The sequence below is a fragment of the Rattus norvegicus genome, chromosome 4, assembly GCF_021556685.1.
Source record: "Rattus norvegicus strain SHRSP/BbbUtx chromosome 4, alternate assembly SHRSP_T2T, whole genome shotgun sequence".
In the NCBI taxonomy this organism is placed as follows: Eukaryota; Metazoa; Chordata; class Mammalia; order Rodentia; family Muridae; genus Rattus; species Rattus norvegicus.
This window is the reverse complement of record NC_141537.1, coordinates 88,675,156-88,819,334: the sequence shown is the minus strand read 5'-3', so window position 1 is coordinate 88,819,334 and position 144,179 is coordinate 88,675,156. Positions and strand designations below refer to the sequence as shown.

Here is a 144,179-nt window from a genome sequence, read left to right as displayed (position 1 = left end):
TTCAACGGGGGTCCTATTCTCAGTTCAGTGCTTTGCTGCTGGCATTCGCCTCTGTATTTGCTGTATTCTGGCTGTGTCTCTCAGGAGCGATCTACATCCGGCTCCTGTCGGCCTGCACTTCTTTGCTTCATCCATCTTGTCTAATTGGGTGGCTGTATATGTATGGGCCACATGTGGGGCAGGCTCTGAATGGGTGTTCCTTCTGTGTCTGTTTTAATCTTTGCCTCTCTATTCCCTGCCAAGGGTATTCTTGTTCCCCTTTTAAAGAAGGAGTGAAGCATTCACATTTTGATCATCCGTCTTGAGTTTCATTTGTTCTATGCATCTAGGGTAATTCAAGCATTTGGGCTAATAGCCACTTATCAGTGAGTGCATACCATGTGTGTTTTTCTGTGATTGGGTTACCTCACTCAGGATGATATTTTCCAGTTCCAACCATTTGCCTACGAATTTCATAAAGTCATTGTTTTTGATAGCTGTGTAATATTCCATTGTGTAGATATACCACATTTTCTGTATCCATTCCTCTGTTGAAGGGCATCTGGGTTCTTTCCAGCTTCTGGCTATTATAAATAAGGCTGCGATGAACATAGTGGAGCACGTGTCTTTTTTATATGTTGGGGCATCTTTTGGGTATATGCCCAAGAGAGGTATAGCTGGATCCTCAGGCAGTTCAATGTCCAATTTTCTGAGGAACCTCCAGACTGATTTCCAGAATGGTTGTACCAGTTTGCAATTCCACGAACAATGGAGGAGTGTTCCTCTTTCTCCGCCATCCTCGCCAGCATCTGCTGTCACCTAAGTTTTTGATCTTAGCCATTCTCACTGGTGTGAGGTGAAATCTCAGGGTTGTTTTGATTTGCATTTCCCTTATGACTAAACATATTGAACATTTCTTTAGGTGTTTCTCAGCCATTCGGCATTCCTCAGCTGTGAATTCTTTGTTTAGCTCTGAACCCCATTTTTTAATAGGGTTATTTGTTTCCCTGCGGTCTAACTTCTTGAGTTCTTTGTATATTTTGGATATAAGGCCTCTATCTGTTGTAGGATTGGTAAAGATCTTTTCCCAATCTGTTGGTTGCCGGTAAACTCTATTTCTTTGGGTGTCTCTTACACTCTAACCAATGAATTGAAAGGAGTTTTCTCATGTCTAGTAATGTAATTTTATTAGTAATGTAATATTTTTCTTGTCTTTTTGCTTGAGTTAGTACTTCAAGCACTATATTTAATAGGTTTAGAGGCACAGGAAAGCTTTATCTTGTTCTTGATTTTCATAGAATTGCTTCAATGTCTTTTCCATAGGATTTTGTTGGCTCTCATATATAGTGTATTATGTTGAGATATTTCCTTTCCAGGACTATGAGGTAGACATGTTCAAATCTGTCAAAGACCTCTTTGGCACCTATTGAATTAATCATATGATATTATGTTCAAGTACATTTATTTTATTTATTACATTATTGACTTACAGATGCTGAACCATCCCTGTATTGCAGGGATATAGCCAATTTAAATATTGTGGATGATCATTTTTGTATGTGCCTATATTCAGTTGGTTAGGATTTTACTGAGAATTTTTTTTTTTATTTTTACACTCCAGGTTTTGTTCCCCTTCTGGTCCACCCTATCCCCTGCCCCAACAGTTCTACATCCCATACTAACTCCCCCGTGTCACCACAAGGATTTCCTCATCCCACCCACTCTACCAGACCTCTAAATTTGTGGGGCAGTCTCTTGAGGGTGCATCTTCTCGGACTGAACCCAGACCCGGGAGTCCTCTGCTGTATATGTCTTGCAGGCCTCATCTCAGGTGGTGTATGCTGCCTGGTTGGTGATCCAGTGTCTGAGAGATCTCGGGGGTCCAGGTTAATTGAGATTACAGGTCCTACTACAGGGTTGCCCTCCTCCTCGGCTTCCTCCAGCTTTTCCCTAATTCAACCAGAGGGGTCAGCAGCTTCTGTTCACTGGATGGGTACACATATCTTCATCTGACTCTTTCAGCAGCTTGTTGGATCTTTCAGAGGGCAGTCATGATAGGTCCTTTTTGTGAACGCCCCATAGCCTCAGTAATGGTCTTAGGGCCTCCTCTTGAGCAGGATCCCACTTTGGGCCTGTCGCTGGACCTCCTTTTCCTCAGGCTCTTCTCTATTTCCATTCCTGCATTTTTTTCAGACAGGAAGAAATATGGATCAGAGCTTTGACTATGGGATAGTAACCCCATCCCTCACTTGACACCTATCTTTTTAGCTGGAGGTGGATTGAATAAGTTTCCTCTCTCCACTGTAGGGCATTTTATCTACTCCCACTCCCTTTGAGTCCTGAGAGTCTCTCACTTCCTAGGTCTCTGGTATATTCTAAAGGGTCCTCCCAACCTCTTTCCTCCCAAAGTTGCCTGTTTCCATTCTTTCTGCTGGCCCTCAGTGCTTCAGTCCTTTCCCCCCAACCTAATAACAGATCCTGTTCCCCCATCCCTCTACCCCATCCCCTTTCCCTTCCCTGTCCCCTTGTGGTTGCTTTCTACTCCCTCCCAAGTGAGACTGAGGCATTCTCAGCTTATTGACCTTTCTGAGTCTGTGGACTGTATCTTGGGTATTCTGTAATTTTGTTTGTTTGTTTTGTGGCTAATATCTACCTATTAGTGAGAACATACTGAGCATGTCCTTTTAGGTCTGAGTTACCTCACTCAGGATGATGTTTTCTAGTTCCATCCATTTGACTGCAAAACTCAGGATGTCCTCGTTCTTAGCTGAGTAGTACTCCATTGTGTAAATGAACCACATTTTCTGTATCCATTCTTCTGTCTTGGGACATCTGGGTTATTAAATCTGTGTTAATCAGGAATATCGGCCTGTAGTTGTGTGTGTGTGTGTGTGTGTGTGTGTGTGTGTGTGTGTGTGTTTACCTGGCTTTGGTATTTATTTTGTGTGCATTGGTATTTTGCCTGCACATATGTCTATGTGGTAGTGTCAGATCCCTTGAACTAGAGTTTATGGACAGGTAAACAATATTTGCTTCTTGCAAGTCTGAGAATGTTCTTTCTATTTGGTTTTTATATACTTCGGAAAGTATTGGTTATGGTTTTTTGAAAGTCTGATAGAATTCTGGTGTGACTTTATCTTGATCTATTCTTTTATTTTTGAATGCTTTTAATTTTGCTTTCAAAGAACATTTGTTATGAGTCTATTTAAGTAGTCGATTGCTTCCTGGTTTTACCTTGATCTTTGGGATGAATCAAGAAATTCAACAATTTTTGTTCAAGTGATCTTAGTCAGTATTCTATTGCTATGAAGAGACACCATGTCCATGGCAATTTTCACAAAATAAAGCATCTAACTGAAGTTTCCTTACTGTTCAGAGGTTTAGTTCATTATTCTCATGGTGGCAGGCAGTGAGACACGATGTCAAGAGTTCTACAAACGAACCTACAGGCAACAGGAAGAAAACACCAATGGACCTAGCATGGGCTTTTGAAACCTCAAAGCCCTCCATAAATGATACGCTTCCTCTAAAAAGTCCACATCTCTTCATCCTTCTTTTTTTTTTTTTTTTATTATTCCTGGAAGGTTCTTTTTTTTTTTTTTTTTTATTAACTTGAGTATTTCTTATATACATTTCAAGTGTTATTCCCTTTCCCGGTTTCCAGGCAAAATCCCCCTCCCCCCTCCCCTTCCTTATGGGTGTCCCCCTCCCAACCCTCCCCCCATTGCCGCCCTCCCCCCATAGTCTAGTTCACTGGGGGTTCAGTCTTAGCAGGACCCAGGGCTTCCCCTTCCACTGATGCTCTTACTAGGATATTCATTGCTACCTATGGGGTCAGAGTCCAGGGTCAGTCCATGTATAGTATTTAGGTAGTGGCTTAGTCCCTGGAAGCTCTGGTTGCTTGACATTGTTGTACTTTTGGGGTCTCGAGCCCCTTCAAGCTCTTCCAGTTCTTTCTCTGATTCCTTCAACGGGGGACCTATTCTCAGTTCAGTGGTTTGCTGCTGGCATTCGCCTCTGTATTTGCTGTATTCTGGCTGTGTCTCTCAGGAGCGATCTACATCCGGCTCCTGTCGGTCTGCACTTCTTTGCTTCATCCATCTTGTCCAATTGGGTGGCTGTATATGTATGGGCCACCTGTGGGGCAGGCTCTGAATGGGTGTTCCTTCAGTCTCTGTTTTAATCTTTGCCTCTCCCTTCCCAGCCAAGGGTATTCTTTTTCCTCATTTAAAGAAGGAGTGAAGCATTCACATTTTGATCATCCTTCTTGAGTTTCGTTTGTTCTAGGGATCTAGGGTAATTCAAGCATTTGGGCTAATAGCCACTTATCAATGAGTGCATACCATGTATGTCTTTCTGTGATTGGGTTAGCTCACTCAGGATGATATTTTCCAGTTCCAACCATTTGCCTACGAATTTCATAAACTCGTTGTTTTTGATAGCTGAGTAATATTCCATTGTGTAGATGTACCACATCTTCTGTATCCATTCCTCTGTTGAAGGGCATCTGGGTTCTTTCCATTTTCTGGCTATTATAAATAAGGCTGCGATGAACATAGTGGAGCACGTGTCTCTTTTATATGTTGAGGCATCTTTTGGGTATATGCCCAAGAGAGGTATAGCTGGATCCTCAGGCAGTTCAATGTCCAATTTTCTGAGGAACCTCCAGACTGATTTCCAGAATGGTTTTACCAGTCTGCAATCCCACCAACAATGGAGGAGTGTTCCTCTTTCTCCACATCCTCGCCAGCATCTGCTGTCACCTGAGTTTTTGATCTTAGCCATTCTCACTGGTGTGAGGTGAAATCTCAGGGTTGTTTTGATTTGCATTTCCCTTATGACTAAAGATGTTGAACATTTCTTTAGGTGTTTCTCAGCCATTTGGCATTCCTCAGCTGTGAATTCTTTGTTTAGCTCTGAACCCCATTTTTTAATAGGGTTATTTGTTTCCCTGCGGTCTAACTTCTTGAGTTCTTTGTATATTTTGGATATAAGGCCTCTATCTGTTGTAGGATTGGTAAAGATCTTTTCCCAATCTGTTGGTTGCCGTTTTGTCCTAACCACAGTGTCCTTTGCCTTACAGAAGCTTTGCAGTTTTATGAGATCCCATTTGTCGATTCTTGATCTTAGAGCATAAGCCATTGGTGTTTTGTTCAGGAAATTTTTTCCAGTGCCCATGTGTTCCAGATGCTTCCCTAGTTTTTCTTCTATTAGTTTGAGTGTGTCTGGTTTGATGTGGAGGTCCTTGATCCACTTGGACTTAAGCTTTGTACAGGGTGATAAGCATGGATCGATCTGCATTCTTCTACATGTTGCCCTCCAGTTGAACCAGCACCATTTGCTGAAAATGCTATCTTTTTTCCATTGGATGGTTTTGGCTCCTTTGTCAAAAATCAAGTGACCATAGGTGTGTGGGTTCATTTCTGGGTCTTCAATTCTATTCCTTTGGTCTATCTGTCTGTCTCTGTACCAATACCATGCAGTTTTTATCACAATTGCTCTGTAATACTGCTTGAGTTCAGGGATAGTGATTCCCCCTGAAGTCCTTTTATTGTTGAGGATAGCTTTAGCTATCCTGGGTTTTTTGTTATTCCAGATGAATTTGCAAATTGTTCTGTCTAACTCTTTGAAGAATTGGATTGGTATTTTGATGGGGATTGCATTGAATCTGTAGATTGCTTTTGGTAAAATGGCCATTTTTACTAAATTAATCCTGCCAATCCATGAGCATGGGAGATCTTTCCATCTTCTGAGGTCTTCTTCAATTTCTTTCCTCAGTGTCTTGAAGTTCTTATTGTACAGATCTTTTACTTGCTTGGTTAAAGTCACACCGAGGTACTTTATATTATTTGGGTCTATTATGAAGGGTGTCGTTTCCCTAATTTCTTTCTCGGCTTGTTTCTCTTTTGTATAGAGGAAGGCAACTGATTTATTTGAGTTAATTTTATACCCAGCCACTTTGCTGAAGTTGTTTATCAGCTTTAGTAGTTCTCTGGTGGAACTTTTGGGATCACTTAAATATACTATCATGTCATCTGCAAATAGTGATATTTTGACCTCTTCTTTTCCGATCTGTATCCCCTTGATCTCCTTTTGTTGTCTGATTGCTCTGGCTAGAACTTCAAGAACTATATTGAATAAGTAGGGAGAGAGTGGTCAGCCTTGTCTAGTCCCTGATTTTAGTGGGATTGCTTCAAGTTTCTCTCCATTTAGTTTAATGTTAGCAACTGGTTTGCTGTATAAGGCTTTTACTATGTTTAGGTATGGGCCTTGAATTCCTATTCTTTCCAGGACTTTTATCATGAAGGGGTGTTGAATTTTGTCAAATGGTTTCTCAGCATCTAATGAAATGATCATGTGGTTCTGTTCTTTCAGTTTGTTTATATAATGGATCACGTTGATGGTTTTCCGTATATTAAACCATCCCTGCATGCCTGGGATGAAGCCTACTTGATCATGGTGGATGACTGTTTTGATGTGCTCTTGAATTCGGTTTGCCAGAATTTTATTGAGTATTTTTGCATCGATATTCATAAGGGAAATTGGTCTGAAGTTCTCTTTCTTTGTTGTGTCTTTGTGTGGTTTAGGTATAAGAGTAATTGTGGCTTCGTAGAAAGAATTCGGTAGTGCTCTATCTGTTTCAATTTTGTGGAATAGTTTGGATAATATTGGTATGAGGTCTTCTATGAAGGTTTGATAGAATTCTGCACTAAACCCGTCTGGACCTGGGCTCTTTTTGGTTGGGAGACCTTTAATGACTGCTTCTATTTCCTTAGGAGTTATGGGGTTGTTTAACTGGTTTATCTGTTCCTGATTTAACTTCGATACCTGGTATCTGTCTAGGAAATTGTCCATTTCCTGGAGATTTTCAAGTTTTGTTGAATATAGGTTTTTATAGTAAGATCTGATGATTTTTTGAATTTCCTCTGAATCTGTATTTATGTCTCCCTTTTCATTTCTGATTTTGTTAATTTGGACGCACTCTCTGTGTCCTCTCGTTAGTCTGGCTAAGGGTTTATCTATCTTGTTGATTTTCTCAAAGAACCAACTTTTGGTTCTGTTGATTCTTTCTATGGTCCTTTTTGTTTCTACTTGGTTGATTTCAGCTCTGAGTTTGATTATTTACTGCCTTCTACTCCTCCTGGGTGTATTTGCTTCTTTTTGTTCTAGAGCTTTTAGGTGTGCTGTCAAGCTGCTGACATATGCTCTTTCCTGTTTCTTTCTGCAGGCACTCAGCGCTATGAGTTTTCCTCTTAGCACAGCTTTCATTGTGTCCCATAAGTTTGGGTATGTTGTATCTTCATTTTCATTAAATTCTAAAAAGTTTTTAATTTCTTTCTTTATTTCTTCCTTGACCAGGTTATCATTGAGTAGAGCATTGTTCAATTTCCACGTATATGTGGGCATTCTTCCCTTATTGTTATTGAAGACCAGTTTTAGGCCGTGGTGGTCCGATAGCACGCATGGGATTATTTCTGTCTTTCTGTACCTGTTGAGGCCCGTTTTTTGACCAATTATATGGTCAATTTTGGAGAAAGTACCATGAGGAGCTGAGAAGAAGGTATATCCTTTTGCTTTAGGATAGAATGTTCTATAAATATCCGTTAAGTCCATTTGGCTCATGACTTCTCTTAGTCTGTCGACATCACTGTTTAATTTCTGTTTCCATGATCTGTCCATTGATGAGAGTGGTGTGTTGAAATCTCCCACTATTATTGTGTGAGGTGCAATGTGTGTTTTGAGCTTTAGTAAGGTTTCTTTTACCTATGTAGGTGCCCTTGTATTTGGGGCATAGATATTTAGGATTGAGAGTTCATCTTGGTTGATTTTTCCTTTGATGAATATGAAGTGTCCTTCCTTATCTTTTTTGATGACTTTTAGTTGGAAATTGATTTTATTTGATATTAGAATGGCTACTCCAGCTTGCTTCTTCTGACCATTTGCTTGGAAAGTTGTTTTCCAGCCTTTCACTCTGAGGTAGTGTCTGTCTTTGTCTCTGAGGTGTGTTTCCTGTAGGCAGCAGAATGCAGGGTCCTCGTTGTGTATCCAGTTCGTTAATCTATATCTTTTTATTGGGGAGTTGAGGCCATTGATATTGAGAGATATTAAGGAATAGTGATTATTGCTTCCCGTTATATTCATATTTGGATGTGAGGTTATGTTTGTGTGCTTTCATTCTCTTTGTTTTGTTGCCAAGACGATTAGTTTCTTGCTTCTTCTAGGGTATAGCTTGCCTCCTTATGTTGGGCTTTACCATTTATTATCCTTTGTAGTGCTGGATTTGTGGAAAGATATTGTGTAAATTTGGTTTTGTCATGGAATATCTTGGTTTCTCCATCAATGTTAATTGAGAGTTTTGCTGGATACAGTAACCTGGGCTGGCATTTGTGTTCTCTTAGGGTCGGTATAACATCAGTCCAGGATCTTCTGGCCTTCATAGTTTCTGGCGAGAAGTCTGGTGTGATTCTGATAGGTCTCCCTTTATATGTTACTTGACCTTTTTCCCTTACTGCTTTTAATATTCTTTCTTTATTTTGTGCATTTGGTGTTTTGACAATTATGTGACGGGAGGTGTTTCTTTTCTGGTCCAATCTATTTGGAGTTCTGTAGGCTTCTTGTATGTCTATGGGTATCTCTTTTTTTAGGTTAGGGAAGTTTTCTTCTATGATTTTGTTGAAGATATTTACTGGTCCTTTGAGCTGGGAGTCTTCACTCTCTTCTATGCCTATTATCCTTAGGTTTGATCTTCTCATTGAGTCCTGGATTTCCTGTATGTTTTGGACCAGTAGCTTTTTCCGCTTTACATTATCTTTGACAGTTGAGTCAATGATTTCTATGGAATCTTCTGCTCCTGAGATTCTCTCTTCCATCTCTTGTATGCTGTTGGTGAAGCTTGTATCTACAGCTCCTTGTCTCTTCTTTTGGTTTTCTATATCCAGGGTTGTTTCCATGTGTTCTTTCTTGATTGCTTCTATTTCCGTTTTTAATTCCGTCAACTGTTTGATTGTGTTTTCCTGGAATTCTTTCAGGGATTTTTGTGTCTCCTCTCTATGGGCTTCTACTTGTTTATTTATGTTTTCCTGGAATTCTTTCAGGGATTTTTGTGATTCTTTCAGGCATTTTTGCGATTCCTATCTGTAGGCTTCTACTTGTTCTCTAAGGGCGTTCTTCACGTCTTTCTTGAAGTCCTCCAGCATCATGATCAAAAATGATTTTGGAACTAGATCTTGCTTTTCTGGTGTGTTTGGATATTCCATGTTTGTTTTCATGGGAGAATTGGGCTCCGATGGTGCCATGTAGTCTTGGTTTCTGTTGCTTGGTTTCCTGCGCTTGCCTCTCGCCATCAGATTATCTCTAGTGTTACTTTGTTCTGCTATTTCTGACAGTGGCTAGACTGTCCTATAAGCCTGTGTGTCAGGAGTGCTGTAGACCTGTTTTCCTCTCTTTCAGTCAGTTATGGGGACAGAGTGTTCTGCTTTCCGGCGTGTGGTTTTTCCTCTCTACAGGTCTTCAACTGTTCCTGTGGGCCTGTGTCTTGAGTTCACCAGGCAGCTTTCTTGCAGCAGAAAATTGGTCTTACCTGTGGTCTCAAGGCTCAAGTTCGCTCGTGGGGTGCTACCCACGGGCTCTCAGCAGCGGCAGCAACCAGGAAGACCTGTGCCGCCCCTTCCGGGAGCTTCAGTGCACCAGGGTTCCAGATGGCCTTTGGCTTTTTCCTCTGGCGTCCGAGATGTGTGTGCAGAGAGCAGTCTCTTCTGGTTTCCCAGGCTTGTCTGCCTCTCTGAAGGTTCAGCTCTCCCTCCCACGGGATTTGGGTGCAGAGAACTGTTTATCCGGTCTGTTTCCTTCTGGTTCTGGTGGTGTCTCAGGTACAGGGGTCCTGCCGCTCCTGGGCCCTCCCCCACGGGAGCCCAGAGGCCTTATACAGTTTCCTCTTGGGCCAGGGATGTGGGCAGGGGTGAGCAGTGTTGGTGGACTCTTCCGCTCTGCAGCCTCAGGAGTGCCCACCTGACCAGGCGGTTGGGTCTCTCTCTTACAGGGTCTGGGGGCAGAGAGCTGCTGCGGGCCGGGATCCTCTTCATCCTTCTTAAGTAGTGCCACTCCCTGATGACTAAACTGTCAAATATAAGAGCCTATAGCAGCTTTTAATGTATTCTGTTATACTGATTTGCATTTCTCTGAGGTCTGTTATGCTTCTCTGTTCATCTGTGACTGTGATAATTTGGTTGCTTCTTTCTTATGGTTAATTGGGCCAAGGCTCTATTGATTATGTTTATCTTCTCCAAGAACCAATTCTTAGATTCAATGATTCTTTGTATTGTTTTCTTTGCTTCTATTTAATTAATTTCTGCTCTGATTTTTATTACTTCTTGCCATCTGCCTAATTTGGACTGTTCTTGTTTTCCTAAATTCTTTATATTTATGTTAAGTCACTTACTTGTGTTCTAACTTCTTTAACATAAATGCTTAGAACTGTGCATTTCCCTTTAACAAATTATATGAGGACTGACTTTAATGTATCTTGGAGGTTCCGTTGCAATGTTTCCATTGCCACTTAATTTCAGAAAGTACTTTTTAAAAAGATTTATTTATTTTGTTATTAGCACACTTTAGCTATCTTCAGACACACTAGAAGAGGGCATCAGAACCCATTTCAGATCGTTATGACTCACTGTGTGGTTGCTGGGAATTGAACTCAGGGTCTCTGGAAGGGCAGTCAGTGCTCTTAATCACTGAGCCATCTCTCCAGCCCCCTTGAATTACTTATCTTTTTCTTGATTTCTTCTTTCAACAGTTTGTGGTTTGTTTTGTTTTGAATTTCCACAAGTTTATGTCATTGTTATGGACTTAATTGATGCTTATTTTAGGCTTTATTGCATTGTGGTCAGATAGGACACATGAAGTTATTTCAAATTTTCTCAATTAGTCCTAGAGGTTGGATATGGTAGGTGGATGTATTAAACTGGGGTGGTATGCAGGGTATTTATTTGTCTATGGCCAGCCTTAGAGATTGGGGAAGTTACAGGCAGACAAATGTTAATGGCACTCACTGGACTGAACCAGTGTACAGAATGTGTGATTCAGAATTGGTGTGAAAGTTGGATATGATACAGGCAGGCTGGGATCAGGCAGGCAAGACTAGGGTAGTACACAGGATGCATGACCCAGGTGAAGTCTGGTGAGAATCACCAGACTGAACTAGTGCATAGAGCATGAGTTGCAGGCTAGGTCTGGGATTGGGGAGAGAGTCTCTGGAAGGCTAGGATCAAACACATCGGCTACACTAGAGCCCAGGATGCACAATCCAGGTTTGCCTGGATGTTGGATGTAGTATAGGTGAGCAAGTATCATGCAGCCTCAGCTAGCATATTATTTCTTAAAAACATTTAATATATGAATAAGTAACTGAGTCTCTGATATTAACTCATACTTTCCATATCTCTATTTAGACATTGTGGTCCAGGGAGTGGCACTATTAGGAAGATGTGGCCTTGCTGGAGAAGGTGTGGCCTTTTTGGAGGAAGTCTATGACTGTGGGGGTGGGCTTTGAGATTCTCCTCCTAGCTGCCTGGCAGACAGTCCTCTCCTGTCTGCCTTTGGTTCAAGATGCAGAATTCTCAGCTCATTCACCAGCAACATGCTTTCTGCTATGAGGATAATGAACTAAACTTCTGAAACTGTAAGACATCCCCAATTAAATGTTTGCCTTTATAAGAGTTGCCTTGGTCATAGTGTCTCTTCACAGCAATGGAACCATTAAGACAGATGTTGGTACCAAATCTATAAGAAGGTGTATCTGTCTACCTACAAATGCAGGGCTTTTGTTTTTTACCTGAATTTAAGCAAGGAAGTGGGAATAGAAAATTAGAAACTCAGACGATACATCATGAAAGACAGTTTCTTCCACATTTGAAAAAAATAGTCAAAACTTCAAGGTAGGTTTTTCATGGATGTAAATTTATTTCAAGACAGTAAAACATGGCATCATTTATATATACGCAATGTTCCACCCTTAACTCCGGAGGGCTATATTGATTGTTTATATTGTTGCGGGGGGCGGGGGGGAGGAGGTGGGAGGAGACACACACACACACACACACACACACACACACACACACAGACAATTTTAACAAAACATAAAATAATACAAATCCTTAAGGCTCTATCAAACAATCTATCAATGAATCTTGGCATTATTTGTAAGGAATTAAATGGTCCTACCCAACTGCAACACCCATGAGTCATGACAATGACCAACAGGGCAAGATATATCTGCAAAGCTGCAATAAATGGCATTCCCATGTTGGTAGTAACCAATAGCTGTCTAAGTGAACTTAAAGTCCACCTAACAGGAGGGAAATCATGGCTGGATTTGATTATCTAGCCAGCTTCAAGGGCTAATGAGGTTACGGACATTAGAAAAGAATCTACCTCTGCCACTTTGCAAGATACATTCCTTATTACATTCTAAATCTTATCTTTATACCCATTGATAAATATAGCTACCACCTATTCATCAAAGAAGTCTCTTTTTTATAGCAAATGGATACAACACAGAGATCAAAGGATTGTGGACAGCCAACCCCAACAGATAAATCTGTATCATAGCTCCTGCATCTATGACTCAGGAAACAATGAAGAGGGGATTTAATGATTGATAGATCCAGAATACCAGTGAAACAGTCTTTCCTAGAAACAGGCAAATAAACAAAACTAGAAGAATGGCAATATCAACGGACATACTAACAAGAAATGGAAAAAAAAAATTTATGGTGTTCCACACCTAGTTGTGTGGCAGTGGACTATGTCAGGAAAGTTGGTAAGGTTGAGTGGGTTTAGAAACCCTGGACACGAATCTAAGGCCTGGGAGTTTCCCTATTCTCGACGAGATTCAGGGCCTGGAACACGTGACCACAACTCCCTACCTAAGAATGTGACCCCTGGATACTTAGCACAGAACATAGAGTTCTCCATGCTAATGAGGTATCCAGATGGGCCCTGAGGATTTAGCTAATGAGCTTCCCTTTCCGGACATTCTTTCCGCCAAAAGGTATTTAATCTCTGCTCCACCCTGCTCCACCCTGCTCCACCCTGCTCCACCCTGCTCCACCCTGCTCCACCCTGCTCCACCCTCAGGAAGTTGTATGTATCCATTTTTCCTCGGTGAACAGTGAATAAACAGTATAGACAAACAAAACAAAGCCTGCCTCTCTCAAGAATTGCAGTGGGGGGAAGCCTTTGTTGTACAGAGCTAACTTCTAGGTCTTCCGCAGAAGAGTGCTAAACTAAGCTGGAGTTCCCTCCCTCCCAACCCTGGCCTCATCATCCTAGGCCTGTGGTTCCTCTTTGTTCCCAATTCTATGAAGTTTCCAGTGTTGACTGGATTCCAGAGAGTTAGAAAACCCCAGTTTTGGACTCAGCCTTCGTTGTTTCTCACCCAGACTGAGATCCTCATCTTAGGCTATGTTTTCCCACTTCCTGAGGGTGTATCCATGTTTCCCGAAGCATCGATGTTGGAGTAGGGTAAAATGAGTCTGGCACCTTGTGTTTCTTTTGCCCCACAGAGTTCCTACACCCCAACAGCATATCACACCTAGTCAAAGATCTGTAGGCAATTAATTGGGAGAAATACCATTAGCCTCTCCCAGGGATGAGTACCCTTACTGGTTGTGATGGTTTCTATATGCTTGGTCCAGGGAGTAGCACTACTAGGAGGTATGGCCTTGTTGAAGTAGGTGTGTCACTGGGGCATGAGCTTTAAGAATCTCATCCTAGCTGTCTGGAAGCCAGTCTCCTCTTAGCAGCCTCCAGATAAAGATGTAGGACTCTCAGCTCCTCCTGTGCCACATCTGCCTGGACATTGAAATGTTCCTGTCATGATGATAATGGAGTGAACCTCTGAACCTGTAAGCCCAATTAAATTCTGTTCTTTATAAGAGTTGCCTTGGTCATAGTGTCTGTTCACCCTAACTAAGACATTGGTTATCCAATACAGAATGGCCAGCCTAGAAACGATATATACACAAATAATTAAGCAGGTAGTATTTATTACACACACACACACACACACACACACACACACACACACACACACACACACAATCAGTCAGAGCAAAAGGTACAATCAACTTGATAGTTGGAGAGGACATGGGATATGTTAGAGGGAGAATACCTGGGAGACGTTGGAGTAAAGGGGTAGGGGGAAGTAATATACTTTTTTCCCAATTATAACCATATTAAAAGACAAAAATAAATAGTTCACTGATCTCCAAAAGTTTAAAAACCCTTTGACTGGAAAAATCTTAATTTTATCAACTTAGTAAATAAAATTAAATTTACAATTCCAAATGCATCAATTTTTCATATGAATATGCTATACTTTTTTTCTCATGAACTGCTAATTCTTGGACTGACCGCAGAAAGTATTTGATGTTATTGGCAGACCCTACTGGGTATATAGTTACAATAATTTGTAATCCATGGTTATACAATACAATTGTTAAGAATTCCAGAGCATCTCACCAAAATAGTGATAGTAACTACTGGAGCACACTGCATACTAAGGGAAAGAAAAATTGAACGTACAGCTCCTTTTGGCATTTACCTGCCAACTGAAACAGACATTGGGACGGCCCAACCATCCAGGAAGGATCACAATAAGAAATCTCTTAAAATTATGAGGTATGGTGTATTTACCAAATAGCTTGGAAAACAAAATAGCTTTGAGAAATGCAATATGCATTAAGCATGGTGACTGCCTGTGCTCCACAGAACTCCAGTGTGAACTAGAGATGTAACAAGTGGTCAGTCTATGTTGTTAGTACAAATCTTGTTATTTATCCTGACTAGTCTCTTAGTTCTTTGAATTTAATATGCTACAGAAGATATATAAAGCTTTCTGTATTTATTTACCTAAGCCCAGTCTTTGAACTTGAGGACAAAAACAAACCCAATGTTCTTATGAAATAAAAATTTTAATACTTCATTTTCAGCAAGTTTTTTCATTAACCGGACAAAATATTTATTTCCCACTAGATCAAAGCCTAAGATTTAAAAGCCCGAGGTTAAGTTTAAAATAAAATGCTTTTATCAAGGCCATGGCAAGGCCTTTTTTTACCTTGGTCTCCCTTTGAATATGACCAAGTGAAGTCTACTCAACCTTTATACACACAGAAGGATAAACCCGTGCATAACACAATTTTACACACACACACACACACACACACACACACACACACGGGGTTTTATACATGTTCACACATGTATAGGTGTCCATCTGTATACATGGAGGTGTGAGATTGATGTCAGGCATCTTGTCCAATCCCTTTCCATCTCCATTCGCTGAGATAAGGTTTGGTTAGTCCTGCTAGACAGGCTGCCTCAGGGATTCTGTCTCTGTCTTTGGCCAGATGGGATTATAGGCACTGCCATGTCTGTCTAGCTTCTATGTGGGTTCCGGGAATTGAAACTCTGGTCCACATTTCTGCCCAGGAAGCACTTTACTTGCAGTCATGGCCCCAACCCAACAATTTATTTTTCTTGATGTATGTTGTGTCGTGATTCTCACACCAACTCCAATAACTACTTAAGGCATCCTATCTTACCCTTGACCATCCTCCTTCCCATCTTACGACTATGCCTACTTCCCTCATAATGACCCATTTTATTAGTTTTCAATATATGAAAATGACTTTTATTTTTTTTCCTTTATTCTTCTCCCAACAGCATCCCCTAATCCCTCTCCCCCCCTCCCCTCACTTCCAGTTCCACTGTTTCCCTTCAGAAAAGAGCAGCCCTCCCCGGGATATCAACGAAACATGGTATAACAAGATGCACTAAGAGTAGGCATAAACCCTCATAGGCTGAACAAAGCAACTCAGTGAGAGGAAAAGGGTCCCAAGGCAGGCAATGGAGTCAGACACCCTCATGCACACTGTCAGGAGTCCCAGAAGAACCCCAAGCAGATGCGCACTATGTAACTTTACTTATACTAATAAAACGGCATTTTTCTTTACACTGTACTATAAAGGCTAATTTGTTCCATATTATGTAATTCTAATAAAGTACCCTGACAATTATTTTATGGCATCAAGTTAACCATTTTACTTATTATTCCAACATAAATGGTTGGTTGAAATACTGATGCTTTAAACTAATTCCCATGTTAACTTTTCAATTATCTTTCTTTCTGGGTTGTAAAAGGGATTGGAGCATATATCCTTTGAGGCAGAAACTCAAGCAGGAACAGAGGCAGGAAGATGGAGGAAAGCTGTGTAAAAACTTGCTTCTGGGCTCGCATTCAGCTTCCCTTCTTCCACTTCAAGGATCTCCTTCCTGGGGCAGGGGGTGGTGAGGGGCTGTAGAACACCACTAACAGTGGGCTGGTCCTTCCTAACCAATCAGATATCAAGACATGATCCACCGACAAGCACACAGGCCAATCTAATGGCACAATTTTCTTGACTGATGTTCCCCCCTTCCTCGGTGACTACAGTTTGTGTCATCAGCTGACAAAAACTAACCAGCACTCCCGCCTCCTGCTCAGGCTGCCATGTCATAACTGCCCCATCTTCATGGCCATTCCCTCTGCAAACCTAAGCCAAAACGAATGTGCTCTTCTCTCGGCTACCTTTGGTCATGGTTTCATCACAGCAATAAAAAGTAACTGCTCTGAGTAGGATGCATGGTCTCACCCAGCCTATTTTACATCGGGACTCATTGGTATTCTCACTCATTTAGTGAATTTGTCACTGCATTCTTTAATTTTACATAACAAAGACCACCCAATGTTCTGCCTTGTTGAGTTTTGGAAAGTCAACTAAGGCTGCCCATGATCACAAACTTCATATGAACTCACACATTTTACCTTTTACATTAAGTTCACATTAAAAGTAATTGTGTTTAAGGTCCATGAGTAGTTTTTCTCATATAATTAGTCTTTCAAACTTATTAAGTCAGTAACTTTTCCTAAGTAGATCAAAGTGCCATGGGTATATTTCAGAGTCACATGTATGTAAATTTAGCTGAACTTTTTGTATTCATATTTCTTTTATTGTTTCAAACAATTTTCATTATTATAGCTTAAGTAAAAAAATCTCAGCTAACTAAGGTAGATTTCTCTCTTAGTTTTAATATTTGTTTTCTTTTGTGTGTGTGAAGGTGTTTTTCCATATAATTGTTAGAATAAGTTTTTAGGAGTTCTTGTAAAGGAGGTTCTTCCACCAAAGTTTAATTAAGATTATATTAAATTTACTGGTTTCAGAAAAATTGACATTTTTATAACACCAAAACACAAGTCTCTGCTTACCTAGATCTTTCCTACTATCATTTGTGTACTGAAAACTCTTACAAACCACATAGATTTGTTAATACAAACAGTTTTAGTGTTACTAAGCTTTTGATACATTTTATGATTCTGTGGATAGCATGAACAGACTCTTGTCTTCCATTGTATTATAGTTGAATGTTGCTGTCATTAAGAAAAAAACCCACAATTTTTCTCATAAACTAACTTTAAAATTAGCACATTTGTTAGGGGCCAAAACCATCTGTATGTTTTGACTGCTCAAGTGATCTGTAAAACATCCCTTATGTAAAACACAAGGCCAGGAATTAATGGTAAGGGATTAACAATTACAGTCGACAAGTGTCCAAGTGTCCAATGGGAACGTATTTATGGTTCTCTGAAGAGACAAGACAAGGATGTAGCCCATATGGAAGTAACAGTAGGAAAATGTAGTAAGAAAGAATAAGACAAGAAAGGAGGAAACACCTACACAATGTGAGGCTAAAGCTGACTATGGGAAGTAGGAACTCACTTCCTGGTGACAGCAGAAAGGTTTGCTTCCATAACGCCCCAAGAAAAGGATAAGCTGAGGCATTTTTTCCTGCCCTGACCACTGTAATTCTAGAATACAGTTTCACAAAACTGATTGGAGAATGATAAGCATAGAGAAGTAGAGGGATATATGGTATAGGCTGAAGATGGGATGCTGTCATGATAGTTTCAGCCCACATGGACCTCTCCACTGTAACTGCAGCTAAAATTGAAGATACTGGGGGAGGTATGGCCAACACCAGGAGCCATCTACTCCAGTGCCCTTTGTATGTCCACATCCACTCAGGCCTACCTCAAGTCCACCTGGCCTTGATGAGTAGAAGGTTCACAGTAATCTCTGGAAAATATGATATGGAGAGACTAGTGGAGCTAGCAACTCTTCATTTTTTGCTGCTGGCCACAGGGTCTGATTACTATTTTTCATATTTCTAGCATCCTATGCAGAATTCCCTACACCTTGGAAAGAGACAAGGATGCTCAATCTCCTCTCTCCTATTGTATACAATGCTCCAAGCCATTAGACAAGAGAAAGACTATTCATTAAAATAAGAAGTCGAAATATCCTTATTTGCAGATGACTGGCTTTTATTCCTAAAAGATCTTATAGAATCTCCTAGAAAACTCATATCTTTAGAACACCTATAATAAATGTTTTAGGATCAATACAAAACTCCACATAAAAAAGGAGTAGCTTAAGTACTATACATAGTATGGTAACAATTAACTCCCAGACAAAAATTTAGATAAAATCTCATTCATAGCAATTCTTAAAAAACAAACAAACAAACAAAAAAAACCTCAGGAATAAATCTAAGCAAAAAGTGAAAGACCTATAATGAAACATTCAAGACATGAAAAAAGAAAGCAAAGAAATCACAGATAACAGAAATTCTTCCCACGTTTCTGGATTGGCAGCATTAGTACTGTAAAAATGGTTGTACTACCAAAATAATCTGCAGAATCAGTGCGATACCCATCAAAATGTGAGCACTATACTTCCTAGACTGAGAAAAGAACAATCCATGAATTCACACAGAACCACAAAAGACCATGAGTAGTCAAAGAGGCATCATAAGGAGAAAAAAAAGCACAAATGGAGGTATTAAAATACCCTACCTAATATTAATCTACAGAGCTAAAGTGACTAGACAGTCTGGAATAAAACAGATAGCCCAATAAACCGATCAGTGGGCCTGAAAAGAAACTGATGAGGGTGGCATAATCATGCAGGGAAAACAGCCCATTTAACAAACGGGCTTGGCCATCTGAAGAATGAAATGAGATTGATTCCTGTAACTGTCCTTTGCTACTCTGTGGATTCTTCTTCCGTCTTTCTCCACCCCTTTTCTTCCACTCTTTCAACCCCTAACACTGAGATAGGAAAGAAAAAGGTATAAAGAGGAAAGGAAAAGGACCCCTGAATAAAGTCAGGAGTAGAAAAGGGGTGACGTTATCATTAGACTACTTCCTGCTCATGAGAACAATCTAACTCCTTGGGGTAAATCTGATTTTTACCAGCAGGGGACCTAGTTTCTTCTTGTTGTTGGTTCTTCTTTGTGCATGACTACTTTATAAACTGTGACCAACGACCAAAACCAACCAAGAACCCATCCCCGCTCAGGGCCCTAGCATTTACATACACTCTGGAAAAACTCCAGAATTCCAAAGTCATACAATTGCAGAAACTATCTGGGATGAACACACCCCACAAGAGCACCAGGCGAATCACAGTCAGATTCTGTAGACAATCAGAAGCTGTACCACATCCTGAAACCTGAGATTAAAATAAAAACATTCTTATATTTGATTTTTAAAGTAACCAAAACTCCAAAATTGTCACTCACATGCCTTCATCTTGTACAAAAATCCACTCAAAGTGGATCTTAGAACTTAATTCAAAATTCTAAACTCTTATCTCAAAAATAGAAGGTATACCCTTTAAGATTTTAGGGTGGACAAGAATTTTTTGAGTAGAATCCCAATAGCACAGTAATTGTCTCAAGAATTAATGAACAGAACATGAGATTTTAAACATTTCTATAAAACAAAGGAAACTACCAGCAAACAGCCCACAGACTGTTTAAAAGTCTTTACCAGCTATTCTTTAAACAAGAGAATAATAGCCAGAATTTACGAAGAACTGCAAAATTTAACAGTCCAAAACAAAACTGACAATCGACAAATGGATTAATGAAATGAACCGATAATTTTCAAAAGAAGAAACACAAATGGTCAATAAATATATTTTAAGCTATCCAACACCAATAAAATTACTCAAGAGGTACCATTTGTCCTAGTCAGAATGGCTATAATCAATAGATCAGACAATAAATGCTGGAGTAGATGTGGGGAAAGAGAAACCCTCTTCTGGTGGGAGTGAAAATTAACCCAGCCATTATGCAAGTCAGTTTGGAAGTTTCTCACAATATTACAAATAGACATATGATACAGCTATACCATTCCCGTGTATATAACAAAAGAACCCCATATCCTGATACAAAGATACTGATACACCCATGTTTATTGTTGCTCTACTCATGTTGGCAATGAAATTGAACCAGCCTAGATGTTTATCAGCATGAATAGATAATGACATTGTGATACTCAGAATATTATTTGGAGTTAAAAATGAAGTTAGCAAGATTATTTATGGACCTAGAAAAAATAGTATTAAGCAAGGTGCTCCAAACTCAGAAAGAAAAATGTTCTCCCTCACCTGTGGACTCTGTCCTATAATGTATTCATGTACATAAGCAAAGCTAAGTTAAAAGTCTAAAAACTTTAAGGGATCAAGAGAGGGTAATAATAGTATGTTATATGAAAGGATAAAGTACAGGTAAAAGGACCCATTAAAGTAGACATAAGTTTAATTTTTTCTAGTTTAAACTCCATTTGCTGCTGGATATATAATTTCAACTTTCTGTGTACTGAAGCAGAAATAACTATTCTTGCATTCCAAAATAATACATGTGTTATTTCTTTAACACAGTGACTCTGAAAGTTGTACTTTCATTTTAATTCCACTGGCCAATAGGAATTAGCTATGAGTAGACAATGAATATATTTGTCAGACTGACACATTTAAAAAAGTTAGCTTTAAAGAATGTTCCGATATTTCAATCTAAGAGCCTACTGCTGAAGACAGCATGCACTTTGGACACAGTACTCAGGGAAATCCAGCTGGAGCTAACCTGGAAGCCTCCTTCCTGAGGACTTGCTCTTTCTGTATCTCAAAGGATTGCCCAGGGAGTAATTTATGGCCCACTTTAACAAGAGGAAATTCCTAGCTGGTACTATCATCTAGCCAGCTATCAGCTGTTGGTAAGGTCATGAACCTATAGGAGAATTCACTATTGCCCCGTTATTAAGCCAGGGTAAATTCCAGCTGCACTGTAAACATCTATGCTTACATCTAGAGATAAGTGTCGTTTTTACCCCCTTGTAAGAGAAGCTTCTTTTTTGTTGCAGATGGAGACCATCACATAAAGCCACAACTGGTCAAAATGCAGAGAATTACTGCCTATGGGGCACACATCTCTAATTGATATATTTACAACAACGACCCCTACATCAAATGATAGAGAGAACATTGTGGAAGTAAGGGCAGAAAGAACGAAAGCCAGAGGACGAAATAGTGTCCTCTTTAGGACAGGAAGTTGCACCCATGAGATCTCAACAATATGGTTGCCTCAGTAAGACCTGCACAGTGACAGCAACCAGCTGACACTATCATGGATAGGGGACTCTTACAAGGCCCCGCACATTCACAGGAAGAACTACAGACCATTAACAGTGGTTAGGAGATGACAGCCTTCCCCAGGGTGAATGTATATGCATATGAGCAACACACTAAATGGACTTGGCAGGTTGTTTGTGTGTTTAAGTTTTAAAGAGGTCACAAGGCTAAGAGGGAGGATAGGGGCATGGGAGAAATGATAAAAACACAATACTCATAAACAGAATTCTCAAAAATAATAAAATAAATGCAAAACATCAGCAACAACAACAACAAAAAAAAAAAAAACTGGGAGAAGGGTTTTGTCACCTTAAGTTTTTCCCTTCCTTATTCTGCTTAAAATTATATCAGATCATTCTATATGGTGTTATTTAATGTGCAAATTGTATTATGGTAACGAAGTATATTTTTAAATAAAAACAAAGCAAATGCAAAGCAAGGAGAGTTCCCTGTGCACGTGAGCGTGTGCAAGCATGTATGTATACAAGAACATAAAACTGAGCTTCCGGAAGCTTTGGCAACAGCCACCTACAAGATGAGTTGTAGCTGAGAGGAGCATGAGGAACTCTTTTTTTTTTTTTTTTTCCGGAGCTGGGGACCGAACCCGGGGCCTTGCGCTTGCTAGGCAAGCGCTCTACCACTGAGCTAAATCCCCAGCCCCGCATGAGAAACTCTTGCATGCTGTGTTCCATTTCCTGAGCAGCAACAGTAGCTCCACAAGGGCCTTCAGCTTACAATGATTCCTAGAACTGTACCTTATATTTCCTTTTACCTTTGACCTAAGACAGTTAAGCACTCCTGTTACCTGGTAAATGTTTATATATTACTCTAAATGTTAGAGTGAAGAAGAGAGCTTATGAGTAAGAGGAACATATGTCCAGGAACATATATCAAAACACTGACTGAACAGTAGTCTATAATTTCACTGGCTAGAAATGACTGGAATTTTGTAAATTCCTAAGTCATAGATTTTTTTATACAGGCAGAAGTATACGATCCACACATCTATGTCTTGGTAATTTTTCTTAAAAGACTCTGATACTCAGATTTTATATCTCTGAGCTATGCCAAAGAGGGCCATCCCAGGACTAGAATGTCCTAGAAATGATATAAAAGTCGTATCATAAGACCCCTGGGCTTTTACTATACCTTCTGCCCAAAACCCCTAACCACAAAGATAATAAATTTACAATAGATTCCAGACTTCTAAAACAGCTTTAATATATGCATTAGTTATCAAATAACAGCAGGCCATAAACTTGCAGACTATTCAAGTGTCACTCCCCTACCCGATTGCCTCACTCACTGTCATTTTAATACAGGGTCCAAACAAACCTCAACCTACAATCTGTTTCTGCCTCCTAAGTGTCAGGATTACTAGGGATGCCACCATGCCTGGCTTCTGCATATCAGTTTAAAAGATGATGAAATACAGATTAGTGACATATCACCAGTATCTAGAATTCAAGTCTCCCCTTTTCAAATCAGGAAATCTGACTGGATTTTTCTGCCCATGACTACTAATTGATGGGCTTAATATGATGTCCTTAGTTTTCAGTACTAGGTATTTTTGTATGTCAGAATAACTGTGAAGAAAAGAACACTGACTATGTTAATCAAAGTGCCCATATTTAATAGGAGTACTATCAATAGTCCTTTCAAGGGGAAATTAAGAATACTTCTTAAGAAACAACAATTTCAGGTAGGCAATTGTGAGGAAGATAATGATCATGCAAGCCAGGGCCACATGATTCCTCCACAGTCCCCAAGGTGACAGATCGATGCCCTGATTTATCAAGTAGTCATTACCAGTACATCTGAAATAGAAAATACACAAAATTAATCATCTTCACTTCTAGCATCTGTCAAATATTAACCAATATATTCAGTATTTCTTTGTTACAGAAACCTATTGCTTAGTCAAATAAATTAAGTTTAGTTAATCCTAAAACAATATAACTGTTAAGTAGTTTAACAAATTTGGCATGTTAACATACTCTCACTATGAACAGAGTTTCTTGGTTCCTCCGATTCATTAATTTTAAACCTATAACGCTTCTGTCTACAAAGGGCAGAAATACTTCATCAGCTGCCTTTAAAACAAAGACCTCAGCTGACCATACCAGGCTCAGTCCTTCACTTGTAGTTTTGCTCACCCACAAAGAGGAAACAGACCAGAATGCTTATCAAGAAGGGAGCAAGGGCTTTCAGCCAGTCATGTCTGTCAGCTCTCACACTGCAGACACTGAGCGAGAGGACATTGCTGACAGCCTTAGGCAGTAAGTAGACCAGAGGAGGATGGAGTGGCCCTAGCAGCGAATCTACCCAATGTGGCTGCTCTTCCAGTGCATGGTGGGAATGGGAAGCTCTCAAAACAGCCATTTCTCTCTGCTTTAAGAGCAGGTTTCTTCTTCTTGTCAGTATGAACCTTATGTGAGCATGAAGCCTGTCACATCTCCTCCTTCTCTGTGCCCCTTTTCCTGTCCACTCTCTCCTGACCAGCAGGAAGGACCTAGATCAAACCCTAATGAAGTGGGCATGCAGAGAGGTACAAGGAAAAAACCTTTCTTCAGAAGTTTCTCTTTTCACAACCAAAAATAGAAAAGTCATCCTGTTATCAGCAATTATTTCTACAACTGAAGGTTCAGGAGACCAGCATTCTTTTGTTCATTAATTTCTGTATTAAAAATCAAACCATTAACAATTATCATAAAAATTATTGACATTTTAAAAGAAGGTCATCTAATTTATTAGAATTCTATTTAATTTTTGAAAGAGCGCATCTTTTTAAAGGGAGAGTTTCTATTCTGTACACACACACACACACACACACAAACACACACACACACACATACACAGCCCTGTCTTCCATGATGTTCCTAAAGCCAGTAGGGCAGAACAAGGTCTGGGACTCCATATTCGCACTCATTGTCCTAGTGCTTACAACTGCCTTCCACTCTGGGCTCTGGGTTAGAACCCATTTCAGTTCAGAGACCACAAGCCCCTTCTAAACTAGTAAAGCAGCCCATTTATAACCCACAAGTTCTGAAAAGTAAGAATTTAAACTAACAGCCAATAAAATAGCCAAGGGGCTTTTTAAAATGTCTCAGTCAATATACAGGGAGCATTTTTCACCCTAAATATGGATCTAACTGTGAGAAGTTATACCAGCTGTTCAATATACTCATATGAATTACTATATGAAGAGCCCTTTTACAGACTGGAAAATGAAGGCTCAACAGTTTGACTCATCCTACCTCTAACCCCAGCAACTATTTACAGCACACTAAAGTAAGACCCAAACATACCCTGATGCTGAACGTAAACTTACATTGTATAGCTGTTAACACAGGTGCTGTTCATAGTTACATTGAGTCCTGGGCAAAATTCTTGTCCCAAGAATTCATTATGCTGCAAAGCCTAGAACACACGCAAGATCAGAGCAATGGAATTAGTGTTAAATTCCAAAATGTTATCTCAACTATATGCACAAACTCAATCTTTATTGTTATTTCTAAGCGCATGCATCTGTGTGTGTGCACGTGCTTGCCTGCACACCCTCTCCTGTCCTCTTCTCCCTCCACCCCAGCACTAAAATAGCTTAGGCTATTTTCCCTGGAAATCAAGAAACTAGGGTTGGGAAGTTGCTCCCAACTGGCCAAGAGGAAAGACTAGTGACTATATCAGATCACCCTCATCCTGATTTTATAACCCATGAAATTCATAATTAAAATAATATAATGATATTCAATAAATACAGTTAATTTATAGTAACAACTTTTCCTTGTTTTCATAAATTGTAATTAAGATAATCAGACTCATTACAGTGAATTGAAGTGCAGCTGTTTGCTTTGTATTTGCGTAATCACTAAACCAGTGGAGTTGCTGAGTATTACACTCTATTTCTCTTCAGGTTTGTTTCAATGTAAACTATGTACAACAGTCCCTTATCCTCTGGTTTACCTTCATACTGAACAGGAACAAAATATTTTTCATCAATTAGTCAACCTTTTTCCTTTATGTGATTTCTCCCCACTCTTCATGTCTCACCAATAATGGGGTGACTGTGATAAATCCCAGGTGATTCTTTGATCCTCCAATAACAAAGACTAATAGGAAATTATCATCCACTGTTCCTGGAAGGAGACCTTGGATGGAATAGGTTCATACTTGTGGCTAAGGGAATGACATGGCTAGACTTTATTGTACTGTTCCTAGCTCGGAAACACAGTCACAATGACAAACAAGTATAACTTACTGTGAAGCCATATCGAGGAATGCTAAAGTACTGAAGCCAGGACAGCCAAGGCCCGATGGTTCTGAGATTCACCAAGAGGCCAGAAAAGAGCTGTAAGATGCAAAACCTGCAAGTCAGAACCAGTCCAGTAACGTCATAACTCTAGACGAGACCTCTTTCGAAGCCCCTACAAACAGACAAGTATGACAGGATAAGTCTGTAATAAAACTAGAGAGCTTAAGACAGAGGGTCCGTGAGTTCAAAGCCAGCCTAGGGTACCTGGTATGATTACCACAAACAAACAAATACACACACACAAAACTCCCCCTCAAATAACCTGCACCTGGTAAATATCTCTGTAAAGACCAAGGCAGTGTGAAATCTTCCCAGGTACTGTATCTATTAACAGTCTTGCTTGGCATGTAAGTACTTCTACAGTGGGTATTTATGGCATTAAAGAAGGGATAATACACCTATCATTAATAATATAGATTCAAGTTATTTGAAGATCCTTAATGGTTTAGAATAAGTCTTCAACTTCCTGTTTAACTGCAATGGAAGATCAAGAAACAAAATCATCCCTTGGTCTCCCAAGAATGTAGGTTAGGTCTAGGTCTCTAACACAAATTAAATCATGTAGATGTTCATTCTCTTACTTATAAGATGGCACAGTACTGTAGCATAACCTTCACATAACCTTTATACTGTATTCATTCCTATTTGGTGTGTATGAGGGATTTGGCTGCATGTACGTAAGTGCACAGTGTGCATGCCTAAGAGGGTACCCCTTGGAATTACCCACAGCTATACCCCTCCACGTGGGTGCTGTGGATCAAACCTAGAACCTCAGAAAGAGCAGCCACTGCTGTTACCTGCTAAGCCACCTCTCCAGTCCAGCCTCTACACTTTAAATAAACACATCACAAATGTTCAAAGATTACCCACAGGGCAATTAAAATACCCAATACAACGAGAATTCTAAATAAGCAGTTGGTATACTCTATTATTCATGAACCAATGAGTGAATGGATGAGACAGGGAATCCCTATGTAGTCCTGGCTGATCTAGAATTTCCTATGTAAGCCAGGATGGCCTCAGACTTGCAGTAATCCTCTGGACACTGCCTCCTGAATGTTAGGATTACAGGTATGTGCTGCCGTTATCAGAGCATACTGTTCTTTAAGGAGTAATGACATAGAGGAAAATGATATCACGCATAAGAAAATTTTTTTTCTCAGTTGAATCTTTTGATGTGGACATGGGAGGCAGACTGTACTAATGCCCCTTCTAATAATCCTGGAAACATAGAACTCACTAGAACAATTCAGAACAAGCATGTTGCTGTACATCCAGACAAGATTTGTTACTTCCACAATTTACATTCAACAGTCATAGCTCTAGGAATAAGTTTAGGTTCAGAATGTAGGTTTAAAATAATCTCTAAGGGGCTGGGGATTTAGCTCAGTGGTAGAGCGCTTGCCTAGGAAGCACAAGGCCCTGGGTTCGGTCCCCAGCTCCAAAAAAAAGACCAAAAAAAAATAAATAAATAATCTCTAAATTAGAACTGTTAAGAGCATGTGGAAATTTACAGCAGAAAACATAGCTAATACCACCATGTAAGCTATGGGGCTACAGATGGCTTAGTGGTAGGAGAACTTACTACTCTAGCAGAGGACCTGAGTTGGGTTTTCAGCACATACTAGATGGATCTCAACTATCTGCAAGTATCTGGTGCCCTCCCTGGCCTTTGAGAGCACTGCACGCTTCATAGATTTCACCAGAAGCACATACATTCACATTATTTAAAAAGCAAAATAAATCTTAAGAAAAACATGACTGCCCCCACAAAGTAGAATCACAGTGGATATATCAGGAATGGACTGCTCAAGAGGAAAATAAGCAGAATGAGGTTCTCATGGAATGGGTTCTAACATACTAAGACACCTGGGTTATGCAAGAGAGTGACGTTGTTGTTGACCTGTGTATGCGTGTTTAGAACTGCATTAACCGAGTACTGATTGTATGACATAGCATCTCTGAGCAAAATACAGTTTGATGACTGGCTTCAAAGTGCTATTTATAAATACTTACATAGTAAACAGTCCAAACAAGGATGAAAACATGGGCTGGAGAGATGGCTTAGCGGTTGAGAGCACTGACTGCTTTTCCAGAAGTCCTGAGTTCAATTCCTAGCAACAACATGGTGGCTCACAACTATCTGTATAGAATCTGATACCCTCTTTTTGTGTGTCTGAAGATAGTGACGGTGTACTCACATACATAAAATAAATCTTTAAAAGAGATGAAAACATTCATTTCTTGCTTGAAGATATTTTATTTATTGGATGAGACTATTAAACAGATGGTCATTTTCTACATACACTGGTAGTTTCAACATTCAAAAAATTAAAGAACTAAACCATAGCAAGTCCTCAGCTAATGGCACCTCACTGAAGGATGGCCTTCTCTAGTAAGTAGGACAAGTGCACTGATGTGCTAGTTATTCCTATTTATTGATGTAGGAGGGAAAGAAATATGGGAACTGGTCCATTCCATTTATCACTTGAGTGCAAAATTGAACAAGATCAGGAATAAGGAAACATTAAACAAACAACGTGAAGTAAGTAAGTAAGTATGCACTGATGGAAAATACTGTCGTTAGGAACCTAGAAAGAAGGTAGGTGAACTTTGAAAGTTTCTACCCTTTTCTTTTAAAGACATGGTCTCAGGTAGCCCAGGCTGCCCTCAAACTTATTATGGAGCTAAAGATGACTTCACATTACTGATCTCTCTGTCTCCAAGATCTCCCTTGGGCTGAGAACATATACTACCTGGCTTTTTTTTTTAAATGTGTAGCTATCTATCTATTTATTTACTTACTTACTATTTTTAAAACACTGTTCAAAGTATAAGAAAGACCCAAGACAGACTCCTTGGTATATACTGTTACACTTCTCCTAAGCTTCACTTTCCCTTTTGTGGGAATTCAAACCATTCCTGGTTAGTAAAAAGGAGACAGTGTGAAAGATATGCTGCAGTTTTTATAAAGAAGTCAATGACAATTCTTATTTTCAAATTTCGACTTCTCAAGGTTGTCTAATATCATCAGCACAAAGTCTATATTGCATCTCTGTGACTTTTCTTTGCAGGATAGCAGAGTTTCCTGAATAATAAGGAATATACACTAGATGCAGTGGTTTCAATGGCAGCCAACTTGAGACAGGGTCTCACTGTGTAGCTCAGGCCGGGACTGAATGTACACCCACACTCCTGAGCGCCAAGATCACAGACACACACCACATGCCGGGATAAAAACCAGTATCTTAAAAACTCCTGAGTAAGGACATGTCAGCAGAGTCATAACAACTTCGGTAGCAATTCAGGGACTTGATAAGGCTGACGGGAAAAGCCACTGCCTTCCCTAATATTCACTTTATTTCAGCATATGGCTTTCTGAAAGTTTCAGAGTCCTGGTGTAAAAGGGTCCTTGAAGCATGTGTCAAAGCAACAGATGAAATAAACATACACAGAGAAAGCGAAGCCAAAGCAGCTCCTCGGAGGAGCACTGTCTGTACTCACCATCATAAACACAAAAGAGATCGTCATGAGAAGTGTTGCTACAGACACTACGCTTTGGCCTGCGGCTATGGCCAGGGCCATGGAACTGGCCGTATAAGCCACCATTATAAGGGTAAACATCATGATGAAAAAAGCCTCCACCGTCCTCTTCAGTCCTTGGGAAGAAAAGGGGTCGTCAGTGCAGCTGCCATGTATTGGGTTTATTTGCTGAGCAAATAACACTGGAGACATTATCATCATGCAACTCCTCTGGGTCACGAATTCATTGTTCTATCCTGTGTAACTGCATCAGCTACCAGAGTTTTCCTTATTTTAAGAGCACTATTTTAGAGAGTATGTGGATTTCTTTACATGTAACCAAGATTAATTCTGAATCCATAGGTGAGCAGCCACAGGAAACACAACCGGCTTCCATGACTACTGTCTTCTTGCAACCACATTGCTGTAACTACATTAATGAAGAAACCTGAATCGTAATTACATGACCTCGGGGTGGCTTAATATGTAGAGGGGTGGGTTCTTCTATCACTTATGTCTCCCCAGACATAAAAAACGGAACTAAATTCTCAAACTACTTTATAAACTATGAGATTGCACACACACACACACACACACACACACACACACACACACGAATGAGAATATGTGTGTGTGCATCATATAATCTGCAAGAAATGAATATATACTGAGAGATGTGGAGATGTACAGGTAAATGAATATTTTTTGTTGGTTGAGTTTCCTGCAGTGGAAGCAGGGTGTAGTCATGGGAACAGCTGTGTTTCCTGTGGTTATCCATCTATGGACTCAGAAATATATATATATATATATATATATATATATAAATATATATAAATATATATATATTGTGTGTGTGTATGTGATACAATTTATTAGTTTTAAAACAGTGGCAGGAAAACAGGTCAGGAATCTAAGGGTCTAGATCCCATCTTTTATTTTTTATGATAAACCACATATATAAAATGGAGGTTTTAAGTTCTATCAGTGGTTTTCATGATAGTGCTTTGTAAAAACAGAATGGTATATATACATGTGCATATACATCAGTAAAAAATATGGAACTTTTGATGTCACAATCCTAAGGTTGAAGACTGTGCATAATGTATAATTAAATCTGTGATTTTTTTAGATAAAAAACCTCCAAACTCAACATGATTTTCTTATTAGTGAATATACATTGGGATATGTGTCTTAGATGTCTCTATATAGACACATAGAGAAAAGTAAATAAAAATATACAGAGAAATTAGCTTCACTGTACAACCATGACTGCAGGCACTTTTCACTTGGTCTGTTACTTACCTAACATGAAGTATAATATACAAGTGTATATAACACTTGGCAAGAACCTCATAGGTAGTAAGTCAGACACAAGCTTTCCAAAGAAGTAAGAAGATACTCTGTAATATCCACTGATGTACTCATGTCTATAAAAACACAGAACACAGACCCACATTAGTCTAGAGGCACAGAACAGAAGATGGGCTGCCTGCTGTACCACTAGATTTCTAGTAAGGAAACATCCCACGGGTGTCAACTCCTGTACTCTCAGCTCCAGGAGGCTCTCAGACTGTGGCCCTCTCTCATCACAGCACGTCCTCTGGCTGTTATACAATCCTGTATCTGAAGACTCTACTCTGGGAAAACATAGTCTGTGCATACTTGTTCTGCTCAGAGACTGCTTCTCTGATGCTGGGTTCTTCTGGAGAACTGTACCTCAGAAGTTCATTTCCAGTTACAGAGGCTTTTCTGCTACTCATTACAAAGAAGATGAAGCTGTTATTCTCCAAGGTCCTCAGTGTAGCTTCAGCTCATGACTCTTCTAGCTTCCACTACTCTAATTTTTTTTTAAAGCCGAACTTCTTCCTTCAAAAGTCATACCATATGACCTTAGTAACATTGACAGATACCAAATCTAATCTCTCCTCTTCCTGACCTCTTTCTCTAATGATTCTAAACTCTTCTACCAATGTCTTTCTTCCTTTGCTCTCTATTGGTTCCTTTTATTGGCAAATATAAAGGTGAGAAAAATCTCTCCAACCTTTGAGAAACACAGGAAAAAGAAAATATCATCCTGAGTGAGGTAACCCAGTCACAAAAGAACACACATGGTATGCACTCACTGATAAGTGGATATTAACTCAAAAGCTCAGAATATCCAAGATACAATTCACAGACCATATGAAGCTCAAGAAGAAAGAAGACCAAAATGTGGATGCTTCGGCCCTTCTTAGAAGGGGGAGCAAAATACTCTCGGGAGGAAATACAGGGACAAAGTGTGGAGCAGAGACTGAAGGAAAGGCCATCCAGAGACTGCCCCACCTGGGAACCATCCCACATACAGCCACCAAACCCAGACACTATTGCTGATGCCAAGAAGTGCTTGCTGACAGGAGCCTGATGGATGTCTCCTGAGAGGCTCTGCCAGAGCCTTACTGATACAGATTAAGATGCTTGGCGCTAACCATCGGACTGAGCACAGGGGCCCCAGGGGAGGAGTTAGAGAAATGACTGAAGGAGCTGAAGGGGTTGCAACCCCATAGGAAGAATAATAATATCAACCAGACTCCCCCAGAGTTCTCAGGGACTAAACCACCAACCAAAGAGTACACAAGGGGGGACTCATGGCTCCAGCCACATATGTAGCAGAGGATGGCATTGTCTGGCATCAACAGGAGAGATCCTTGGTCCTGTGAGGGGTCATTTCCCCAGTGTAGGGGAATGCCAGGGTGTTGAGGCGGGAGTGGGTGGGGGGTGCATCCTCATTGAAGCAGGGTGAAGAGGGATGGGAGATGAAAATGTAAATACATAAACTATCCAATAAAAAAAAAAAAAGAAAAACCATCCAGGTCCCTGCTGCAAAGCTGGCTCTTTCCAGGTCGCTGTCCACCACGGCTTGTAGTTGCTCTCTGACCTACTGACCCACTTCTAGCTGCTGGCCCACCTAATACTTCTGAAGCCCTTTAATAATGTGTGACTAGCTGGGAGAAGATACTTTGAGCCCTGCTGTTGTGCTTCCTCTCACAGCACTGAGGTTTCCGAACCACAACCCAAACTTGAAACTCCTCTCTCTAGATAGCAGGTACCATACTTTCTTACTTTTCCACCTTTTCTGGGACTGCCTTTTCTAAATGCTGTAATCCTATGCATTTTTAAAACTCCAACATATCGTGTAACAGAAATATATACACATGCAATTAAACGAATAAATAAAAGAAACCGATAACACTAGTCTGGTATTCTGACCCAACTGTGGATATGACCAGTCTGGCATACTCACATAAAGAGTTTCTTCTCCACTACGAAGAGCTCCACAGCTGACACACTGGTAAAACACTGGTTGGTAGTCAGGAAAAAGAAAACCCCAGCTCTGCCAGGACAAAAGGGAAAACAGAAGCACCAGTCAACTCTGGGTACGTAAGCCAGTACTCTATTTTTTTTTTTAAATAAAACTGTTCTAGTTAACACAGAGAGGAGGTCTAGGGGCTTAGGAGGTACAGGTGGCAACCTAAGTACAATCCTCAGTACCACCATGAGAGCTGACCCTGCAAATGCACCATGACGCATACACATACATGCACATGTGGACATACTTATAGAGAAGACAGAATGACTGCACGCACACACACGCACACACACACACACACACCAGGCACCAGGCCCCTCTCCTGTGTCAGTGGCCCTGTCTGTGGTGGTGACTATGTGACTCCACTGACTGCGTGTTACATCACACCATGAAGTTCTTGGCCTTATATTATTGTGAACTGAACAGTGTTGTTCCCATAACGTTCCTGTTGAGGAAATGACCGCCTATAATATGATGGCACAGGAAACATATTTTAGGGCACACCCAACTGTGCGCTGGCAGGCAGCAGAAGGTGGCTATCAGTCCAGCCTGTACTAGCTAATTTTAACTGCCAAGCTGACATGAGTTAGAACCACCAGGGAAGAGTGTGAATGAGGAGTTATCCAGATCAGCTGCCTTCTAGGCATGTTTGCGGGCAGACTATCTTGCCTGGGAAAACTCACCCTGAATGTGGGCGGCGCCACGTTTCATGGGCTAAGCCCTGGGTTGTGTAGGAAAAGAGAAAGCCTCCTGAGCGGAACCCGCATGCATCCGTGTGCTAGTTCTCCTTCTGCCAGACGAGGTCAGCAGGCGGAGATCTCTGTGCTTACCCTCTCTGCTTTTGACAGGAGATATGATGCTTTAAAAGTTCTGGCATTGACTTCCCAAAATAATGTGGACGTTAATCCAGAAGCCAAACAATCTTTCTTCTTCAAGTTGTGGTCAGGGTATTTTACAACAGCAATAAAAAAAAAAGACTAGAGTGTAGCCCAACATAAAGTTGTGAAATTACTTAAAAAGTAGGAACTGAACTCTGGGCCCTAAAAGAGCAACAAGTGCCCTTAACCTCTGAACCACTGCTCCAGCCCTCAACAATGTACAAGGTCTTCAGCTTCTAGTTTCTGTGTATATGCTGTGCTGGCTTAAGAAATGACTCCCACAATAACCATCAATTGCTAGCAATTTTGGAAACAGTCTTGCTACCTCAATCTTCTATATAAATAAAAACATAATAATACATCTCTGAGAATAGCTCTCTAGAATAATGTTAACTGACTCTATACAGAAAGAAAACGTATTTGACCGGAATGACAGTCATTTATGTTAATTCTCTCGAAAGGAATCAGACTTTTCCAGATGTGAAATAAGTTCAGCAGTCCTTAATGGTAAAATGGGAATAATACCATCCACTGTAGCCTCCAGATGGTGACCTGAGGCTACAGATGCCAAACACTGAGCTAAATCTCAGGAGCAAACTGTGATGCTCAACACAGAAATCATGCCATGCATTGTGATCTCGAGGTCAGTACTACTCTAGGCACAGATGCGCACAGCATTACAGAGCAAAATATCTCATTGTAAAGCTGGCTTCAGTAGCATGGACTTCTAGTCTCTAAAAGAAGATCAATGAACTCCAGATGAGAAGTTCAAGCCAGCCTGGGAATCATGGTAAGCCACCACCCACCCCCATTTAAAAAAAAAATCATTATGAAAACAATATCTTTTGAGGATGTGTTGGACAGATTATCTCAGTGGTTAAGAGCACTCACTGCACTTGCAGAGGACCTGGGTTCAATTCCCAGCAACCACATGGCAGGTCGCAACATCAGTTTTGAGCAATGTGATACCCTTTTCTAGAATCTTCGGCACCAAGTACATAGCATGTGTATAGATGTACATATAGTCAAAATACTCAAACACAGCCAAATCTTAAAAACAAATCCAAGAATATAATTATGACCAAATCTACACATGATCATATTAAAGAGTTAACATAAACTGAGGCCCAACACGTACTCAACTTCCAAGTCAAATAAATCATAACATACACATATTTTGTCTCACAAGCAACAGAAGAAAAACAAACAATATCAAAATCAAAACCATGCATGCATCAACAGATACTACCAACAGAGAGAATTTCTACAGAATGAGAGAAAATACTCATAAAACTCTTATCTGGTACAGACAAATAGCCCAGAAAAATGAAGGACTCTTAAATCCCAACAACAAATTTTTAAAAAACAGACAAAGGACTAAAATGTGTATTTCTCAAAGATTAAATTATTTTTATTATTAAGAATAAATAACAAATAATCATGATACAGAAAAATTGAGACACCTGTATGTAACAGTCAAGAATGTAAAATGTTAAAGCTGTTATAGAAGATAAAATTACATTTCGTCAGAAAATTATCACAATTTAGCAATTTTCTGGTAAGGTTCCATGAGAATTGAAAGCGGGATGCAAAATGTACTTGTAGAATCATATTATTCACAACTAAAGGGTGGAAGCAACACACAGTTTCAGGAACAAGTAATTAGATAAACTAGACAGACAGACAGACAGACAGACAGACAGATAACACACAAACACACTGTGAACTAAATCAGCCTTACAAGGCAAGTGTTACTGAGTAAGCTGCAAAATGGATTAAAACGTTGCACTAAGGAAAATAAGTCAGTCATCAAAAGACAAATACTTATGACATCACATATAGCAAGTCTCCAGAGTAGTGAAATTTGGGGACACAAAGTAGGATGGTGCTTCCCAGAGGGTGAGATGAGGTAGGCACTGAGAATTACTTAATGGATATAGTGGATGCATTGAGGAAAATACTCATCTGAAGTTGGATGTTGTCAATAGACACAGTAGTATGAGTGTTATTAATGCCACTGAAGTATACACTTAAAAATGGTTAAAAGGATAAATTTATTTTATATGGTTATATCAAGACATACATATTTGTGTGCTTGTGTGTATAAAAAAGCCAACTCTGCCAGTTTTCAATCCACAAACTATGATGGTTTGTATATGCTTAGCCCAGGGAGTGGCACTATTAGGAGGTTTAGCCTTGGAGTGTCACTGTGGGCATGGGTTTTAATATCCTCCTGGTAGCTGCCTGGAAGCAAGGCTTTTCCTGCTTGCCTCCCAAACAATATGTAGAACTCTCAGTTCCTTGTACACCATGCCTGCCTGGACACTACCATGCTCCAGCCTTGATGATAATGTTCTGAACCGCTGAACCTGTAAGCCTGCCCCAGTTAAATGTCGTCCTACGTAAGACTTGCCCTGGTCATGGCATCTGTTCACAGCAATAAAACCCTAACTCAGACAGAAGTTGGTACCAGAAACTAGGGTATTGCTGTGATAGGCCTGACCATGCTTTTGTTTAGAAGAATATAGATTTGGGACTGCGGATTCAGAAAGCCATTGAATGTTTTAAGTGGGGTTCAATGAGCCATCTCAGTAGGAATATGGAAGACTTTATTGCTGAGGGTGATTTGAACTGTGCAGCCAAGGTCCAAGAGGTTTTAGTGGAAAAGAACTTCAGAATGTAGCCTAGAGACTGTTTTTGTGTTATTTTGGTAAAGAATGTAGCTGTTTTTGCCCTTTCTGAAGATTCTGTCTGAGGATAAGGTAAAATGACTCAGATTAATAATTATTTTGCATTGACAAAGGAAGTCTCAGAAATGCCCAGGATAGACTTTGTTCTCTGGTTAAGTCTCATGGAGAACATTTTGAACAAGCGTAGCAAGCTTAGAAAGGAAAACTACATGGTTGGAGTATTAAAGAGGCACAAGGAAGCAGAATGGAGCTGAGTCCTATTTTCTGGGAGATAAACAAATTATGTGGGAATGTGAGTCAAGATTCCACCCAGCTAAGTTTAGGTCCAAGCATGGTGGTACAGACCTTTAATCCCAGGAGACAAAGCCAAGCAGATCTCTGAGTTCAAGGTCCATCTACAGAGGATGTTCTAGGATAGTTAAGAGAGTTAGAAAACAGAAAGCTAGGGGCCATGTTCCAGCCCCAGCAAGCAGCAGAATTCAGTGGCTTCAGCCATGTGGCTCTGGCTTTATCATCAAGAATAGAAGGAACTACTGGAACAATTGATGATGGTTAGCTGGAGCGAAGAAATTAGCACTGATTGAGACAAGACCAGCATCACTTAGGTGAAATTGTCTGGGGAGTGTTTTCTGAGAGCACACACACACAAAAAAAAAACTGTGTTTTAGAGATAGTCAAGATTGTACCTTGTGCTGCAGCTGGACTTGGTAATAGGTAAGAGTCACCCAGGTGGTATTGGTTTTTGAGCATCAAGGGGTCATGGAGACCAGTTGAAGCCTGGCACTGTGAGTGGCTAGGGAAGGCCATTGGTGAAGGTGCAGCCTCAATTGCAGTTGATGGCCGAGGACTGAAGAGGTCATGCAAAGAGCTTGAGGCTTGACACCATGAAGGGAGGCTATTGGTGAAGACTAATTGTAATGGTACACCTCAGCATATTGTAGATGCCAGTACCAAGGTATGACCATCAAGAACAGCAGCAGTAGTGGAGTGGAGTCAACAGAGCCTAGAGAGTCCTACAGAGGGCAGAGCTAGACATGTGAACTAAGCCCTTTGGAGGAGCCCAGAAGATCATACATAGATACTAGAAGATGTGAAGTTGAGGTTGCCTTAAAGACAGACCCCCAAGATATTAAAGATGCCAGAGCCACAGAACACCTGCTGAGGAAGACTGATAACGGAGTGGAACCAGACCAGGAAAAGAAAATTGTTGCAGTCAACAAAGATGCAAAAGGACTTGGAGATCTGAAGACTGCTTTGCCATCAGCCATGGAGATGCAGAGTTTCCCATCTGGTCACCTGTCTTGCTTTGGGGATTACAGTTAAGTGACTGGATGAAGCTCTGATGAAACTTTGAACTCTGGACTTTAACATTGTTGAGGCTGCTATAGACTACGGGGACTTTGGACGTTGGACTAAATGTACTTCTTTTACTACACTATGGCTAGGGATGGCCCCCATAGACTCATGTGTTTGAACAAGCCTATGAGGGCCAGGGAATGGAATGTGATGGTTTATATATGCTTCGCCCAGGGCGTGGAACTATTAGGAGGTGTGGCCTTATTGGAGTAGCTGTGTCAATGTGGGCCTGAGATTTAATATTATTCTCCTAGCTGCCTGCCATGGTGTCCATTCACAACAGTAAAACCCTACTTAAGACATCAACTCATTCCTACCCACAAAGAAACAGTGACATTTACCCAGAACATTTATTATATTTAAATCTATAATCAATATTCATAAGCTTAAAGAAAGTAACAATATTTTATCAAAACTAAGATCTAAATTTGGTTGTTTTTTCCCTCTGGAATAGACTTCTGTACTTCTTTTCCAAAACATATTTTCTATTCTTCTGTTGAGAATTAATACATGCTAATTTTTATCCTTCAGAATGGGCAGTAAAATCCAAATTTACTTACCTATTTTGCATTCCAGTGGGATCATTTTTCAGACCAAAGTAAAGGGCACCAATAATCAGTCCCAGTATGACTGTAACAATTAACTTTCAAAAAGAAATGAAAATAAAAGAATTTCCATTAGAGGTTAAAATGCTTGCACATTATTTATTATTTTAAGATACATGTACAAAATCCAATCTCATAAACACTTTGGACACTTGGTTACAATAGGCTCCTGATAAAATATGTTACAGTATATGTTACTAGACTGCTTTCTAGATTAAGCTGAAAATCAAAGCATGTGCAGTCAGGGTGCTGACAAGTCAGCCAAGTAGGCCCTAAGATCTACCAATCATGGGCAGTGAAGTCCTGGGTGTGACACTGGATCCCTGTATGGTGGTGGTACATAGGGCAACCTCAAGAGGTTGTTTTGAGAACAAACCAAAGTCCAAGAGTCTAAAAGTTTTGAACTGAAATGAACTAAGCTTTCCTGCTAATGAACAAAAAGTTTCACACAAGAGGTTCAAATGAAAACACATCTTTTCTGTTAATGTTAAAGATTAAAAAAAACTAAAGCACCCTGCCAGAAATTCTGACAATGGAATTTTGGATGCTAAGGAAGTAAGGAAGTAAGATCTCCACCTATGTGAGTTCTGGAGAGTCCATGGCTGCATGGGAATGTAAAGTGTCCTGTCACAATAAACAAACAAAAAATCCATCCATCCATCCATCCATCCATCCATCCATCCATCCATCCATCCATCTTGTTTCTCTGGGGTTATCCAAGCTTCCATTACCTGTTTCCTCTTTCTCTGCTTCTCCATCAACACCATCAAGTCATGCATCTATGGTCACCACAACACACCTGAGTTGCTAATTCTCTACATCCTCACATACATACCCAGTCTGTGCAGACTGCTCCCAAGGAGACTGCATCGGGATCACTTTAGAGAAAAATTCTTTTAAGGATGATTAAGCATCAAGACATGTACTTTGGGATAGTGAGTTCTCTGAAAATTATAGTTTGGATGATATATATACACTTATATATGTGCAAACTATGTATAGACAGAGCTTTCAGAATTTACTCTGTAAGCCTGACCTGCTTATAAAAGTGGTAATAATGATATTATTTATTTAGAGGATTCTATTGATTAATATTTTATTCACAGGTAATTTTAAAATGTAAGAAATATTCATCTAAAGAAAATGAAATATTCATTTACATAGTTTGGATTTTCAAAGCTCAAAAAGAATCTTAAAACTTTAACAGTAATCACAATATAAAGTGCAGCTTGAACAGAACTAAAACTGGGTATAAACATACATTTTAAATGTTCTATGTAGCTGCATCAATACAAACATATTTGTGTGTATGAAAAAATCCAAGTCTTCTGGTTCAAAACATGAAGTGCGTGCACACGCGTGTTGGTGTGTGTGTATGCATGTACACATGTGTTTGTGTGAATGTGTGCACATACACACTAGTGTACATAAAAGCAGACACTCAAGGAGGACAGAAGTGTCAGCTCCTAGTAGAGTTTGAGTTACACGTGACTGATGTCTCTGACGAGGGTGATGGGATGAACTTTAGTCCTCTAAAAGAGAAGTATATGCTCTTTAACTCCTAAGGTATCTCTCGTATGACAAAGTAATTTCTGAAAGCCATATCTGGCAAGAAGCAAGGTAAATTAGAAAAAGAGAATCATGAACTGTGAAAACTGGTTTGGAAATACCATATTTGGGAAAGAATTACAAATCTCTTTGCTATTAAGGTATAAATTTAGGATAGGGACACCCATTCTCTTGGCAGATTTTTACAACTTTCCTACCTAACCCTAAGCAGGCCAAGGTTATAAAATAAATTCTGAAATCTCTATCAATACAGTTTGCACATGTATAAGAAAGTGTAGTCTTCCAAAGTATAATTTTAGGATACTTACTATTTCAAACTACACACTTTTTTTTTGGCATTCAAACTTTCTATACTCACACTGCAAGTATCCCCCTTAGCATGCTTGCTAAAGGCTTCCATATTCTAAAACCAACCCTAGTCATCTCTAAAACTTATTCTCAAAATGATTATCTCCTATGATTCTGTCAGTCTTTCACTATGTGTAACTGTTATGATGGCTAGTCTGGGTTGTCCACTTGGCATAGCTGGGAAAATAGAACCTCCATTGAGAAACCACCTCCATCACAGTGGTTTATACACAGTGGCTTACACACACATCTGAGGGGCATTTTCGTTACTGTTAAATTATGGAGGAGTGATCACCCACTGTGGGCAATGCCAATCCTGGGCAGGTAAGCCTGAGCTACAGAAGAAAGCCAGGGGAGACAAGTCATAAGCAGCGGTCCTCCATGGTCTCTGCTTCAGTCCCTCCATAACTGACTATAACCTGTACTTTTTCCCCCAGAGTTGCATTTCACCTGTGTATTACCACAGCAAATAGAAATCAAACTTGAAACAACTATGCTAAGTCTTGTACAGTGGAACAAAGGAGACTTCCTATGAGTTTTTGGTATTTCTGACTTTTGTAGTTTTGAATCAAAGGGTTACAAAAAACTCTTCACAAATGTTATTGTCTCTTTAGTCAAATGTACTGATCCATCTTTTTCAAAGTATGTTCTGGGTGACTGTGGTTAAAAAATGCGAGTTTGATGTTCATCGCAGCCTTATTTATAATAGCCAGAAACTGGAAAGAACCCAGATGCCCTTCAACAGAGGAATGGATACAGAAAATGTGGTACATCTACACAATGGAATATTACTCAGCTATCAAAAACAACGAGTTTATGAAATTCGTAGGCAAATGGTTGGAACTGGAAAATATCATCCTGAGTGAGCTAACCCACTCACAGAAAGACATACATGGTATGCACTCATTGATAAGTGGCTATTAGCCCAAATGCTTGAATTACCCTAGATGCCTAGAACAAAGGAAACTCAAGACGGATGATCAAAATGTGAATGCTTCACTCCTTCTTTAAATGAGGAAAAAGAATACCCTTGGCAGGGAAGGGAGAGGCAAAGATTAAAACAGAGACTGAAGGAACACCCATTCAGAGCCTGCCCCACATGTGGCCCATACATATACAGCCACCCAATTAGACAAGATGGATGAAGCAAAGAAGTGCAGACCGACAGGAGCCGGATGTAGATCGCTCCTGAGAGACACAGCCAGAATACAGCAAATACAGAGGCGAATGCCAGCAGCAAACCACTGAACTGAGAATAGGTCCCCCGTTGAAGGAATCAGAGAAAGAACTGGAAGAGCTTGAAGGTGCTCGAGACCCCAAAAGTACAACAATGTCAAGCAACCAGAGCTTCCAGGGACTAAGCCACTACCTAAAGACTATACATGGACTGACCCTGGACTCTGTCCCCATAGGTAGCAATGAATATCCTAGTAAGAGCACCAGTGGAAGGGGAAGCCCTGGGTCCTGCTAAGACTGAACCCCCAGTGAACTAGACTATGCGGGGAGGGTGGCAATGGGGGGAGGTTTGGGAGGGGAACACCCATAAGGAAGGGGAGGGGGGAGGGTGATGTTTGTCCGGAAACCGGGAAAGGGAATAACACTTGAAATGTATATAAGAAATACTCAAGTTAATAAAAAAAAATGCGAGTTTGAGCTAGGCATGGTGGTGTAGGTCTCCAATCCCAGCATTTGGGAGTCAGAGGCAGGTGGATCTCTGTGAGGTTGAAGCCAGCCTGGTCTACAAAGGAAGTTCCAGGATAGCCAGGGCTACACAGAGAAACCCTGTCTTGAAAAGCCAAAAACCAAAACAAACGAAAAGCAAAATAAACAAAGAGTTCATAGCCAGCTCTTAATGAGTCTACAAGAGACAAATATAGCTTACAAATGGATTAGACCAGAAAAGGCATTAGCATATTAGACTAAATTTTTTATACAGATAACACATTCATTCCAAGATCTTGAAAATATAACCACATCTGGTTATATGCCAAGTCTAAATTGTGTAAATAACTAACTGGTTCAAACCAAAGCTCAACTATTTCAAGCAAAAGAAAAGATTTATTATCATAACACTGTAAAATACTGTATCAACTTAATACCCAAAAAATAAAAAATACACATTGTAAAAAAACCTATGCATAGGTCAGTAAGCTGTGGTACAAATGACAAACAGGGCCAGCTGTACACTTCTACTTTTGTAACCTCATGAGCTAAGAATGAATTTCATCAAATTTTACTACTTGGGGAGAGAACCACAAAAAGAGCATTGTTTACAATTTGAAAGTGGAACTTCAGGATCTGTTAAGAGAGTTACAACAGAGATGACAGAAAGTTATAGAAGGATAAGTAGAAAATAAATAAAATCCTGAAACAAATAGAATAGTAGGAGAAGGAGAAGATGAATCAGGAGCCAAGCTCCTCCTTGTGAATATTTCATAGCACAGCCAGAATTTGTTGGGTTACCTGAGCTACAGAAGCTTGAGGATTCCCGAGCAGGTTTTTAAATGAACGCCTGGCAATCCATCTGAGCTGATGACAGAACGAGGTAACATATACAGGCTCTCTGAAGGCTGATGATCCTTTCTTTTTCTGAGCTACTGGAAGTTGATCTAATTCAGCTTTTGTTTCTCCATAGATGGTGGAGTTGATATAAAACTCGGCTAAATTTTCTATTATTGGCTTCTCTCTCTTGGAAGGCTCTTCTGTCTTGTTTGCTTTGGATAAATGTAGATAAAGAAGTGAAATATTAACAATTAACAACAGATTTAACTTACTTTTCTATGGTTCCATAATTATATAATCCCTTAATCCTACATTTGTGTGTGTGTGTGTGTGTGTGTGTGTGTGTGTGTGTGTGTGTGTAAATAAACACCAGCTGGTCATGTGTTGGAACATAGTCAAGGAATGGAGTGATATAAGGAGAATTCTGAGTGCTTGTAAGAACACTCCGAGCAAACAAGAGTCATGTTGCTACTCAGTGCCCCATGTCTGTTTCTCCCTTGGGGTAGCTAGTCCTGTTGCATACCAGGCTTGCATGGAGGGATGGAAGTTTAGCTGGGAGTGGGTGGACGCAATGAAGGATTGAGGAGTGTGTGGGCAAAGAACACACCTGGCAATAGTTTTGGCAAACTGACTCGTTTATTGAGGCAAAATGGGGTATTTATACCCCTGGGAAGGTGACCAGGGTCTTTGGGGCAAAGTTTGTGTGGCCATGTACCACTGACCAGGGCAGGGTGTTGGAAGACTCTTCATCTGCACAATCAGGGGTTGTCCTTGTGGGGTGGGGGACACCTTATAAATCAAACAAAGAGGGAAGCCTGATACCTGTCAAGGTAATAAATTCTTACTAGGGTTGATGTGGGAAAGCTAGCTTCATAGCACCAGGTTGGGAGAGGGAAGATAGCCAACTCCTGCCATCCTCACGACTGAGGTATCTGGGGTCAAAGCTCTCTTGACCCTTCCTTCATAACCCTGGGCCATTAAGACCCACATTTTGTGACCTTAGTTCCTTCAAAACATGAACTTGTCCTTGGAATATGTTTTTGTGCTTCTCACAGGTACATTGGATAGTTTACTTCAGATTAGTTATTATTGCTTGTCGTTACTCAATGAAATATTTAAACTATCTTTTATAACCCTCTATGGAAAATCACATTTTTGCCACATGCAATTTGTCCTTGTGATTATGTGTAGCCTGAACTCATGAGAAATCTACTAATGTGACCTTTCTTAACCCTCAAAGTGAACTATCTGAGGCTCTGAATAAAGCTAGCTATTACATGAGTCTACCATATTCATTGGCTCCATTTTCCCAGGTTCCACTTCCTCTGGAGCAGTGAGCGGCATTGTGCAACATGCCCTTAATCTCAGCATTCAACAGTCAGAAGCAAATGAATCTCTGAATCTCAGGCCAGCCTGATCTACATAATGAGCCCAGGCTAGTCAGGGCTACATTGTAAAACCCTCTCAAAAGAATAAAATTATTTATTATAATTAGTTTACATATCAAGGAAAAACAGCTGAGCTGTACAGAGTGACATCTTATGGATACAGAAAACTATAATAATATATGTATTCACAAACACACACATAAATTTTGACCCTCATTATTTAAATAGACATTATATTGCACAGAGTTAGAATTCATTTTTAAAAAGATTCTGGTCTTTGCCTTCTATGGACTACGCTGATCTTGTTTTTTGTTTATTTTGAGATAGTATCTCACTATGTAGCCCTAGTTGGCCTAAAACTTGCTTTATAGACCAGACTGGCTTCAAACTCACTGATAATCTGCCAGCCTGTGCCGCTCAGTGCTGGGATTAAAGGTATGAGCCATTATGTATAAAATACTTGTGATGGCTAATCTTGGCTGTCAACTTGACTATATCTAGACTTAACTAATACCAAAGTGGCTGGGTACACTCTTAGGGGATTTTTCTTAATTGATTCATTTCAGGTGGGAAGGCCAACGCTAAATTCGGATCCCTTTATAGGGAAGTAGGAAGATGTACCTTAAATATGGGCCATACTTTTTGATGGTATCCTATATAAAGGACATGGAAGATGGAGGCTTTTGCTTCTTGCCTGCCTGCCCTCACTCTCACTAGCCAGTTTATCTATCCTGCTGCTGCGGCATTAGAGCCGACTTCTTCAGGATTCCAGCATACACTGAAGACCAGCCGAGACATCCAGCCTCATACTCAACAACTATGAGATTCCTGGACTTCCTGTTTAGACAGCCATTGTTGAACTAATTGGACCACAGCCTATAAGCCACTCTCATACATACATATGTACATATATATAGACATACATATACATACATACATTGATTCGGTGCTCTAGAGAACCCTGACAACACTGTTAAAAAATGACCATTTTAATTGAAAATTTGCCTTAGAACTGGTACTTTAAGAAAAATGCCCATTTACAAGTTAAATTTAAAAACACTCATAGCAATTACAGAAAACTGTCTATTGACTGTTTTCACATCACTGAATTAACATGAATTTTAAAGACACGATTTTTGGGTTTTGTTTGTTTGTTTGTTTGTTTGTTTGGTTGGTTTTTTTTGGTTCTTTTTTTTCGGAGCTGGGGACTGAACCCAGGGCCTTGCGCTTTCTAGGCAAGCGCTCTACCACTGAGCAAAATCCCCAACCCACGATTTTTGTTTTAAGGTAGGATCTCACTACATAGTCCTGGCTGGCCTACAAAAGCATGCTTTAATAAGACACACTACTGGGCTTCAATCAAACAATTGGACACCAACGTATGAATCTACAAGACTCATATACCTTCATGGTCTTGTTCCCCTCTGTTTAACATTACAGCCGAAGAATCTCCGTTGATGACGTCAAGGAAGAAGTCTGCAGGGTTGTTGTAGGGCTCACAGTGGTAACCTGCAAGAGAAGGCAACACAAGGACACACGACCCTGATGGTCTTGGAATAGAGAAGGTGTATTCAGATGAGGCAGGGAAGGCTTGGGAAGACAGAACGCGCCAAGTTCTCCCCATTCTCACTCTCCCTTCACTAACACATCCTTTTCTCATATGCTTAACAAATACTCCAATAATTCCAGAGGAGTTTTGGACACTTGAGAAACTCATGCATTGGTGTATATCATAAATTATGAGCCACGGAGGACTACTGATATGCTCTGGTGCTCACTAGTCTTCTGTCTGAGATCTAAATCCAAGTCCAGAAAGAAAGAAAGAAGGAAGGAAGGAAGGAAGGAAGGAAGGAAGGAAGGAAGGAAGGGAAAACATTAACTGTTCTTGTGCTCTCTGACTTCAAGATCTGCACGTCATCATTGTCTCTTCAGTTACTAAGTGGAGAGATTCTAATTCTCTTCTGTCATTCTCAAGAGAACATAGACAGGACAGCACACTTTAGCTCTGGTCTCAACTTTACAGTTCTCTCAAACTGGCCTAACGCCTATTTCAAATTCATAGCTACTAACTCCCCACTTATTTAGGCTCAATTATTCTATTTTTTCTTAAAATTTTTTTTTGATGTATATGGGTATTTTGCCTGCACATATGCCTGTGTGCCACACGTGGGCCTGGTACCTGCAGAGCCAGAAGACAGGGGATCTCTGTGGACTGGAGTTACAGAAGCTTGGGAGCCACCATGTGAGTGCTAGGACTCAAACTAGGGTTCGCTGCAAGTGAAGATAGTGCTCTTAACCAAGGTATGCTCAATTATTTTAAATGATAGATTAATTTTTAAAAATTAAGAATGATAATATTTTAAAGTGCATATGAGGTTATAAAGAATCATTTACAATCATAGCCAGGTATCTCTAAAATGAAAAAGATTATATATACTGAATTTAAAAAGAAATTACAGGGCTGGAGAGATGAGCACTTGTTCCTATGGAGAACCTAGGTTTGGTTTTCAGCACTGTATCGCAGCTGAGAGCTATCTGTCCCTCCAGTTCCCAGGGGACACAGTGCCCTGTTCTGACCTCTGAGGGCACTAGTCCTACATATGATGCACATAGATACATGCACACAAAACAATTCATACACATAACAAGTGAAGTACATAAATCTAAAAGTTTTTATTTTTATTTTCACAGATGTCAAAAGTGCAGGCTCATCAAAGTGAGATTGGGACTAGTCATTCTAATAACAGGTCACTCAGATCCACTCACAGACTAAATTATCAATCTCAAATTACAAGAATGACACCCCTACCCTCTTCCCAGTTAAAGCACAGCATGATCGCATACCTGGGAGGTTCTGAAAACTGACCTGTCATGTAGCTAAGAAGACAACAATCCTAGTCTTTCCAAAACTGTTCAACTGACCAAACTGCTAGGTGTGAATCTCCTCATAACTACTGAGTTTTCAGGAAAAGCCACCATGACTGGGGAACTGAAGAAGCACAGGCCCAGTCAATAGATATACTTAGGCACAAATGACCCAGATATTCAAAGAGCACAGGAAGTTAACAGTCTATACAAACAAGCACATAGTGAAGAGATACACTAACACAAAACTGAGCAAAGGTACTTTAAAATGGAGGAACCATGGTTAAACTAAACCCTCTGCTCTATCCACAATTCTGTGAAGGAAGGACCTACCACATGGGAAACAATTATACCTGCTGATGCAAAGTACTCCAAGGCCTTCTGTGCTGGCCCATGAAACATGAGTTTCCCAGAAGCCAGTAAGGTGAGGCTGTCAAACAACTTAAAGATGGAATACCGAGGCTGGTGAATGGAGAAGATGATGGTCCGGCCCTGTTTAGACATCCTACATGACAAGAAGGAAAAGGATGGGTCATTAAGATCCTGACTCTTACATTTACTGTTGAAGAGTACTTTATTCCCTCTGTTGGAACATGGGTCCCAATTTCAACTTGCTTTTCTCCTATACACATATAGCTATGTGCTTGAGATCATTGTTTCATTCTACATATTTTTAAGTATCAAACTATATGCAAGGAAAATGAAACTTGATGCTTTTATGGAAAGCAAGAGCAGCTGGAAGTAGAGCACTCTTGGAGACCAGTTGTAAATAAAGTGTTTAGCATGTGAGAGGCCTTGGACATGATGCTTAGAAACAAACAAAATCCAAGTCAAAAAGTCCTGCTATGATTTCTTAAGAAAGGAACCTGCAGAATGGATTCCATTAAACATTAGAATGTTGGCTGTCAAATGCAGACACTGGGACGATCTTCACAGATACACACACACACACACACACACACACACACACACACACACACACACACTCACACAAGAAAGGCTTTTATTAGGGTGTGGAAACACATACAACAGGATGCACAGAGAGGAAGACCCTTTGCTTGTAAATGCAGAAGCCAAGAGTGAGTTCTAGGACTACACAAACTTTGTCTTGAAAAACAAAAGCAAACAAACAGACAAACAAATACCCCACCACCACTACCAATAATACCCCACCAAGCCAGAATATCAATAATTGAATAATTAAGATAGACTATAGAATAGATGCATCTAGGAGTTACTGTATACCAAATACAAAGTGTAAAGCTCAGTCTGAAGTTTATCAAGTAGAATATCAGGGGCCACCTCAAAGGGGTGGCTGGAGGAAGAAAAGACACTCAGTGTAGAAGAACGCACCAAACAAACTGTAACATAAGTTCTACTCAGGAAACTATAGGTCAGTTTCAGAGCAAGCAAGCATCAGTCCCCCACCCCACCGTGTGTGTGTGTGTGTGTGTGTGTGTGTGTGTGTGTGTGTGTGTGTGTGAAAAAGAGAGACAGAGACAGAGAGACACAGAGAGATAGAGACAGAGAGAGAGAGAAAATGTGTGTATAGAGATATTAGATGAAACTAAGTATAAAGAATGCAGCAAAATTTACAGACCCAACCTAGGTGTCAATACCTGAGAAATGTATAAACAAATGGTGATATAAAATCTGACATTTGCAAGAAAGTTGATTTAAACTGGAGAAAAATCATGTTAAGTCAATTAAACCAATTAATAAAGACAAATATCCTCTGTTTTCTCTCATCTGGGTTCCTATATTTTATAGATACATATAACCATGCATGTATGTATGACATAAAATTAGTGAGACTGTCTAGGGGGCGAAAAAGCACAGGAGTGGAAGTGTGAAATGGGGAGAGAGGAAGAATAGAGGGGTGTGCTCACCACACATCATATTTCTGTAAAAATGTCCTTATGTAACACAGTAGCATGGTACAATGATTATGTGCAATGAAATTTAAACCCCAAAGGGAAGGAGAGAGACTATAGTAAACAGACCCAGGATGAACACTCAGTCAGGAACTATAAGATCTGGAAGGCCATAGGGAGGAACCTAGAGAAAGCAGAGCTGTGTGAGGCCTGATTCTTAGAACCGGTCTGAGGTTTAGGGACATCAGAATGACCACATGCTCTCAGGGTCCCCAGGGAAGACTCCCAGGCTTCGCTTCCAACCTTCAGAAGCAACGTCTGCACATCAGACTGCAGGTGGTAAGTTTGCACAGGAGTGCAGATTTCTGTTGTTAAGCTACCTAGTCTGTGGTGCTTTGCTGTAACTGTATGCTACCTATGTACAACCCTAAAATAACTGGGTTTGTGTGTCTATTTGATGTTCTAGACATATCAGGCATGCTGTCTTGGGTCCTATGGCTGTCCCCTCCAGCCAGATTCTGTCACCAGCTATAGTCAGGTCTCATTCTCTCGTTCCCAGATCCCTTGTCCATGCCCAAGATCCTCCAAGACCCTCTTGCTATTTAAAACAACAACCCAGCCCCACCACAGCCATCACTCTCTATACTCTTATTAACCATTCTTAATATCTCTTCTGTCCCTTAAATAGAGGAAGACATCTGTTGTTTACTCCTGTGCAAAGAATATATAGTGCCACAAATAAGTGACTTGATGGTGAATAAATGAAAATATCTTGTAGCATTTACCTTTTCAGGAGCAAAAGGACAGCATTTGCTGTGCTTGAGTCCAAACCAGTTGTGGGCTCATCCAGGAAGAGGATGGAAGGGTCAGTGATGAGCTCCATTCCTATGCTTGTCCTTTTTCTTTCTCCTCCAGAGATACCACGGGTAAACTGAGTTCCAACCTAAAGCAAGTGCCATCTTTGTCAACAAGAGTGAACGTGGTTGCCATCTTTTGGTAGACAGACCAAATGGTGCAGCCCTGATTGTCTCCGCATGTCTCTTGTAAGCACACACCCACCACCTGCCTCTTGTGGAGACGCTTTGCTGTGTTCACTGTGAAGACCACTGGTCTATCAAGAGCAAAATACCTGGGGGGAGGTAGTTTCTTTTTTATCAGATGAGTAAACTGAGGCTCTGGTTAGAGCTGCAAGGCGGCCTGACCTCAAGTGAGGTCCGTGCTTTGAAGAGTTTGTTATCCCTCAGAAGCCATCCAATTTATTTTGTCTGTCATCAAGTCAGCTAGGCTTCAGGAATCCACCTGTCTCAGCCTTCCCAGGGCAAAGATTACATGTGAGCACCACCACAGGAGGCTGGCTTTACACGGGTACTAGGGACTGAAGTCAGGTCCTTGTGCTTTTTACCAACTGAGACACAGGTAAGACAGAGGAAAGGGAAGCACAGTGGGCATAGTTTATTACAGTCCAGCACCTAACACTTGCTATCTGCCCAGTGGTCCCTAAGTGGACTGACACTGGGGGGTGGGAGTGGGGGAAACAGAGAGTTCCCATTCTACCACGCCATTTTAAGTGCTTTTCAGTTTTTGAGTTGATGCAAGTATATTTTTCCCAACAAAATAACAGTACATGAATGACTGCTAGCAAGTACCAAGAAACGCAACAATTCCTCACAATCATCACTACCCATGGCCTCTAAGGAATTAAATAACCATAGGCAGGAGGGTTAAACTACAGTCATTGTATTTTCACTGATGCCCAAATGTCTGCTCAGCCAAAACTAGACAGACTGGTGATTTAAAAAGCTCACCCACTGCCTCAATTCCTCTTCTTGACCTAATTCACATTCCAAAGGAGAAGCACCTTCTTACTCTTTGTTACTCTGTTACTAACACAGTCTGGCATGTAGGAGTCTGACAAATGCTGACAGTAGGTAAGGAAGAAAGGAGAGGTAGAAGGAAAGGAAGAGAAACGCAATGATCAAGGAAAGACTACAGAAAAGTAACAAACTGTAAGTCCTAATGTGACCAAATAGAAACTTGGATGCTTAATCACAGCAAAATGTTGTATACAGAGCAAGAACCTTTGGATTCTTGTCTTTCTCCTGTCACAACTACTCCTCAACAAGCAGCAGAGTACTTAGTGCCAAGCTCTGACTAGACAGTGAGGGTATGGAAGAGCATATGGAAAAAGCCAGATGAAGAATGTGTTTCCCTGCTGATCCACCATTATTCATTTTTGTTTCTCTGTTTCTTCATCTTATGTTATAGAGCCAGTTACTTTCTCATCATCTAGTACACTGGTTGCTTTTAGTCATTTAGAATCATAGAAAACTTTTAATTAACGTTATATTCCTTCCCCAGGGCAATTTCCTGGCTATAATAATATGAGGGGTTTTCATACCTTGGAATCTGCTACTTTGTCCAGGCCTAACTCTTTAATGATCGTGTTAATCCGTTCATTTTTTTCATGCGTCTTCATAGCTTTTGGAAGGCGAAGAGCTGCTGAGAACTGTAAGTTTTCTCTCACTGTCAGGGTGCCCATCACAACGTCATCCTTAAGGCAAGGTGGCATTTTAGTGAGATACAGAGTCTTTCCATATCAATGACTTGAGTATACACAGTCCAATCCATATACACAACTCAGTAAGGTAAAACTACAAGTTTAAAACTTGTGGCTACCAGTAAACCACAAGTTCTCTCAAGGTGCAGTGACTGCATGGACGGACACATGCGAAGCTCCATGGCATCGTTCTTATCACCCAGCTACACACCCTAACAGGACACTTGCAAAAGTCCTACTACCCATCTCAGGGCTACCTGATGGGAGGATTTGGGAAAGACATCAACAATGGAAAGAAAGAAAGTGAACGATGAGTAACCCTTGTGTTGTTGGAATTATAGATCAGCCAGAGCTGATGCCACTGCCCCACGAGTGTCATAATTAGGTATACTGTCTTCCCCTTAATATCACCGCCAGTGTAGTGGATGATTATGAAAACCTGATGCAAATACACAGATGCCGTGAGCATGTTATATATTCAATTGGAAGTAAACTATACTATAAGCAAATATACTTGCACATATATTGCCCAAATCTACTAATACTCACTTGAACCACATAACCTGAACTGCATTTGAAATTGGCAGGTTGAGGTGCCCCGTTTATCAAAACATCTCCAGATAATCCCCGTGGGTCTTTCCTTGCTGCTAGGACATCTAGCAACCTGTAAAGAACACACATGTTATGAAGGATTTTTCCCTTCAACACAGGCCATATGGCTTAGCTGTTCTAAATGCAAATTTTGCTATTTGATATGCTTACAGTGTAAAAACAAACTTATAGGTTGAGCTTAGTGGTGCACACCTTCCCTCTCAGCATTCAGAAGGCAGAGGCAGGAGCATCCGTGAGAGTTCAAGGCCAACTTAGACTACTTAATGAGTCCTAAGATAGCCAGGCCTACAAAGCTGAGGTCCTATCTCAAAATCAAACAGGAAAAAGAAAAGTAAAACCTTTACATGTTTAAATTCTCAGTTTCCTTTTCATTATGTGCTACAGCAAAACCCAAAATATAAAATCAAGAAAACACTGGTTTATGTACCTTGGGATCGCAACCAAGGCAAAATGTTGCTTAACAAATACAAGAAATTTCAATTAGACCTTCTCCACATGTCTTCATTTTTAGCATTCCTTTATCCTTTTTCCTCCTTACTAGTGTATGATATGGCCTTCCACTATATGCCAGTCACTTCCACATATACTAGAGTTGACCTAGTAAGTCATTCTGGTCCTTGGCACAAAGCCATGTGCTAATTTAACCCCATATTATCCATAGTAACTAAGACATATATGCTGCAAATAATGAATTAACCTCTGCTTATGTGAATGTGATACTTAATGAAGAGAAAAGGCTTATTTATTTGTATGTTATACTCACGAAGACTTGCCTCCGCCTGTGGGTCCCAGAATAGCATTAAGACCAGGTTTCATGATCCCACTAGAAACAAAACCATATTGTATTAATCCTGTATTTTACATGCAGTTCTATAAACTTACTGTCTGCACTGAAAACACTAATAAAGAAAGATGGAATTGCAAACCCACACAAAAGTTAAACAAAGTTTGTTTAAAGTTAAACAAAGAATCACTGATACTAGAAGGCTAATCTAAGGGCTATCAACCACAAGTACCAGTAAGAAGGAGTTTGGTCCTTCTCAATTCCTTTCTTTTATTATTGTTTTGTAATTCTCTCTTGAAACAATTTAATCTTTTGGAAATGGCATAGTCAATATTCCAGGTTCCTTGATGCTGAGTTGGGACACAACTCTAGTTCAGGCTGTGCTTATCATGCATGGGGCCCTGGACTCAGTCCTAGCAACAGCAAATGAAGGTCTTTTAAGTAAGAAAGATTCTAATATAAGATTCTTAAAATAACAGATTCTTGAAACAAGGAAGGAAGACTTCCTTTTAACCAATATAAAATGCACAACAGTTTTTGAGTAAAGCTAGTGATTAGTGCCTTTAAATTGTTTTCACGTACAATCGATACTTGAAGATTACCAGTGGAAAATATCATTATTAAAATATAATCAGATTAAAAAGTCTTAAACTGAAGTCTCCATGTTAGGACAGAATCATCACCAGTCCTTAACACTAAAGTAAAACATGTCAGGTAGGCAAGACAGCTCAGTGGGTAAAACACATACATGGCTATGCAAGTCTGAGGACCAGGTTGATCCTCAGAATCCATGGTAGAAGGAGAGAACTGACTCCCAAAGTTGTCCTCTGACCTACATATGTGTGCCCTGGTCTGTTGTCTGTCTCCTTTTCTCATAACACAAACACACAGACACACACACACACACAGAGAGAGAGAGAGAGAGAGAGAGAGAGAGAGAGAGAGAGAGAGAGAGCCTCACACACACTCACACATAGTAAGTTTGAAACAATGAAAATTGTGTTAATAATTAGAGAGGCTAAACACAGTCTTGGAAGAGGTCACCTTCCCTGGGAAGTGTTTAATGACTTAAAGACATGCAATGCACAGCCATTCATTTCAACAAACTAAATGAATATTTAGATTGAGTAAGACAGACAATCACAGCAATGTTGACTGTGACAATACCTAAGAAAGTATGAATTTTATCCCAACAGTGATGAGCGTGATGGCTAAAGAAAATAAACAAGAGAAAGGAGAAGTAAGAGAAGCCCATTACAGCTGCACAGGAATGGTAAAGAGAGGCTGCAGTTGTCCCATACAATACCCTCTGTCGTATTCAGAGCCTAGAACTGTGAAGTAGGTAGAGATGTATTCCCCAGAACAGAGGATCTGTTCCCTGCACTTAAATCCAAAAGAAACTCACCATTTATTGCCTGATACTTGATGCATCTCAATTATATGAGGGCAGGTGGGGATTAAGGTGAAATGTATCTTTTACTTTGCTTGTTAACTGACCTCCGTGAAATGCCAGACAAATGTAACAACAGGTCACTAAGCCTCAATCAAGTTGTAACACAGAAAAATCTTATTCTTTTATTGTGTTACCCCTCCCACATACTGTCCAACATACAGACACAGAGATGCCAGGGTAAATTTTCAGTGTGCGCATATTTATAGGTTTTGATGTATGATCTGTATTCATAGCGACCTTGCACCTGCTTCTAAAATGAACAGAACCTTTATTCAGTAAGGATTCACTGCCATGAAACTATTTCAGTATTTAAGAACACCTACTCATATAAAAACTAAGACACCTGGGGTGATTTAAACAGAATGATATGCTAGGATGGTTTAATAGGTCTCTGGTGGTTGGCTTATGCTTAAACTAAGTTCTAATGTTAAAGAAAACAATAGAGTTGGATTCCGAGAGTTCTAACCTGAGGCCGCGGCTAATTCCAACCCTACTTACTCATCACTGCTTGTATCACTGTTAGCAGACGGAATAAGCTAAGAAAACAAGCAGATAAATGAAAAAGTGAAGTCTGGGTCCTCCTGGATCTGCACGCTGTAGCTGGTCACCTCTTTCCTGTCTTCCTCAATGGTGTGATTTGAACAGAGCTATGTTTTCAGAGCTGTTATCGGCTTGCGTGCCATGATGCCAGGGCTCGGTTACCAGACTGCTGATGGCTAATAAAGCTGAACGTTCATGCTATCTGCCTTTATAGAAAGTGTGTGTTGACGACCTTTGCTCCACTCTGTGACCAACCTTTTAACTACCCCACCCTCCCCTCCGGCCTTCTGTCGTCCCTCTCCAGCCATTTCCTACTCTGTTTACTGCTTTACAGCCTTGCATGCCCGATTGACCTTCCAGTAAGAACTGTGACTCAACGACTTCGCTCACTTTTCTGAACGCATAAACTGAAAGCTTGGAGGATCCTGTCATTTTCAGTGCGTTGTACTGGAGAGCAGTCAACACTACTTCCGTCCTATGTCGCTTATAGACAGTTTTGAAGGAGGGCCATTTCCCCCTCCACAGATACTCAGAAATACAAGCACACTTCCTCAATTCTGATACCCATCCCTCCAGTTCACAGCAAGCTGCTTCTGTTCTGTCTTTTCATTCTGTCACAGCAGAAATCAACACTGTGAAAGTACTACAGGTCCTAAGTGAAATCTAAAGTCTCTGAGTACAGGAAAAAAATAATCTGTGTACATCAATAACCTAGAAGAACTCATTCAAAACTTATTGAATAAAGGAATCTACATTTGTATTATTGAGACTTTTGTTTGAAGATAGTTTGTAACACTATAATCCAGATCAGCACTCCTATGTAGCTCTGACTTGTCTTCAATGCATAAAAATCTTCCTGCCTCAGCCTCCTGACTGGTGAGATTGCAGGCTGAGACTTCTAAAAACACCATTTGTACTGAAAACAAGCAAACAAAGCAAAAACAAGCCAGGAATTAAGATAATCTTATTGATAAATGTCATCTTTATGTCATGATGTATCACTTAAAACTAAGTTCTATTAATAAAACAAAAAAGTACAACTTAGTGACTATGAGTATCTGTCCAGAAAATTTAGTTTTATATTCTCGTGTGTGACTTCTTATTCAAATAATGTATTAATCCTTTCTAATAGAGGGATGTGGTGTGCACATCTTTAAGCCCAGAACCTGGGACACAGAAAGGAAGATCAGGAATTTAAGTCATCCTTGATTTAATGGTGAGTTTAAGGTTAATTTGGTATTCACTAAACCTTGTTTCAAAAGCCAAAAAACCCAACATTAATAATAATAACAACTTCTACTCACTTCTATTAGACTTCTTCTCTTCCCTGTCTCAGTAGGAAGATTACCTAAGTCCTACCCAGACAATACTAGCACCCAAGAACAGGAACTCAAAGAGGGTGGGCAACAAAAACAAGATAGTCACAAGCTAGACAGATTGTTACTTATCTGTATTACTCCTAGTAGTAGTACTACTACTACTACTGCTCTGGACAGAATAAGAAAATTGAGCTGATCGGCAAGTACATTAAGAATAATGAAGACTGGAGATGAGTCTTAGTCATAGAATACTTGTCTTGTATGTCCATGGCCCTGGAATTAATCCTCAAAAGAAAAGGGCTTGCGGGATGGAGAGGAATGTTAGGCAAGTTTAATACATCTTGATGGGAAAGAAAACAGGCAAATTCAGAACAAATATAAAGTATGAGGTTATAATTGATACATTAATGAGGAGTTACATGTTATCTATATACAGACAGCTACAGAAAAGCACAGGTAGGAAACTTCCAGTACACATGAGAGTAGACACCACTAACTGCCCCTTCACCAGCGCTTTACCCAGGACTAACTTCTATTGCTCCACCTAACAAGCTCTGTATGCACCTGAACATAAGAGATTTTTTTCAAACAAAAGTATGTGTATGTCTCTGTGTTTCTATACATGCACACAGACACAGACACACACACACACACAAACACACACATATATATACACACACACACAAATAGACATCAGCTGAGTGCAAGTCATGGGCAGGGTTAGTAACCAGTGGTTCTGAAACTTCTTCCTATACTAAAGAAATACTAAAATAAAGGAATAGCCCAAGGTCGCAAAGGAGAGGTGGAAATTATCCTGAAAGTTTCCCTGCCACCAAATTGGGAACAAAAGGAGCACCCACCAACACTATAGTGACAGTGACGGTCTATGACACTCCACTTAGTTCCCTGTTAATGCCTCACTGACGCTGCTGTCCTCACTGTCTAAAGACAGAACTTTAGAGTTAGGGTTAGGGTTAGGGTGCATTCACTCACTGCTGAAGACTAGTGAGGAAAACAGAGATTCAGGAGTATACACACTTGTGTTAGTTACTCTTCTATTGCTGTGATATATAATACCATGACCAAGAGCAACTTAAGTTTTATTTTGGCTTATGATTCCAGAGGGCAAGAAATCTACAACAGCTGGGAAGGCATAGCAGCAGAATCCAGAAACTGAGAGCTCACATCTCAACTGCTCCCAGAAAACAGAGAATGTAAGAAGTGAGGTAAGGCTATAAATCCTCAAAGCCAGCCTACTTCCTCCAACAAGTCTCCACTTTCTAAAGGTTCTATAACCTCTCCAAACACTGCTACCAACCGGGGACGAGGTGTTCAGATTTAAGAGCCTGTGGGGGACATTTCCTATTCACAACAGTAAATGAAGGAAGAAATGACACAGCTTTTCCCAAGAGAAATACAAACTATGAGATGATGTTCACCGGAGAGAATCTTTTGGCAGCCCTCACAGTAGAGCTGGGTCCAGACAGGTGTCATCTCTGAGTCTGTAACTCACAAATATATGTTTACTGAGGAATAGGGTTCTGGAAGAATGTCAGGAGACTCTACCAATCAGGTACAAAGAGTCAAATTGTAACATTCAGGTGCAGCTTAACAGATAATAACATCACCAGGTAATCAACTTTAATATCACAAGTGGATGAAACAGCATGTTGGGAGAAACAGAAAACATCAGGTTGGAGAAAAATAAAACCACGGATGTGGGAGCCCATCAAGTGTGAGGAATCTTCAGAGGCACGACTGCCTTGGTCATGAGGCTACTACAGTTCCCCCTGCCTGCTGCTGGTCTGTTACGGTAAAATTAAAATAAAAATGGCTTTCTTTTACCCCACACTTGGCTTGGCACAGTAGTTCCCCAAGATATCTGTTAGATAACTTCATCTCAGTCAGCAAAGCATTCTCGCCCACTTAGCTCTATCCCATATCACCGATGGCTACTCTCTGAGCCTGGCAAGAATCTCTCTACCCATCTAGTTCCCAAGGCAGGTTGCCACCATGCCAGACATACACATCCCGATTGCATGGCAGCCCAGTGTCTTCAGCCACCACACACTCTCTTGAATTCAATTAAATCATCACATGAAAGAACACACAACACAATAACCTCTGATCCAATTAATAAGATAATTGCCCACCTAGAAATACAAAGCCCTGTACACACCCATCCATTAATAATATTAATAACAACCTGTAAATGTGCAGAGAGGAATTTTAACATCCTCCTCCATGTTCTCTCAGCTGTTCTCCTCCTGCTCCTCTTCCTCCTAAAATCTTTCTTCTGCCCATTCTACCTTCTTGTCCAATGACAGGCCTCATTCTATCTTGTACCTGCCTTCACCTGCATAATGACATCATCCTACACTGGTCAACTGAAGGATTCCATGAGAAGGTCCTCTTTCTAACCCACTTGCATTGGAGGAACTGGGAATAGAAGAGTGCCAAGGAGATAGCCTAGTTCTACAAGGATCTCCCAAACCACTAATGACAGTGGGTATAGGGAGACAGTGAGGACAGCAGCGTTAGTGAAGCAGTAACAGGGAACAGTGTCATGTTCCTACAAGTTTAATTCTGAAGTTATTTCAAATAAGTTGCTTAACAATCTTCCCAAGGGTATAATGAACTCCCCTCGCCACCCCCACATATACTGGGATGTATAATAGACACACATGTCCTGGGATGGCAATTTCTTCCAGACATCTTCAGCCCTGGAGAAGAAAAGCTCACCTGTTGAGTATTGAGTATGGAGACTAAGGTAGCATAGGAGAAAGATCACACAACAGGAGGAAACCCTTTGGCAGCTCATGAACAGATTCTGTGTGGTTTTCTTCTCACACAGGAAAAGAAGAAACAATGATTCAAAGAAAAACTTATTATTATTATGTTTCTTTTTAGAATCCAGTCAGCATTTTGAATGGTGATACCATTATTAAACACAAACAGAAAAGATAAATAAATAAAGTCACCCAAGCAATCCTTGAAGCCAGCAGACAGGAGAAAGATTAGAAAGCCTGCGAGCAAGAAAAAAAAAAGAGAGGAGAATGACCTTTGAAGTCATGACCATTTCAGATCCTGAAGCTCGAACTAGATACAGTGAGCATGAATACTAATCCTAGTTGTCCCTTTAATGGTAAAGAGAAAGGAAAAGCAAGATTTGTCTATACTTCATTACTCTAGGGGATACTAAGACAACTCCTCCTTTGTTAATACCCCAGCCATTCTACCACGCTTATGGAAGAGTGTGGAGCTGAAGAGTCTGGAGCACAAGATACACTCAACGTATTGAGCCATTTCCTTTACTGGCTGAGAAGAAACACACGAGTCTGGCAGCATGGTTCAGTGGGAGGACACCTGTCCAGCATACGCAGAGCTCTAGGTTTAATCCTTGACATTGCACACATAACATGGATACATCCGTGTAGAGTAGCAGCTCATAGTATGCACTGTAAATCTATTCAAACCATGGTTATTCAAATAATGTCACCCTTATCTTTCAATACAAACATGAAGTGATGGACTGTGTGCCTCTGTGTGTGCATGAGGTACTGCGGGCTGAACCCACAGCCTTGTATATGATTGACAACCTACCTATTGCTAAACTACATCCTAATTCCGAGATTATTATGCTTCCAAACAGTTTTTCATACATCAGTTCCACCTAAGCATGTACAAAAACAAAAAAGCTTTGCACTTGCAGACCTCCTTTTCTTCTTGGTTAGGATGAACTAACATACGAATGAAAAGAGAAGCACATCAGCAGGTTTGGTCCTGTGGGTAGCTACAATTCTGTAATGCTCCTGGCCTCAGGCCAACCCAGTCTCAGAACCTCATCATTTTTCTTCTACCTACACCCAAAACTTCTCTCCCATATTTTGTCATCTTCCTGCTTTCTGGAACAAGTAGGTTGATATTAATAGGGAGAAAATATAGTTCCATATAAAACATCAAGAAAACAGAAATATATGATTCCACATAGGCCTGTAGTTACACTGGGTCAAATAACTCTTATGACTACTGCCCAGCCTAGGAGACAGAAAAGAGGATGCGCTGTCTGAACAAACCCACATTCATTTATCGCTCACATGTAGATTCAATTCTCTAGAAACCAGGCAAAGAGGAAAAGGTGAATGGCAGGGAAGAGGCCAGTGGTGGCAGGTTCTACAGACATGTTCCGCCACTCTCCACTCTAGTTCCTATTTACCACTGTATTCTGATTATAAACTCATCCCCTGAGGAAAGAACAAATACCACACACACTAAGTGCTTTTGGAACAGAACTGGCCACACCAAGCTGGAACCCAAAATCCTCATCACTTGGGGCTTAAATGATATAATGTCAGTGAAATGACAATTGCCTTACATGTTAATATTTTCTACCTTTGTTTCTGTTGTTGTGTTTTGGGTTTGTTTGGTTTTGGAGACAAAGTCTCATGTAGCTGAGGATACACACACGGGGGGTAGGTCTAGCCTGTATAAGCTCCTTGGTTGGTAGTTCAGTTTCTGAGAGGCCCCAGAGGTTCTAGAAGGTCTCTGGTCTTCCTGCTTCCATCTCCCAAGGGCTTGGATTACAAACATGCTGGCACAGGTTTTATGTGGTTCTGGGAACTGAATTCAGAGCTTTGTGTATGCTATGCAAGCACTCTACAAACTGAGCCATATCCCATGGCTTTACATGTCCTTATTATGGAGGGAAAGTACTAAGTAAATCCTTAAAGACTACAATCTGCTTACCACAAATAAGCCATTCATTAAAACAGGCGTATTTGAAAAACCAAAGGACTGCATTTCTACCTCATTTCTATGAGAATAAAATAGACAAAAAGTACACACATCAAAAAGTGTATTAGCAGGTCTTCTATTTCAAAAATGGGGAAACTAAACCTGAGGTTACATCTTTACAATCAACACATCAAAAACTGCAAAGTCAGACGTCCACCTCTAAAACGTAAGTTTACCAGGCTTCACAAAATGATATATTAAAATGTTCGACTTCTCAAAAATATAAGACCATTTTTTAAGTTTTGACAGTTCCTTTGCAAGTAAAATCTATGCCTAACATGAGAGCAAGTAACTAAGACCCTAGTTTAGACAGAGGACATGAAAGGATGCATCTACATACATATGTACAAAGACATCCATCTACATACATATGTACAAAGACATCCATCTACATACATATGTACAAAGACACGCATCTACATACATATGTACAAAGACACGCATCTACATACATATGTACAAAGACATGCATCTACATACATATGTACAAAGACATACATCTACATACATATGTACAAAGACATACATCTACATACATATGTACAAAGGCATGAGTTGAAGTCGTCACAGCAACTTGTGAAAGACAGAAATTCTGTAACTGCCTTCATGGTAGATAAACGAAGCAGTCTTCTAAGAGCGTTCATACACTTACTTGATATCTGATAGTATTTCTTTCTCAGCTGTTTTCCGGACTAGAAAGCCACTCTTCACTTTCACTCGATAGGTGATGTGATGAAAACTTAGCACATCTCCCTCTGCGAGCGTCCTCGCGCCTCTGGAGCTCATTCCAGGAAGGCCGTTCTTGTTTCTCTGTGACATCGGTACTAACACGTGGTCATTACTAGAAGACATCTTTAGGATCTATGCCTTTCTGCAGAGGGAAAAGCAACAGTTGGTTAATAGTATGAATAAACCAAAGCATCAACACAGACACCAGCACTTTTATTTTGGGCTGTGTGCCTAGATCTCTCCAGCTCAGGATAAGAGAACTTTTAAAACAAGCCTTTAAACCTCTGTTCATCTGTAGATTCCTTTCAAGTGGGCATTCCTCTCACATCACTGTGTGAGGAGAACCTTAGATCAGGTAACATGAACAGACACAGCTCTGAGTGCCTCCCACTAGCTTCCAAATGCCTAAGGAAGAGGACCTTAACTATATGCAAAGTACTCAGAACTAATCAAGTAGAAGAAGGATGGGTGACTTTTCATCTTGTCTAGCTTTAAAGCTTATGATAAAACCTAAATTCAGCTACATGATTGATCGTAGAGTTTGTACACTGTTATTAGCACATGGGCTTAGCTAATGTCCAGTACAGGAGGGTTCACTGATTGCCAGACTTTATACCTCTGGTTATTCTGCCCCTTCGAGAAGACAAACTCCTAAACTGCCTCCAGGGATAAAATCATGATGGGGAAATATATTTAAATTCTAGAATAACTTAAAGTGTGGAAACTATTCACTAACATCAAATGAGTAATTAAACCATTCTGGACTTTAAAAACTGAGAATTAAATTTACAGATCAAATTTATAATGCTTCAAAGGTACACTATAACAAAAAGCTCCTCACAAATCTGACTAGTCTGAGACCTTAAGGTTGCCTGAGCCTATGAATAGGCTTAACATGCTACATTCAATAACCTTAGTTTCCAGTTTAAAAGACATCCTCAATGAAGAACGTTCTGTCTATTTTTCACGAGTTTTGTTTCATGTGTGTGAAATTTCTATGTGCAGACATGAGAAAGCGCTCAGGGGCAGGGCTACTTCACTGCTGTCCACTCCTTTCTAGAATTTTGGTTCCTACAAAAATTATACAGGATGTATCTAGGAATAAATTTCTAAGACTATGAACAGTATCACCATCAAGGAAAGAGAACCTGCAGATTTAAGGAGAACTTCATTAGAAGTGGAAATAATCCCTCATGCATGTAACTGAGACCTGGGAAGGGAAGGGGAGGGGAAACAGAGTAGAATCAATATTTTAAAAAATGTTGGGCAGTATTTTCCCAAACAGATTAGTGTCTCAAGTCTCAGAATGAAGTTCCATAAACAACAAGCAGGATAGACACAGAGAAGTCCAAATGTGCACCTGGCAAAAAAGCACACATTCCTGAATAGTGTTTTTATATCCCAAACACAACATTTACTACTATTCATTTTTTTAAATAGAGTAGTAAATGGTAGTAAGTAGCCAAAGTTTATTCTGAAGCATTTGAAAAGGGACACGAGTGATATAAACTTTACTGCTATACTCTAAATATTTTGTCAAGTCTCTCCACATCTTCAGAAACCAAGATACATCAATGCAAACACACCAATCAAGTCTCCTACTACTAACCCCACTGTGTCCAGCCATGGTAGCTACTTTCTATCCTCCCAAAACACTGTTAGAATCAAGAACAAATCACTTGACTTCAATTGGTCATTGGCTCAAGACAAAAATGTATTTTTTTTTGTAAAACAATCACTAATAAAAGGCTATAACTGGACCCAAAGGCTAAAGAACCAAGGAAAGATCGCCCATGCCAGCGACTGTGATCTGGAACTGATAAACCGGAAGCGACGTCAGATGCGCGTGCAGTGGTTGGTTGTCTTCCCAGTAGCTGAGTGGCCACTTCATTCCTAAGTAGAGTTCTCCAGCCTCGCCCACAGGCTTAGTGCCTTCTTGACTCAAGAGTTACAAGGCAGCCGATTACACAGGCCTAATCCAGGAATTCTCCTTAGCAGGAATGAAGAAGACTCAGAAGGGAAAGAGAACGGCAACACATTCTGAGCTCCCATATGGAAAAAAAAAGCACATTACCCTATGAAATAAAGTTCATTAAGGATTAAAAGCACAAAGGTAGAATGAAACCTTGATACCACATTAGATGATTCACAAAAGTGCCCATCACCCTCACATTCACAGGAACCTTTCCCAGGAGGCCGCCTTCCCATACTGCTTATTACACTGTTCCCCTTTTTGTTTTTAACAAAAGGAAATAAACTCAGAGCATATGCAGACTTCCCTGTGACAAAAATTTAACATCCTACCTTGCTGTTTTCTGGCTTCTAGAGGACTGCTAATCAAATGGAGTCATTTTCTGAATGCCAAGCCTTTGGTAAATACTGTGAATCCTCAGGTTAAAACAAACTTCCAAAGAGCTTCCCTATCCATCTGCATCCAGCTTCCTCAGTTATCTCTCAATCATCCATGCTTTCTAATAGGAGAGCAGAACTTGCTTTATATTTGATGAAAAGTACACACACGTAGGGCGATACACAGGTCAATTCTGTCCTCAGACAGACAGGCCTGCCCGTGTGCTAACTACAGTACGTGCAAGAAGCCACAGGTCAGAGTACAGAGCTGAATACCTGCCTTTTTTTCCTTCTACAAACAATTCTCAAATACGGATAGCTAATCTCTGCTTCACAACCACAGAGCCACTGGTTAAGTGGCTAAACGACTTACTGACATTAATGAAAAGATAATAGTGCTGACAAAAAGCTAAAGGCTTCAAATCACAAATGGAAAAACACATAAACCATGGTTTACACCTTCAAAAATGATTCCTTACACTTAAAATGCCTTCTGTTGTTATTGTTTTTCATGCATCCACCAGGGGACACATCCACCTTAAAGCATCCGATACCGAAAACACTCTAAGACTGCTTAGTAATTAGGTCTGTAAATTAGTCCGCTGACATGGTTCTAGGCCTTCCCATCATGGTAGCCATCATCTGAGGACAAGACAGATAGGGAGAGGACCTCCCTGCCACCATAATGGAAGGTATATGCCTGGTTAGCTTTATGTCAACTTAACACAAGCTAGAGTGATTTTTGGAGGAGGGAATCTCAATTGAAAATAAAAATCCCAGGCCAGAAAGGTCTGTGGGCCAGCTAGTGAGACATTTACTTTCTTGATTGATGATAAGCAGGAGCCCAGCTCACTGTGGATGGTGCTATCCCTGGGTAGGTGGTCTTGAGTTATAACAGAAAGAAAACTGAGCAAGCCAGGAGGAACTACACTCCTCCACCGATGCTGTTTCAGTTCCTGTCTCCAGGTTCCTACCCTGGATTCCTTCAGTGATGCATTTATAAGCTGTAAAGTAAAATTAATCTCAAAGTTGCTTTTGGTCATGGGATTTTATCACAGCAATAGAAACCCTAATTGTGGTTTTCAAAGAGCACTCTGACTGTTGCATGGTCAATGTTGGGTGAATCTTAGGAATTAGGTGCAGAAGGGCCAGTTAGTGTAGAAAAGTAGGGCAGGCTTGCTTGCAAAGGAGGCATGTATTACAGACAGGACCTCGGGTTCTAGAACCACAAACAAACTTTTGTTAAACCCAACTAAGCATGAACAAGATTCTCCTAGATGACCAATTGCCTTGCCCTCTTTGGGTCTTCCTTTGACAAAAATGTATTTCCCTTGAGTTTTCCTTTTTTCTTTAAGATTTTAAAACACTTTATATGTCATTCTGTGAGTCTGTGTGTGTATGTCATTTGTGTGCAGGTGGCCAAAGAGGCAAGAGGGTGGCACTGGATCTGATGAAAATAGAGTTAAATGTGGTTGTAAGCTGATCAAAATGGATACCAGGAATCAAACTTAGTTCTTTCCTGGACCGTGAAGATGCTTCAGTGGGTAAACACACTCGCCACCAAGCTTGACAAGCTGAGGTCAATCCCATTCCCTGATGGTAAAAGGAAAGAATCAACTACTACAAGTCAACTACAAGCTGTCCTCTGACCTCTACAGGTGTATTGTGTTTCACATACACACACACACACACACACACACACACACACACACAGAGAGAGAGAGAGAGAGAGAGAGAGAGAGAGAGAGAGAGAGGGAGGGAGGGGGGGAGGGAGGGAGGGAGGGAGGGAGAGAGGGAGAGAGAACTAAGTATACACAGACAAAATAAAATAAATAATTGCAAAAACAGGCAAATATATTTAAAAAAAAACAAAATGAGAACTGGGTATGGTTCTGTGAGTAAAGTGCTTACTGTTAAATCATAAAGACCAGAGTTCAATCCCCACCAGCTATGTAAACATGCCAGGGATGCCTATAATCTCAGCAGTAGAGAGCTGGAGGCAGGAGGATCCCTAGGGAATCCAAGCCAGATAGTCTGGCCATATCAACAAACTCCATGTTCTATGAAAAGACTTTGTCTCCAAACATAGGAGTGATTGAGCAAGACCCAACATCAACTTTAAGCTTTCACACATATGCCTGCTTGTGTGTAGGTATACGAACAAAAATGGATACAAACAAAACAACAAACAAAAGACCCAATGATCAAGAGAAAAAGGTTTATTAGTTGTGCATATCTTCTTCTGTATATAAGTTTCAGCCCTGGAACTAAATCAAGGGGGGAGGGGAGGGGGTGTCACACAACCTTTGGCAACAATAAAAGGTATGTGAATAAATGACCAAAAAATAAACTCAGATTTAAAATCAAACTCAGGTTTTTTTCCTGGCACAGCTCACCCATGTCTGATCAGATAACATGTACCACCATACAAGAGCAATAAATGCTGCCTGAATACCTTGGCTTAGGTTTGACTACTCTGTGTTATGAACTAGGGGAAAAAATTACAATTTTACTGTACAACATTTTCTACTCTTAAAGAAACCTAAAGGTGAGCTGAACTAGAGAGATGGCTCACAAGTTAAGAGCACTTGTTGCTCTTCCAGCAGACCTGGGTTTGATTCCCAGCACTCACAGAGAAGTTCACAAACTATCTATAACTCCAGTTCTGGGGGATCTAACAGTCTTCCAGTATCCTGAGGCAACAAATACACAACTGCAGTGCAAAAACACTTATTCACATAGAATAAAAGTCAACGAATTAAAGAAGGAGGAGTAGGAAGTGGGGCAGGGGGAGATGGAGAAGGAGGAGAAAGAGAAGCAGAGTGGTTTTGTTACAGAAAACAAAGCCATGATATTTTCCTATTACTCCTCATAAGTATGTAATTAATATATCTTCTGTTAAATATGTCTACTGTTTATATATTGTGTTAAAATGTTTGATTTTTAAAATGCTAGTTAAGGTGCTGACTTGATCTTCATTTAACAAAATCATTACATTGACTTTGGCTCAGGATTTGCTGAGTTTCTGAAACAGCCACGGACATGCACCTGCTATTTTGTATGCTATTTTGTGAAGTAGTATTCCCAGCACTAAGAGTTTACAAAATCAAAATATTGATCATCTCAGGTGACGATAACAAGTACATTCATCCCATTCCATGTGCAAATTTGCTTTTGTCTTTAATAAATGATAAATCCTACATATATCAAAGACGCATTCTAAAGTAGATGTATCTGTTTGTAACAGCACCAATATCAAAGGGATCTCATTTCCCTGCATTTTGACAGTGTCTTTTCTTGATACTGGCCATTCTGCCTGGGGTAAAATGAAATCTAACAGTACTATTACCTTGCATTTCCCCATTGCTAAGGATGTTGACTACTGTTGCACATATTTCTCAGTCATTTTACTTTTTTCTTTTGGAAACTCTCTCACCCATAATCTATTTTTAATTGGGTTGTTGATTCTTTGTTTTTGGAGTCCTTTACATATTCTGGATTTCAATTATTTGTCAGATGTATAATTGAGGATTCTACTTCACTCAACTGACTTGCTTTTCTGGCTGAACAAAAGCTTTTTCAGTTTTATAGGGTCCTATTTGTCAATTGTTGGCCTTAATTCTTGAGACAATGGAATCTTATTCAGAAGACTTTTCCCACACCTGCACCTGAGAGAGTAATGCCTTTGTTTCTTCTAGGTGTTTCAGCATTTCATAGTTCACATTAAGGTCTTTAATGTCAGGTCCTATTTGTTGACTGTTGGCCTGAATTCCTGAGCAAATGGAATCTTATTCAGAAAGTCCTTTCCTACACCTCTATCTTAGAGAGTGCTGCCTGTCTTTCAGGCTTCACAGTAAAGTCTTTGATCCACTTAGGAGTTGATTTCTGTGGATGGTAATAGATATTAGCTTACTTTTATTCTTCTACATGTAGCCAACCTATTTTCCAACACCATTTGTTGAAGAAACTGTCTTTTTTGCAGCATGTACTGTTTGTATCTCTAAGACCTAAGGTTCAGGGATCATTCCAAATGATGGCATGGATGGACTGTAAGAACCAGAGAACATCTGCTGTGAGACAGTGTCTTTGGCGGCAAGCTGAACTCATGAAATATCAACAATAGGGTGGCCCAAACAACACCCACCAGTGTAGACGGGGAAAATATGTCAAGGACAAATCCCTAGATGAAGGGCAGTTAACTGCTGCTGAGAGGGAGAATCAGTTTTTTCCAGGGCCACTGACAGATAGACTGTCCAATCTTAAGCGATCACCTCTGAACACACATATACAGGAGCAACACTCAATGGATTCAACAGGTTTTGTACATGCGTACAAACACACATATATGCATGCATGAATGCACAATTAAAAAGAAAATCTGAGAGTGAGGTCACACGAGAGGAGTTCAGGGGGGAGGAGAAGCAGAAATGATGTAAATATGGTACTCGTGTATAAAATTCTGAAAAAAATCCACCCGATATTAAAAAAGAAAATAGCTTCATTAATGTTTTACTATCAGCAAATGTTGATTTGTGTGCCCATAAAACCATATACCCTACCAGGTTATTACACTAAAAAGGTTAAAGAGAGGTAAAAGAGAACTGAGTGGGGAAAGTTTAAGGCTTGATTTACTCTGCATAGAAATTTCACATATACAACAATAATACTCTAAGAGGCACCAATGGTTGAGGGTTTTCTCCCTCCTTAGGTTAAAAGGAAGAGTCTAGGCTTCTGGTCACAAGTTTGGGAAGCTGAGGAGAAGAGAGCTAAGGCAGATGAGGGATGTCTTACCATTAAGTCTTCCCAAAAACCATCTGTAACAAACACCTACATAAATATAAACTCCCTTTATAAATGCAAACTTACATTACAAAAATAGACTTTTATTCTCTTTATGTGTGGTTGAAGGGAAAACATTTAAGTTTTATCAATGTCCATGGACTTATAACGAGCTCATAGTCAACCCAAACACCATAAGAGCTATATTTTGGTCTGGTGCTTTCTGGCAGCCTCTACAACAGACCTAGTTTTAATAAATAGACCATACAAATAAGAGCTGTTTTGATTAAACTATCAATGAAATATCAATGAAATGATAATTATTATCAATTAATTTGGGTTTTTTAATTTGGGGTTAAAGTTTTAATACCTTGGTAGCTAGAACAATTACAGAGACCATAGAGGAGAAATGTCTGTCTTCGGCTACCCATCCTAAATCTTCTCTCTTCTAAGTTATCTTGCCTTCCCTATAACCCCAGTCAAGCTTTCTACCAACTTCATAATCTGTAAACAAGATTTTGGCAGCTCGTTCCTTCCAGTCAGATATTCCCACCAACTTACACTGTCTACTAGTTTTAATCAATGAAAAGCATTGGCAGACACTCAGCAGAGATAAAATAGATTGTCAAATGGACTAAAGTTCACCGGAGAGGCCTGGATACACTTGGAGTTAATCCTGAGGCCAGAGCAGGGAAGACTATAACTGTGAGTGTAAGACACTCAAATTCTTACAACCCCTTATCTGCTTGAAGGTATAGAATACAAAAAGAAGTCTTCCCATAAACATGTTCTAGAGATAAAGAGGTGGGGAGTCAGTCCAACTCTAAACACTGTCACAGAATTACCCATCTTCCATCTCCTGTCCTATAAAGATGTATTATTACATTTGTGTGCAGTACTGTGGTCATGTGCACATGCACACCCACTCAGGTGGAGGCCAGAGAACAACTTGAAGAAGTCAATCTCTCCCTCTGCCAATGTGGGGCATGAGGATTGAACTCAGGTTGTCAAGCACCAGGCAAGGTACATGTGGCTTTATGCACCTAGTCATCATGTAGGCCCAAGACCTAACTACATTAACGTGGTTTGTTTTCTCAGAACTGCTCCTCCCCACCTGCCTATTTTAAGATGAAAATGGTGAGAGTGGAGCATAGGTCTGCAATCCTAGCACTCAGCAGGCTTAGGCAGGAGGATCTCAGGATCAAGGCCAGGTTAGGCATGGTAAGACCCTGTCTCAAATAATAAATAAATAGGCCCCAACTCTATCTTTTCCCTTTGACTTACAGTTTTCTCTCAATGTGCAGTTATAATTGATCTGGTTCTTCTCAGTTCAGTTCACATGTCTCCAAATATTCAACCTGAGAAGGGAGAAGAGTTTTTCCTCTACTACACTATAGGCAATGACTTTCAGGAACTGAATCTTAAACTAGGATCAGGAAGCACAAGCTACAGGAACTCATTGGCAAAAGCTCAAAATTAGCAGCAGTGAGCCAACAAATTATATAAAAAATGACAACAAAAACCTGGCTCCTGATGTGTAAAAAAGTCAACAAACAGAAATCTTTAGTTCATTTTTGTATCGCAGCTAAACACAATAGCATCCGTTTAAAAATTACCTGTGACCCAGACCTGAGAGGGGAAATGGACCCATATCCCTAACCCAGCAGCTGTCTCTTATTGATAAGTGATCACAAATGAAAAATCAGTGATCTCCAATAGAGTCTCACTGGGGATATAAACCCTTTTAAGGCCAGACCCCATGCCCAGTACTAGATGCCCAACACAAAATGAATTCAGTAGCAATTTTAGAAGTTCTTTGTCTCAGAATGGTTTACCAGGGTTTTTTTTTTTAAATCTTACAATTCCTTTGTGTATACATTATAGTTTCTGATTTTATGTTTTTAATGGGATTTTTCTGTATGCAGATGTGTGAGTCTATAATGTGTTTATTGATCTTTTTCTTTGGCTCTGGTTCTTCTGGTTTTTTTTGTTGTTGTTGTTGTTGTTGTTTTGTTTTGTTTGTTTTTTCATCCTAGTCTGGTTCATTTTCATATTATCTAATTTTACTTTATTACTATTTATTATTCTTTAGCTGCCTGTTTGTATCCTAATGAGAGAGATAATAAAGATTGTGGATTTGGGTAACTGTGTAGGTAGGAGTTGTGTGAGGGGAAATATAATCAGAATATATTGTAGTTTTAAACTTCTATTTCCAATAAGAAAAATTGCCTGTGCTACTTTCTGCTTCCTTTGGAAACCATCAAAAGATAGACTATAAGGGACACCAGACACATTCACCTGAGCATATTTGAAACAGACAATGTGACTGAAAAATTCAGACATCCTCAATTTTAATTCAATTTCTACATATGCTACTGAACAAGATAATACTTCTGGTTTTAGGATATATTTTCATTATTGAATTATTTATAAATAATTTTATAAGGCCATAATATTTTTCTATATCTTATATCATATAAATTCATTCCTGAGTTTCTAAATAGGACAAAACAGGGCTGATAAAACAGCTCAGTGGGTAACTGCTGCCTGATAACCTAAATTTAGTTCCTAGAACACACATGTTTGAAGGAAAGAACCAACTCCATGTTGTCTTTTGACCTCTCCATGCTCACTGCAACACTCACACATACTCACATGTGTACACACAGAGATGTTTAAAACATTTAAAATAGTATTATATTTCTTTCAACATTATCAAGTGCTTAAATAAATTTTAAAGTAAACATCAACCAGGTAACTGCTACATGCTTCTAGATGAAAATAACAAACCTGTAACATGAGCGAAGTTGGTAGAGCCTCAAGAAAATACTTCTGTTTTCACAACTGTCTTCTATTTACTAAAGTCAATCTTTTTCCTCACACACAAAAAAAATGAGATGAGTCACAAAGAATTAGACCCGATCTCTAAAGAGAAATCATAAGACTTCATGAAGAACCATGCTTATTACTGAAGTAAGTTTCACATTATTTTGTTCAGAATTCCAAATATGAATATGAAGGAAGGAAAAGATCAGGTTAAAGAACCATAACCCTTCAAGACAACCCCCAAAACACTCCTTACAAGTATGCAAGGTGGTTAATTATAAATACAATGATTCGAGTCACAGCATTAACAACCTAGCTTAGGTCACAGGGCAAGAGTGTTCTAGTTCAGTTGTTTACCTTCAGCTACCTCTTAGGTCTCTGTACATGCAAGGCTCCCACTCCCATGTGCATTTCCTTTAGATTGCATTACAAGGCGACAATTCCTAGAAGTCAAGCTCATCACTGAATACACTTACCACCAAGCCACATGCCTTGAGTTCTTTCTCTGGAGACAGATATGCATGGACACGTACATACAAACATGCAAAATAAACAATAAATGTACTAAAATTTCAATACGAACACAAATTCTACAAGTTGTGTTTGTAAAGCTAGGCTTGGTGGCCCACAGGAGTTCAAGGTCAGCCATCAGCTACATGAAGAATCTGAAACCATGGGCTAGATGGGACCATCTCAATGAAAACAAGAAAAATAGGCCATGGCACACATATAATACCAGCATTTGGGAGGTAGGAGGAAGAGGATCAGTAGTTCAAGACCATTCTCTACTACTTAGTTTATAGCCAGCATGTGTTACAGGAGACACTGTCTCAAAATGACAAAAATTAATTAAAAATATAAGTCATAATTCATGAAAATTGAATCTGACAGAAGGTTATAGCTATTTAAAAAGGGATCCAACATTGTCTTTTACTTTTAGGATCCTTCAGATCTCCTCATATCCTATTCTTAATATCCCTATAAATAAGAGACAATGTGCCACAGGTATTAAAATCACTACCCATTACAGTAAGGATGAGATTTTAAAGCTTGACTAGAAATATTATAGTGGTTATTACTAAACTACAAATAAAATTTAGAAAGGGAATAAGTACAAATGAAGAAACTTAGCTTCATAAACCATACCCTCCAAGAACTCTAACCCTGACCCTGACTGGCATCATGGGAGGATGAGCGTCAGTGATCGGCGAGAGATCACAGAGTTTTACGTCCTGAGAGCCAAAGCAAAAGAGAGTACCAGGCAAATATGAGGCTGAATTTCGGAGAACTTTACAGGAAACTGCACAGCACAGAGTTTATAATCAAGTCCTTGCTCGTGAGTCTGTGTATAACACATGTCTACTACAGTAAGGTCAATATTCCTGTTCACTTCCAGCTTATAACTAAATAAACGTAATCACAATCAGATGTCAATAAGGGTAAAGAAAAAAACAGAAGTCAACAGCAGCACTGTTTCTCAAAATTACTGGGAGACTTAAAGTAGTAAATGTACTTTATATCATGTGTGTGTTCCACAAAAATCATATTAGAACCCATAATTATACTAGGAGAAACCTCTATTCCATGGACACATCATCTCAAATCCAATAATGCAGTGTGTGTGTGTGTGTGTGTGTGTGTGTGTGTGTGTGTGTGTGTGTGTGTGTGTTGGGGGGGGGTGTCCCTGCAAGACTCCCAGCTGGCAGGGAAATGATCAGGGTGAGGTTAATAAAACTCAGGTCAGGTCAGCATGAATTTAGCAGGTCCTGGGTCAAAACTTCTTAAGTCTTACCAACCGGTTCATTTCCTTACAGATTTAAACAGGGTAAAGCTTTGGAGGAAAGTTTCAACAGGACAATTATCACAACAAAGCTCAAAATTCCCTTGCAAAGTGCATCTCTTTAGCAAAGCACCTGTGATCTTTTCCATAAGAATGAGTTATATTAACTGAGGAATAGAGTTCAGGGTAAGGTCCTCCGGAGGAAGAATTCATAATAAGCATAAGATAGGTTCTACAGACAGGATTGCTCAGGACTCTGGGGACTTTCTGTGAAGGCTGGCCTCCATAGAATAGCAAAAGATCACCAGGTTGTTACAGAACATCTGCTCCAGCATGGGGTAAACAGGTGTCATTGACTTCCTTAGAAGAAGAGAGGTGGCCTGTTTAATAATTACGGGTTTCTAGTGTTTTCTGGAAGCTGTGCCACTGCTAACAGGAACAGCATAAATACTTATTTTAAATTTAACTTAACATGCCACCATTATAAATTTAACCAAATCAAAGGTTAAAAAACATAGAGGGAGAGTGTCTCAAACTCTGGGCATATTCCATTATGTTCTGCACCTTTTTAAAAAAAAAAAAAACAAGAACAGGAAATAGAAATATTGCTAAGGGCTTTTATTTTGAGACGGAAGAGGCAAGTTCAAAGACTTGCCCAAAGATAACACCAAAGAGGAAAGGCTTCACAATTGACATAAGGACACTTTGAAAATCTCGGCGTCTCTACACAACTTCCTTTCTTTCATATACATTGTTATTAGTCAGTATACATCTTAATGAAGCTACTAAGCTAATAAAGTATTCCTGGTTCCTTACCAGTGCCTAATAAACAGAAGCTAATAATATGTAAAATGTTTATTTTATAATACTTATTAGGTCAATATTTGATTTAAAAACTTCAGCTCCTAAATCTTACCAAATGTATCTGTCCCGTAAAAAGAAGAAATCCAAACTATAATCAGACCTTACCTAACGTAAGAGGCTGAATGCAGTAGTTGTCTGGGTATAGTAGTGGGAGCGAGCCTTCTAGCACGCACAGACGCACAGGACCCAGACGCTATTAACAACATACGAGAGCGACTCAGCGGATACCTGGTCCCAAAAACAAACTTAGTTTTCAATATCATTCTAAATAAACAGAAGCAGAGTGTCGGGTTTGATACACGGCAATGAGCCGATAAATGTTTGTGAGAATAGAAGAAGGAAATGCTTCAAAAAATGATGGTAGTGATAAGCACATAAAAATAGCATAACATCAAACTTTGTGTCAAAAGCTGGGACAATCTGAGTAGCAAATCAAATATGGATAGCATTGGATTAAGAACCAAATAAACGGAATGAAATTGCTGCGTAAACCAGTACTGACACAAATAGTTAAATAAGGTACAGCTAACTGCTCCTTAGAGGAAAGAAAAAGGATTAGAAGTACAGGAGTGAGACTCCTTTAAAACGCATCACTAGGGGCTGGGGATTTAGCTCAGTGGCAGAGCGCTTGCCTAGGAAGCGCAAGGCCCTGGGTTCAGTCCCCAGCTCCGGGAAAAAAAAAAAAACGCATCACTAAAACAAGTATAAGGTGCAACGTGTTCCACAAATGAGGTCCAAAATCACCAAGCAGAAGTTTGAGGAGTAACAGGATATACAGAGTTCAAGTGTGTCTCCTAAGACACACCTCATTGACAAAGAGAAAGGGGAAATCCTTCATCCAGTTGATTATGACCCGTAAGAACACGTATCAGCCTCTCATACCCTGGTACACTGACAGGATGCGCTTAGACAGGTACTTCATCTTCCTGATATTGCTTCCCTGAAACAGAGTACTGATCTAGTCATGAGAAAGGATCAAACACAAAGGAGATGAACCGTACACATTAATGAACTGATATCTTCTTTAAAGTCAGGATGATGAATAAAACATATGTGTGTGTGTGTGTGTGTGTGTGTGTGTGTGTGTGTGTGTGTGTGTATGACTAAACTAAATATAGCAATCAACTATAATGTGGCAAATTTAGATGAGTCCTAGATAAAGACAACGGAAAGATAAAAGTAAGAGAAATAGCATGTGCAATGGCCGGTACACCAGCCCCACACTAATGTTAGACAATCAGCTCTGTCAGTCGTGTTAGCGATGCAAGGTTCCATCTACTGCGCTGGACTAGACTGCCATGTTGTCTACTTGCAACTTTTTAGTAATACTTCAAAACTGAGACAAGTAAGAAAATAACATTTTCCAATGTTTATATTGAAAGTATGCTCTTTGATCATGAAGATATTTTAAATTCAAATCCGTGTTAACTCAGTCACAGCTCCATTGTTGCAATGTACTATTTTTTAAAATCAATAATATAAAGTGCCTCTTGAAACTCATACATTTATCATTAGCGGAAGCTGAGGTGAAATCAGTTATGAGCGCCTCCTATAATAACCCCATGGCTCAGGGCATACCCTGGACCTATGAGGTAGAGTAAAACCTGGTATCTGTTGCATCTTTTCACATTTAGAATGAAAGAAACAGTGGTAATTGTTTCATTGAAAACTCAAGCCACTTCAATAAACTCTCAGTAAAGTGGTAAGCGTTTATGACCTTCGAGGAGCATTACTCAGCTTCCACAGGTGGAGCTCTGAAGAAAGACTAAACACACTTTCCTGGGGGAAAGGAAGATCTGTATCTATACCTGAAATTCAAGATGCAATATATATATTCAGGGAAATGAAGTAGGAAAAGAAGATCTGTACTGGAATGGATCCGCTGCCTAAGGTAGCTACTTACTGTGTAAATCCATGCCACACTGCCAAGTAAATTCTATTTGTGGCTTAGATTTGAAGGTGGGGTGAATTAAAACTGCACTACTAGATTTAGCCATGACGAGTTATACAACTAGATTTTAACTAAAAGTAGCCCGATGCTCTATAGCTTCTCAAGTATACACTTTCCTTGAAGTATTTATCATAGGAGCTATGTTTGTATATAGAAAATACAGTGTTTCTCTTCTACTGCACTCTTACAAAATGAACATGCCTGCAACTGGACTGGAAACAGGCACATACACCAAGTAACTTTCCAGTAAACACCAGCTTTGGTAGCCAATAATTCAATTATATTCTAACTCTATCTACTTGGCTATCCACTAGGGGTTCAGTCCCATTAGACAGCCCCCTATTTCAGACATTAATCCAAATAATAGACTGTCTTTGTCACCTGTACTTCTAAATGACTGGTTATAATTCATGTTTCCTACAGTCACTCTTATGCTGAATGAATACAGAGAGGTTCATGGAAGGCAAGGAGACAGAGTTAAGGAACATTACTAGCCAAGCATGGTAGTGTGTAACTATAAGCCCAGTAGTTGGAAGGCAGAAGAAGGGAGAGAACAGCAACTTCAAGGCCGACCCTGGTCTACATAGCAAGTTCCAGGCCAACAACAGCTACACAGTTAGAACCTGTATTAAAAGCACAAAATAAAACAAAAAGATAGTTGTTATAAATGACATGGATGAATGACAAGAAAAATACCTGTCCTCAGCAAGACAGCAGTTAGCTTTTCTCCTGCAGAGCTGAGAGATGGCCTCTTCTCAGACAAGTGAATCTTTCTGTTCAGGTATTACTGAGTAACACGCTTTATAAAGCTGAAACACCAGCCCTCTTCTTCCTTTTTTAGAGACCCATTGGTGGAGCTAAGTCTTAAATCTCTCATCACTAGGTCCTTCTGAGGCCAGGCCCATCCTAAGGCCACCCAGGAGCTCCACCCTAGGTCACCTCACTTACATAAACTGGGCTGTGAACAAACCAGGCACTCTGGTTGAGGCTGAAGGTGAATTCTTTGATGAGTCTCTGAAAACTAACCCTATCAAGAAAAACAAAAGACACAAAAATCTCAGAAGATACTAAGGATTTGGGAGGCCTCTGACTGAGATGAAGCCAAGATCAAATATATTTTATATTGTGCCACAGGAACATCAGCTCCATGTTACTGAACAGGAGCAAAGGGTCAGAGAGATTACACATCTAAGTTAGAGCACAGAGGTCAAAGGTAAGACCAAGGTGTCTTAGATTCCTCTACTACTGTACGTACACATCGGAATAATGGAGAAATCTTATCTCCTCCATTTCCACTCTTCCTACAATTGTATTCTTTCTGCATTCATTAATAATAATTGTTAGAAACAAAATTGTAGTTACTAAGACGCAAGAGATTATAAGTACAATAATTTTTACAATAAAAAGCCAGCCTAAATTAACTTCTATCTGTGTACCAATTAACTGCCCCTAGAGCTGTGTTATCCAGAGCAGGACCCACCAGCCCTATGTGACTTGAACTGTGGACAGTATGAACTAAGATATGCTGTACATGATATGAGTAAGACATACAGAAGATTTCAATTATTATAAAAATCTATCAATAGTTTCATATTGACTGCAATTTTAAATTATATTTAATACAGTATGTATACACTGTTATTTACAGATAAATATAACATTTTACAGTTTCCAAACTATACGCTGTCCTCTTTGTGCCTCACAACTATGACATTAACTTGGCAAGAGAGGATATGAGCTACTGACCTCCTAGAATTGGGTCCCTAGCACTTTAAATGCTTTTCAGGTCATGACTCCCATTTGTTTAATACATACCTAGTACAAAAGCTCGACCGATTAAATCACTTAGCATTTCCAGTGACAGGACTATATGTTCACAAATGAACCATACAGGAACCCATTCAGGGTTCCCTCAATAAAATATGGACCATGTTAACACATTCTTGTTCCCTGGTCTCAAGAAGAAACTGTCACACAGATGTGAAGTGACTTATCAAATGGTAGAAACAGAACAGTATAGTTTATAGACCCAAGCTCAATCTGCATTTTCTTATCAGCTCATATGTTCTTGTCTCCTTCCTGCATGCCTTTACAGTGAGCTACTCTCAGGACTTGCAGGATATACAGAAAATATGTGTTCATGGACCAGGGAGGTAGCTCAGTTAGTAGAGTGTTTGCAAACATTAAGACCTAAGTTGTTATCTGAATGCTAGTGAGGCAGCAATGGGCAGGTAGGCGAGTCCCTGGGGTTAGTTGATAAGTCACAAAGCCTACTTGGTGAGCTCCAGACTATAGTGTGAGATCCTCTGGAAAAACAAGGCGATAGAGTAGATGGCCGGAGAAAGGTCACCTGAGCTTGTCCTCTGCCGATCCACAACATAGGTTAGGCAGAGGGGAGAGAAGGGAGTGGATGAAGGGAAAGAATGGGAGGAGAAAGAGGAAGATAAAAAGTAGAGACAGACAGCCTTGGTGAACATAAGTTCAGTAGTCCTTTTCTTTCGGGAACTCTAGATTTCCTTCCCTAGGGACATGTGATTAAACTGCCTATGTGGTAGTTTGAGTGTGGGCCTGAGAGTGGCTATGAAGCACACTTGCACACTGAAGCCCACTCCTCACAATTATTCCAGGGATATGAAGATGTGAGTCAAACTAATGGAATGATTCACATAAAGTGAAATGTTTGCTTCTTCTTTTAAAATAACGGTTGTCCCTTACTTCCTATGCCTTCTTTTCTCCAGTATAATCACGATGGGCCAGGAACCAGGCTAATCTCCTGGTTAAGGACAGTTAGGGTCATAGGGCTTCTGGGAGTCACCCTCTTTCTTTGAAGAAGAGTCACCTGGAATGCCTTCAGAGGAAGTCACAAAACTTAATTCTTTCTGGAAACTTACTCTTTACCCTGCAGGATGACTTGAAGGATTTAGGACAGGTTAGTTACAGGATGCTCCCTGGCCTTCATTTCTAGCCATTTCCCCCAGAATCAATACAAATCCAGACATCAGCCTGGCTTCCATAGGGCTTCTGATCTCACCAAGATTGCATTCACTCTTCCTGAGAAAATGCACATACCTCTGAGGTTAATCATCATTGCAGCAGGAGAAATAATCTTGGTCAACCCATCCACTCATACCTATTTTAAATATCTGGTATATGATTCTCTATCAACACTTCATTTGTCTTTATAAGTAAATGAATTATGAGCTCAAAAATCTCTCAGTGACTTGCCAGCAAACGTGAAATGACTGTAAAGGCAAAGGCAAAAAGAAGCGATAAAAGTAAGACTCAACTATCCACAGAAACCTTTTCAGTATTATTTTAGGAACTACAGTAATAAGCAGGTCAATTTTTAAAGTTAATTATTAAAACTAATAACTTAGTGTGACTGTGCCCTCAGAACCGTCCTAGTGCTGGAATGGCTGAGACAAGAGAATTGTTTGAGTTCGAGTTCTTAGCCAGCCTAGGAGTCATAGAAAGCCCCCCACCCGGTTGAAAATTAATAAATAAATGAACAAATAAATAGATAAATGAATGAAAGTATAAAACGGAAAAGAGTAATCAGAATGCATTCCATCCAGGCATGCAACTGTCAAAGAACAAACTGTAAGGACAAAGGCAAAAATAAATAAATAAATAAATAAATAAATAAATAAATAAATAAATAAATAACAATAAAAGAATGATTCAACTCTCCACAGAAAGGTTCGAAAGGGAGCCTCGTAATTAACAATACACCTAAAACTGACAAACTTTAGGCCCGGGGGTGGGGTGGGGTGTTAAGAACAGGCTGTTCAGTCCCCTTGAAAACTTCTCCGCTGTGGTGCTGACTCTCATTCAGCCAGTTTAATCTATCCATCCAAGATCACTTATCCTTTCCAAACACTTGGAGCAAATAGGGTTGGACTTTATCCTCCCGCTATCACCGCACCGCACAAGTTTCTGGAGAAATGACTGAACTGTCAGTCCTTGTTTCCTCCTCACTTTCACAACCCACACCACGCGGTTCCCTCGCCCCCACGCCGCGACCCGTACGGCCCACGCGACGCCTAGCACACTCCCGGGGCTTCCCGGCACTCCGCTCACCTAGCTGTCCCGGGCGGAGCAGCAGCCGCGCGCCCGGACTCGCACACCGACCTACACACGCTCGCCCGCCAGGAGCGTCTGACCGCCCCGCACTGGAGCCCGAGACTCCGCCGCGGTGACGTCAGCTCGCGCCGCCCCGCAGTCTGCGCACAGGAGAAGCCGATCGGGTGAGCAGCTGGACACATGTGGGCGGGGGGATCTTCCTGCGCTACAGTGGTGCTGGCTGAGGGCGGAGAGCCTGGGTCTTGATGGAGGCCAGGCGCTGCCCTGGGATCAGAGGCCTCGAAAGAGAAGATTCTCAGAGTACCTTCACCCTTGTGAACTTGGGGGAGCCACAAGATACCAAAGATGCAATTTAGGCAAATTGGTATTATAATTGTGGCAGGCTAGACTTTGTGTGGACTCTCCCAGGCTTTATGGAGATGGGGTGGTGATGGGGGAGGGGGGCGGAGGGAGGCTGCTTCTAAAAGTATCCGATTCCCTTCTTGCTTGGGAACTTTATCAGGCAGCTGCCAAAAATGGGAGGATCCTATCCTAGAAGTTGGGGACTTAGGTGAATGTACATAACGCCATAGAAAAAAGACATATAAACCGGAAGACAACAAATGCATCTCTCATGAGGGTGAAACTTCCTAAATCCAGGTAATCCCAAACACCAGCTATGGGCACAGTTTCTATTGCTTTGATGAAACACCATGACCAAAAGCAACTTGGGAAGAAAAGGTATTGTTCTACTTACATTTACAGACCATGGTCAATCATTGAAAGCAGTCAGGGCAAGAATCTGGAGGCAGGATCTGATGCAGAGGCCATGGAGGAGTGCTGCTTACTGGCTGGATCACGGCTGGCAAAGTTAGTTTCTTTTATAGATAGAAGCCAGGACCACCAGCCCAGGAGTGTCTCCCACCAGCAATGGGCTGGGCCCACCCCATCGATCATTAATTAAGAAAATGCCTTACAGGTTTGCCTACAGCCAGATCTTAAGGAAACATTTTTTTTCCAATTGAGAGTCCCTCTTCTCAGATGACTCTACCTTGTGACCAGTTGATAACAAGACAGCCCAGACACTTGACCCGTTATGAGCCTGACACACCAATACAACACTATTTAACAATAACTTTTCTTTTTTTTACATCCCCAAGATCTTAATAAATGTAACAATATAAAACATAAAAGCCAAGTAGTCTTTACAAATTCAAACAATTTAAAAGTTCACTCATTCTCTTTTTTTTTTTTAAATCTAAAGTCTCTGCAAGTGTGTGTGCTCCTATAAAATCAAAATAAGTCCAATCCTTTCTTATTCCAAGACGAAAATATCAGGCACAGTCACAATCAGATCGGAGCAAAACTAAAGTCCAACAGTGTAAGGCTCAGTGCCAGGCTTCTGAGACACATGTGCGATGCATATCACATAAGGCATTCTGGGCTTCTGTGTTCTAGCGTGCTGAAACACTTCCCAGTAGGTCTCACCTCAATGGTGCTGGTCTCAATCTCAGCTAATTTCTCACTTCCAACTAACCAGTATCAATTGTCTTGGTAAAGCAAAGGTTTCACTCAGTGTTTCTGGTATCTTGTTAATCACAGCTATTTTTTTTTCAGCAGCACCCAGCCGACCAGCACCACAGATTCTTAATTCAAAGTAGCAAATGACCCCCAACAGTCTTTAAACTTCCCCCTGAACCTCACAAGCCATGACTTAATCTAGCCAGGATAGCTACTAACGATGTTACCAAGAAAATTGTGATTCCCGTTTCTGGTTCTTAGTTTCCGTAGTTTAAAAAGCAAAACAAGACAAAACAAACAAAAACACCCCCAAAAGCAATGGGGTAGGCAAGCGGAAACCTCAGTGTTTGTTGATAGGAGGTTCATAGGAGGGAGATGAGGAAGAGGAGAGCCATCACCCCTTTGCATTGGAGGTCACCAAGCAGCCACGCTAGGAGAGGTAGGTAGGGTGTGGAATGAGACCCAAGGTGTCTGGAAAAACAAGCTTGGACTTTGCTAGTATCTGGGGGGCGGGGGGGAAGAAGAAAAGGGCAAAGTTCAACAGTGTTTCCAAGGGAGAAGCTCCCTAAAGGGACAGCACTGAGTGGGAGGGGCACTTCTGGAAAAGACACAGACACTGTCTCCTTAAAGGTATCAACTATTCCTCCCATCTCCTTGGCAGCCCACCTGGATTAACTGTTAGGGGGAGAGATAATGGTAAGTAACGATCTAATCTTTGAAGCAGATCTGAGTGTCACATCTCCATCCAAGAATACAGACACCCCATTCTTTGACCAAGAAGAAATAGCTTTGCCTCAAAACCCTGAAGCATCCACCATTTCATGTGCTATTTTAAATTCCAAGGAGTAACAATGCTGATGTTTACTTTTCTAGCTTTGCCAAGGAGGTGGATTCTAAACTGAGCACGACTTCAATGCCCCCCAACCCAAGCCTGACAATGCCAGACTAGCTACCTAACAACAGTTTCATGTTGGGTCAAGAGCAAAGCAGGAGTTCTCCACACTGCATCTCTAATCTCAGCCCTCAAACAATACAGGTGAATTTTTTTTCTATTTTTTATTTGTTTGTTTGTTTGTTTGTTTTGGGGCTTTTTGTTTTTAAAATCACTGCATAGTTTTCTGCTTAAACCAAACATACCAAATTGATGTTAGATATCTTAGAAATGTGTTTTTAGTTTAATTTCTAATGTATTCGAATGTTGGGGGTGGGGAGTGTATGTTTGTTCCAGTGCCTGAGAAGTTCCAGACACCGATCCCCCTTGAAAGTAGTTTTGTGTTTCCCATGGGTGCTGGAAAGCCACCTAGTCTTCTCCCAAGAACAGTATGCACTCTCCTCCTCCCCCTTTAATTATCCTCAGAAAGTTTTTAAATTTTTATTTGAGGAAAAGAAATGCATGATTAACTTCTACATGGGTCATACTGGGGGTGAAATATTTAAAACAGGTGAAATTGTAGTTTTAGTCAAGAAACAAATTTGTATACACTTCATCACTGATCAAGTGCTGAGTTTGTGAGTTTCTGTCCTTTGGAAATAATGGCTACTATGACTGGGGAAACACACTACATTTTTTGTCACTGGGTGTGTGTACATGCACATACGTCATGATGTATATACAGAGGGTCAGAAGACAACTTACAGAAGTCATTTCTTTCCTTCCACCATGGGGACTAAGGGAATTGAATTTGGGTTAAGCATGATAGTAAGAGCTTCTGACCCACCTCGATGGTCCAAGGAAAGTGTTCTAATAAGGGAAAAGAGAAAGTTGAAATGAATGGATGGTGAGTAAGGCTGAAGTTCAAGCATCTGCCGAAAGTAGTATGTTTTTCATTCATGGTGTCTGGCTCACGCTTAAGTAACAGAGTCGTGCTAGTGTGCTTTAGACCTCAGAAGCAGGCCTTAGAAAATGCTGTTTCTCTCTCTCTCTTACACACACACACACACACACACACACACACACACACACACACACACCCCTTCAGACCCCTTTTCATATCCACAGTGTTAATTATTTGAAATTCTAATCTTATTTTTTCAGCAAGCATGCAAAAGAAAAATACCATTTTCTTCAGGAATTACATATTTGGTGCATGTTTTCTCCAGCCTCTATTGCAGGCTCTAGAAAGGAGCAAGGAATTAGAACCGTGGTTTCTCCTTGTGGTTTTATTTTGTTTTGTGGGGCTGGAGATAGAACCCAGGACCTTATGCATGCTAGAAAAACATACTCTGCCACTGATCTACACCCCCAGTAATAAAACATATTACTTCAAAAATAATCCCGTGCCACACCGAGCTACAGAGGCACCCAGAAAGAGCTGGACATGTAGGCCTCGCCTGGCCTCCTCACCTTAGCTAGCTTTGAGTTGTGCATTTACCCAGTCACGTTGCCACAGGGAAGTTCAGGCTTCAGTTGTGCCTATACAATTGAAATCTCCACAGAAATACAAAAGGCACGGTCCAGGGAACTTCAGGATAGCTGAACACATCGAAAACTCATCTGCGTGCTGAATGGGTGGTGAACCTTCACAGGGACGGAAACCCCCATGCCTGAGATCCCTCCAGATATCATTTGATATGTATCTCTTCATCTGGATGCGTATTTGTAACTTTTAAGATATCCGTTTCCTCAACTCAGCTTAGCCACCAGAACAAATGAAGGGAACCTGGGTATGGAGTCGTGGGAACTTTTTAGCCACTCGGTCACCAGATTTAATGCTATGGACTCTCAACTGATTCTGAAGTAGAAGCCACCCAGAAGACTAAGATCTCAACTTGAGAAACAGAGTGATGGTGTCTCCAGGGTCAGAACTGAAACTGACCAGAAGAATCTAGTTCACATCTGCTGAAGAATTTGGGGCTACTTTGCTGCTAGAGAGAAGCCCATAGAGCTTTGAGGTCACAGAAATCTGCATTGATTATTGTTTAATGGAAACAGAGAACGAACACTGTTTGTTTCCCACTGGATGGTAAGATAATGGATTGAAGAAAATAGCTGGGCACTGTGGCACCCACTCCCCCTTTAGTCCCAGCTCCACTTATTTTCTACTGCTGCTATGACCATAAGCCTGGTTACTTAAAGTAACACAATATTATCATCTTACATATCTGTAAATCATAAGCCCCATAGAGAGCAATCTTCCAGACTAGGATAAAGCTGTCAGTGTGGGTTTTCCTTTCTAGAACCACTTCAAGCCTGTAGAGGTTGCCCGTATCCCTCGCTCATGGACTCATGCCTCCATCTTCAAAGCTGTAACACAGTATCTCTCCCTGTTCCTGTTCGCCTCTCGCACTCTTTTAGCTGTTGCTCTCTCTCTCTCACTTGATCCCACCTCACCATGTAGGCTAACACACAGACCCTCTGGGGATTAAAAAGAGGAGCTTACAAAAAAGCTCCTCAAAGCAGGTTTAGTCTTTTTTTTTTAAGAATAAAATAACATATATTATTGTATACATATGTAGGTGGATGCACACTACAGTGCATCTGAAAAGGTCAGAAGACAACTTACAGGAATTGATTCTCTCCTTTCACTATGTGGTTACCCTGCCTTGAGCTCAGGTTATCAGGCCTTGTGGCGGTCACCTCTACCTACGTAGCCATCTTGCTGGTCCATGTTGAATCTTTTAGAAACTTTGAAACGAACTCACACCTATCTTTTAAATGGCTCGTGTAAATGTATTAGGCCCCTCAAGCTCACCATCTGAGAGAGAGCCAACTAATTTGATTCTTGGGAGTTATTTACCTTCACTATGGGGAGTTCTATACCTTCACTGTCTATTGAAGAACTCTGGGGGAAAGAGAGCCATTCCCTTCAGATATGTAGCCACTGGTGAACATACTAGTCTCCAATGGATGGCTCTGCACCTATGGTCAGGCAGATGGCCCTCGTTAAACTCAGTGGGGCAGAAAATAAAACAAAAGAACAGAACAATAGTATTGGAGAGGGACCCATAAGGAAGAGAAGGGATTGACTGGTGTGGGAGGGAGCTAAGAAGAGCTAGGGAGGTGAGTTCTCAAGATGTATCTGTTGTCCCTTTCATCGTTTCCTTATTACGAAGACCCCTAAAAGTAGAGAGAACCAAGTGCAGAACTACTTCATGCATAATCGCATGTCATCAATTAGGAGCCAATCTTGGTTTCATGGATACTCTCTTTGTTTCTCCCTTTCTCATAAATTGTTTTTGAAACATATTTCAAAGAGGTGATTTTATCCACAAGTAATTTCAGCTGTCTATAAAAAAGATGACTGCATATTCAAAGAAGATTCCTAATCCTAATGTAACCATTCTGGCAGGAGAGAAGAATTCTATGAAGAAACAGTGGGATCCCCTCTGTGGTGATTTAAATGTGAAACATCCTGCATAGGCTCAGACATCTCAACACTTGGTCCCTAGTTAGTGGTGCTGCTTGGGGAGCTGCTTTAGGAGGTGTGGCATTGCTAGAGGAAGTATGTCCCCAGAGGTGACCTTGGGATTGAAAGCATGGAGCCACTTCTAGTTCATTCTCTCTGCTTTGTGCCTGTAATCTCTTAGCTTCCTGCTGAGGCCGCCTTGCCTGTCCAATACCAGAACTTCCCACCATGATGAACTCTTCTCCCTCTGGAACCCTAAACAGAAATGAAATCTTCTCTAAGACGATTTTGCTCATGGTATTTTTTTTTTTTTATCACAGAAACAGAAAAGTAACTAAAATGCCCTCTCTTTGGCCTTCAGATTCCAAGGAACTGGAGTTCCCCCCAACCCCCCAGGGGTCTCATGCTGGGGAAGGAAAGAAATAGGCCTTGGTACTAACCAAAGGAGAAGCCTGTGTCTTAGATAAGGGATTTCACATGGTTCAGAGAACTTTCAGGGCAAACAGGAAACCAGGAGGGAAGATGGTGACAGGTCAATGACAGCAGGATTACACTTTAACCCAGACTGACTACTCAACTATTCATATTGCCTTCCATTTAAACTAAACCCCAGGTCAGAATGTCAAATGGAAACAAGAGATGCTAGACGTCTTTATTTTGTTCTCTTCCCAGCGTGGCCATGTTGGTTCAGTCTGCCTCTGCTTTTCCTATTACTCGTCTCTTTAATTGGCCCATCGAGCCCAAGTGGCAGTAGTTGTACCTTAAAATCTCTAATCTCTAGCACTAAATATAACAGACTTATTATCTGTTATTATAATATAACTTATAATAACAGATAAGCTTTTCTAGGTGAATTCCTGTTTCGTGTGCTGCCTGATAATCCCTTAATATTATGAAATATCAAGTCATGATTCAATTTCAAATTGTCTTGAAATAATTAGCATTTTTAAATCATTGTCCTCGTAAGCTCTTAATTGACAGGACACCCTCATGCACTGTTATCTCCTTGCAATTTGTCTAGGGGTAAACTGTGTGCTTCATTATTTCAATTGTTAGGTACCAACTCCAAAACCATAGGATGTGACTATATTTGGAGACAGGGTCTTTGAAAAAAAAATGGTTAGATTAAACAGAGATCTTTACTGTGGGTTTTAATCCAAGCTGACATGTGTCCTTACAAGAGGAAACTTGGATTCACAAAGACACCACTGATGCTTACACATCCTTAAAGATCACTTAGGATAAAACACAGATAGTTGGGTGCAAGCAAATGAGAGAAACTGGATCTAGCCACATTGATTTTGAACAATTTGACAACATAACGCCTATCCCTTTCCCCACAGTCTATGCTACTTTGTTATGGCTGTCCCAGAAAGTAGGCTTGTATTCAAGAAACTAGATTGCCGTTTTCTTTATGATTGGCTCTCCATAATGTCACCACCAGTTCTTCTGTCTTGCATGTGTTGTCTGTGTTTAAAATAATAAGTCTGAAATCTTGGAAGCTGAAAGATAGCTTAACGGTACAGCGCTTGCCTAGTTTGTAGACCCTAGATTTAGCCACAATATCACACAAAAAGCATAAACCATATCAAATGAAAGCAAATATTCTTGGCCACTCAAAAAAGGAAGACTAGTCCAAAAAATTACTTGATGACAAAACCCAGCTACTTAGAAAAAGTTGTAGTAAAAAGCTCTAGGAATGAAAAGCAAAAATATTGGTCCATTAAGTTCATCTTGTTTGGGTTATAAAAATGGCTTTGTGGTATATTTTAAAATAAAAAATTTGAGATCCCTTTGATTATTTTCTCTTTTTTAACAGTGCATTAGCAAAGTCTCTTGGTGTTTATATGAATTTTGGATTCATTCTTCTACCTTTGCCAAAACAAGCATGCAGACAGAAGTACTATTCTCCCGCTCCAGAGTTAAACCCCATCTGGTCACTGTGTATAGTCCTTTTAGTATATTACCAAATTTGATTTGCTAGTGTGTTGGTAAGGACTCTTATGTTGTTTATAAAAGACACTGCTCTATGGTTCTCTTTCTTATAGTCCTGTTATCTAGTTTTGATATGCTAACCTCAAATAATAAAAAGTATTTCCTTATTCACAACATTTAGAATAATTTAGAAAAGATTAATTGGTGTTTCTATTTCTAATTATATTTTTACTACTATGACTCTGCAGTACAACAAGAAATCAGGTATAAACCCTGGTGTGGGTGCATGCCTTGGTATACGTGTGCCACAGCACACATTTGGAGGTCAAAAAACAACTTGTGAAAGTTAGTTCTCTCCTACCATACGGGTCACAGGAATCAAACCCTGGTCCTCAGGCTTGATTGTAGGTGCCTTTACCTGTTGATCTATTTCAGCAATACCTTCTGGTTTAAAAGTTTCTGTTAATCAATCAGCTGTTATTTAGCTGGGCCTACCTCTCTATGTATTACGTGGAGTTCCTCTTTTATACATTCCACTCTACTTTTTTATTCCATATATTTAATGTTTTAACTATAATATCGGGAACACTTTTTTCTGATCTTGTCCGTTGGATGTTCTAAATGCCTATGGTATATATATATATATATATATATATATATATATATATATATATATATATATAATTGGTCTTCTCATGGTATATCATGCATCTCATGTATTTCATACATTTGTATTAATGTGTGTTTTTCACTGACTGAGAATTCCAATTCTTCTCTATGGTCTTCAAACCCTGATGCTCTGTCCTCCCCAAGATTAATTCTCTCCATTCTACTGGCTAGGCTTTCCATTTAGCACTTAATTTAACTTATCAGGCACACCTCTGGGTGATCTCTCGGGAGACAGACCATTGGAGTAGTACTTCCTGCTCTCGGATGCTCTGCTTGGAGCCTTGTGAAAGTTCCTTCAGAGACCTATTTTATAATCACCAAGTACTGAGAAGTTCTGAGTCAAAACTACTTTTCTAATATTTTAGATTGAATGAGAAATGTCCCCCAGCGGCTCGTGTGTTTAGACACTTGCTCTCTGATCAGTGGTGCTGTTTGGAATAGGTTATGTGATCGTTAGGAGGTGAAGCCTTGCTAAAGGAAGTACATTACTGGAGAAAGGCTTTAAGGTTTTATAGCCTCATTGTATGTGGGGGAAAAATGTGATCTTCTCCTTTCTGTTCCCCACCAAACATTATGGACTCTAACGTTCTAGAATGGTTAAGAAAAAAAAAAACCTTCTTCCTAAGATTACCTTTGGTCATGGCATTTTATCACAGCAACAACAACAACCTAATACACCCACTCTAGCAGAATTATGTTGGCTACATTTCAGTGTATCGTCCCAGAGTAGGAGTCACACATAGTCTTGAGCTGCCAGTGCAGCAGGGATCTGTTCACAGTGGCATCAAGGCTGTCCAGCAAGTGTCAAGTGCCCAGTGCTAAAAAAAACAACTTTCCAGGGCATTTCCCTCTAACTAGGCTGCTATTGCCTTTGTGTATCTCTTTGTTCCCATCTCTTTAAACTGTCTACTACTGAACATACGGTTCAGATATTCAAAGCCCCTGCAGACTCTGGCAAGGCATAAACTAGGTACCATCCACCATCTTCTAAGTTCCCTTCTCTTATTTCTTTAAAATTTCCAGCCATATCCCCATTTTGGTTTCTCATTTTCTTAATTTCAGTCTCCTTAACTTTTCTTAGTCAATCTTGGTAAATGGTTATCAGTTTCATTTGTCTCAAATAAAAAGCTTTGGATTTCATGGTATTATTTTTATACTTATAGGTATACTAACATAAGATATTAAGGTGATTGATTCGTAATTTTATTATTAACTGTTTATTTATTTCTCTTATGAGAGTATAAATTACTCTTTAGCCTTAATGTAGGTGTTCAAATGAAACCAAGAAGTCAATTTAAAGCGAGACACAAAACTTTACAAATCTCAAATGGGAAGGAGGCTTGGATCAGTGGTAAGTGTGTAGTCACACTTTCTCTGGTGTGCACACTACCATTCCTATAAACACATGGGCTCTTGCTTGCTGTTGCCTTGCTTTTGTAAAACAAGTTGTTTCTACAGTGAAATTCCATTATGGTTATTTTTATAGTTCAAAGGTCTTCACTGTCTTTGACATCCAATTCTTTTTATCTTGAGCCAACAAGTAAATGCCTAATATTACAAAGAACAACTGATTGTTTTTACACTTCTTCCCTCAATATATTAACTATATCTCTGGGTTTTTGCTTTGATTCTACGTTGCACTCTGTATGCTCCATAAAACTGCATTACAAGAATTACGAATGAATTATTCAAACATGCAAGAAATTACTTTAAAGTTAGAAAGGTATTGTGTCACTTAGGCCCTTTCCAACTCTACTATTCTTGCCAAGGATGCATTACTCATTTTGCTTAATTTAAATGTCAGTGAATAATTAGATTTCGCATTGTGGCATAATAATTCCAGGATACTACAGAGATGCATCAGGCACCACACAAACTCTTTGTGTACATACCATTTCTAAATATATGTTAAACGTTCTGAAAGTGAAAATACAAATCAGAGACTGGGAGAATATATTCAAATCAAATGTAGGGAAACAACTTTTATCTACATCATATTTCTCCCCAAATAGAAACAACATGTGTTTGTATGTGTGTGCTTAAGCAAATATTTTTATATATTGTGCTAGTGATATTTTGTCAAATGGATACAGACTAGAGCCAGCAGAACCTTAGTTAGGAAAATGCCTCCATCGGATTGGCCTGTAGCCATGTCTTTGTGTCATCTTCTTGGTTGTTGTTATGGGAGGACCCTGCCTGCTGTGTGTAGTGTCACCTCTGGGCAGGTCATCCTAAAAGCTATAAGGAAAGGAGTTAACTATGAGCCTGAAAGCAAGCCAGTCAGCAGCAGGTCTCCTCTACTCTCTGCTTCAGTTCTCTAGATGCTTGCCTTCAGTTCATTCCTTGGCATCCCTTACTGATAGTCTTAAGACATGGAAGTGTAAGTCAAATAAACTCTTTCCTTCCCCAAGTTGCTTTTCATTGTGTTTTATTACAGCGACAGAAAGCAAACTAAGGCATATATCAAACAAATACACTATTTTACATGTATATTGTATGATATATAAACATATATAATGTACTTTTGCTAGACTGTATAAAATAAATTAAAATGCAAGTGTATTTTTTCCTTAGGACAAAAGATAAAAAAACAACAACTTTTATACAGAATATATAAAGAATGATGGCAATGTAATATCAAGAAATAAAGAAAAGGAGTAATGATCTACACAGTTGTTTCAAAGTTGTTTGAATGGTCTATGGTTTATATCATCAGTCATTGGCAAATACAAATTCAAACTCCAATGAGCTATCATTTCATATTTCCTAGACTGGCTAAAATAAAATACACAGACAGGAGCAAGGTAGTGGAGAGATTACAAGAACTGCAATGCTCACACGTAGGTGATGGGTATGTAACACAGTTTGAGGTTTTCTTTTAAGGTAGAACACAATTTTTAACATGATTAAGATATTCATAGGAAATTTCTATAAACAAAGGCATATGGTAGCATTATTCAAAATAGAAGCAGAAATTCCCTCAGATCAGAGATAGATACAATGTGACACAGCTGCACAGTGGAATAGCATTACCCAATAACAACCATAATAATACAAATAACAACCATAACAATAACAATAGTAATAATAATACTGAGTCAAATAGTGTAGAGTAGATGAACCCCAAATATAGGCCAAGTGACCATCTGACAAGAAGGCTCTGGTATCCCATATGTGAAATGCTTTACAGCTAAGTTATCTGCTGCTTGGTTAGAAATGGGACTTCAAATAGGGAGTCTCTGTGACCTGACATAAATGTCTTAAACTCGGTGTTCATCCTAAAGGATGGTAATTGTTATACAACTCAACACACCTAGTAAGAGTCTGCATTTTAGTGACATTAAGTTGTACACCTTACGTGGGTGAAACGAGTGGAGTGTGTGCCTCTGGCAAGGCCTGCGCAGCATTTAAAAGGCCATGGAAAAGGCAAAAAAAGGTAGATTTAAATTCCAACGAAGCCATTTTTAACCCAATAAGCAAAAGCATGTCTTCTAAATGTATACATATTTGATTCTTACAGGAAACTGTAAAAATCATATTTAACATTTTATTGTATAATATGTACACACACACTTGTGTATTAGATACCTGTGTGTTAACTTAAAAAACAAAGCATTTATATCAATTACAGCTTTTCATGTATTGGATCATACAATTAGTTTTAATGTAAAAGGGTGGTGGTGGGGTTCTAGTGCCAAACCCAAAACATCTGAATTTCCTGGCTGATAGGAAGTACAAACATATCAAACTCAAAGCTTTCATTAGCGAGCTGATACAAACAACTTCAGCTTAAAAGAATGCCATGAAGGCAGTAGATAAATGCCATTTTGAGTCTTTTATCTGTTATTTCATAGGATACTAGGGTATTAGTCACAGGGCTCCCTTAAAGGAACAGAATCAATAGAATTAATGTATGTAATAAGATTTATCGGAGCAGTTTACAAGCTGTGATCTGGGTAATTTAACAATGGCTGTGTCCCAGTGCAAAGGTCAAGAATTGAACTGTCATTCAGTCCAGCACACTGGATGTCTCAGTAGTTCCTAACTGGTGCTGCAGTGCCAGACAGGCTTGGAGAGCTATTGGTCTTCGGTCTACATTGGAGTCATAAGCAATGGGTTCTAATAACTGTTGGGTTGTGGGTTGTGGGTTGTACAGGATGGTTGAAGAGTGGAAGGAGAGAGGGATCCCGCAGGAGGAATTTAGACTTCTCAAGCAGCAGAGGCAGCAGAGGACTGAACACTGCCAGCTTCCTAAAACGTCTTTTTATTGTTACACAAAAGTCACTTTTAGAGAGTCAACTTCTACCTACCAAAACATCTTATCTGATCTCAGGGTTGTCCTGAAAGACCCACCACCTAAGCAATTCTCAGCCATACTAGACTTCCTGGTTTGCCAGGCCTCTCAGAGACTAAGTTATGCAAAGGCTCTGAGAATCCTTTAAAAAAAATCTCAGATAACAATCACTGACAGAAGCCTACTTCGAAGCCTAGTACCATCACTCCATGGCAGATATAAAAGCACTGCTAAAATCCTGCTACAAATAACAGTTTAAAAAAAACCCTCAGCTACAGGTTAGAAAAACTTGCCAGCAAAAGTCAAAAAGCAAAAGCTTCCTTTTTCCATGTGAAGGAGTGACCAGATTTATGGTGCTGAATTCTGACTAGTTGTCCCCCACCTCAAATAATCCAATCCAGCTGCTTGGGTTTTATTTTATTACAGATGTAGTCAAGTTGACAAGCAAGATTCACCATCACACACAGGAATGCGGGATGTTCTTCACGCTACCTCTTTCCCTCTTGTGTAGAATCCAAACCTGAGGTCTAGAGTTTCTGTATCTATGTTGGGTTGTGAAATGGGTGCGAGTCACACATGGCAAAGCAACAAGGGAGAAGTTGGAGTTCTAGAAACTATGGAATAGTACAGTTACACACCCCCACCCAGGATCCATGGAGGCTTGGTTCCCGGCAACCCACAGACACCTCATCTCATGTCCTTATATAGAGTAGTATGGAGTTTGCCCATAACCCATGTACATATCTATGTACTTTAAATCATCCCAGATGACTTATAATCCTCAATGCAATGCAAGGATTCTTTTTTTTTTTTTACTTTTTTTTTTTTATTAACTTGAGTAGTTCTTATTTACATTTCGAGTGTTATTCCCTTTCCCGGTTTCCGGGCAAACATCCCCCTAATCCCTCCCCCTCCCCTCCTTTATGGGTGTTCCCCTCCCCATCCTCCCCCCATTGCCGCCCTCCCCCCAACAGTCTAGTTCACTGGGGGTTCAGTCTTAGCAGAACCCAGGGCTTCCCCTTCCACTGGTGCTCTTACTACGATATTCATTGCTACCTATGAGGTCAGAGTCCAGGGTCAGTCCATGTATAGTCTTTAGGTAGTGGCTTAGTCCCTGGAAGCTCTGGTTGCTTGGCAATGCAAGGATTCTTAAGTAGTTGTTATACTATACTGTTTAGAGAGTGTGACAAGGAAAAACATCTCTACGTGTCCAGTATAATTTTTCTGAATATTTTTCATTAGGAATTGGTTGAATACAAAAATGAGTATCCTGTGGACATGAAGGAACAACTGTTCTATATTTGGAAATGAGACTCCAAGGCAGGAAACAACTTGGTATCTAGGAGATGGTAAGGTAAATGAAGAAGAGGAACAGTCAGAGGTGGATGGGGACTCATGTGGAGTCAGGTGATACAGATTCTGGCAGCCCATAAGGACTTTAAGATACTTTATAATTTTCTCGATTACAATATGGTTGCTATCCTTCCCAGACTGGTCTCAAATTCTTAGGTGAAAATAACCTGGACTTTTGATATTCTAAAACAATCTCTTTATACAAAACACGTCCTAATGTTTACAAATCTTCATATAAACCTGGTGTAGTGGCACACATCTTTAATTCCAGCACATACAGGTAGGCCAGTCCCTGAGTTCAGGACCAGCCAGGACTACATAGTGAGTTCTACATGGTAACACTTGATTGAAAGGTATCACAGTGACTTTTATTAGGTGGCCTTAGCTTCAATTAAAAATTACTGTAATTTTATAATAATCTGTCTGAATAAAGAGTATACTTGGGGCTTTTGCAAAGAAGCCTAGTTTGGTTTCCAGCACCCACATTAGGACGTTTGCAACCACCTCTAACTCCAGCACCAGAGGGATCTGATGATGCCTCTGACCATTGTAGACACACATGTTCACTAGTGCATACCCATACAGACACACAATTGAAAAATAATTAAGAAGTAGCAAATATTTTTTAAAATAATGTACTAACACAAAGGGATTTTTTTTGGTTTTTACACACACTACAGGGTTGAGATAGTATGTGATCAGCTCAAAGATGTCTGAGTTTGAATACTCCTTTGGGTTTTACTAATGTGGAGGTAACTAAGTTATTCAAACTTTCTATCCTATCAAAGTATTCATGTGCAAGTATTTTGTGAAAATAGCGTGTTGGCAATTCCTCTAGGCTCTGCCCAAGAGCTACCTAGCAACAGCTCGCGCAGCTGCCTGCTGGGTGCAAGCCTAGGCATAAGAACTGAACAGCTAGGCTCCCCCAGCTCTCATCCCCACTTTTCTCTCTTTCCCACGTGTCCCTGGCCAGGCTCTTCCTCTCTTCCTCTCTCTCTCTCTCTTCTCTCTCTTTCTGTCCTTCTCTGTCCCCCTCCTTTTCTGCCTCTATGCCTTCTCCAGGTTCCCTGCCCTTCATCCAATAAACTTCCTTTTTTACTAGACCTGTCTCATGTTGGTGATTCCTCAGGGAAACACTTTGACTAGGTGTAATGGTGCCATTGCATCGACATGTTATGAAACACAACAAAACTACTTAGAAGTTCTATGCTAGCATAGAACTCCTAGCAAAGAATAATCACCTTCTAGATGGTTTCAGTTAATATTAATTCCAATTACCAGTGTTTGAGATTCTTAACCAGAGTTTCAATACTGGACTGGGGAACTAAGACATTTTGTAGTACTAAAGGCATTTTTCATAAGGAGAAACAGATAATACACATACTTGTCATTACCTGGATGAAAGAGTTCCCAATCACGTCCACTCTTTTTTACCCAATCACCTGGAAGTGATTGTGTAGAGAACATGAGTGCCTCTTAGGAGTGTACCACATGAAACCAATTAATTACCACTCTGATTCATACCTTAATTTCTTATTACCTTAGTTATTAGCCTGAACCTAATTAGCCAAGTATACTTAAATCATTTTCTGAACTTAGATTTGGGAGGTCGAGCCTTGTACCTAGACTGATTTGCAAGAGTTGGATAAAGAACAAAGTACTTCTGATTAATCAACTTATCAGCAATTGCTTTAGACATCAAAATAAATGTTTTTCTGCTCTATTGAAGAGAGAAATCGGCATGTGAAACAACAGGGCATGCTAGGGATGTAGCTCATATGGTATAGTGCTTGCATAGCATGAGTTCAACTGTCAGCACTGCAGTGTGCTAGTACACACTTGTGATACCATCACTTGGTAAAAGAGGCAGAAAGGCCAAGAGTTCAAGGTCACCTTGAGTTGTATAGCCAGTTTGAGGTCAGCAGGGATACACGAGGCACTAGATCAAAAACATAAAAACAGGCTGGTGAAGTAGCTCGTGGGTAAAGTTGCTTTGCTGCCAACCCTGAGAACCTGAGTTCAATCCCTGGGTACCTCATACTGAAAGGCGAACACCAACTCCCATTAGTTTGCTGACTTCCATAGGCTTGCCATGTGTCTTCTGTGAGGCAAAAATCAATGTGGGCCATGAGCTAAATGGTATAGAGGCTGGCACAGCTCTTGCACATTTGTGAAGGAATGTATCGAGGCAGACCTTGTACACATGCCAAGGTGAAGGACCATATTCAGGCACTACACACCCAGTTTTCATCTATACTTCACATGTTTAATATATGTAATATAATTTCACTTTTGTCAATCAACTTGTGTTGTCCTGTTCTTTCATTTTTTATTTGTATAGACTTAAATCTATACAAATCTATACTTAAATCTAAATAGCACAGATATCCCTAGGATTAAAGGTCTGCCTGACACAGAGTGCTTGCCCATCCCTAGCCAAGGCACCTAGACACCCCTTACATTCAACTCCACGGACCCCATCAGCTCCACTCATCCCTTCCGTGGGAACCTGGTACCTTCCCTAGCTAGAAACCAGACTCTTGTTACCTGCTACACCCATCCCCACCACCTGAGAACTGATCCTCTCCAGGGAAGTTACTAGAATCAGACAAGCAGCTCTTCCCATTCCTGTGACCCACCTAAGGAACACATACCCTGCTTACCTTCCTACACACCTTTCTACCTCCCTTGGAGACTCAATTTGAGCCACTAACCCAATACACCACTACCTAGTACCCTTGTCCCACCTGTAGCTGGGAAGCTTAGATTCTCACCTCAGCTCCATCCATTCTCATCAACTCTGCCCATTGCTGTGACTGGAGGAATGCCCTGAGCGGTGAGCAGACACTAGGCATGTGCTAGTGACTCCACCCACACCCTGCAACTCAACAAAAGTACCACACGTCCTGCACCTGCCTCCCGCTTCCCTTATAAGGAAGGAATCTCCGTCTTATAACACCAACTCCACCTCAGGTAAGGTCCTAAACACCTCTCCCAGACTCCCAAAGACTGACTGAGAATCAGAGAACATTTTATGTACAAAAGTTGTGTAATGTGAACAACTGGCAAGACTACAAAACAAGGATGGAAAGGAAAGATGGAAGGCTCAACTTTGGCTCACAATGTTTGCTCTTTGGCCAGCAAGAAGGTAGTGTTTGTCACAGGAAATACCAAGAAGTATCAGCCAGTTAGATTCTAGGAGGTGAGTTTCCATGTATTTTGGTTCCACAAAGTACAGAGAAAACTACATGAAAGTTTCCTACAGAAATGTCGTAGGGAGGCTTATCAGGGACAGGTAGAGGATACATCATGTCTGTGCTTCAGGTCCCTTGTGGGGCTTCATTGTCCCCTAGATAAAGTGATTTCTGGAGAAGAGGAAGCCTGAATACATCAGCCATGCATTTTGCACATTTGCCCGCAGTGTTGTGGCTGAACCAGCTGGTGCAGGTGCTGTTCAGAGGCCATGCCTTGAGCTAGACTGTGGTACCACTAAGCATCCAGAACTCTGGCTGGAATCCTTACATTCACTGTGATGACGTACATAAGCAAATGGATGCAGAGGTGGCTAAGGTCCAGAAGAATTTCTCACCAATTCTAGGTGCTGGGGAAGCCTATCCCCATTTCTTCCAGTCAAAATCCATAAACGTATTTCTTTGGATTCCCTTTGCACATGGTAACTAGAATCTTCATCAGTCAGGTCTAGAAGATCAGTTGACTGTTCAGAGAAACTCTAGAAAGTAACACTGCTCTCTTACCCTTAGGAACTAAATATTGTTTTTACAGTCTCTGGGCCTAAGACCCTGAAAGGACCATAAATGTTAAAGCCAGTGTTGGCAGGGTTGAGGGTTTTGAAAAATAAAAAAACACCCAGAAGTTTTGGTGTTTTCAGAATATAGCACATGAAAATTTTAAAAGACTCTTGTTTCCAAAATAAATGATAAGTCTGTTGGGGATGGGTAATATAACAAAATGACAGTAGAATTTCTTTTCTCATGGAGAAAAACGAGACTTTAATAATACCTAATATAGAATAAATTGTAGTCTTTGGTCAGCAATCACACTTAAGTGGCATACCATAAACACAGTACTATTGCACTGCTCATAAGCACAAGTCAAGGTCAGAGGAAGAAAGCCATGCTAGCTCAGTCAGCTTCTAAGCCAGCTGCCAAAAGTCTCAGTAGTGACTTACAGTTTCTGAAATGGAAAAGCAATTTTCATTCTAAGAAGATTTAGAATTAATCATAGAAACCTCAATCTTAGAAGGAACCTCATTAAAACACAGATGTTCCAAGGTAGGTAAAAACCTTCCATCCTTCGGAAAGCTCATTACACCCAGGACATAAAAAATAGGTTTTAGGAAGTCCCTGAAACCAACTAGATACACAGGGCCCCACTCTCCTGAAGTATATATAAGCACTAAAAACTGCTGAGAGACCCTCACAGACCAACCAGACCACCTGAGAGACACCCAAGCTACTTAAAAGACTCATATATATATATATATATATATATATATATATATATATATATATGACTCTCATAAAAAATTGAGCCACTTGCAAGAGGTGCACACCTACTGATCTGACAGGAGGAAAGGACACTCTCTGACATACTGACCTACCTTTAGGCTATACAGTGCACTACAATTTTCCAGATTCTATGAACTGTCACCCATGAGGGATAATATTTTAGAGAAGAGGCTATCTTTTAATCATTTCTGCCCTGTAAGTAACCCCTCATACATATTCTTGTAAGCGACCTAATTAAAACTCAATGGTTCACCAAGTTGAATTTTGGTGGTATCTTCACTTTGCTCTATCACTAGCTCTCTATCTGAAGTGAGTAACCATTCACTTCTACCCAGTAATACTATCATATATGCTATACTATTGTAGGACATTGAGAGCTAGGATTAACCATATTTTTAACGTATTTATTTTAGTTTTCATTGATTAACTAATTTAATCATTTATTTTGAAATGGTCTTTGACCCAGGCTGCCCATGAATAACCTGATATTCCTGTCTCCACTTCTGAAATATGGAGACTAGAGTTGTGTGCCACTACCCTGGTATGCCTTCCATGCCTATAATAAGTTATTCGAGTACTGGAAAAGGCTTGATTTTATGTTTAAAAGTGTCAATACCTTAGAGTGCAAGGAAAAAATTAGCAGAGTAGGTTTGTCTGAGTCCATTTTCCTGAGTAAGCTCTGTTTCAAGGACCTTGGAATATCTCTGTAACAGTAGCTCTCACCCTCCCTTCCTTATATTGCAACCCTTTAATAAGGCTGGTGGTGACCTCTCACCTTAAAATTGGTTTTGTTGCTACTTCATAACCGTAATTTTGCTACTGTTATAAATTGTAATGTACATATCTGGGGGGGGTTGTTTTCTGTTTTGTTTGTTTGTTTGTTTGTTTTAGTTTTTTACTTATATAAGTACATTGAAGCTGTAGTTTACACACACCAGAAAAGGGAATTAGATCCCATTATAGATGGTTGTGAGACACCATGTGGTTGCTGGGAATTGAACTCCGGAAGAGCAGTTAGTGCTCTTAACCACTGAATCATCTCTCCGACCCCTATATCTGTATTTTATGATGGTCTTAGGCAAAAGAGATTGCCCCAAATAGGTTGTGACCCACAGGTTGAGAACCACTGCTGTACCACATTGAAAACACAATCTCACATCAGACATTCTGATTCTCTGGCTCTTACAAGCTTTCCACCTTTGCTTTCATGATATTCTTTTAGCCTTAGGTATATGGGCTGGGTTGTAGATGTGCTGGCTTGGAACGCTATGGTCGGTTGTGAGAAGAGAATATTCTTAGCAGACACTGACTTCCCATGAACATTGGAGAGGAGGAATGATGAGACTGTTGACCCCACACCAAAGATAACATGATCTTTATGCAAGCAAAAGAGGTGTAGTTTTTAAAATGAGTGTGCGTCTTTGGGTTATTTATATTTTAATTATTTTTAACATCAACTGAATTGAAATTGGTTTGCATATAGGAAGAGAGGTTGAAAGTTTGGTCTCTTCTGTTTGAAGAGAGAAAAGAAACTGTAACTAAAAAATGCAATTACCATAAATATCATTTAATATTTAAGATTAGAACCTTGACTCTACCGAATAAAACTTAGGAGAGTCGTGAATTTGGATAGCCAGTGGGATACTATGCATGCTGATGAAGTCAAACATTGTATCCTACTGGTGTTTGGGGAAGATTTTTTTTTCAATGATTTTCAAAGAAATCAATTGAACCATCTTTGGTGATTATACTTCAAAGAAACAAGAAGGTTCTCAGGTTTCCTGCCAGTGCACACTGAAGAAAAGAGAACTCCAGGGATTCTTTGGGCATTTCCTTTTGTGACCCTGCTAGTGGATGTGCTTCAGGAAAAAGCAAAAAGCTTCTGGCCAAGGAGGAAGCAGCTTTGAGAAAGCAAAGCCCACACTAAGAACTGGCAGTACCTTCAGTGACCCACCAACATTGTTCAAGTCCAACCTATCTTCCTGTTTTCGTGAAACTTGCCATCATATTTTGCATTTAACTGGCACATATTGCAACAACTTGGGACTTGCTTTCAAGCTTATTTCCATACAAACTCCTCCACTTTACCAAATTTAAATACAATTATTGAAACAAGCGTAGCTACCAATCTAACCTATCAAAGCTGCAGAAGAAAACAGGCATTGTTTTTGTTATGTTCTTAGAGCGAAACCATAATTTTAAATAGTCTGGAGTCAATTTAAAAATCTCAAAGTAAAGATATAGTTACCAAAACAGCATACTACTTGCTGTTTGAGACAAGATAAGAAGACTCAGAAATAAACCCAAATATCCACAGCCATGTAAATTTTTGGGACAAGATCTCATAGATCCTATGATAGCCTCCTACTAGCAATATCACCAAGGATAATCTTGAACTTCTGGCCCTCCTGCCTCTACTTCTCTAGTGTTGGGATTACAGACCTATGTCACTACTCCCAGTTTATGTGATCCTGGGCTGGGGGTGGGGGCGGGGTCAAACCTAGGGCTTTCTATTAGATAAGAACTTTACAAGTAAGTAACAGCCCAGCCCCAACTTGGAGACATTTCAGTGGAAGCAGCTAGAGCTTACATAGAGCGAAGTAATCACTCTTCAATAAATGGTGCTGGGGAGACTAGGTATGTATACAAAATAGGACTAAGCTAAAATCCACATAAACTAAACACAGCTCAAATGGATCAAAAATTTAGTCTTCAGACCAGAAACTCTGAAACTACTATAGAAAAATGTAGGAGAAGGTTTCAAGAAGTTGGTCTGGGCAAAGATTTTGGAGAGGTCTCCGATTCCTAAAGTTCAGGCAAAGTTGACCGCTGAGCCTATATCAAACTGACATACTCTGCACAGCAAAGGAAATAATCAACAGTGTAAAGAGATAACCTAAGGAATAAAAAATATTTATAATGTATTCATCTGACAAGGGATTAACATATAAGAAACTTGATTATAAATATAAAACAAAAAAGTGGATCAAAATCAAGGCAAATCTAGTAAGAACACCAGTGGAAGGGGAAGCCCTTGGTCCTGCCGAGATTGAACCCCTAGTGAACAGGATTGTTGGGGGGAGGGTGGTAATGGGGGAGGATGGGGAGGGGAACACCCATAGAGAAGGGGAGGGAGAGAGGTTACGGGGATGTTGGCCCGGAAACTGGGAAAGGGAATAACAATCGAAATGTAAATAAGAAACACCCAAGTTAATAAAGATGAAAAAAAAAACAAGGCAAACATTCAAAAACACATTTCTCAAGAGAAAATAATAAATTAACGAAAAGCATATGAAAAATATTCAATCAGAAGCCATCGAGATAGTTAAGAGGATAAAGGTACTTGCTGCTAAGGATCACATCCTGAGTTCAATCCCACCACCTACAAGGTACAAGAAAAACTCACCCTCTCGCCTGTGCTGCACACATTCCCCGATTGATAAAATAAACACTAAAGAAAGAAATACATTCATCCATCCCAAGGTCCAAGCCACAGAACTATCAGCTTATCACCCAGAAGACTGCAGTGAGCAGACAGCTTGAGTCAGTACTTGTCAATGTTTACTGTGAGCATGGGTCGGTGTGGACCTGGATGAACATGTAGATTTTGAGGATGGGCCTGAGTGGGCACAGGAACCAGCATTTCTACTGCATTTCTGCAGATCTCTCAGATCCATGGGTATCAAAGGAGGAATTTGATAGAGATCAAAAATGAATCCCTTTTCAAGCTCTAAGGTAATCACACAAAGTCAAGTCCCATCCTATTCCACAAAACCTCAACTTTGTTGTCTCCTGAATATCTCAAGATCCAAGAATCACTGGTGTAATAAAGACTGCCGGCCCTCAGCCATGAGTCGCTTAGCCCTCCTCATGATGACACCTGTCCCACTGCCTTTCCTCTCTCCTTTTTCCTTTCCTTCTTTTTTCATTCTTTGCTTTCTTTTTGTACACTTTGTAGAATTCTAGATTTAAACACACACACACACACACACACAAACACACACACACTAAAAATAACAGGGAATTGTGCTGGATAGCTTAATGTCAACTTGACACAAGCTAAAGTCATCAGAGAGGAGGTAGTCTCAATTAAAAATGCCTCTATGGCTGCTCTGTGCAAACTAAGGTGGGGCTGGGGGTGATCAGAACACATGGAGAGGCAGACAGGTGATATGGAAATGACACACAGACAGACATTGCTGAAGTCAGCACCCACACAGCTCATTAAATATGGAGAGGTTGACCTGGTACCTGCATGGAGCCTTCACCCTGAAGCTCTAGTCTCTTTGGTGTAGGAGGCTAATCTGCAGGCTACCGAAAAGAAACATCAACCCGGTCTCAAAACTTTTGACCTACAATCTTCCCTGCCTGCAAAATGTGCTGGGACAATGTTGGCAAAGAACTTGGGGAAGTGGCCAGACAATGTCTGATTTAACTTGAGACCTATTCCATAGCAGGGAGCCATATCTGTCACTGCTTGAATAGCCAGAAAGTAGAGACTGGATAGCCCAGAGACCTAGGGTAGAATGAAACATGACTGGTCTAAAAAATAAAAATAAAAATCAATGCAATGATTCCTAACAATATTCTGCTGTACTCATAGATTGGTACCTTATCCAGCAGTCATCAGAGAGGCTTCTTCCAGCAGCAGGTGGGAAAGATCCAGAAACCACATCCAGACACCATTAGGAGAAAAGATCTAAGTTGGTGGCCTCCATCAGTACCCTCCCCTGGGAGCTCAGGGGGTTCCATGGAGGAGGTGATAGAGAGATTGTAAGGAGTCAGAGGGGATGGAGGACACCAGGAGTACATGGCCCAAGGAATCAATTAAGCAGGACTCAAATGTCCTCACAAGGAATTCTCAACTGAGGAATATCGAATGACTGAGAAGCACCTAAAGAAACATTCAACATTCTTAGTCATCAGGGAAATGCAAATCAAAACAACTCTGACATTCCACCTCACTCCAGTCAGAATAGCTAATATCAAAAACTGGGGTGACAACAAATGCTGGATGAGGATGTGGAGAAATAAGAACACTTCTCTATTGTTAGTGAGATTGCAAGCTGGTACAACCATTCTGGAAATCAGTCTGGAGGTTCCTCAGAAAATTGGATATTGAACTACCTGAGGATCCATCTGTACCCTGGGCATACACCCAAAAGATGCTCCAACATATAACAAGGACACATGCTCCACTATGTTCATAGCAGCCTTATTCACAATAGCCAGAAGCTGGAAAGAACCCAGATGCCCTTCAACAGAGGAATGGATACAGAAAATATGGTACATTTACACAATGGAATACTACTCAGCTATTAAAAACAATTACTACATGAACTTCTTAGGCAAATGGATGGAACAAGAAAATATCACCCTGAGTGAGGTAACCCAGTCACACACAAATAAAAAGGTATACACTCACTGATAAGTGGATATTAACCCAAAAGTTTGGAATACCCAAGAAACAATCCATAGACCATATGAAGCTCAAGAAGAAAGACCAAAATGTGGATGGTTCAGTTCTTCTTAGAAGGAGGAAAAAATAATCACAGGAGGAAATACAGGGACAAAGAATGGAGCAGAGACAGAAGGAAAAGCCATCTAAATACTGCCCCACCTGAGGATCCATCCCATATGCAGCCACTAAATCCAGTCACTATTGCTGAAGGCAAGAAGTGCTTGCTGACAGGAACCAGACATGGGTGTCCCCTGAGAAGCTCTGCTAGAGCCCTACTGATAGAGATGAGGATGGTTGCAGCTAACCATTGAACTGAACAAGGGAACCCCAATGGAGGAGTTAGAGAAAAGACAAAAGGAACTGAAGGGGTTTGCAAGCCCACAGGAAAAACAACAATATCGACCAACCAGACCCCACCAGAGCTACCAGGGACTAAATCACCAACCAATGGGTACAGGTGAAGGGACCCATGCCTCCAGCCACATATGTAGCAGAGGATAACTTTGTCCAACATCAATAAGAGGAAAAGTCCTTGGTCCTTTGAAGGCTCGTTTCCCCAATGTAGGAGAACACCAGGGTGTTGAGGTGGGAGTGGATGGGTAGGAGTGGGAGCATCCTCATTGAAGCAGGGGAAGGGGGAGGGTATATGGGAAAGTGGGGAAAGGAGATAACATTTGAAATGTAAATACATAAAATATCCAAGAAGAAATAAAAAGAATGTTGAGGGCGGGAATACATGAGGAGGGCACTTCCTTGTGGATGGTGGGATCAAAGCAGAGAAAATGTAGGCCCAGGACTGGATAGTTCTGGTGGTGGAATCCACCAGTATCCACCACCAGATTTCTAACATAGAGTAGTTGGTGAATTTAGGACGACAGATTCCACGCCCAGCAATTGTGTTCTCTATTGATTCTAAACTAAGATTGTCTGACGTTTTCCACTCTGAGGCAATACAGAATGACATCACTAGCAAGCAAAGCCCACACTTCCAGTTGCAGTGGTGGGGGTTTGGAAAGTTTTCACAATACAAAATGGATTAAAATGGAAGCACCCTGTGTCCCACACACAATCCGATTCTCCTGCCTGAGGATGGCCTCCCCTCAGTCCTGGGCAAAGCACTCTCCATACATCCTTAGATCCTTGCTCCAAGTTCTCTCACCAAGCTGTCCCCGACAACCCTCCATGCTGCAGCAGTGTCCCCACTCTACCACTGTGCTCCCTTTACGGTTCTCGCTCCTCCAGTGTCCTGCCTCTCCACATAATTCCCAGTTATGTATTTAACTCTGTGGTGATTATTTGTTTCTCTCCCCAAATAAATATAAGATGTCATTTGGAAAAATGAAATGTTGAAGGCCATGTAGATGATGGAGGCCTGGCTTGTCAAGTTTCAGAAAAAAGTTTGAAGACTCTCTCAGGGCCATTTATTAATTCGAATGAAAGATTCTGCGGTTCTTTTTAGCTGGGGCTGAACAATCACCTGTGGTTAACAGAACACCAGAACTACTAAAGGGAAACCTTTGCTTTGCTGGGATACTTGATGTTGGTTGGCCAGAGCTAATACCAGCATTATTGAGTGACATCTTTTGGGAAGTATTTCCCAAGAGCACACTGAAGCTGTGTTCCAGAGCTGGCCTTGCGCTGGCAGTCAAACTTGATACTGGAAGATCACCCAAGGTAGTATTATGTTTGAAGGCATGAAAGGTCATGAAAACCAGCTGACGCTTGGCATGCACTGTGAGAGGCAAGGAAACCATTGTGGAAGGTACAGCCTCATTGGCTGTTGAAGGAGTCATGCACAGAAGCTGAGGCTCAGCACTGTAAAGGGAGGCTATTGGTAAATGTGTAGTTCAATTGCAGAAGAAAAACCCAACTTTTTGGAGACGCCAGTACCATGGGATGATCACCAGTAAGAGCAGTAGCTGTGAAATGGACACAGCTAGAGCTTAGAAGAAAAGCAGTGTGTGAGGTAGAAAGTGGAGACAGAGAAGTGGCCTAAGCCCCTTGGAGGAGCCCAGAAGACTGAGCCAATCCCAGAGATTGGAAGTGGAGCCACTTATATTTTTGGAGTTTAATTTTGCTTTGATTTGATTGTGACTGCACATTCTTCCTTCCCTCTTAAAATAAGAAACTCCTTGACCCTGGTGCACTGAAGCTCCCGGAAACGGCGGCGCAGATCTTCCTGGTTGCTGCCGCTGCAGAGAGCTCGTGGGCAGCACCCCGCGAGCAAACTTGAGCCTCAGGACCACAGGTAAGACCAACTTTTCTGCTGCAAGAGACCTGCCTGGTGAACTCGGGACACACAGAGGCAGAATTCCTCTAGGACCGGGCACTTCCTGTGTTTACTGGGAGTCCCACACCCGCGGATCCCGGCCCGCAGCAGCTCTCTGCTCCTAGACCCCGTGGGAGAGAGACCTCACCGCCTGGTCAGGTGGGCACTCCTGAGGCTGCAGAGCGGAAGAGACCACCAACACTGCCCACCCCTGTCCACATCCCTGGCCCAAGAGGAAACTGTATAAGGCCTCTGGGTTCCCGTGGGGGAGGGCCCAGGAGCGGCAGGACCCCTGCGCCTGAGACACCGCCGGAACCTGAAGGAACACACCGGATAAACAGTTCTCTGTACCCAAATCCCGTGGGAGGGAGAGCTAAACCTTCAGAGAGGCAGACACGCCTGGGAAACCAGAAGAGATTGCACTCTGCACACATCTCGGACGCCAGAGGAAAACACCAAAGGCCATCTGGAACCTTGGTGCACTGAAGCTCCCAGAAGGGGCGGCGCAGATCTTCCTGGTTGCTGCCGCCACAGAGAGCTCGAGGGCAGCATCCCGAGAGCGAACTTGAGCCTCAGGACCACAGGTAAGACCAACTTTTCTGCTGCAAGTGACCTGCCTGGTGAACTCAAGACACAGGCCCACAGGAACAGCTGAAGACCTGTAGAGAGGAAAAACTACACGCCCGAAAGCAGAACACTCTGTCCCCATAACTGGCTGAAAGAAAACAGGAAAACAGGTCTATAGCACTCCTGACCCACAGGCTTATAGGACAGTCTAGCCACTGTCAGATATCAGAACAAAGTAACACTAGAGATAATCTGATGGCGAGAGGCAAGCACAGGAACCCAAGCAACAGAAACCAAGACTACATGGCAGCATCGGACCCCAATTCTCCCATCAAAACAAACATGGAATATCCAAACACACCAGAAAAGCAAGATCTAGTTTCAAAATCATATTTGATCATGATGCTGGAGGACTTCAAGAAAGACGTGAAGAACTCCCTTAGAGAACAAGTAGAAACCTACAGAAAGGAATCGCAAAAATCCCTGAAAGAATTCCAGGAAATCATAAATAAACAAGTAGAAGCCCATAGAGAGGAGTCACAAAAATCCCTGAAAGAATTCCAGGAAATCACAAATAAACAAGTAGAACCCATAGAGAGGAGTCACAAAAATCCCTGAAAGAATTCCAGGAAAACACAATCAAACAGTTGAAGGAATTAAAAATGGAAATAGAAGCAATCAAGAAAGAACACACGGAAACAACCCTGGATATAGAAAACCAAAAGAGACAAGGATCTGTAGATACGAGCTTCACCAACAGAATACAAGAGATGGAAGAGAGAATCTCAGGAGCAGAAGATTCCATAGAAATCATTGACTCAACTGTCAAAGATAATGTAAAGCAGAAAAAGCTACTGGTCCAAAACATACAGGAAATCCAGGACTCAATGAGAAGATCAAACCTAAGGATAATAGGTATAGAAGAGAGTGAAGACTCCCAGCTCAAAGGACCAGTAAATATCTTCAACAAAATCATAGAAGAAAACTTCCCTAACCTAAAAAAAGAGATACCCATAGGCATACAAGAAGCCTACAGAACTCCAAATAGATTGGACCAGAAAAGAAACACCTCCCATCACATAATAGTCAAAACACCAAACGCACAAAATAAAGAAAGAATATTAAAAGCAGTAAGGGAAAAAGGTCAAGTAACATATAAAGGCAGACCTATCAGAATCACACCAGACTTTTCTCCAGAAACTATGAAGTCCAGAAGATCCTGGACTGATGTCATACAGACCCTAAGAGAACACAAATGCCAGCCCAAGTTACTGTATCCTGCAAAACTCTCAATTAACATAGATGGAGAAACCAAGATATTCCATGACAAAACCAAATTTACACAATATCTTTCTAGAAATCCAGCCCTACAAAGGATAATAAATGGTAAACCCAACATAAGGAGGCAAGCTATACCCTAGAAGAAGCAAGAAACTAATCGTCTTGGCAACAAAACAAAGAGAAGAAAAGCACACAAACATAATCTCACATCCAAATATGAATATAACAGGAAGCAATAATCACTATTCCTTAATATCTCTCAACATCAATGGCCTCAACTCCCCAATAAAAAGACATAGATTAACAAACTGGATACGAAACGAGGACCCTGCATTCTGCTGCCTACAGGAAACACACCTCAGAGACAAAGACAGACACTACCTCAGAGTGAAAGGCTGGAAAACAACTTTCCAAGCAAATGGTCGGAAGAAGCAAGCTGGAGTAGCCATTCTAATATCAAATAAAATCAATTTTCAACTAAAAGTCATCAAAAAAGATAAGGAAGGACACTTCATATTCATCAAAGGAAAAATCCACCAAGATGAACTCTCAATCCTAAATATCTATGCCCCAAATACAAGGGCACCTACATATGTAAAAGAAATCTTACTAAAGCTCAAAACACACATTGCACCTCACACAATAATAGTAGGAGATTTCAACACCCCACTCTCATCAATGGACAGATCATGGAAACAGAAATTAAACAGAGACGTAGACAGACTAAGAGAAGTCATGAGCCAAATGGACTTAACGGATATTTATAGAACATTCTATCCTAAAGTAAAAGGATATACCTTTTTCTCAGCTCCTCATGGTACTTTCTCCAAAATTGACCATATAATTGGTCAAAAAACGGGCCTCAACAGGTACAGAAAGATAGAAATAATCCCATGCGTGCTATCGGACCACCACGGCCTAAAGCTGGTCTTCAATAACAATAAGGGAAGAACGCCCACATATACGTGGAAGTTGAAAAATGCTCTACTCAACGATAAGCTGGTCAAGGGAGAAATAAAGAAAGAAATTAAAGACTTTTTAGAATTTAATGAAAATAAAGGTACAACATACCCAAACTTATAGGACACAATGAAAGCTGTGGAAAGAGGAAAACTCATAGCTCTGAGTGCCTGTAGAAAGAAACAGGAAAGAGCATATATCACCAGCTTGACAGTACACCTAAAAGCTCTAGAACAAAAAGAGGCAAATACACCCAGGAGGAGTAGAAGGCAGGAAATGATCAAACTCACAGTTGAAATCAACCAAGTAGAAACAAAAAGGGCCATAGAAACAATCAACAGAACCAAAAGTTGGTTCTTTGAGAAAATCAACAAGATAGATAAACCCTTAGCCAGACTAAGGAGAGGACACAGAGAGTGTGTCCAAATTAACAAAATCAGAAATGAAAAGGGAGACATAACTCCAGACAAAACACCAATGGCTTATGCTCTAAGATCAAGAATTGACAAATGGGATCTCATAAAACTGCAAAGCTTCTGTAAGGCAAAGGACACTGTGGTTAGGACAAAACGGCAACCAACAGATTGGGAAAAGATCTTTACCAATCCTACAACAGATAGAGGCCTTATATCCAAAATATACAAAGAACTCAAGAAGTTAGACCGCAGGGAAACAAATAACCCTATTAAAAAATGGGGCTCAGAGCTAAACAAAGAATTCACAGCTGAGGAATGCCGAATGGCGGAGAAACACCTAAAGAAATGTTCAACATCTTTAGTCATAAGGGAAATGCAAATCAAAACAACCCTGAGATTTCACCTCACACCAGTGAGAATGGCTAAGATCAAAAACTCAGGTGACAGCAAATGCTGGCGAGGATGCGGAGAAAGAGGAACACTCCTCCATTGTTGGTGGGGTTGCAGACTGGTACAACCATTCTGGAAATCAGTCTGGAGGTTCCTCAGAAAATTGGACATTGAACTGCCTGAGGATCCAGCTATACCTCTCTTGGGCATATACCCAAAAGATGCCCCAACATATAAAAAAGACACGTGCTCCACTATGTTCATTGCAGCCTTATTTATAATAGCCAGAAGCTGGAATGAATCCAGATGCCCTTCAATAGAGGAATGGATACAGAAAAGGCGGTACATCTACACAATGGAATATTACTCAGCTATCAAAAACAATGACTTTATGAAATTCGTAGGCAAATGGTTGGAACTGGAAAACATCATCCTGAGTGAGCTAACCCAATCACAGAAAGACATACGTGGTATGCACTCATTGATAAGTGGCTATTAGCCCAAATGCTTGAATTACCCTAGACGCCTAGAACAAATGAAACTCAAGACGGATGATCAAAATGTGAATGCTTCACTCCTTCTTTAAAAGGGGAACAAGAATACCCTTGGCAGGGAAGAGAGAAGCAAAGATTAAAACAGAAACTGAAGGAACACCCATTCAGAGCCTGCCCCACATGTGGCCCATACATATACAGCCATCCAATTAGACAAGATGGATGAAGCAAAGAAGTGCAGACCGACAGGAGCCGGATGTAGATTGCTCCTGAGAGACACAGCCAGAATACAGCAAATACAGAGGCGAATTCCAGCAGCAAACCACTGAACTGAGAATAGGACCCCCATTGAAGGAATCAGAGAAAGAACTGAAAGAGCTTGAAGGGGCTCGAGACCCCATATGTACAACAATGCCAAGCAACCAGAGCTTCCAGGGACTAAGCCACTACCTAAAGACTACATGGACTGACCCTGGACTCTGACCTCATAGGTAGCAATGAATATCCTAGTAAGAGCACCAGTGGAAGGGGAAGCCCTGGGTCCTGCTAAGACTAAACCCCCAGTGAACTAGACTGTTGGGGGGAGGGCGGCAATGGGGGGAGGGTTCGGAGGGGAATACCCATAAGGAAGGGGAGGGGGGAGGGGGATGTTTGCCCGGAAACCGGGAAAGGGAATAACACTCGAAATGTTTATAAGAAATACTCAAGTTAATAATAATAAAAAAAGAAACTCCTTGATTTATTTTTTTATCTTATAGGACCCCACAGTTGAGAGACTTTGAATTTTAAAAGACTTTGGATTTTAACAGAGATTGGCTATTTTAAAGAGACTGAACTTCTAATGTGTTTAAGTTTGTAAAGACTAGACAATTTTTCAAGTTATTTTATATTTCATGTGAGATGTTCAGGATGAATGAGAAAGATATAGCTTAACAATGATGTGTTTGTGTGTCACGTTGACAAAAGGTCAGTTACACTGAACAGTTTTATGTCAACTTGACACATGCTAAAGTCGTCTGAAAGGGGAGAACCTATATTAAGAAAATGCCTCGGGCTGGAGAGACGGCTCAGCAGTTAAGACCACTGACTGCTTTTCCAGAGGTCCTGAGTTCAATTCCCAGCAACCACATGGTAGCTCACAACCATCTGTAATGGGATTTGATGCCCTCCTCTGGTGTGTCTGAAGACAGTGAGAGTGTACTCAAACTTAATAAATAAATAAATATAAAAAGAAAGGAAGAGAAAGGAAGGAAGGAAGGAAGGAAGAAAGAGAAAGAAAGAAAGAAAGAAAGAGAAAATGCCTCCAGAAGACTGAATATAAGCAAGCTTGCATGGCATTTTCTGGATTAGTGATTGATGGGGAGGGCTTAGTCCATGGTGGGTGTTGCCATCCCTGGGCTGGTGTCCTGTGTATTATAAGAAAGCAGACTGAGCAGCCCATTAGGAGCCAGGCAGTAAGCAAACCCCTTCCATGGCCTCTGCATCGGCCCTTGCCTCCAGGCCCCTGTCCTGTTTGAGTTCCTGTCCTGACTTCCTTCAATAACGAATAGCGCAGTGGAAGTGGGAGACAAACCCTTTCCTCCCCAACTTGCTTTTTGGTCATGGCATCTCATTGCAGCAATAGAAACCCTAAGACGGTCACATAAAAGGCACTGCTTAGCTTCAAATAATAGTTCCTACTGCAGGTGTGCTTCTCAAGCTGTCCTGTCCACCTCTTTGCACAAGCATGAGAACATGTGACAGTTATTTACAGAATGTCACTTTGTCCCTGTTGGGCAGTAGCCTCTGTCTCCCTTATCTTTCATGTCTTATACTCAGCCTGAAAGTCATGCACACATAGTATTGCCGTGTGTGTGTGTGTGTGTGTGTGTGTGTGTGTGTGCATTTGATGATTTTACTTAAGCCTATAGCAATATCACTAAGAACCTTACTTTGAATTTGTCAAAAGACACTATCTGGCTTATGGATCATATCTTGTCACAAAGTGGTATTTTCCACTATATTTTTAGGCTGAATTTTTGTGCTATTTGAGAAAACCTGCCCACTTTTATTTTTCCCTATGAGCAAAGAGACAGGTGCCCTATAGTGATTTACTTTGTGAAATACATTTTTGATCTTTTGTTATTAATAAAAATATCTAATCCTTATTGTGCACTTAGAGTGGCAAATACTTCCAAAACACTTGACACCATCCGATGTTCATCCTCCTCACAAGCTAAGATTGAAGGCAGGTATCTCATTTAACAGAAGAAATAACCAAGGTTCTAGCCAAGCTGATACACCTAGGAGGTAGGAGAAAGGGATCAGCAGGCTGAAACTTTTGCTACCTAATTCCTCTGTTCTGCTGGTCTCCGTGTTGTTTATATCAATCCACACACATGACTCTTCATTGAACATTCTTAGTTTCCCTTTTAAAGACCTTTTAAATAAAAAATATTTTTAGATTCATTTATTTTGTGTATAGGTATGTTCTGCCTGTGATATGTACCACGTATGTATGTACCACGTATGTGTTTGCTGCATGAGGAGATTAGAAGAGAGCATTGGCTAAATTCCCTGCAGTTACAGATGGCAGCAAGCCAACACGTGAGTGCTGGGAACTGAGCCTGGGCCGTCTGCGAGAACATCATCTACTCAACCACTGAGCCATCTCTCCAGTGTCCCCCACCCCACTTTAAAGACTTTCTGCTGTGCCTAGCCTCCTTGTTAGCTGGAACTGTAGGTACCATGGGTCTGGCTGCAGTTACATCTCCTGGGAAAGTGGAGGACATAGAATTCTATTCATCTGCTGCTCCTCACCTTATCCACTGCCTCCTCCTCTCAACATGCCACACCAAGGCATTTGATACCAGTGAAAAAGCCACACTAACAACTATGGTGAGTTTAATCTGCACTAAGTTAATATTCATAGGAATACAAAATGAAATCAGTGGAGAAACAATACCAGCAAAACTCTTCCTGTCAGTAGGAAAGCAAACACCATTGTTCCTGCATTGCAGAAAGGATAACAAGGTCGGAGTTCTTTTGCTCTGTGATCCTGGGACCCAGCAGCCTGGGACAGTGGCAGAAGCTGAACCCATGTTCCTGCTCTCTGTTCGCCTAAGCAAAGGATGGGCATGGGCTTTACCGCTGGTATTGTGAATGTTTGCAGAGTGTCATCATTCCTATGGGTGTTCCCCTACCCTTTATACCTACATTTCATTTGCTCATTATAATGTTAACTTCAACTTTGAGGAACTTGAAAACTGGCAGCTAGATCAGGTAGAAGCAAGAGACTTGAATTGTCCCTTAACAAAAATCACCTACTATATTTACTTATTTCCAAAATGTATATTTTAATGATATAGTACTTGTATGAAATTATCAAAAGGTAAAAAACACAAGTTAAAATATTAAGAGATATATAAAATACATATTGTTCTCCCATATTAATCTCACTAAAATCGGGAAGAGTTTTTCTTTTTTTTTTTTACCCACCCCCAACTGTATTCCTTTTTATTACAGCTAGTGCTCATAGTCAGCATTATAAATATTTTGGAACAAGGATGTCAAAAAGAGAGTACGAAGCTCCAGTTCCCTGTGTTGAGTCCAAGTGATTATGATCTGAAGAGTCTTTTAATGTCCTTGGTCTTGAGGGCCTTTGAGCAATTCCAGCAGGCATTCTTAGAGGAGCCTCTGTGCATTCACAGGTGGCTGAGGTCATGGTTACATTGTTTCAATTCTGTGTTCATAAAGAGTTTTTCTATTGTTTGAAAAGATTTATTTATTTTAGTTATAGGAGTACACTGTTGCTATCTTCAGAGACACCAGAAGAGGACATCAGATCTAATTACAGATGGTTGCGAGCCACCATGTGATTGCTGGGAATTGAACTCAGAATATCTGGAAGAGCAATCTGTGCTCTTAACCACTGAGCCATCGCTCCAGTCCTGGGGGGATGAGTTTTTCAATCAATAGTGTTTAACAATCTTGGCCAAGTGATTATGATTATGACATAATATTGTTGTATATAAGTATAAACACCAATAGTATCAGCATCAAAATTTATAGAATTTGTAGATAAAAAATGCTGAATTGTCACTCTTCACCTTTCAAATCTCAGAAGGAAGTAACACAATCAGTCTTGTGTCCTTAGGCCATTTCACCATCAAATAAACATCACAGAATAATTTATACAAATGAAAACTCCTAAGGTAACTCTAGACAATATAATTTCATGAAACCAGATAACATTATGCAATTATATAAATATTTACTGTTCCTTCTGTAAAATCAGCTAAAACTAACTGGTGGAAGTCAGACAATCATTGAGTCAGTTCTCTCCTTTCACAATGTGAAACCTGCTGATCAAACTCAGATCTTCTGATTGGTTGAAAGTGCCTTTATCTACTGGGCTATCTTGCTGATTCCATTTTTGGAGTATTTAAGTGTCCACATTACCAACACTCTTAGAGGCAGAAGTCAGTATCGTTCATCAATATCAAGGTCATCGCGACTGACTCAAAGACAACTTAGAGGAATCAGTCTCTGAAGATGAACTTTTAGGAATAATTTAACCACTGAACTAAACTAAATTTTTGTCTTCATTTTTAGCTATGCCCATCTGACATTTTTCTTAAATCACAAGGTTTACAACTCTATGAGTTTAAAAAAAAAATTCCTAAGTGAGACAAAAGGGTTTGGGTTTCTCTGTTTGCTTATTTGTTTCTTAGCAGTAGTTGTTCTGTTGCTAGTGGTATATAAAATGGTAATAAAATAATGATAAGCCAGTCATAGTGGTTACAAGTCTGTAATTCCAGCACTCAGGAAACGGAGAAAGGAGAATAACATATTTGAGGCCAGTCTGGGATGTATACTAAATCCCAGATCGGCTGGGGCTACTAAGGAGATCTTATCTTAAAACGTTTTTGTTGCTGATGCTTGGAGGGGAAGAACTTTGTTTGTATACCATCTCAGAAAGCATGAGGTCCATGGCAAATGTTCATCCAACCTGAGCTGTTTATTGTCATCCTGGGACTGAAGATGGCTTAGTTACTGTTCTATGACTCTGAAGAGACACCATGACCAAGGCTACTTATTAAAAGAAGCATTTAACTGGAGACACTTTGAGAGTTATTCCATGATCATCATGGCAGGAAGCATACCGGCAGGAATACAGCCATGGTGCCAGAGCAGTAGCTAGGAGCTCACACCTGACTTACAAGATGAAGGCAGAGAAGGAGAGCAAGACTGGACCTAGTGTGAGCTTTGAGACTTCAACGCTGGCTGCCAGTGACACAACAAGGCCACACCTCCTAATTCTTCCTAAACACTTCCAACAACTAGAATCTCAGCATTCAAATGTATGAGCCTACGGGAGCCATTCTTATTCAAACCACCACAAAACCAAAGAGGTATATTGGACAGGCTGCCTACCAACTCTGTCTTAGCTAGGGTTTCTACTGCTGTGAAGAGACACCATGACCAAGTTAACTCTTAGAAAAGACAACATTTAATTGGAGCTGGCTTACAGGTCAGAGGTTCAGTCCATTTTGATCATGGCAGGAAGCAAGGCAAGCATCCAGACAGACATGGTGCTGGAAAAGGAACTGAGAGCTCTTGATCCAGAGGCAGTCGTTCTGAAGGCAGCTAGAAGGAAGGTGTCTTCCACACTAGGTGGGCCCTGAGCATAGGAGACCTTCAAAGCCTACCCAGACAGCGACATGTTTCCTCCAACAAGGCCACATCTCCTAACATGCCATTCCCTATGGACCAAGCATGTTCAAACTACCACAAACTCTAAGCTTAATGCCAGAGTGACTGCTACTCACTGAACACTTAGGACATAGAGGAGTCTATAATTAGACCAAGCTCATTTCTTCCACATATGGCCCAGGTAAATATAAGGCTTTGAAAAGAAATGGCACCTGTTCCACGTGGTAATTTTAATATTGAAAATACTGGTGAGACTCCTGGAAGAATTATATAGCTGAGGCCTTAACTCAGATGAGTCATTCAGATCGAAAAGAGTAAGGTAATTCAGAAGAATCCCCATGTTGGGCAGAGGAGGAGGGGGAGAAGAAGAAGTTGTCGGGAGGGGAACATGTTGGCGGAGATATGAGAGGGGTGAGTTGAGAGGTGAGATTTCATATTTTAATTTATATATTCATAAATTCTCTAAATATTTTCATGAAAAAAGAGCAAAATAAAGGATGTGGAAAGCTTTGTTTAAATGATATACATCTGCCAATTCTGTGGAGAAACTGTGGGTCACCGGGTATTTGTGTTTTCAGTACCATAATGCTCTCACATAATAAAATAAAGGGAAAATAAAAATAAAAGTAAAATAAAAGGTTTAAGCAAAGCTGGTTTATTAAAGCAAATGTCAAGTGTTCTCATGCAGTGGGGGCAGGAGAGCAGGAGAGGGGAAAGGAGAAAGGGAAAAGGAGAGGGAGAGAGAATACACAATATAGCAATGCCACAGATAACTTAAAGGCAAACTAGAAACTTCTATATTTGCTATTTTCACTAAATATCCATGCCATTTTTGCCTGATTTTAAGAGGACTAAAGGATTGTTTATGATAAGTGATAAGTACTTTACTTACTTCTGAAAGACATGTCTGTTTTGGAAACCTAAACTCGGCGAATGAGCACAAGCATGTGAAGGACTCTTAGTTTAAAAATGTTAATTCACATGCAAACTAAATATCCTCTGATTGAAATGAAAAATGTGCATTAGCCATTTTTCTTACATTATGATAAAATACGCAACACAGGAAATGTTAGTTAGAAAGGGTTTATTTGTCTCTAGCTCGAGGGCACACTGCGTTACACAGAGGAAGTTCTGGAAGCAGGGGCATTTGACAGCTAATCACACTGCATCTGCACCCAGGAAGCAGAGAGAGAGATGGATGCTGGTGCCCAGCTTGCATTCCCAGTATTCAGCTGGGACCAACCTATGGAATGATGTCACCTACATGTAAGGTGGATCTTCTAGAAAGTCCTTTTGTCTCCTAAGTTGTACAGGATCTTGTCAAGCTGACAGCCAACAGTAAACACTACTATATGACTTGGTGAAAAGATAATTAAAATCACAAAAACAAATTAACAAATTACAAATTACCATCTTAGTTTTCTTGGATTTGGGACGGTGGTTTTGTTTTGTGTTTTTAGGTTGTTGGGTTTTTTGTTTTGTTTTGTTTGTTTTTTAGTTAGTAATTATTTTTAAAGTATATGTGTGGCTGGGAGCTTTGTGAGTGCAAGTTCAGAGAGTTCCTTTAGAGTCCAGAAAGTCAGAAAAGGGTTCAGAGTCCTTGGAGTTGAGCACAGTATCTGCTGAGGCCGGAAGTCAACATCATGTTCCTTGGAGTTGTAGGTAAGCAGTGACACAGTTATGCATGAGTCATGGATACTCTGAAGAGGCGCACATGCACTTAATAGATGAGACATCACAAAGAGCCCTTGGGATTCTTGTGGGGGGAGGCGTGTTGTTGGGGGGGGGCTTTTGTTGTTGTTGTTATTTCATTTTTGCAGCAAAGTCTCGTTTTTAGCTTAGCTGGCCTGAAATTCAGTTGGTATCCCAGGCTAGTCTTGAGCTCAAGGCAATATATTCCTATGCCACCTTTCCCACTGCTGGGGTTACAAGTATGTGTCATAATGTCCAGCACTTTCTAGTATTTTCCAATATTTTAAAATTTCAAATTTCAGAAGCCCATTTATAGTCATGTACTCCTATTAGCATACCCCCCTGATGGTGGGAAGGCAGAGGATGGTATATAATAAAGATTATAGAAATAAAAATGGCCCTGATGACTATTCAGAGGATACTGGTAGGTAGTCCATGTGCATACAGGCCACTTCAAAGGGACAATACAACCAAGACCTGATTTTACTGGGATCTAAGAAATGAGAATACTGCCCTTGCTGTGGACTCGGGAGGCAGAGGCAGGTGGATCTCTATGAGTTTGAGGCCAGCCTGGTCTAAAAAGTGAGCCCAGGATAGCCAGGGGTCTGGTATGCAAAGAAACCACTGAGAGAGAGAGAGGAGGGGGGAGGGAGGGAGGGAGGGAGGGAGGGAGAGAGAGAGAGAGAGAGAGAGAGAGAGAGAGAGAGAGAGAGAGAGAATGAAAATGCTTTGACTAATAAAAAGATAAAAATTTTAAGGGAAATATTTAAATATCAGATAACTCAACCAGTAGAGGTACACGACCACAGGACTAGTAATCTGAGTTTGATCCCTGGATCTTAAAAGGTGGAAAGAAGAGAATCCACACCTGAGAGTTATCCTCTGACCTACTCAAATGCCATGGCAGGAGCCACACCCCCAAGCCCATTTCAAAGGGCTCTGAACATACAGATTTTAATGTACTTACCATGTAAGGCATATCTAAAACTAAGACAAGTACAGAAGAATTGCCATAGAAGACCAAAAAATGAATGTAACCAAAGCTGTAAGAATTTATAGAATATTTCAGGCTAGTTTTGAATGCCCTAGCTACTTTTCGGAATGCAACAATTCTCTTACTTGAAATATAATCCAACTATATCAAAGGGAAACATGAAATGTGTAGTAAAGATATGAGGTGGAATTTAGAGGAGACTGTTTCCCCATCTTCAAGATGAAAGGGAGTTTGTCCACTTTTCCCTGTTTTCATTTTAATTATTAATTAGAGCTGTGGGGTTGGAGAGGTGGCTGCGCCATTAAAGACTAAGCTCACAGACAAAAGTACAAGGAGTGGGAGATTTGTATGGAGCTGGCTCATTGTTATTTTGCTCATGTTCATATTGAATAGGGGAAAGAAGAACACATCTCCTAGTTTATGTGGCAAAGTCTCACTTACATATCCCCCCATATTAATAGTGCCATCATCCATTACTTGAGGATCGATTATCTCAGCTACAGATGAATACTAAAAGTACCTAAGTACATACAGGCAGCACTAATTGGATATTTGTTTCAGAATTCTGTGTGTGTGTACTTGTGTATGTGTACTTGTGTGTGTGTATACTTGTGTGTGTATACTTGTGTGTGTATATACATGTGTGTGTGTGTGTGTGTGTGTGTGTGTGTGTGTGTGTTTATGATATGAAGTTAGGATAAATGTGCTGGGGAGCTCACGAGGTGCTGGAGGGGCCGAGAAGAGTACATATATACTCAACATAAACTGTATACATGTATGAAGAGAAGAATGATTTGCTTGACTCTGGCACCCTCTGGTGATTAAAGCAGGAAACATTTTTATGCAAGCAAGATTTCCTAAAAAGCATTACAACATTCACATTCTGATACTTATTCCTAGAGGAGAAACCAACACAAAACTATTAACATCCCAAATTGGACCATCTAACAGTCCTCCCAAATCTCAGCTTTGAATTCCACATCCTTAAACTCTGACACTGTCTGATTCTCGTGGCCATCTTTGTCACTCTCTAGCACACCTTTTACCCAGTGCACAGATGACCTTCTCAACACTCCTCCCTGTTTCCTCAACGTTCTCCCAGGTTATGTGTTAGGGTTTGCCACCCGCAATTTTTCTCCCTTTCAAGTCACCATAATTCCCCCTCGACACCCCACAAGAACCTGCACATCACTACCTCATTGTGCTCCATCCTGTGAAGCCTCTTTTAGTTCCCATGCCTCCTGAAAATCCACAATCCTTTGTTATATTCACACACCTGAGAGCACCTACACTTCCTCTTTCACCTAGGCTGACAAAGCCCACTAACTCTATTTTAAAATATTTTAAAAATATTTTATTCAATATTTCATGCATTTATATTTCAAATGTTGTGCCCTTTCCCCCCTCTCATGTCTCCCTCCCTCAGCTTCTATGAAGATGCATCCACTCCTTCCTCAACACCCTGGCATTATCCTACACTGGGGAAACAAGCCTTCACAAGACCAAGGAAGGGTTTCTCCTCCTATTAATGCCAGACAATGCCATCCTCTGTTACATATGCGGCTGGAGTCATGGGTCACTCCACGTGTACTCATTGGTTGGTGGTTTAGTCCCCCAGAGCTCTGGGAGTCTGGTTGGTTGATATTGTTGTTCTTCCTATGGGTATGCAAACCCCTTCACCTTCTTCAGTCCTTTCTCTACCTCCTCCATTGGGGTCTCCTTGTTCAGTCCAATGATTAGCTGCAAGCATCCTCATCTGTATCAGTAGGGCTCTCATAGAGACTCTCAGAGGATACCCGTATCTGGCTTTTGTCAGCAAGCACTTCTTGCCATCAGCAATAGTGACTGGATTTAGTGGCTGCATATGGGATAGATCCCTAGGTGGGACAGTATTTAGATGGCCTTTCCTTCAGTCTTTGCTCCATTTTAATCCCTGTATTTCCTCCCGTGATTATTTTGTTCCTCCTTCTAAGAAGGACTGAACCATCCGCATTTTGGTCTTTTTTCTTGAGCTTCATATGGTCTGTGAATTGTTTCTTGGGTATTCCGAGCTTTTGGGTTAATAACCATTTATCAGTGGAGTTCATACCATATGTGTTTTTTGTGACTGGGTTAACTTACTCAGGATGATATTTTCCAGTTCCATTCATTTGCCTAAGAATTTCATGTAGTCATTGTTTTTAATAGCTGAGTAGTAGTCCATTGTGTAAATGTACCACATTTTCTGTATCCATTCCTCTGTTGAGGGGCATCTGGGTTCTTTCCAGCTTCTGGCTATTGTAAATAAGGCTGCTATGAACATAGTGGAGCATGTGTCCTTGTTATATGTTGGAGCATCTATTAGGAATATGTCCAGGAGTATATTTTTGGGTATATGCTGGGTCCACAGGTATTACTATGCCCAATTTTCTGAGGAACCGCCAGACTGATTTCCAGAGTAGTTGTACCAGCTTACAATCCCACCAACAATGGAAGAGTGTTCTTTCTCGACATCCTCACCAGGATCTGCTGTCACTTAAGTTTTTTATCTTAGCCATTCTGACTGGTGTGAGGTGGAATCTCAGGGTTGTTTTGATTTGCATTTCCCAGAAGAATAAGGATATTGGACATTTCTTTAGATAATTCTCTGCCATTCAATATTCCTCAGTTGAGAATTCTTTGTTTGGTTCTGTATTCCATTTTTTAATAGGATTATTTGGCTCTCTGGAGTCTAACTTCTTGAATTCTTTGTATATATTAGATATTAGCCCTCTATCTGATTTAGGATTGGTAAGATCTTTTCCCAATCTGTTGGATGCTGTTTTGTCCTATTGACAGTGTCCATTGCCTTACAGAAGCTTTGCAATTTTATGAGGTCCCATTTGTCAATTCTTGACCTTAGAGCATAAGCTATTGGTGCTCTGTTCAGGAAAATTTCCCCTGTGCCTATGTGTTCAAGGCTCTTCCCCACTTTCTATTAGTTTCAGGGTGTCTGGTTTTATGTGGAGGTCTTTGGTCCACTTGGCCTTGAGCTTTGTACAAGGACATGAGAATGGTTTGATTTGCATTCTTCTACATGCTGACCACCAGTTGAACCAGCACCATTTGCTGAAATTACTGTCATTTTCCACTGGATGGTTTTAGCTCCTTTGTCAAAGATCAAGCCATCACAGGTGTGGGTCTTCAGTTCTACTCCATTGATCTACCTGCCTGCCTCTGTACTAACATCATGCAGTTTTTATCACTATTGCTCTGTAATCCAGCTCTGGAATTCCCCCAGAAGTTCTTTTATTGTTGACAATAGTTTTTGCTATCCTGGGTTTTGTTATTCCAAATGAATTTGCAAATTGCTCTTTCTAACTCTATGAAAAATTGAGTTGGAATATTGATGGGGATTGCATTGAATCTGTCGATTGCTTTTGGTAAAATGGCCATTTTTACTATATTAATCCTGCCAATCCATGAGCATGGGAGGTCTTTCCAACTTCTGAGACCTTCTTCAATTTCTTTCTTCGGAGACTTGAAGTTCTTGTCATAGAGATCTTTCACTTGCTTGGTTAGAGTCACACCAAGGTATTTTATATTACTTGTGATTATTGTGAAGGGTGTTGTTTCCCTAATTTCTTTCTCAGCCTGTTTATCCTTTGAGTAGAGGAAGGCTACTGATTTGTTTGAGTTAATTTTATATCCAGTCACTTTCCCTAAGTTGTTTATCAGCTGTAGGTGTTCTCTGGCAGAATTTTTGTGGTCACTTAAGTATACTATCATATCATCTGAAAATACTGATACCTCTAATTCTTCTTTGCCAATTTGTATCCCTTTGACCTCTTTTTGCTGTCTAATTGCTCTGGCTAGGATTTCAAGTGGTATATTGAACAGGTAGGGAGAGAGTGTGCAGCCTTGTCAAGTCCCTGATTTTAGTGGAATTGGTTCATTCTTCCTGCCGCTGAATGAAACCAGAAGAAACATAAGAATAATGACTCATCTGATTTTAAATTCAGGGTCAAAAACATCTCACTGGTATCCAGATGATACTGTATGTAGCCCTAGCCTTTCTCAATCTGTGTGTGTGTGTGTGTGTGTGTGTGTGTGTGTGTGTGTGTGAGAGAGAGAGAGAGAGAGAGAGAGAGAGAGAGGAAGAGAATCTTGCTATGTACCACTGTTCCTGTTCTCATTTTTCTATTTCAATAGTCATCAGATTCATTCATACTCCCAATCATATCCTCCAATGCACATGTGTGTGTGTGTCATTCTTGAGTGATGATATCATTTCCTGCTTTACTAATAAAACCAAGGCAAATGGAACTGTGAGATTACTGGCAGTGCCCACCTACCTTATTCTAACGAGAGGAGCAGTCTACCTTTCTATGTAAAGGCCAGGGCAGCTGTTTTGTATCAAACTGCATATCTTCTCTTGCTCAGTGACAGCCCTTTCCTCTTTCTCTTCTGCAACATCTTATAAATATGAAGTCTTCCAGGTCACTTGGCACAGTGTAAGCAAGCTGGTATTTATTTACCCCATTTTCAGTCTTTCTCTTAATCCCACATTTCTTTCCAACTGTTCAATTGCCCTTTTACAACAACACTCTTCAAAAATCCCCACAAATTCCATCAGCTTTCAAGTCTTGTCCTTGTTCTCTTTCAAACCCACTCTGCTCTAACAAAAAGACTGATAAATTGCTGAATTAAATGTGAGATGGTTCTATGGGCAGCAATAAATATCTGGACCGACAGTCAGAGGCAGTAACCTGGGCCTTGTCCAGGGGAATTGAGTTCATCGTAAAAAAAAAATGCTACTGTAGGAGTTGTCAATTTCCATCACTAGGATCTGAGGAAGAAGTGGGGATGTGTGGCTCTTGGGCAGTTAGGATCATCAATGCCAAGTGTGGCCTCACGTATCTACAGTCCCACAGCTAAGGAGGCTGAGTCAGGTGATCAGCAAACAGCAAGTGTAAGGCCAGCCGTGGAATCCCAATCACCCAAAGAAACTGCAAATAAACCCAAGCCATTGATGAGAGCACTCTTCCCAAGGTTCATGATTCGGAGTAGAGCATGTTGGTGGAATAATGAAGGTAGCAGTTAACAGTTTGAAAAGGATAGCTAATAAAAGTCTAGACTCTGCAATTGAAAAATCAGAAACTCTCTAACATAATTTAGACAAAAGATAGCAACCTTTAAAGAAATAATTGGTCCATTATGTTCAGCCTGGGGATGGAGCAAGTCTATCTTCAACTTGACTCCCTGGGATAATACTTCCATCAATACAATTAAACACTCACTGAGGAGAGCCAGCAGGTGGCATAGAAAGCAAAGACATTTGCTGCTAAGCACAATGACCCAAGATCAATCACTAGGATCCACAGGGTGGAAGGAGAGAATCAACTTCTTCAAGTTGTCCTCTGACTTCTACACATGCTCTATGGTATCATCGCATGCACACATAGCCAAATAAATGTTTAAAACTGAATTGACTGGAACTAGAGAATTGGCTCAGCTGCTCAGAGTGCTTGCTGGATAATCATGGAAATCGGAGTTTGAATTACAGCATCTATTAACATGTTGGATGTCTCCCGCATGCCTGTAACCCCCACTCTGAGAGAAGCCAGAGACAAGTGGATGACTGGGAATTGCTGGCGTCCCTCCTACCAAGAAAATGAGTTTCACATTCAGAGAGAAATCCTGGCTCAAAGAAGTAGACACAGGGTAATAAAGGTGGGTATCTTGCTGCTTTCTTCTGGCTTCCATGTACATAGATAAATGTATAATAACCTATAATCAGTGCGCCTGCACAGACACATAAACATACATATATACATACATACATACATACATACATACATACATACATGCACATACGTATTTTAAAACTGCTTGGTAACTATAGTTCACATCTAATAAATGCTTTGGTGAACCAGACACAAAGACATAACAATGACTTAAATCTGAAGAACTTTGACTGATATGGAAATGGGTATCCTAATCTCAGGGAGACAGCACTAAGCTCAAGGCCAGCAGGTACAGCTCCACTGTTAGAGATGATGTGGTACAAATTCTACAGTAAGATAGAGGGATGAGAGGTAACCAGACTTTTCTGACCTGTCATGCTCTGTGGCAAGAGCACATCAATTATGGGACTGAGATTCTCATGACATGTACAGGGAGAAAGAAATCTCCCCCTGGAAGGGGGAACCTTACAGGACCAAAGCATGCTCAGTCCTAACTCAGTGCAAACACTGAGAGCCCTCTGAGGAGGATATATTGGAAGTTTTTCTTTTTCTTTTCTGTTTTTTTTTTTGTATTGATTCTTTTTGTTCAATTTTGAACATACACATATAAAATACATTTTATTATATTTCTCCTCATTATCCTCTTAACCCCCCCCACACACATCAAATTCCTTTTTGTTTCCCTCTCCTGGCTGTGTGTGTGTGTGTGTGTGTGTGTGTGTGTGTGTGTGTGTGTGTGTCCTACTATATTTAATTAGAATTGCTTGCACAAGTATGGGTGGGGGATTATTAACAAATACAAATAGGCCCTGAATTTTAGATTAAAATTATTACACAGGAGATACTTATATTTAAAAGGTGTAGGTTTTCCAGTCTGGTGGTTTTTGATTTTTGGAGTTCAGTAGTAGCGGTTGGTGGGCAACAACTGAGCTAAGACATTGCGGAATCTGCTGGCCTTCGTCAGATTGCCCAGAGGACCATCAGCACTTCACAAAGGCATTTTGAAAACAAAATTCCAGAGAAACAAAAGCTGTTTCAGGAGGATAATGGGATGCCAGTTCATCTGAAAGGCGGGGGGGGGGGTCTGATGCCCTCCTCTACAGATCCATAATGACTCTGACAGTTGGTAGAACAGCGTATGCCGTCTATATGTTAGATGGCTGCATTTCCCAAGAAGCAGAACTGATGTCGTCATCCCAGTCTCCACATGGTTCAGTTTCATTTACTGCTCGATGGACCAGGAACCTGATGAATAACTGAACTCTTCTTTAGGGATCAATATTTATTGATGTGTATTAACTGCCACCAGTAAAGCAGTCCTTAACCATTAAAAAAAAAGGTGTATTTTATTTAACAATCTTACATAAGAAGAACAATTGATCCTGGTTGAGAATTACTGGTAGAAATAAGTATCAATAGCTGCATGTGGTGAGCCTCAGTAAATGTCAATTCTCAGGGTCGATTAGCTCAACATCAGGGTGTGGTTAGTAGGAATGTACATCCCCACAACCCTGGTTCAAGTGCCAGCACCACACCATCGCTCACAAAGCCATAAAGAAAATACTGACTTAGGAAACTACTTGCAGGGTTCTTATTTAATTAGATTAGGCTAATCTCTCTGGATTTGCATTTGCAATTGATGCTCATTAATAATTACGATAATTTTGTCAATTAGTGCTGGTCTAGAAATATACTTTGGATAGTGCTGCTCCAAAGAGATCTACTCGGGAAGACTTTCAGGAAAGGAAATAGTCCACACTTACAGACATTTTTAGATATGGCCTCTAAAACTGTCAACCTGACCTGATAATATTCAAAGACTGAACTTTGCAGATGAGAACATCGGTGGCAGGCCTTGAAGAATGGTGGCTATGATGGTACCAAGTATGAAGTGGGGTTCTCCTGGGCAGCTGTGATGGTAGCAAGCATGAAGTGGGGTTCTCCTGAACTTGCCCTTCTACTCCCGAGAGCACAGAAACAATACAAGTATGAATCCCAAATTCAAAAGTCCACAATTTGAAGTACTCCGGAGTCTGAAACTTTTTGAATAACGAAATGTTGAAAATTGTGCAAGTGGCCTTCTGTGACACATTACAGTAAAAATGCAGGTGAAGTTGCCTTCACACTCTATTGTATGTCAATGATGAAATGTGGACAAGTTTTACACTTAGACTTGGGTCTGATCCTCAGAGTTTAAGGAATACATGCACATACTCCCAAGTCGGAGTCACTTATGGCCCCAAGTATTTTGGGTAAAGGGATACTCAGCCTCTACTGTGTCCCCAAGAGAAGTGCAGAGATTAATACCAAAAATAGAGAGAATGACCAAAACCTCCCCCAATTCCTATTTAAGTCATCTCCTTAGATGAAACAAAAACGAGGTAGATTACTAGATTATTATAGCCAAACCAACACAAGACTAAGGCGTTTAATGTAGACAACATAGCATCTAATACTTGGTATGCAGCTATTAACCTAACAGATGTTTCCTAACTGAAAATCTGACAACGGACACAGAAGATAAGGTCATTTGAATGTTCACTGACACACACCATGATTATGGAGGTTTTAAGATACCAGATGCCTAAGATCGACTCTGTGAATGCCCATAACACTTTTCACCAGGCTTTCTCAAAGTCGATCAATGATTCCATGTCACAAATTGGCTGTGGCAGCAAACTAGGAAATATAATTGCCTTTTCACTTTCCTCAGGGTGCTCTGCCTATCCTTCCTACAGTGTCCTGAGCCTACCAACAGCCAAAGACAATGCTAAGCCACTGTTGTGATACCCAAGATGACCACGGATCCTCTGAGTTTCAGTAAATGGGTACACTTTTCCAATCCAAGGAAAATCAACTCTTTTTTAAAAAAGATTTCTTTATTTTTATTTATATGAGTACACTGCAGCTGTCTTCAGACACACACCAGAAGAGGGCATCAGATCCCGATCCAGATGGTTGTGAGCCACCATGTGGTTGCTGGGGAACTGAACTCAGGGCCTCTGAAAGAGCAGTCAGTGCTCTTAACCGCTGAGCCATCTTTTTAGCCCGGAAAATCAGCTCTCAATCCTTCCAAGGATGATCACATACCCATGGTAGAAGTTTAATTGTCTTGCCTGCAGAACTTCTGCCAGCATTATTTTCAGGAAGTTGAAGAGCACCCTATCTATCATCACAGTGCACATTACTTCTCTGCCTTGTAACCAAGAACAAGGATATTGTTGTGTACTTGACATAACGTTGCTCTCGCCACAAGCATAAATATATATACGAAGTTTAGAAATACCCACCTGTTCCCAAAATTCACTATATACCCCTATCGTGATGAAAGAGCTGACTTCATAGGATGCTGAGTGGGCCTGTGATGGTTGCCACTAAACTGCAGTGTGAGCGCTTGCTTTAAGCCAGCAGTAACTACTGAGTACAAATGCCCAGGTATGGGAACCATAAAGCAATTACTCCATCTACACTGGTCTTCTGGCTGCTTCTCTAGCACACTGCACCCATGCCTTCCTCCACTCTGCCTGCCTGTCTGTCTCTTTAGTCTGCCTTCAAATATCTGTCCTTAACACTTCATTGGTAAACCTCCTTTTGCCTCCCTGATTATCTTTTATACACTGTTCCATACATTTATTTTCCTCTACTTTATTATCTATGAGGTAAGTTTCAAACAAGCAGGGATTTCTGGTTCTGTCTTCTATCACCAGTGCCAAAGAAAGTGCCAGAGTCACAGCCCGACTGACCTGAGGAGTTAAGAGCACCTCTGCCTACATCTTGGACGCTTGGCAAACTTCTGAAAAAGATCTGACAGTATATATTTCAGAACTCTGGGCATGTAGTTTCTCTTCCCACTACTCCTCTCTGGTGCTGTAGCACAAAAGCATAATGGGCTAGTAAATAAATAAGTGTGTGGTGTGTGGAGAAGAAAGAAGGGGCTTTGCTCAAAGGCGAACATAAAGTAAAAGGGGATCCTAACCTGATGAACCTGGCTCGCTGCATCCAGGAACTCTTTAAATTTAAGTACAACACACCAGAGTAGAGGCAGCCAGGGCCAGGATATTATTTGATTTTGTTTTTCTTCAACTCTTTACCTTAATCATGCACTCAACCAAGTCCGGTCCTGTCTGTACCTTGCAGCCATTCTTAAAAAGCAGGATCTCTAGAGAGCTAAGAAAGCCCTTGTTACTCAAGCCTTGTTACTCAATGCAGTGGTCCCCTGGAGGCGGTTAAAAGGCAGAATCTAAGGGCTGAGGATATAGCTTATAGGACACTGGCTGGCCTATCACAGGTGACTTTGATTTCAATTCCTAGATACACTTTTAAGATTCTAAGGCAAACGCAGTGGTGAATGCCTTTAATCCTAGCCTCAGGAGGTGGGAGCTGGCAGTTTGAAGTCAGCCTGGTTTACATAGTCAGTTGGAGGCCAATCAGGGCTACATAGGGAGACATAGTGTCTTTAAAACAAAATAGAAGCTCAGGCTCACAGCAGAGTTATTTTTAATTTCTGCCCCCTGTGGCTCTGTGAATGAACCCGGGGCCTTAAACGTGCCAGGCAAGTGCCTAACTACTGAGCTACATCTCCAGTTCTTGGTTTTATTTCTTTAATTAGTTAAATTCATTCTTCGATGATTACACACACGCCTGCGACACAGTCTGATTACTCTTAAACCCCATGATCTCATCCTATATTTTAATAAGATCCTCGAGTGACTCATGCACATAGTAAAGTGTAAAAAGTACAGATCTAATCACATATTTGCCAATGCACAAGTCAAAAAAAATTAGTTTCTATTTAGCATGAAGATATAAAAACAAGAGAGGTCTGGGAGGTCATTTGCATACATGCCTAAGGCCCTAAGATTCATCCCTGACGGTAGAAAACAAGAATGACAACTTACCTCAGCTATGTGTGATGAGGTGTTAAAAGGGGGACAGCCCAGGCCTCAGTGAGATCCAGCAATGTTGCACACTGGAGAAAAACCTCAGCTAGGATCTATGCCTGCCACAGAAGCCACCCTAAGAGTATGTCTACTCTTGCTTGCAGCGGAGTTGAGAAAAAGCAGGGGGAGAGAGAGAGAAAGAAAGATTTATCAATCCCCAAAGTTGATAAGTTTTGCCTCAAGAGACAGGCAAAATTGAGACTTTCCAAAAATCTAGCTTCCAGGAAATTAATGAATATCCTCATTTAATTTCAGGATGAAAGTAATGAATATCTGTTAGCTGGTTATCCTGAGTCAAGAAAGAAATGTGGGTTCAAACTGAAGACAACCTAACCCCTCTTATCAGCTTTGAAGTTTTTCTTGGAGTTGCTGGCAAGGAGACTGGAAAAGAGGAAATCCTGACAGAGATCTTTTTATATCTTGTGCACTGGACAAAAGCATCTCCAACCTTAACAGCAGCTGTATTTTAGAAGCAAGAGAGTAAACCTACTCTAGCCGTGCTTTCTCCCGTCCCCGCCCCCATCCCTGCGTAAACTTCCTGAGCCACGGAAAGGGGGTTCTCCTTTCGCAGGCTCTGCCCTTTACAAAAAAAAATAGTAAGCAGGAAGAAGATACATTTGAAAAGCAAGCGAACGAAACCAAGGCAAAACCAGAGTTAGGTGTCACTGCAAGGCCTACCAGAGATTTAAAGAGGAAAGGCAAGCTGTACATGGAATGTACGATGCTACACTGTCCTAAACAAAAGCTGTGAAAGGCTGGTCAGACTGCGATGACAGAACTCTGAAATGTCTGAAGATACTTACATACCTCAGACAGTGGAGGGAGGACAGAGATAACGGTTTCTTTTATTTTCAGGGAACACACAGAACGTTTTTAAAGCAGCGGTACAGAAAGAAAAAGGTCATTTAATCCAAGACGAAACTGCTTAATCTAGCCTTGCATTGTAACCACAGTTACGGCCAGAGCCTGTGGTCTGACCACCAGCCACCCATTCTTAGGAAGTCTATTAAAAGACCTAATGTAAAAAGCAAGGGAGAATCAATCATACCATGGAAAGAAGGGCAAAGAGATCCACGGGCGGACGGACGGATGAACACACACACACACACACACACACACACACACACACACACACACACACACAGAGCTACTCCGGGCGGACGGACGGATGGACACACACACACACACACACACACACACACACACACACACACACACACACACACACACACAGAGCTACTCCGGTACTCTTCCCTTCTCTCCACCCCTCCCCACAACGCCCTCCTCAAGCCTCAGGGTCCTAATGGTCTGGCCAATCACTGCTGTCTGAACTCCAAGCTTTCCCGAGGGTCATCTGAGCATCTGAGAAGTTGTAAATCTCGCTCCTGGGGACAGTTCTTTGTCAAGCTCAAATGTCATCCTGGCTGCCTCTCAGCCTTTTCTTTCTCCCAGCAGGAGAGACTCTTGAGTAAATTGTAATCTCCTTGTGTTCATTGTTTCAATAGTCTGACAGCCCAAAGGACCAGCAAGCACAAGTGTCTTTAGAGTATCCCCTTCCTGCCAGGCATCCCTGGTTACAGCATCAAAACTGCACATAATCTAAAGCAAAGAAGACATGTTCAATACAGTTAAAAAGCCTTAACCAAGTCTGTTGTCAGCTTTGATGCTATGTCGTTTTGTTTTTTTTAATAACCAAACCCCACTGCCTCTGAACCCTTCTCCCACAAAGTTCACAACAATTTGGAATTGAGGTTGGTGATTCCAAGGGACACTGAGATAGATTACTGGGGACTACGGAGTTTGTTATGAGAGTTACTCATGCTGTGAGCTCACAGACAGGAGCGGCAGCATGACCGGGGCTCTCAGGAGCGTTTGGGTCCCAAGCAGCAGAGACCCCATGGGGACGTTTGTACAGAGTCAGAGCCTCATTTTCAGGAAGTGGGTTCGCCAGAGTCTATACTCAGCCTCTCAGACTCCCGGGCAGGAGGCAGAGAATGCGGTGGGGAACAAACTGTGTCTTTGGTGTAGTTTCACTTCCCAGGTGAGCCTGTAAGCAGGTGACTCATGAAGTACGGCTAAGCTGCCTGTCAGTATCTGTGAGAGGAGTCCCCAGAGGCCGGGATCTAACTGTACTTTCTTACACAAACCACTGTAAATTATCAAGTTAGCTGAAGGAATCATACTGGGCATCAAAAAGGGGCCACTTCTGCATGTAGACAATGTTAGCTTTACCACTACAAGCTGATTGGGTCGTGCTTACATGCAAGAGCTTCCCCCCTTAAAGCCACAGCTAATATAAGAAACTGAGAGCCTGTCTATGACTCTAATCCCTTAGCAGACTTTCCTGGTGCCCAGTGTTCAGGAGAATGACAAGTGTCATTCGTACTTCCCCAAGGGAATTTACAGACTTCAGGTTACCAGACAACCAGGGTATGAGAGGGCTACAGTTATAATGGATCCACCTCAATTAGATGTGCTTCTACTCTCCAGCCTTCTCAGAGTCATACGATCCTTCTCCAGAGTGCAAGGCCACCTCCCCGTGATCTGGGAATCAAGGACAGTTTGGCTCATCCTTAGGATGACTCATTAACCACATAACATGAGACCTTTCCCTTCCACTGAGACCTATAAGAACAGACTCCTGTCTGCTTCCTGATCCTGAACTCACAGACCCCACCCACGCTTTGTGTGTGTCTTCCTATGACACTAGGGCCAGAACCTTGCTCAGAACTCCTGCCAAAATGCTGTTAAGTCTACCTACCCATGGAATTAATAACTCTTCGAATAAGTCTCTCATCCAAAGGACAGTCTCCCTCAATGGCCCCCTTACGTTCCAAACCCCAAACCTTTCAGACAAGTTTAATATAAACCAAGTATTCTATATAAGAAGAAACAAGAGAGGCCCTGCCTCAAGCAATGTAAGAGGAGACTTCCTAAATGTTATGTACTGACCTCAACCCATGGAGGGTGCAAGCACAGGTATGTGCCCGTGCACTCACACCACACACACATAAATTAATTAATTAAAAATATTTGTTTTAAACGGTGGTGGGGTGCTCATGAGAAGGCTCAGTGGGTATAGGTGCCTGTGGTACCTTTACCAAGGTATATGCCAGATGACCAGAGTTCACTACCCGGTACCCATATGGTAGAGAAAGAACTGACTCCTGCAAGCTACCCTCTGGCTCCACTCATGCATCATGACATGTGCACACCAATACATATGCACACAAAATAAATAAATAAAAACTAATTTCTAAAAAAGGAAGGACGGATGGAAAGAAGGAAGGAAGGAAGGAAAAGAGCCAGCAAGTTTTTTGTCTGAGAGCATGCAGCGATGTGGCAGTCCTGTTAGGAGCGAAGATCTTCTACAAAGAAACACAGGTCCTACTCTAGAGCTGTATCAGACTACTGAGGAAACGGTTACCAAGGCAACGGTTATCAAGGCAATGGAAATTTCTCACACTGAGGTAGGAAAAGGCTGAAGCTTGCTGCTGAGTCAGAAAAATGGCTGGACTTTGAGTTTGATAGAAGCATTATCTTTCCTCAGGTGGACTTTAATTCAGGATTTAAGGTGCCAGACATCAACAGTCACACAAAACTTTCACTGAGTCAGAGGCCCCTGGGTTCTTATCTCTCTAATTCAAAAAAATTAAATTCATGGATAATGAGAAAATGGCAAAGCAAAAACACCACGGCTCTCATCTTAAAAGGAATAAGAGGAGAGTTTATTCTGGAGCCATTCAAGTGACCCTGGTTCAGGAATACAGATTCCAATTACTCCAGATGCTATGGCCCAGCATGGAAGCAGTTTCATCATTTTACAGAACAAAGAAACTCAAAATCAAGGCCAGTTTAGAATACATTTAGAGAGGTGGTTTCAGCAGGGTAGGGGCAGTTTCTGCAAGCCAAAGATGCTATGGCTGACAGTTGTAGCTTTGGGGTTGGTAGAAGCTAGGAGTCTGCTAAGTTAATACATAAAGCTCTTTCATGTATTAGTCACAGAATGTTAGTTCCAACACAAAAATTGGTATGTTAAAGGTCATTAAGAAACAAAGCCCTATATCATATCAAACCATTAGCTTAGGATCTGCATCTGAATTAATTTTTATACTCCCTGTACCTGATATAACATGAACTAAGATGAATATACCTAAATTAAGTATTGAAGAACAAAATGGAATGAAGGCATCAAAGGAAAGTTCTGTATAAAACCAAACTTTAAAACCAGATTGACTTTCTATATTCACAGTAATTTGTAATATATGAACTAACATATTTAAATGGTTAGAAAAAGACTTTGGGAGATGTCAGTGCAACATTATCCTTTCCCCTTTCTTATTAGTAAGATGGAAATTGTTTAACTTTTTAATCTTAGCTAATTGTAGTACAGGACAGTTTAGATACTAATTAAATCATGAAATGGGCTGAGAGATGGCTCAACAGTTAAGAGCACTGACTGCTCTTTCAGAGGTCCTGAGTTCAATTCCCAGCAACCACACAGCAGCTCACAACCATCTTCAATGGGATCTGATGCCCTCTTCTGGTGTGTCTGAAGACAGCTGCAGTGTACTCATACATGTAAAATGAATAAATACTTTTTTAAAAATATCAAGAAGCATCTGTACTTAAGTTATAAAACATTGTGAATATTGCTATTAGACTTGTTGACTGATGTCTTCTGTATAATTTGGATAAGAAAAGTTAACTTGAGACATATAAAACAAAACTTTAATTACAGGTTTTAAATGTTCTTTCAGTAAAAGGATAAAATAAAAGTTCTTAAAGTTTTTTTTTTGTTGTTGTTGTTTGTACTGTGTAAGTCTGTATATCTTACCCCTAAAAGAAGATTTGAAAATGTTTTAATTTAAAAACTCACATTAACTGCTCCCCTTGAAGATGTGTTCCCTTTAAGATGAGTACTCTGGAAGAGCTTGAGGAAAAAAAGGTCCAGTGACAGCCCAAAGTGGGATTCAGCTCAAGGGGAGGCCCCAAGACCTGATACCATTTCTGAGGCTATGGGACGTTCACAAAAAAGGACCTATCATGACTGCCCTCCAAAAGCCCCAACAAGCAGCTGAAAGAGTCAGATGCAGATGTGTGCACTCAACCAACGAACAGAAGCTGCTGATCCCTCTGTTTGAATTAGGGAAAAGCTGGAGGAAGGTAAGGAGGAGGACGACCCTGTAGTAGGACCAGCAGTCTCAATTAACCTGGACCCCTGAGATGTCTCAGACACTGGGTCACCAACCAGGAAGCATACACCAGCTGAGATGAAGATTTATACATATACGGCAAAGGACTACTGGGTCTGGGTTCAGTCAGAGAAGATGCACTTAACCCTCAAGAGACTGGAGGCCACAGGAAGTTTGGAGGTCTGGTGGGGTGGGTGGGGTGAGGACATTCTTGTGGGACAGGGGTGGGGGAGTGGGAGAATGAGGGGTGAGGGTTGGGGATTGAGGGGAGGAGGTTTGGGATGTGGAATAGTTGTGAGGTGGATCAGGAGGGGAATAAAATCTGGAATGTAAAAATAAATAATTAATTGATTAAAAAAAGATGAGTACTCTGGTTTCAATGTTGACATGTATTATGAAAACAATAACAAAACACATAATTACATGTATACTATTAACATAATAGACATTTAATAGCTGGGTGGTCAGTGGTACATGGCTTTAATTCCAGCATTCAGGAGGCACTGGCAAGTGGATCTCTGTGAGTTTGGTGCCACCTTGGTCCACACAGAGAAACTGTCTCAAAATAAAACAAAACAAAAAACAAAAACAAAAACCACCACCACCAATAACAACAAAAAACAAACCTCAAAACCAAAAAAATCCAAAAACAAAAACAAGATTTTGAACATTATTATTTGCTTGTATTATATTTCCTATAATCCTCATTGTGAAAAAGAAACAAAATAGAGATCTTCAGTAAACATATAAACCTATTAATTTATATATGGTCCAGGACAAAAACAAACAAACAAAAAATACATACATATATTTAACAATTTTATATTAGAATTATTTTGGCTTACTCAATTATTCTTTTTATATTAAATGTAGAAAAGTGACCCAGAATGTTAAAAAAATAATAAGACAAACAATCACTGGGATAATCACCAAAACAATCTATGAAGGACACTAAACTGCCACAGTGTCCTAAGGGCAAGATAGCTGAGCGCAATGGTCAAAAGCATAGACGATGGGAGTCAGAATCCTCTGGCTCAAAGCTGTATTATTCATTAAATAAACCCAGACTTAAAAACAAAAATATTTTAAACAGATAATATAAATTTTATGTTATTCTTTTTATATATGAGATGAAATCTATAATTATGTATATTTAGATTTGGTGTTGGGATGAAATCCTGATCAATTTTGTGTATATGACATTAACTTTTATAGCTTAATGAAATCTTGACCCAAACAAATATTTTTAAAGTAATAAGCATTTTAAGGTTTATGAAGCATTTAATATTTCCAAATATATTGTTTTTTAAAACAACTTTTACTTTTACTTTTACTTTTACTGATTCTTTGTGAGTTTCACATCATGCATCCCAATTCTACTCTTCTCCCCATCCCTTTATATCTGTCTCTGGCCTTGCAACCTTCCCCCTAAAGTAAAATAAAATAAGATAAAAAATAAAATGAAACGCAGCATAGAAGACATCTCACTGTGTAAGTTACAGCTTTGGATCTACATGGCCAGCCCTTTCACATGCTCCAGCAGTTCATAGATGAAGTAGATGTTGGGGTGGCCCAACTCAAAGTCCTCGATCTGTACCTGGGTGATAGATGTGTTAGTCAGTCTGCTAGCTGTCCTGCACCTACACCATCAAGGTGAGCTCTCCAGCAGCACCACCCCACTAGCTCACCCAGAGCTGCAGTTGGGAAGGGCAGAATCAGCTCTCTCACATGCTCTATTGGGGTTTGGCCTGTTGCTATGTATTGTAATGCTAAATTCTGTACCTGATGGTCTAGGACTTGCGCAAAACTTGCTCCTTAATTTAAAACTATTGGTTAAGTAAAAATGGCTACAGTCAATTACAGGGAGAATTAGAAGTAGGCAAGTTTTGAGTTACCTGACTGGGGGTTGAGAGTGAGGAGAGAGATGAGAACAATGGGAGGAAACAGAGACAAAAAATGAGCACATTGCCGGGGTGGGGGGGGCGACACAACAACACGGACTGAAAGTGTTTGGGGAGTCACACTGGGGAGGTAGCTGGGCCCTCAATTAGAAAAGTAGATTAGGTGGTTTCTGCCTGCACACAGAACTGACTGTGTGCCACAGCTCTCTGTACCCAGATTACACTGGAAGAGAGCTGATCTTCCAGATGTGCTGACACTCCTGAGAGCACAGGTGAACCACCACTTCTGCTCACATTCCTGGCCCAAGAGTAACCCACCTAGAGCCTGCAGAACACAAGATCTGAGGGGTTGTCTGGGACAAGATCCTTCTGGTTTCTGTCTGTGCCCTGAGTTGACCCTATGCCAGAGTTCTCTGTACCCAGATCACCCTGGGAGAGAGCTGGTCTCCTAGTAGTGCTGACACACAGGTTAAACCAGGGTCAAGACACTGTCAGAGACAGCAAGACCAGATAACACTAGAAATAAGCAAATGGCAAGAGGAAAGGACAAGAACCAAGGCAACAGAAACCAAGGCCCTCTGGCATCATCAGAACCCAGTTCCCACCACAGCAAGCCCTGTATACCCAAACACACCGAAAAGCAAAATTTTGATTTAAAAATCACAACTCATGATGATACTAGAAGACTTTAAGATGGACATAAATAAGTCCCTTAAAGAAATACAAGACAACACAAATAAACAGGTAGAAGCCCTTAAAGAGGAAACAGAAAAATCAACCAAACAGGTGAAGGAATTGAACAAAACCATTCAGGATCTAAAATGGAAAGAGAAAGAATAAAGAAATCACAAAGGGAAACAACCCTGGAGATAGAAAACCTAGGAAAGAGATCAGGAGTCATAGACACAAGCATTACCAACAGAATATAAGAGACAGAAGAGAGAATCTCAGGGGCAGAAGATACTATAGAAAACATAGGCACAACTGTCAAAGAAAACACAAAACGCAAAAAACGCATAAACCAAAACATCCAGGAAATCCAGGACACAATGAGAAGATTAAACCTAAGGATAATAGGTATAGAAGAGAGCAAAGATTCCCAACTTAAAGGACCAGTAAATATCTTCAACAAAATTATAGAAGAAAACTTCCCTAACCTAAAGAAAGAGATGCCCATAAACATACAAGAAGCCTACAGAACTCCAAATAGATTGGACCAGAAAAGAAATTCCTCCCATTACATAATAGTCAAAACACAAACACACAAAACAAAGGAAAAATATTAAAAGCAGCAAGGAAAAAAGGTCAAGTAACATATAACAGCAGACCTATCAGAATTACACCAGACTTCACACCAGAGACTATGAAAACTAGAAGATCCTGGGCAGATGTCATACAGATCCTAAGAGAACACAAATGCCAGCTCAGGCTACTATACCCAGCAAAACTCTCAATTACCATAAGTGGAGAAACTAAGATATTCCATTACACAACTAAATTTATACAACATCTTTCCACAAATCCAGTCCTACAACTCCAACACAAGGAGAGAAACTACACCCTAGAAAAAGCTAGAAAGTAATATTTCAACTAACCCAAAAGAAGATAGCCACACAAACATAATTCTACCTCTAACAACAAAAATAACAGGAAACAACAATTATTGATCCCTTATATCTCTCAACATCAATGGACTCAGTTTCTTAGTAAAAAGACATAGACTAACAGACAGGATACGTAAACAGGATACAAGATTTTGCTGCATACAAGAAACACACCTCAGTGACAAAGACAGAACTACCTCAGAGAAAAAGGTTAGAAAACATTTTTTTCCAAGAAAACAGTCTTAAGAAACAAACTGGAGTAGCCATTCTAATATTGAATAAAATCCACCACTTTCAACCAAAAAGTTATCAAAACAGATAAGGAAAGACGCTTCATATCCATCAAAGGAAAAATCCACCAAGATGAAGTCTCAATCCCGAATATCTATGCTCCAAATGCAAGATTGCACCTACATTCATAAAAGAAACCTTATTAAAGCTCAAAAGCACACATTGCACCTCACACAATGATAGTGGGAGATTTCAACATCCCACTCTCATCAATGGACAGATCATGGAAACAGAAGCTAAACAGACACAGAGAAACTAACAGAAGTTATGAGTCAAATGGATTTAACAGATATCTATAGAACATTCCATTCTAAAAGAAAAAAATACACCTACTTTTCAGCACCTCATGGTATCTTCTCCAAAATTGACCATATAATTGGTCACAAAACAGACCTCAACAGATGAAAGAAGATTGAAATAATCTCATATGCATCCTACCAAATCACTATGGACTAAGACTGGTCTTCAATAACAACAAAAATGACAGAAAGGCCACATACACATGGAAGCTGAACAGTGCTCTACTCAATGATAACTTGGTCAAGGAAGAAATAAAGACAAAAATTATAGAGGTTTTGGAATTTAATGAAAATAAAGACACAACATACCCAGACTTATGGGACACAATGAAAGCAGTGCTAAAAGGAAAACTCATAGCTCTGAGTGTCATCTGAAAGAAACTGGAGAGAGCATATGTCAGCAGCTTGACAGCACACCTAAAAGCTCTAGAACAAAAAAGAAGCAAATACACCCAAGAGGAGTAGGTGGCAGGAAGCAATCAAACTCAGGGCTGAAATCAACCAAGTAGAAACAAAAAGAACTATACACAGAATCAACAAAAACAGGTGCTGGTTCTTTGAGAAAATCAACAAGATAGATAAACCCTTAGCCAGACTAAACAGGCACAGACAGAGTATCCAAATTTACAAAATCAGAAATGAAAAGGGAGACTTAACAACAGAATCTGAGGAAATTAAAAAATCATTAGATCCTACTACAGAAGCCTCAATTCAACAAAACTGGAAAACCTGGAGGAAATGGACAATTTTCTAGACAGATACCAGGTACCAAAGTTAAATCAGGATCAGATAAACCATTTAAACAACCCCATAACTCCTAAAGAAATAAAAGCAGTTATTAAAAGTCTCCCGACCAAAACGAGCCCAGGACCAGATGGATTTGGTGCAGAATTCTATCAGACCTTCATAGACTACCTCATACCAATACTGTCCAAACTATTCCACAAAATAGAAACAGATGGAGCACTACCCAATACCTTCTATGAAGCCACAATTACACTTATACCTAAACCACACAAAGAACCAACAAAGAGAAATTCAGACCAATTTCCCTTATGAATATCGATGCAAAGTTACTCAATAAAATCCTCACAAACCTAATCCAAGAACACATCCTACCACTAGGGCCAGCTCTCCTGTGCTGCCCAGATGAGATGCAGGGCCCGCTCTCAAGAGGTAGGAAGTGGGACGATCCCTGCACATCAGTGTGGTTCCCGGCAGCACAGACCAGGGACATCCACATGGCCTTTAGTAGTAATATGGATCACGGATATCGATACAGACTCCTGCTGCTGCATGACCGTGGACATAGACATGGCCCACAGCAGCAGCATGAGATTCCACCATGGCCTCAGGTAGCAGTTCAGGCTACTCACAACAGAGTGCTCCTCTCCACCCACCCGCCTCCAGTTCCACCTCTCTTCACAATGTTCAAAATATTCTGCTTCTCTTTCTCTCCCATCTCTCCACTACATACTTGTATAGCATAGTGGCTTCTGCTGAAAGAGGGCCAAGAGGCTGGAGAGCCTCTAAGTGTCTACAGCCAGCCAATGTGTATAGCCGTGGGCTGGCCTCTGAGTACCTCCTTTCATCTGTGCTACTGAGTATAAGTTCCTGAGCAAGATTCCTAGGCAGATCTCTGCCATTAAAAACCTGGGTTCTGTTGACACTTGAAGATTGTAACTTGTCACCCAAGTCAGAGGTAGGTCTAGTCACTTCTCAGAAAGCCAATAAAAGGAGCCAAAATAAAAAAATGGAAAGCAGAAAATGGAGATTTACTTAGTGGAACTACATTAGGAAGAGGGCAAAGACACCTAAGGGACCCCTTGAGTCCAAGTTTAGGGTCCTGAAGTGAGCATGCAGTTTAAATAGAGGGCTAAGGATTTCCACAGCTGGGCTGGAGAGATGGCTCAGTGGTTAAGAACACTGTTTGTTCTTCCCTGAGGTCCTAAGTTCAATTCCCAGCAACCACATGGTGGCTCATAACCATCTATAATCAGATCTGGTGCCCTCTTCTGGCCTCCAGACATTCATACAGGCAGAAAGCTGCATGGTGTATGTATAATCAATAAATATATATTTAAAAAAAAAAAGGATTTCCACAGCTAAGCAGTGTTGGCCCCTCCCATCTTTGTCTCTTCCTTATCTGAGTTTTAGTCGCATCCTGTGAAGTGGCCTGGCGAGATATTAGAATTGCGCGAAGTCTCTTTTTGGGAGACGAGTTCACTCTGGCTGCTGCCCTTCTCCTTCCCTGAAGATGAGAGCTGCAGGACACTCCTTTATGCTTAGTGAGTTTCTAGTTTTCGACAGTCTGATTATCACATTTACAGACAGTGTCTTTAGAATGACCTTGTATCTGCCACGCTAGTTGCATGGAGGGATTGGGTTTTATAAGAAAGAGAGAGAGAGAGAGAGAGAGAGAGAGAGAGAGAGAGAGAGAGAGAGAGAGAGAGAGGCAGAGAATGAGGATGTATTGTAGAATTTGTCTTTAGTTTCGCTACAAGCATTTTTAAACAATGTTTTTATTTTAGCGTATAACCTAATCCACATGTAGTTTCTAAAGAGTATTGTTATGAATTAACAATTTTTAAAATTTTTTATAGTTCACTTTACATTTTTTCATTAATTAATATTTACCCTACATCCCAATCATAGCTTCCTCTCCCTCCTCTCCTCCCAGTTCCTCCCTCTCACCTCCCTTCCTTCCAATACCCCTTTTCTCCTCAGTGAAGGGGAGGCCTCCCATGAATATTAACTGCCTTGGGCAGATCAAGTTGCAGTAGGACTAGTGCATCTTCTCCTACTGAGGTCAGACAAAGCAGCCCACCCACTTTCATATTTTAATTAAATGATGTTTCCTCTTTTACTTTTTAAGATTTTATTCCCTCGGCCAGCGGTTCTTAACCTTCCTAATCCTGTGACCCTTTAATACAGTTTTGCATGTCATGATAACCCGTAGCCATAAAATTATTTCATTGCTACTTCATAGCAGTAATTTTGCTTTTCTGATGAATTGTAATGTAAAGAGTTGATATTCAGGATATCTGAAATGGGACCCCAAAGGGGTTGACACCCCCAGGTTGAGAACCAATGCCCTAGGGCATTGCTACACACACAAGATAAGCCAATTTGGAGACTGCAAATGCTTAGGTTGTCTTCAAATCTCTCCATTTGTCTAAACACTTGTAAGTTAATCTGCAATTAATGTGCATATGCCCCTGAAGTGCCAGACAGCTGTTAGATCTCCAAACACATCCTTATGCATTGGAGGAGGAGAGTCAGGAGACAAAGGCCAAAAGACAATGAATCAACTCATGTCAAAGACAAAGAAAACTAAGACAAACTTTTTAGAAACCAAAATGCCTTCTAAGTTCCAAAAGCAAACAAAATCTGAAAAAACGAGCTAAACAGCCAGAATCTAAAATGTCTTTAGAGATTCACAAGCAAGCTTGTCAAACTAAACGTATAGACGATTTTTCTAGAGCAAACATTTCAAAGCAAAAAAAAAAAAACCAAAAAACAACAACAACAACAAAAACAAAACAAAACAAAACAAAACAAAAAAAAAAAAAAAACCAAACTGGACACATTAAACCAAACGCTTAGAAAGCAGACCAAAAATTTCTATCTAGAAGAAGGTTCTAGTTAACCAGCTCAGAAAAAAATAAAATGGACAGTCAACCAAACCAAAGGATGTCTAGAGTCCCAGGAAGTACTCACCAACAATCCAACGGAGAAAGTAACGTTAGGCTGTCTGGACTCCAAGAATGGGTCCTTGCTGGAACCTGGCTTCCATTCAGGTGATTCCTCCGATAGAAAGTGGATCATTCTCAGAACCCCAGATTGGGATCCCTAATTGCCAATGTAAAAACCACAGCTCTAATCTTAAAGGGAATAAGAGATAGTTTATTCTGGAGCTGGTATGAGTGACCATTATTGGCTTACACAGACAATTCCACTAGGGTCCTCCTGGGAGCCTAGCAACAGTGACCTAGCAACAACTTATAGCATCACCGGCTGCCAGGTACAAGGCAGGAGCTTCAGTTTATAAGGAAACTGCTCACTACCCCACCCAATGTCTCCTCCTTTACTCTCTCTTTCTCTGTTCCTACATGTTCCTGGATGGCCTCATCCTCCTTTCTCTTCTCTTTCTGTCCCCTCTTTTTTCTGCCTCTACCCCTTCCAGCGCCCCTCCCCCCAACAAATCTTTATACTAGGCCTGTTGAATGGTGTGATTCCTCAGGGGGATACCTTGCCTGGGCTCACCAGGTATCCTGCCACCACCACCGCATAATGCAGTAGCATTATGAAATATAACACTGAGGTGGTTTGAATATGCTTGGCCTAGGGAGTGGCACTATTAGGAGGTATGGCCTTGTTGGAGGAAGTGTGTCACTGTGGGGGTGGACAATGAGACCCTTCTCATAGCTGCCTGGGAGACAGTTTCTCCTGGATGCAGTCAGACCAAGATGCAGAACTCTAAGGTCCTTCTTCAATACCATGTCTGAAAGGATGCTGCCAAACTACCTACCATGATGATAATGGACTGAACCTCTGAAACTGTAAGCCACCCCCAATTAAATGTTTGTCTTTTTAACAGTGGCCTTAGTCATAGTGTTTCATTACAGCAATGGAAACTCTAAGACAATAGCCATACCTCAGAAAAACAGATTTAGGTTAATTAATGCATGTTTAAATACATTGTCTATAAGCCTTAGAAGCTGTTTGGTGACACTCTTGGCTTTGGGGTTGATAGACACTAATGATTTGCCAAATTAATGGACTCAAATATTTTTATCTGTTAGTCACAAGACATTAATTTAGACACAGAAGTGGGCACAGAGTAGCTGTTCTGGAAGCCAAAATTAACTCAGCAGAAGCTAATCAGCCTTTAGACCTGTAACATATCAATCTCTCCTTGGTACTAAAATTCTAGTCAGTCCATCTCTAGAAACACAGCTGTTAACATTATCATTCACAGGATGAAGTTTATTGGCTCACCAGGGAAGGCATATATGAGGGGTTGTTCACCCAGTTTCTTGAGCACCCTTATATATGTGCAAACATGTAGAAGACAGTCTTTGGGTAAAAGCTGAGAAAGTCAATCCCAACAGTAGCACATGAAACTGATCCAAAACATGTATTTCCTACATATCCAGGCAATTTTTCAG

At 40.5% G+C, this 144,179-nt stretch overlaps 1 protein-coding gene across 9 annotated transcripts; it reads right to left on the bottom strand.

Annotated features, from left to right (window-relative positions):
• Positions 1-23,103: 23,103 nt before the first annotated feature.
• Positions 23,104-143,364, bottom strand: Abcg2 (ATP binding cassette subfamily G member 2). 9 transcript variants are annotated; one of them, XM_087657403.1, is made up of 17 exons: positions 143,260-143,364; positions 142,729-142,892; positions 61,521-61,739; positions 52,742-52,801; positions 51,916-52,030; positions 51,208-51,360; positions 49,595-49,752; positions 47,289-47,440; positions 45,475-45,579; positions 42,644-42,894; positions 38,219-38,301; positions 32,669-32,758; positions 30,691-30,815; positions 29,371-29,525; positions 25,813-25,902; positions 24,886-24,974; positions 23,163-23,371 (listed from the first exon to the last, which is right to left on the bottom strand). In XM_087657403.1, exons 3-17 carry the CDS (start codon positions 61,718-61,720, stop codon positions 23,224-23,226), a joined length of 1,974 nt encoding a protein of 657 aa, XP_087513529.1. In that variant the 5' UTR covers positions 61,721-61,739; positions 142,729-142,892; positions 143,260-143,364; the 3' UTR covers positions 23,163-23,223.
• Positions 143,365-144,179: the final 815 nt, after the last annotated feature.

Excerpts from the sequence above, each read along its gene's own strand:
- Abcg2 (XM_087657403.1), bottom strand. The coding sequence starts at position 61,720 with ATGTCTTCTAGTAATGACCACGTGTTAGTACCGATGTCACAGAGAAAC. Across the intron at positions 29,526-30,690 it reads TATATTATACTTCATGTTAG|GACTGAAGAGGACGGTGGAG; the intron begins GTAAGTAACAGA and ends TTTCTTCCCAAG. Across the intron at positions 25,903-29,370 it reads TCTCTTTTGTGTTTATGATG|CTCTTTTCTGGCCTCTTGGT; the intron begins GTGAGTACAGAC and ends TGCATCTTACAG.